This window comes from Passer montanus, unplaced genomic scaffold (assembly GCF_014805655.1).
Source record: "Passer montanus isolate IOZ18808 unplaced genomic scaffold, ASM1480565v1 scaffold153, whole genome shotgun sequence".
Lineage (NCBI taxonomy): Eukaryota > Metazoa > Chordata > Aves > Passeriformes > Passeridae > Passer > Passer montanus.
The window spans coordinates 287,665-431,843 of record NW_024362385.1 but is presented as its reverse complement, the minus strand read 5'-3'; the positions used below and the strand labels follow the sequence as shown (position 1 = coordinate 431,843).

Genomic DNA, 144,179 nt, shown 5'->3' with positions numbered 1-144,179 from the left:
CCCACTAGGAAAATTAATAATGTTGAGAAGCAGGACTGTGTTGTACCTACCTCGAGTACCAGAAAGCAACACTGAGGCAGACTCTGGTGCTGAGTAAATCTTGTCTAGACACAAAATTAGATTGGGTTAAAAGACTTCTGTGTTTCTGCTCTCTTCTGTTTATATGGCTCATATTAACACAGTATTTTAGTATGTGATGTCTATTTATGTATTTAACAGTTGTTAAACTTCTGTGCAAAGCACTGTCTGGGTATTTTTATTTTAGTTTAAAAGTGAGTCAAAATACAGTTATATGTGTAGCATGATTTAAGACTACCAGGGCTTTCCAGTGCAAAAGACAAAATCCAAAACTACTTGTTGAGAAATTGTGGATGTCTTTCTTCTGGAAGTGTTCAAGGCCAGATTCGATGAGGCTTTGGGCAACCTGGTCTGGTGGGAATCGTCCCTATTCATGCAGGAAGGTTGGAACTAGGAAACCTCTCTCTGTAAGGGCCCTTTCAACTCAAACCATTTTGTGATGCTTACATAGTCCCACCTTGCCCATAGCCACGAGGTCACTCCCTTCATCTGAATTATGCATCCCACAAGGAGTTCTCCACAGTAGGACAGGATTATAAACACTTGCAGGGTAATTTCCAGCAAGGCTACAGTAGGAACAAATTTGCCAGACCTGGAAAGATGAATCTGTCATCACAAGATCAGTACTTGCAAGTAAAAGTGTTCAAGTTTAGCTTACAAAATTGTTTGCCTTGGCTTCAAGTCTGTCACTTTTAATGGATATTTTGTATTTCAGAAGCATAGAAATGAAGGAGTGTGTACTTCCATCAATATTTCAACAACCTCTGGCTTTGGAACTATCTCAAACAGCCCATCTCTCTACTTTGTGGCTGTGCATCTGTAAAAAATGGCATGATCTCTGCTATTTCAACGGTGACTTCTCACTGTAATGTGCTCCATGTGCTGCACAGGTCTGCATTGTCCTCCTCCAGTTGGGCACGTCCGTGAGCAAAGCAAGCTGAGATCTCACACGATAATGTTGACAGTGCAACCCAAAAGTCAAAGTTTTGAAAAAACAGTGCCAAGCAAACAGATCACACTGGAAACAAAAGCCAAATACAGAAGCTGAAAGCTGGATTCGTTTCACATGCCTGAGTAAGAACAAACTGAATCTGTCTATCAGCAAAGGGCGGTTACAAGGAGTTGTGTCTCAGGAACTCCACTCTCTGCCATGGATGAGAATATTTTACCTCCATCAAGCATGGGATGCCTATCCATTTTCATATATCATTCCCAGGTCGTAAGAAAAAATTAAATAAATCATGAGATTCATAATAAAAAGTAAGTATGTATCACTTCATCATCACTACCGCTCTTAGGTAACAGTCTCTCATTGAGGATTACAAGGATAAGGTTATTGCCCCAGATGAACCTTCTTCAATATCCTCTTAGGCACTTCAGATCTTACTCTTCAAGGGACAAAACAAACCTGAAAGGAAAAAGACTGTTCCCAGAAATACTTGTTTATAGAAGGTACCTCCTGCCTTTTAGCAAGGCTGTTTTGAGGGGAGCAGTTCAACCTTCTGTCAGAGGCAGTCTCCAATTCATGTTTGAAGGCATTAACTCCACTCTAGCTGAATCCAAGACAGTAACTTTGGGAACCAAACACCTCTGAATCATTTCTTGCACACAGCTGGTTAGTACCAAGGCAAAAGCTTTCACTGCACTAGAGATGAGCTTAGAAAAGCCAAAGCTGAAAATTATTCAACATTCCAGTCCAACAGTAGATTAAATAATTGCTCAGAAAATGTGTCCAAGACCCATTCTTGGTAAACAGGAACATTTTAGGAATATTTTAGTCAACTGTCTTTAAAAAAAGACAACTATGGATGAAAAATACCCATTTAGCATTTCTTTCCTACAAGAAGCAGCCTAGGCTTTCATTTGACTCATTTTTCTGATTACTATTCCACACCACCCTTTTTAAACAATGTCATTCAAGGAATCTTACCTGTTGTGCTTTTTGTAAACTGCCTTTAAAATACTTACATCATGCTAAAATTTCTTTTTGAAAGGTCAAAAATTGATTGAACAAACTCAGGTTTTTTTTCTTATTGCTATCACTTTTTCTTTTTGCCCTGATTCTTTTTCTGCCTCATGGTTATAGAGATAGTAGAACTGGCAAGAAAATGGGGACAAATTTAAGCCTAAGTAAACCTTGTTCATGATGCATCAGATCAGTGAAACTTAGGCCCAGAACTGAGACTTCCCCAGCAGAAAACCCATAATTTTATTCACTGCCTTTCACAACAGAAATCTTGACGTAGGCTTCCATCACTGCCAGCTCCCGGGCTGCTGGCATGGGTGAGTCTCACCACAAGGGCAGAAGTCCACACAAAGCACAGATCTCCACAGTAGGTTTGCCTCAACCTTTACAAAGGAAAGGAGAGAGCTGCCAGTGTTTCTTAGGACCAGCTTGAACAATGGGATCTTTGTGAGGTTGCATTGCTGGCTGGGTCAGTTCCCACTCAACCATGTTGTGCTAGCAAGCACCACCAGTACTGGACTAGAAAGAGCAGGGTTGTACTGAAATTTGGCCCAGGAAGAACAGTGAGGGTTTAGTTTGAAGGGGCACTGACCAAAGGAGAGCTAGACAGCGCTTGAGGCTTCAGCAGCCCATCAGCTCCTGGCATGGAGACCACTCCACTCAAACCTACCCCACCATTCATGTGGATGGAGAGCCACTATGCTGGGATTCATGAACTGCCAGGGTCTTCTGGCCTGCATCTGTGCCAATGTTAGCCAAGGGGAACCCTAAAATAGCACCTGAAAAATTTGAGTGTGAAGGGGGAAGGGGAAAGTCTGATCACCTGCAAGGTGGCAAATGACCCTTTGATATCAAATTCCCAGTCTCACAGCAGCAGCCTGCTGGTCTCTGGGGTTCAGTGTGACCCCAGAGTGGGTGGGCAGCAGGTCACTAAATGGTGTATAGAGACTCTGCCAGTGGGTGCATGGGCTGGAGAAGAGCTCCTTTCTAATGACAAGGCTTTGGACCAGGCCTGGGGCTCATCCATGGAAGCGTGGAGTGCTCCAGTGACACGGGCCAGCTTAGGAGCTCATGCATTTCAGAAACACACTAAATAAATAAGCAGGCCCAGGATCAGTAACCACTGCTCCTGTAGGAAATCTATGCAATGAAAAAGTCATCAGCCCTACCTTTTTTTATCCATTCCTCTCATTCTTCAAATTTAATTTCTTTCCGTGATGTGCTTTCCCACTCCTCAGCCCCCTGCCTTCAAATGTCTGTTTCCTTCAGAGCTGCAACACTGACCACCAGCAAGGAAGAAAAAGCTGATAAATAATGATGCACAACTCTCACTGTTCCACAGTTTTCTCTAGGCAGATTTAGAAAGGTCCCGAACGCAAAGAGAAATTAAATCAGCAGGTAGGAAGACAGATGCAAAGTGAAATTCAAGATGCTAAAAAGCTGCTTTTCTCCAGAGGTTCTACTCTTCCCTCTGTCCAGAAAACAGGAAAGAGCAGACTGCTCATGACAGAGGAAAGAAAACTTCTGGGGGTCTTTAGGGGGACCTCAAAGAAATTATTTTCCCACAGACCAGAGCTGAACAAACCTTAATGGCCTTTTCCTGATTGAAGAATAAACCGACTATTAATTTATGACTTGAAGTGTATATAACAACCTCCCGTATGTTTTCCAATCTGCGCATACTGATGCCCATGTCTTTTCTGTTTGGGTTTGGTTCTCATCAGCTAATTTTGCTAATGGGCTAAATATACCTCATGAAGCTGCATCTTAAAAAAAATAAATATTTTTAAATGGCTAATTTTAAAAAGGACCATCATGATGTTATATGTGTGTACATAGAGAAGCACGTGTATTAGAGATAAAGCACAAGCACATGGTGGGCTGCAGGGAGGGTGTTTGCACGGGGAAGGCAAAGGCCCCTGTGCAGGTCGCTGGTGAGGAGACAATCCCGCACAGCGTGAGCAGAGACAGTGCAGAGGGGCTGCTGGGTGACGCGAGCACACACGGCACCGCTGCCGGGACATCCTGCTCACTGGACTTCTGCCGGATAAACGGCTCTGAGTCGCTTTGTTTGTTTAAACGGAAGCCGACGTTTTAGCAGCAATAAAGGGCAGGCTAAATAATTCACTGGGCCTGCGAGTGTGACCCCTGAGATACAGGGCTGCCCCTCAGAAACCCAACCCCACGGCACCTTGGTTTGCATACACCCCCGGTTTGGGTAGACGGGATAAATTGTAAAATGAGATGGCAATATTGACATCTTCCCTTGGCTTCCCCTCACCGAAGGAGAACTGCAGAGGGAACACTGCTCAAGTATTTCCTTTAAGCTCGTAAGTAAATCGTGAAACATCAGGGAATGAGACAGGTTTATGGCTTTCCAGTAAAATGCCGTACAACTCGCAGACACTGATTTCACAGTTACCTTCCCAAGTGCGGCAAACAGAACAAACACGCGGGGGGGAACCCCAACACCGTTTGCTTCTTGCTGTTGAAGGCTGGCAATGAGGTTGCAGGAGAAAATAACATTTGTGACTTCCAAGCCTACCGCCTATGGACAGAAATACCAGCGGTAAAGAAGCCACGGAACTCTTTAAGCAATTTATTAGAGGATTGGTCTCAAAAGACTGAGCGCCGCCCCCAAAAATTAAAAAAGAAAAAAATTATACGTTCACTGCTGTTTCAAAGTCAGGGACGCAGTTGGGGTTCATATTTTCGTGATGCCTTTGGCAACCCCCGCCCGTCCCTTGTGCTGCTGCAGAGTGTTATGGAAGAATTAAACTGTTTCCCCGAAGCGGTCCGTGCCCTCGGCGGAGGAGGGGAGGGGATGTGCACACCCCGGAGGAGAGAGAAGCCATCACGGGTAGGTCTCTACCTTGTCCCTGGGCAGAGCCCGGCTGCCTGATGACGAACCTCCCCTCCCCGCCTGCCCCAATATCATCCCTCTTCCAGACGGAGACTCCAACGCCCCTTACACCTCTGAGGCTACAAAGACGGTCAGAATACAAAAAAAACCACATAAATTCGCCTCTTTTCTCTCACCTCCCCCACCCGGGGCCTGTGGGAAGAGGAGGAAGATGAAGCAACCTTCCACCACCATCCACTTTAAAAAGCGAGTGGACTCCCCCTCATGCTCCCCTCCGGGTACGCCCGGGCGATAACTCTCACGGGTCCCGCTAGAAATGCCTCTGTGAGGTGCCTTTCCCTCTTTCCCGGCTGAGCATCTCTGGTGCTGGGCCCCAGCGCTCCCTGTTTTCAAGTTTGGGAGAGGTTTCCTACGCCTTCAACAAGGGAGAAGAGAGAAAGACCGAAGGGGAGTCCTGAACGTCACCGGGCACCCTCCTCCGGATTGGCAGCCCGGTGGCATCTCCGAGCCCGGCTGCTCTCATCTCGGCGAGCATCGCGCTTTTCATCTGCCTCCCGCCCGCTCCAATCTTTATGGCTAAACAAGTTCACAGTTTACACTCAGTAAAACGTCGATATTGCACTTAATGGTTGCGGGGAACAGAGTCTTCGCAGGGATCCTCATAAAAACCCTTTATTTAGTTTCGAGCATTTTCTTGTAATCAATAAAAGTTGTCTGTTATCTCCCAGCGCATTTAGCGGGGAAGTTTATTGCCTGCCGGGCGGATTAAGGGTGAGACAGGAGTGCACCATACATGGAAGGGACTCCCGAGTCCCTAGATCCGAGCCTCGGATTCATAAAATATAACTATCCATTACGTTGCCGATATCTGGAGCCAGCAAATATACACAGACCATAAATTGTCGCCGGCGGGGTGCGGGCCGGCCGCGGGCGCGGGGGCTCCGCCCGCCTGCATTCCTGCCCGCGCCGGGGGGGCGCCGGGGGTGTCCCCGGCCCATCCATCACCGCCGTTATGACTCTGCGATGCAGCAAATGGGTTGTGTAAAGAGGCAGCGTTTGACAAGGTGGCATGGTTATCCTGTCCAAATGATGCATAATATTAGTATTAGGGCTTAGATCATCGCATGCTTTTAAAATCATCACCGCTAACTAGAGCTGGGGGGGGGGCGGGAAGAGGAGGTTCCTGGGGGCTGCAGGGGGCAAAAGTTTCCATGTAGATAATGATTACAGATGGTGGGATTTATGGGGAGGGGTGCGCGCGCAAATAAACTCGTGTATCGTAGCGGAGAGGAGCCCGATCCCGCCGGGCCGCGGGGCCGCCCCCTCGACCGCTCCGCCTCGGGTGGGTTGCGGGGGCGAGGGATGGCGGGGGTCCGAGCAATCCGCAGCGCCGGAAAGAAGGACGTCAGGACCTTTCCCACCTCCACCCCATCCCGGACAACGTTCCCAAAGGTTTGAGGATAAAGTAGAGAGAAATTTTCCTCCTCAGCCACCGGCGGTAAACCCGCCACGGTTGCAGTCACAGACACTGGTGGGTGCGGGCGGGAGGGGACTCTCCGGGGATGGAGAAGGGGCCACTTGAGGCGAACGATCCCCCTTAAGATTTATCATTGGAAATACAATGCTGTGAAGCGAACGATATTAAGTATTTTATTAAGTTCTAGAGAACTGAAGAACTACAGTAAAAAGGGAAGGCATACAGAGCCAAGCCCGAGCCAGAACTAAGCTCCACATCCTCCCTGTTTCACCACTGATAAAAATACTGTCTCCCGAGCCATGCTGAAAGGCTGTAGCCATAAGAAGGGGCTGTTGTATCAGCAGCAGTCTAAGCCCTTTTCTTCTCATCAACAGCCCATTTTTGTAGACTAAGCTCACACTACTTCATCAAGTCATCTTCTAGTCACTGTTCTGGACATCTCTGTTAGGATCCAGACAGATCTCGTTACGGCCAGGAATTAAACATGCCTGCAATCTAGGCACTTTTGCCGAAGTTCTTCTAAAGACATTGATGCCCTGGCACAGTCTAGTCATTCACACAGACAGGTATTTGCAATTAACTGCTTTTACGTATAAATATGCGTGTATGTATGGTCATGTCCATACTCCAATACCTACGTAAGGATTTCTGTATGAATGCCCTGAAAAAGAGAATTCCGACATACTTCTACTGTCGTTAAAACAATGATGATAATAGAAAAGCTCAAATGGATTGCTTGTAAAACACAGGCTGTAATTCCCTCAATTATTTTTCATCTGCAACTACATGTTTTGTTTATGTGGTGTCAAAAGACAATGACAAGGCTTAGGGCCAGGTCCTGGGCTCGTCCATGGAAGCGTGGAGCGCTCTAGCGACTCGGGCCGGTTTGGGAGCTCATGCATTTTAGAGTCGTACTGGGATGTATTCGGGGAGACGGACCGGCTCAGTGCTGCATCCCATCCTGCTTCTTCTTGCTTTCCTTGGCTACGTTCAGGCACGGGCTCGGGGGTCAGATGGAGCTGGGGTCTCTGTCCCGGCCCCGCACGGGCCAGAGCCCTTTGTAGCCCGACTTAAATGGGCCAAGGCCGGGCAGGCTCCAGGCTAGAGGGTGAGAGGGGGACAGGAATACCTCTGCATTTCGTATCGGTTCTGACCCTTTGCCTCGGGGCCGGCACCAGGGTGCAGCCCGCGGAGTATTTCAGCAAATCCCGGTGACGAGGGTTCTGTGAGGAGGATAAAATCCCCACTCGGCGTGATTTATCAGCTGTGTCTGACCCCTGAATACTTGACTTACACGGCTGGTGACACATTACCCAGGAAATGAGGTTGCAGTGATTTTTGTGTGTGTTTGTGAAAGCGTGTCATTTCCCCACAGACCCGTCTCTTGGGCTGCTGGGCAAGAAACCCCACAACCCCTCTGTTCTCTCCACCATCCCCATCCTTTCATCACCCCCACTCTGCCATGCGGGTGACCGACGAAGCGGACAGGGGTGGTCCCGAGCAGCCGCCTCTTTTCGTGGCCGAGGAAAGGAACTGGTCATCGCGAGGAGGCGGGAAGAACAGGCTATGGCACTAAGGCCGGGAGAGACGGTCTGGGACCAGGCATGACTGGAGGGGTGTGATGGCTAGAAACCTTTGATTTGGGGTTTGCCCGGAGAACGGGGGTGGAGGAGGGTGGCCGGGGTTTTTTAAGGCAAGCAGAAATTTGATTATAGCGTACGGCAGAGCTCTGTGATTTGCGGTGAGCGGATTTCATTAGCTACGGCCGTGTGAGTCTCAGAAAAGCTGCTCAGAGCCGCGGGGCCGGGAACGAAGTTGATCCCGAGGGCGGGTGACGAAAGGGACTCGGCCGTGGTGCCGGTTTTCTGGGCCAGGGAGAGCAGCGCCTGATCCGAGCTGCTGCGGGAACGGGGCTGGCACGGCCGGGCACTGCCCCTGCCGCTCCCCTTTTCCCTGGGATCGGCCCCGTGGCCGCTTTCCCCTCTACCCCGGACAGGCGGACAGGGACAGCCCCAGCCCCCGTGCTTGCTTTTCGCAGTGGGGATGTGGGTTACAGGGCTCCTTTTGCCCCACCTGCACTCGTGTCACCTGCCGCAGCCGTCCCCGAGGCGATAGGAGGAGGGTTTGGCTCTGCTCGCTGCGGGTTCAGCTGTGGCGTTCCCACTTTTGCTGAAGATGACGATGGTAGGTGGTGATGGTGGAGGCAGCAGCGGGCAGGAGGTGCCCGGAGCGGCCGCGCAGCCCAGCCTGGCCCGTCGGGGGCTGTCGGGCTGCCTGGCGGGCCGCCGGCGCTGCAGTGGGATCGGCTCTGATTGCCGTCAACGAATGTCACCGGCAGAAGGAAAAACAAAAGCTGCCTCCAAAGATCGCGGAGTAGAATTTGGCAAGGCTCCTAAAGACACCAATTAGTAAAAGCTAAACCCATTAATGAAGTGGCGGCTCTCTGGTTTCAGCCAGGTGGTGCAGATCAGAGCGCCTGTATCTGCAGCAGAGCTCCGCTTCCCTCCAGCCGGGACCTCACAGCAAACCTCCACATTAATAATACGCTTAATGGATCTCATTAGGGCTGGGGCCTCGAGTCCCGGCCTGGGTGTGGCGGAGATGAGGGGAGCAGGAGGGCAGTGCTCCCCGCGCTGCGTCGGGACGGACCCGGTTCCCTGGAGGGGCGATGGACGGCGGGGCCGCTGCTCCCTCCGCGGGTCCTGAGCTCGTGGGTCTGCACGAACTGCGTTTATAGGCGGTTCTTTCCCAGATAAGCGAGACTTTGGCATCGCCTCACCGGGCTCGCCAACCCACAAGCCACACACGTCCCCTTATAATCAGAGCCACCTCTGCCCGCAGAGCCACGAGCATCCGCCGCGGCCGGGCGGGCTGCGGAGGGCGGCGGTGCTCCCGCAGCGCGCCCCCGAGCCGGGGCTGTGAAAGGGAGGGAAATGGGCTTCTGCAAATTGATTTAAAAAGAAAAGCGCCCGAACCACACCTCTGTAAAAAGGGACCAGGGAAAAGGGACGAAATATTTCCGCTTCATCTGGGGAAAAACATAAGAAGAGAGGGAGGAAAAAGGAAAACCGAAGTAGTATAAACCTGGCCGAAGTGAGCTAGCATATTTAGCTAATGGAGGTGGACTATGAAAAGAGACCTCATATTTCTCTCCGAGGAGTCTCTCCAGGTCCGCAGCCGAGAATACACACAGCAAACCTTGTGCCTGAATTATAGCTGAGGCTTTGCTTTATTTGAATTCACTGGTGTTTATTTAAGAAAGTGAATAAAGGTTTTGTGTAAACAGCCATTATTTCTGATGAGCGCTCAACAGCAATAAGAAGGGGGTGGTTTTTTTAGTCGAGATTGTGGCAAAAGTTGACATTTTGGAGATTGCAGTTTGTCTTGCCGACGCCAGGCAGTCCCGAAGCATGAACTGCAGGGAAAGCTGTGTGTGCCTGCGAGTGTGAAACGGCGATATCGAGCGAACTGGGGTCTGAAAACAATTATTTTTTAAAACATCATCTTAAGCCCGACATTAAAATAAAATAAAAATATTTTCCTAAGGAGCGGGCCGGTCTCGCTCTGCTAACGAGGGAGGCGATCTCAGGTTTCGCTGCCGCCGGCTCCGCTCCCACGGGGCTCTGGGGGAGAAGCACCCAGGCGGGGGGACTGCGGCAGGCACCCCGTCCTCGCCAGGCAGGACAGCGGCGGACCCCGATGCCAGTTCCTCACCCGGCCCTTTTGCACCGTGTATCTCTTAATTAAAATATTGCTTCTGTTTTGTTGTATTATTGGTTTGGGATGTTTTTCTTCTAATGTGGTTGTTATTTCTGAAATTGACTCGGGTCTCTGGAGCTGGGAGGTCTCTGGTAAGAAATCTGACGAAAAGAAAAGTATCTCATTGGGCTTCCTAACACAGCGCCCGGGAAAGGTGGGGTTATCGGTAAAGCTGCTCCCCGGGAAGAAGGCTGGCCGGATCTGGCTCTGATCATCCCGGCTGCGCATCTCTGGGAGTGTGGATGCCCCCAGACAGGGCTGGGATAACGGAGCCGCACGGCGAGGCCTCCCGCCTCTGTATTAATCCGATTTCCCATACATGCCAGGCAGAAGGAGGCAGGAAAACCTCCGTCCTCCGTGCGGCAGCGTGTATCGCTCCTGCTTCTTGGTCTCTGGTACGGCTTTTCATTTGAACTCAGAGAGAAAAATCTCTGCGGGGCGTCCGCGTGGGGAAGCGAAGCAACGAAGAGAGTTTGTGCGATGAGTCTGCCCTGACCGGGACCGCGGGGACCATGGCAGCGCTGGGAAAGACCCTGCCTGCCCCTCCGCGGGGACCCCGACCCCACTGCGACACCCCGCCGTCACCCGGCCGCAATGCTGCGGGCAGGGGGAGCCCGAAGGGGTTGCGGTGCCCGGCACAGACCTGGAAAGAGTCACAGCGGATATAGGGGAGGTGAAGAGACTGCCACGAAAGCTGCTGCCCCCGACTGAAACACCGTCGGGGATTTTCGGGTCAGCAGTAAAACAGTGGGCTCGGGTGTCTATAGTTCAGAGACAACCAGCATCAAAAGCCTTTCGTATTACCTGGCCATAACAAGCAAAAGAAATAGAGATCCCCCCAAGCTTTCTTTGACCTGTTCTGGGAGCGGAGGTGTTGCATTGCACTACGGACATGTCGCCTTCGCCAGCCAACGGCGCTGGGGCTGTCTGCGATCACGACATTGTCCCTATTTTTTCCCGCAGAAATGGAGCTGTAACTGCAGCTTCGCGGGACGGGGAAAACTTCCTTCCCTGAAGAGACGGACACAAATCCCTCCATGGGCGCATCTTTCCCCAAACGCCTTTTCCTGGCTTTGCTGTACCTGCACGTGCACAGCAGGAGCAAATTGGAGAGACATGTAATTAATTTTCCCTGTAGCCGGGGGAGAGGAAGAAACCCATCCTCCCGCTCCGCCACTTGGCCCCTTGGCCCGAACAGCACCCGAGGTGCACGGAGCACAGAAAGCGGGCACAGGACGAAGGAATTTTGTCCCATCTCTTCCCTTCCTATCTGAGCATCTGTACCTAAAGCTCGAGTCCCAACAGCATTCTTTCCCCCTCTTTTTTTTTTTTTTTCTCCCCGTGTTATCTTAAAATTCTGCAATAAAGGCATTGCCTCGCTCTCTCCCCGACCCCAAATCCAGGCGGGCGTTGCTCCCGTTATTTGGGGAGCCCGAGGTGGAGAGAGCCTGGCCTCACGCAGCCAGCCCTGCACTGGAGGAGATGCAGATTCCTTTGACCCAAGAGAAGAGAAACTCTTTCCCGACGCGCTTTTCTTTTCTCATCTGACAAGAGCCGCTCCAAAACCCTCTCTCCTGCACTAGTCTTCAGGAAGCAAACTCAAGAGACAAACAAATTCCTGCGGTTCCGTGAGCCACACCACGGTGGTTTATCGGAGGAGAAACAGTCGTGTTTCGCTGGGCATCTGTCCCGCGGCCTCCCTTGCATTTAGGGGAGTTCCAGCATCATGGCAAATCCCGCGCTGATGGGCGCAGCCGCTTTCTGTGGCTGAAAGTGAACTGCAGGGCCCACACCGCGCCCCGATTAACCGTGACACCCCCTCCTTTACTGCCTGGCAAGGTTTTAAAGGCAGAACATTAATTTACAAAGCCCTTCCAAGTAATTTCTTCCCCCGTCCCACTTCTCTGCCCCAAGAGGGGTCGGTCAGGGACGGTGCCCCTGGAGCGCTACACCGCGCGGGCGCCACGGGCGTCCAGGAATGCACCAGAACTTTGTGCGCGCCCTGCCTGGAGACCACCCTGCCTGTGGCGGCTCTGACGGAGCCTCTGACCTCTCGGTTATACGTGTTTTTACCAATTCACCCATCCCTTCTTCGTCCCGCAAGATGTCTCTTGGTCTGCTCTATGCCCCAGGTCCTTCTCCCCAGGGCTTCTGGTGGGGAAATTCTGTGGGTGTTTCTTTCCCATTCCTCGGGGATTTGCTCTCGCTAACAAGGGCGGCCCCCAAGGAGAGTGTCCCTCCCGGAAAACCCCCCTGGTCCCGAAGGATTTCTCGCCTGAGCCTTCAGAGAAGCAGCGGGCGAAGGCCAAACGTGAACCCGCCTCCACATCTCTAGAGGACACCGGCATTCTCTCGGTCTTTAACTTTATCCCTCTGTCTCCCATTTCTTTCTAGGGATGTCCTAGGTTCAGTGCCCATCGGCCGAGCTTGTGGGGCAGAAGGAGGGCGGCTCGGCCTCTCCCGCCCTTCCCCTGCCTCCGTGAGCAGCATCCCACCTTCGTGGATTTCTGTGCCGGGGCAAAAAACTCTCTCCCCAGAGGGGAGCACAGGGGCTGCTCACCACCGCTGCTTTCGCTCTAATCCGTGCTGCTTGGCAAGGGAGGAGGGGTAAGCAGGCTGCCTCAGAAACGGTTCCCGTCCTCTCTCGTGGCCCGAGAGGAACGGAGCGCGGAGTAGCGCGGCGCTTCATATTTTTCTCAGGGCGAAGCTAACTCTGAACCCGAGCGGAGCAGTCGGATCCCGGCCTGGACTCCGGGGAGTCCCGGTGGAGCCGCCAGGCCGCACGCACCGGGGAGGGCACCCAGCCCCAGCGGCACCCACAGGAATAGGGGGAGAATCCGCCGTGTGTCCCCCGCACCCCAGTGTCACCCTACCCCCATGGCACCATCCGTCTCTTGGCCGCGCACAGCGCCTGTGGGGCGTCACAGCGCGGCCCCGGAGCCGCACACCGCGCTGTGACCTCCCGGGGGCTCGCGGAGGAGCGCGCTGCGAGCCGGAGCGACAGCAGAGCACGGCACAGCGAAGCGAAGCAAAACAAATCAAACACGTCGTGTGCCCCCTGCGCCGCAAAACTGCCCCGCCGGCTCCTGGCAGCAGCGCCAGGAGTCGCGGTCGGTCGGACAGCCCAGCCCTGCCTGGCATCCGTAATCAAAAGCCACCTCACACGGCATAGGAACACGCGGGGCTACGAATGCCGCTGGTGACTTTCTCATCGGGGGCACAACTTTGCGTCATCAAATCCAGTCCTTGTTACTGCCTTCATTAGAAGGAAAAGAAAAAAAAAGAGAAGGCTGCCTGGCGAGGAGATGAGAGGCAGCTGCTGCCTTCGAGCGGGTGAAGGAAGCTGGGGCAGCCACGCCAGCCCTCGCCCCTGGTCAAAAGACTGACGTGGCTACAAACCATAGCAAACATTTTATTTACAGGAATTTTATATATATATATATTTATATTTATATATTTTGTCAGTGCAGTATTTCTTGGCCGGATTATTCGAAGCAACAAGTTGCAACCAATGAGGACGTTGACAAAATACTTCACATTGTAAATTGGTTGGGGGGTGGGGCGGGGAAAGGTGGGGATTTCTGAGAGCGTTCTCGCAGTCCCTCGCTCGGATTTCCCTTGGAGAGAACGATGGGCGGGAAACGGAGAATTAAAATTAAAAAAAAAAAAGGGGGAAAAAGGGAAAAATTCCCGGTCTCCTGCGAGCAGCTCTGAGTGAAAGGCGGCCGCCTCACGCTCCGCCGCCGCAGGGCTGGGGCTCCCCGCTCCGCCTGCATCCTCGCCCCGGGCCGGGCCGGGCGCTGGCCACAGGCGGGAGCGGGCCGGGGCCGGTGCTGGGCCGGACTTGCCGCGCCCCAGGGCGGGGGAAGGGAGATAAATTAGCGAACAGGTCCCGGGCTACCCCGACTATAGACCGCTCCGCGGCTCGGGGCTGGTGGCGGCGGGCGGGGGGGAAGGCAGGCCGGGGCTGCCGGAGGACTTGCCCAGCCCGGCGGCGGGCAGGCTCCGCTCGGCTCCCTCAGTCCGTTCCGTGTCGCTGGGGGCCATGTCGAGGGACTCAGCGTCGCTGCTGTCGCTGTCGCCGTCGGAGCGGCTGGGGCTGCGCTCGGGCTCCCCGGGGGCGGCGGGCGGTGCGCCGGCTCTCTGGGCCGCCGGCTCCGGCTCCGGCGGCGGCTCCTTGTCCTTCTGGGCCTGCGCTTCCTTGGAGTGCCGCCACTTCATCCGCCGGTTCTGGAACCACACCTTCACCTGCGGCCGCGCCGCCCTTAGACGGGCGGCACGGCCCCAGCGCGCCCCGCGCAGCGCCCGGCCCCGAGCCCTTCCACCGGCACCGGCAGCGCGGGAAGATGAGGAGGCGCCGTCCTCCCTCTCGCTGCCCACATCCTTACGCGACTAAAGGGTTTTTTTTGTTGTTGTTTTTTCCTCCTTCTAGTTTGTGTATTTAAATACTGCACACACCCCACCCCGTTTATATGTTTGTTTGTTTGTATTTTTTTTCCCTCTTTCCTTCTACTTCTTCTTCCAGGACACCAAATCTTGCTCAAGAAACCACAGCGTTATACAATTCTGTGCACTGCGGGCCTCAATAGTGGAATCATTACAGAGTGGCGTTTAATGCTTCCGTTTGAGGAAATGTTTTCACTTCCTCAGAACGAAGGATTTCACAACGCAAGGAAAGATTTAGAAAAAAAAAAAGAAAATAAAAATTTTAAAAAGGGACATTAAGAATAGTGTTTTTGCTTCTACTTCCTTTGCCCTAAACTGCCTCCTACAGCAAACTGCACTGCAGTAAAGCGCACATTGATGGCTTGCCCTGGCTCCGCTCATCTCTCCGCCCGGCCTGCTCCTCGGTGGCCAAAACAATGGCGAAAATTCTGCACCGGGCCGCGGTACACCATGGAACCTGGGCGCAAGAGATGCTCGGGGCAAGGTGCAGATCTTCACACAGGCTTCCCACTCATGATAAAGGAAGGGAAATCACCTTGAAATTTCACTGCCCTCTGGTATTCATCTAAACTGGAAGTAAGGTTTGAAATAAAACCGAAGCCGTTCTTACTTGAGCATCTGTCAGCCCCAGCATCGCCGCCAGTTGCTTCCTGTCCGGTTTGGTGACATACTTCTGGATTTCGAACCGTTTTTCTAAACCTTTCCTCTGCAGGTTGGAAAAAACAGCCCTGGACCAGGAGCGTTTTCTCTTGTACGTCTGGGGCAGAGTGTCCTTGGTTAGAACTGCGTACGGACCTGGGGAAGGGAAGAGAAAAGTGGGGGAAGAGAGGGGGAGATGGTGTTGTTAATATTGCAGCCTGAAAGTTAGCCTTAAATCTGTCTGAATAAGAGCTGGAGTGTGGTGTGCAGGGAGGGCCCGGACCAGCGTGGCCCTGCCTGCCCGAATGGTACGTGTCCTGTCAGCTTGTGCTGCCTCGGGCGCGAGTGGAGCTGTGTGGAACCCGAATTTCTTCCTCTCCCACCACCCCGCTTCTTCTCTCTCGGCCCAGGTTATTCCTGTACTCGATGGGACGGTCCTCTAGATCAGGCCCTAGCTAGGCAGCTCTTCCTCCCCCCCATGCAGCCCGGCTTTCGCCCAAAATCTGAACCTTGCTACACACACCCCGGCCTTGCAAAATTGCCTGGCGATTCCCTTCGGGAGGAAGGGGGTTGCTCCAGGACGTAGGGTCCCGTGCCACGGGAGGGTAGAGGAGGGACGAGATGTACCTGGAAAAGTGTCTTGAAACTGGTGCTGCACTGAGCTCCTTGGGTTTGTGTTTAAGGGACCCAGGATAGCAGAGGCCTCGTTAATGGGGTCTAGAGACGCGAAGAACTGGCCGGCGGAAGGCTGCAAGTTGGGGAGATGAACCCCAGTTTGGCGGCTCGTAGTTAATAAGGAGGTCAGATCTGCGAGCACAGGAACAAGGAGAGCTCTGTTATACCGCGGTCGAGACCGACAACCCGGCATGACTCGGAGCGGGTGCCCGGTCGGAGGGGCTCCAAGCAGCCATCTCCCGCCCCCAAGGGCTCTCCTCCGTGCCCCGGCAGTGAGACATCCTCCGAGATATTTACTCCCTTGGTCAGGATGTTTACAGGCCGCGAGGGGAGATGGATTGCAGCGAAAGCCTTTAACATGGGCTGTGCCCTGGGAGGCAGAAATCCCCGGCCGTTCCGGGAAGCGCGGAGCGCTCCTCTCGCTACTTTCACGCTATCGCTATTTTCCCAGGGGCGCAAGCCCTGCGCCCCAGCTCTGCCGTGCGGAGGCCGGGACGGGGAGGAGGGGCGGGGGGGGAAGGTCAGTGAGCTCAGAGCTGTTAGAAACATTGATTTATAACGCGCTTTTTTTAAAATAATTATTTTCTCGCCTAGATTGAAAAGTTTTCAAATCGCGGGTGTAGTCGTTAATTACAGCGCAAGTAACAGCATCGACAGCGTTAGCAGGGAAAGCGGACAATCTAATTTCTCTACCTCTCAGCGTGTTGCCTTCCTTGACTTTGGGGTCAAACTCTGCCGATAAAATGCGGTCGATGCCGAATTTCAGGTCCTTGCTAGCGGGCGCCGGCGCCGAGCTGTGCGTGTGGCCGCCGGGCAGCCGGGCGGGGACCGGGGCGCCTCCGGCTCCCGCCGCCGCCGCCGCGGGGGACCGGTGCTGCGTGGGGCGGTGGTGGTGGGAGTGGTAGGCGGCGGAGAGCGGCGAGAGGCGCGGCGGGAAGGCGGCGGCGGCGGTGGGGGCGTCGGGGGCCACGACAGGCGTGGGCCGGAGCGGCGAGGCCGTGGCGTGGAAGGGACCACCGTGGTGCACGGCTCCCAGCGCGGCCGGCATCCCGCTGCCGGGCCCTCCGGGCAGGCTGTCGGCGGCTCCGGCCTCGCCGCCGGCGTGGAGGATGTCGGCGATGCAGAAGGACGGCTTCTTCGCCGCCGCGGCGTCCAGTGGGAAGCAGCCGCTGGCCGCCGGCCCCGATGCGGAGCAATACGCCGCTGACCACAAACTGAAGTTGGAGGCGTAGAAAGGAGCCAGCCCGGCCGTGTACATCCTGCCCGAGGAGGGGATGTGCCGCTCCGCAGCTCAGCTCCCGGGTGTGCGCCGCGGAGCTGCCCGCGGCCCCGGGCGCATGGGGAGGGATGGCAGGGCGAGAGGCGGCTGGTGGAGCACTTCTCGAAGGGACAAAGAGGGAGAGCCAACCACCAAAAAATGACGAAAATAAAACGAAAAAATTAACCCCGAAAATTAAAAAGTCCCCAGAACCCACGGCCGGACGAAGAAACAGAGCGGGCGAGGAGCGGAGCGAAGCAAACAAAACAAACCCAAACCAAACCCCCTTTCCTCGCACTGGGGGAAGAAAAAAACATCCACCCCTCCCCAAAACTTTCTCTGGCAGCGAGCAACCCTCGCTCCCTCCCCACGCCCAATCCGCGATCCGCGGGGCCGGGCAGCACCGCCCGCCGACACGCCCACGCAGAGCCGGGGCCGGGTTCCGCCACCGCGCCCACAGCGCCCGCTGTGTGGCCCCGGACCCGCGATTCGGAGAGGTTTGCCCCACGAAGTACACCCCTGCACACACCTATACCCCCTGAAATTGCGCTCCGGACTTTGAAAAACCACTTTTTCCCTTTCCGCCCGCCCCAAAAAACAAATACAGCGCAGGGTCGCCGCGCGTACTGCCGCCACGATTTCCAAACGTTTGAAAGAAACGCGCGGGGAAATTCTTGGCTATTGGAAGCAAGCCTGTCCTCTTGGAAACGATTCTCAAGGAAATTTGTTTCCTTCCCGGATAAATGAGCCTGGGATAGTCTGGAAGAGAAGGAGTCCGTGCTGATGCATGCAATATATGCATTTATGAGAGCTCCCAGACATTCTGGGCCCAGAACACGTTGGCTCCTACATTAGCAGAGATTAATTACCTAGTATTGTTTTGACGACAGTGTAATTTTAGGATATATTTTTGTCAGGTTCTCCATCCCGGTAGCTCCATCTGCTTGCACACCAATTACACCTTAAAAATTACTTAAGAATTCCTCAAACCTTTGACGGCAGAACTATCCCCACTTTCTCCAGTACACCAGAATCATATGTTATATTCATTGCAATGATTTAGGGACAAATCTATGAAAACATCTTTGGCACATTTTTGTTCCGTCCTCTGTAACATCGCATTTGTCCTGACCTGACTCTGAAAATCAACTATTTCTTTATTTTTAGTTTTCGTACAAGTAAAGCAGTCACTGTCATTTTGAGCAGTCTGCCGGGCTGGACGATTGTAAGTTTGCTTTGATTTTGTTTCAGAAAGATAATATTATTTTTTCCAAAGCATTTCCCAAATTCTGACGGGTTGGGGAGAACCGCCAGAAAGGCGAACTATTTTTCTTTCGCCAGGTATGAAGATGTAGCTTCTGTGGGAATATTGAAACCACCTGCGAGTGAGAGTGAACATGTTCTTTAGCCATAACTGTGTGCTATAACGGGTGAAGGTGAGGCTGGCTCCCCGGGAAGAGCCAGGCACCTCTTTGCTTTGGTTTGGTTCTTACTAACGAGAAAAAAACCCCGAAAAATGAAGAGGGGCTGGCTTGCCAAAATGTGTCCGAAACCCGAAGGCGTTGATTATGTTTCAGCTATTCCTGCCTCGACATCGGAAAGCCCCGTTTCCTTGCATCTCTTCCCCCCTTCTCCCTCAGGGCAGCTGACCCCAGCAACATCCTCTTGCTCTCAAACCGAATCGAACGACTTCGGTTCCATTCATGTTCCCACCGCCGGGCAGAACCACCCCGCCAGCCCACCCGAGGGACAGGCAACGAAGTGTGCATTGGGCGCTGCATCCCGGCCGCAAACCGTCTCGTTAAATTATTGCTGCAATTACCACTGCTACCCCGGAGCATTGCACCGGCCCGTGGCTGCTCACCAGGCAGTCAAGGCGAAGAAAAAAAAACCAAACCAAACCAACCAAACAAACAAACAACAACAAAACCCCCCCCCGCAAAATTAAAAAAAAACTCAAAAAACCCCAAACGCAGTGGGATTTTTTTGGTCGTTTGTTTGATTTTTTGGGGTTTTTTTGTTTGTTTTGTTTTGTTTTGGGTTTTTTGTTTTGTTTTGGTTTTGTTTTTTTTTTTTTTTTTTAGGATGTGATTTCAAAACTCCTCTCGCCTCGCTGCCGTGCAGGGCCCGTGGATGAACAGCATCGGCGGGACGGGCCCGTTTGCGGGCACGCCGGATAGACCAGACCCGGGTACGGCCGCGGCTCCCCTGCCTCGGTGCCGCCGGTGACCGGGACCCCGCTGTCATCCCGCGGGCACTAAAATAACTCGAAAGGAAACGCTGAACACCTCGCACTAAAGCCCTTCACACCCGGGCTGCGCCTCGGGAGGGAGAGGGAACCGGGGAGTCCTGGCCGCGGGGGCAGGTTCTTTCCCGGAGCTCGGCTGCGCTGCGCACCCGCGCATCCTTCGCGGCCGAAACCAGGAGCACCTGCCTCACCCCCCGATCTCCCACTCTTCCTGGGGACAAAGGTGTCCTTTCTCTCCAAAGACCTCCGCGGGCCTCCCTGTCTGCCCGGGGAGGCGCAGGGCTGCGCGGCCGCGCTGCCAGGGGAGGCAGCGGCCCCTCCTCCCCGTGCAAGGAGGGAGAAGGCTGCAGGAAACCCGGGGCTCTCTGCAGTCCAGGTCATCTCCTGTTTTTTGAGAGGTTCCAACTCGGACTAAATGAGCGGATGTGCCTGCGAGGTTTGTCCCAAAATAGAAGCGGGTTTAGTATTTTAGGATACAGCAGAAATCCTTATTTCTTCCGGAGAAAAACTTCATAATGAGCGCGAGCACTTCCCTTTTCAATATTTGTGCAACTTTATCTCGACCAGCAAGTTGCTTTGGTGACGCAAATCCGCCCTTGTGTATTGCAACTACAAAAATAAATGCAAGGAAATCAATTCCCTTCCAGCAATGAAAACATAAATATACAGCTGCGACTTTCCCCTTTAATCTTGCTTTCCGAGGGACTCGAGAAGGAGGAGAATGAACTGTGCGGCAGAAGCGATAAAACCTTCCAATTTTAAAAAAACCCTCTGAATTTGTTTGAAATGCAACCTTGAGATCCACTGACAGTCTGTTTTTTTTTTTTTTTTCTTTTTTTTTTAAGAATGGAGTCTCGAAGCACTTTTTTTCTTCTTCCTCGAGGCCGACAAAGGAGCTGGGAAAAAAAATGATTCGTGTTCTTATTAGGGGAAAATAGAAGGACTAAGCCGAGGCTCTGCAGCTCCCCCGTCCCTACTCGAGGGTACGGAACCGGGAGCACCCCGGAAAGGGCCGGGCGCTGCCTGCCAGCTTCCCGCGGGGAAGGCCGGACAGCCCTTTCGGCCAAATGTCTGCCCCGTCCAGCTGCCCGGCGAGCTGCGGGCAGGTCGATCCCACGGATCCCGCCGGGATGCTGGCAGCCCGAGTTCCCGGCCGCCTCTCCCGAGCCCCGAACGGTGCCCGGGCCTGACGCAGCCTGTTCACCCCACTGAGGGCTCGGGGCTCCCCGTCACAGCAGGCAACGCTCGGCGGCCAGCCGCGGAGGATGCGGAGCCAGGTTTGCCCCTCCGAGCCAGCCCAGGATGCTGGCAGGGTGGCCTCCAGCCCTCCTTCTCCTGAGGCCTGCGCCTTGCCTGTTGGATTTTAGGCTTCTGTACATGCTCTGATTGTTCCTATGTTTGTACCTAGAAACTGGGAGAGTATTTTTTAAAATAAATATTTAATCCTCACGGGAATCCCTCCAGGAAGAAGGTTCGCTCGGGTGGCATTAGCACCCTTGCCCGCGCGTCCCGTGGAGCCGCCCCCCGCCCCTCCCGCGCTGCGCAGCGCCGGGCACCCCCCAAAGCCCGTGCTCTGTCGCCACCTGCTGAGTCCCTGGGACGGGGCTTCCCCACCCTTCCAAAACCTCCCATTTCCCACTCCGAGGGCCGCGCGAGCAGGGGGCGACCACGTTTGGGTGAGCCCCTCTCGCCGGACCCACCCCGGGCTGGGGCTGCAGGGTGGGCAGGGGCGCAGTGCAGGAGTCGGGGGATTCCGGGGCCTGCCGCCCGTGCTTCTCCCGCACCTCCTCAGGATGCGGGGAGCGCTGCAGCAGGGCCGCCCCCCTGACGGCGGGCAGGGATCCGCGGCTGGAAGCGGCGGCATCCGCCGCCGGGAGGCTGGAGGGTCTTCCCCCAGCTGAGCACAACTCATTATCTGAAAGACTCAACAGCAGCGCAGGCAGGAACTGCCCAGAACCGCAAGCGAACCCAGAGACTGAGCTGGTCAAACCCTTGGCGTTTCCTTTCCATTGTTTCACGCATTGTTTAGTTGAATACCTGTGTCAGTAAGTCACGACTAATGTTATGTCATCTACTGAGCAGCCGTGGAAGGCATTGGAAAGCAGGTGAGATCTGGGTTTCCGTGCAGAAGGGCAGGATTTCAAGCCACCTGCGGGTGTACTTCAACTGCTGTTTGAATTCAAATCAGTGTGCTTTTGGAGGGCAGTGCCTGATCCTCCTCACCTGCAGCTTTGTAACAAAGAGAGGTTGGGGTGCACACCCAGGAATCCTAGATGGGAATTGAGTCCACAAGGCATGCTAAAATTGCTCTGAAGCAAGATTCCTTTGAAATGTCTATGCTGTAGTTGTCTGAAAACTCCACAGGGTTTTCTGCATGTGAGCAATCCCAAGAACCGTCCATATGTTCCAGCAGAGTAGGTCCCATTGAACGGGTCCATATGTGAGAGCAGATCAAAGCCTGAAGCTCCCCACTCCAGGGACAGCAGACCAGCCACTGATCTGGAGACTTGTTCTCACACTTGAACACTTGCATGCTGTGGCTTTCAACTGCTGAAGCTGCTGTTTTCTGAGGAAACACATTAGAGCATGGGAAGCTGAGGGGTTTCACATAGTCCCCCAAATGCTTGTAATGCCTCAAGTCCCTTCCGAGAGGGGATCTGAAAACACTGATTTATCTCTGCTCTTGAGTGCCTGGCTCATAGATCTGGGATGTGGGAGGGCACTGCATCTTTCCACAGCCATGCACACAAAATAAAGGAATCATCTTTCCTTCTTTTTTTTCCCTTTTTTTCCCCTCTTTTTCTTTTTGTGTGTGTATGTGTGCGTGTGTGTGTGTGTGTGTGTGTGTGAAAAGCTGCAGATTCATAAATCTTTCAGAAGGGTCAGGGTAAAAAATATCAGCTGGAAAGAAATGCCTCTTCACAGGCCCCAGGAAATAAGACAGCATTCTGAGGACTAGCAGGATCAGAACCTTCCTTCTCTACGTTTCCTATGGGTTAGAGCAGGCAGGTTATGCTCACTGTGCTGACTTTTATGAACTCCATTTTTAGACACCTGATGCTGTGCTGGGAGATGGACACTGTGATCCTGCAATGCTGTGATGGTTTAAGCTGCTTGAAGTTACAAATGCCAGTCAGACATTCTCCCTGCATTCCAGTCTGCCTGTTTCTATCCCTGGGGATGTCAAATTAACTCTGCCAGAAAAGTTTTATACTGCCATAATACCCCAAACTAGCTGCTTTATCGTGTGGCCAGCCAAGGTGAGGATGCTGGGGAAACACACATTTGGGGAACAGGCTGGCAGAATTGCTGTGACCTTCTAGTCTGCTTAACCTCTCATCAGGTCACCCATTAATTTAAGTGCTGCTTCTTGTAACTGCTTTCTGCAATCTAAAATGGGTCCTTCATGCATGGAGAGCCCCTGAGTTTGTTTTCCTCTCCATCAGCATCATATCATACACACCACCCAATCATCCTGATTTCATAGCTTACTCCACCTTCACACTGCAGTCAGACCACATTTTGCTTGCAGGGGGACTTATCATGGGCTAGTTGCTATTTCCCACGTGTCACCAACAGAGAGGTTTGCAGAGAGCTTGTGTGCAATTAACCGTCTGCTGGCTGATTAAAGGTGACAGGCAGGACGTGCAGAAGTGCTGACCCCTGCTCTCATGTGCAACCGCCCATCAGGGAAGCATTTGCTTGCACACACTGGATTGAGTTGATACAGTGCACAGAGACTGAAAACAAGCACCATTGCACAAAATGAAGGTGATTTGACTCTCAGTGAGAAAAGCCCATCCACAGGTATTTCCTACATCTGACAGGAGAGTGTAACTACAGCTGTTTTTAGCTGAGACCCGAATAGGCAGCTCCTTAACTGAGGCAAACTACTGCTGTTGAGGACAGGCTCAGGGTACCTCAGTGGATACTTAGATGCAAGTATAGATGAAAACGAAATGTTGGGTTGTTTTGTGGTTTGTTGGGGTTTTTTTTTGTTGTTGTTGTTTTTTTTGTTGTTGGTTTGGTTTTTTTTTAAATTCCCAGAGTGGATCATCATCTCTATGATCTTGCCAGAACAATCCCAGTCTATTTCCACAAAACCTGGCTGATGCCTTTGGCCCTTTGCTTCTCCAGCAGCAGTACATTAAAGTTACTGCACAGAAAAGCTGTTCAATATTGAAGAATGAAATACTAATAACTGCCTAATAAAACTCCTAGTAAGAAACAATTTCCTCCTTCTTGCCAACAGCAGTCAAAAATGTGGGGAAGCTGGAAATAAAGATACCAGAATGCAGACACATAATAGGCAAAATCAACCCCATAAGAAAGGCAAGTTTCTAGAAGAAAATTACTCTGTAAAACTGATCTGCATTTGAGAATAGTTATGGTTTTTCTTCTGCCCCTCCCTTCATGTTCAAAGTGGATTTAAATGCAGTAGGAACATATCAGCCCAACTTAAAACCAGCTCTTTCCTTGCTATTAGTACATATAAAACACCAGGAAAATAATGTCATCAAGGCCCTTACAAAAAGTCCCATTTTAACCCTTTTTAGCCCAAGGAAGATGCTTCCTCATGGATGCCAAATGGGAGTGCCAGCCAGAGGAGTTTTATAGGCCCATAAAAAAGCATGCCAGACTTCAGCATGTATATAGCACCCTCCAGAGCTGCTTCTCTCACTGGAACCGAATCTGCTCTAAATAAAGTCCAGCCATTGCTTGGACAGCTCACAGATTCCCTGTGCCAGGCTTCATCAGGTCTTGAAAGACCCAGGTCACCTCCCTGTGAGACACCCAGGAGGGTGGGCAGATGCTCTGGGAGATGAAGAGGATGGTGCAAGGCACCCCCTTCCCAGCTGTGGATCTGGAATGCTGCCTACAGCAATAGCTGCTCCTCCACGCCTTCAGCAAATGGAAACAAAACCAGAGGAGGCACAGTCAACACAGCAATGCAGCACACAGGAGAAGTAATTTCCTACTGATACCTCTAACACATCATTTTATATCTCAGTGCCTGTGATCTGGTTACTTTTATCTTAGCCAAAAGACTGTAGCAGTCATAAAAGGGATTTTGCTTTTATATCTTCTAAAAAATTTTATCATGAGATTTTGATTATCTGTCCTGTAGCAATGAATGCCAAAGTTTGATCATCTCCCATGTCTGCCTTCACTGTCCTGTCCTTAATTTCTTTTCCTGATTTCTCAGCTCCTGGAGGCATCCATTCATCTTGGAATTGTGAAATGGAGAGAAAAAAGGCAAAGCTGACCAGTTTTTAATTTCATTTGTCACAGTGTCTAACCCAAATGTTTACTCTTGCCCCCAGATGTATAAACTCCTTTCTAAGCCAAGACATTCTCATTTTCCCAGCTAAGCAATCCATTTCATATTGGGGCCACATTGAATGGTAATATGAACCCCAACGCGTTTCAGGTCTCAGCCTAACTTTGCAAGGAATAAAGACATTGGAGGTGGTCCCATTACTGCGATCTTTCTCGAAGCCTAATGAAGCAGCACCCTCTAGTGCAAGTTAACAATAAAATACTTAATCACAACAACCGTCCTGGGTCACTTTCGGTCTGGGTGCATGGCCACTGGAACTGCTGGGAGTGAGCTCAGCCACAAGGCTTTACTCTTCTCTCTGAAACTTTCTCAGATTTCCTCCCTAGGACCCCTATGGATGCTTTGGGCACCTGTTGGATGCTGAATGTTCTCCAGGGCTCTGGCATACCCAGGCAGCAGCCTTGCCTGCAGCCAGGAGGCAGGAATGGCTATCGTGTCAAGCTGCTTTCGTTTCTGTGGGACACTGCTAGCCACCAGTCTGGAAGTAGAGAAACATTCCTTGTGAGTAATCTGCCTCCCATCTTGGGTGTTTTGATGATATGTAAGAGGTGTCCTGCCTGATTTGAAAGGACCAGAAGCCAAAGGAAGGTGAAAAGGGGTCAGCTGGTGCAGGGAGGGGGTTGAACTGAGGGCTGGGCTGCAGGAAGCAGGGCTGGATGTGGAGGGGGCAACTGAGACTTTCACATAGAGAAAGGCACTGGTTTCTGGAAGCTCTGGGGAGTAACCAGGTGTGAAAGCTGAGGTTGAGGGCAACATGGTGTTGTATTACTTCTGGTGCAATTTGCTTTCATTACTAGCAATTTCCATACGTTTCATCAGTTTTGTTGTTAGGAGGAAGGAGAACAAGAAAACGACACAATTTTGGCAGACCCTGAGCAGGGGGTGACCTGTGGGGTGAGCGAGGGGGAGTGGGGTCATTCCTGGATGCTATCGGCCACAACACAGAGCCAAGTTAACTGTGTCATGGCCCGCACAAAATCCCACTGCCCCAGCTGGAGTTTTTATGAAACTGGGAGTTTTATGAAAAGACAGACCTCCCCTCTCATGCTCTAAAAATAACACTGAGTAAATGGCTACTTGAGATTTTGTAAAAATTAAAAGAAACCATACCTGCTCAACCAGAGGTGGGAATTTTATCCAATATTTCAAGGCTAGACTTTCCTTTCATTAGGAGCTAGAAGGAAGCTGCAGTGCTTAAGGCGGGGAAGGAGACTAAAGGCCTCAGTGTCAAAGCAAGGTGATGCTGAGGTTTGGGAGGCACTGTGTGCCTGCACAAACACAGGGGCTGGCATTCACCCCAGGCACATGCAGTCATTTCAGAGTGAATACCAGAGCCAGAGCCTTAGGGAAAGCAGGCGAGGCACCAGATCTAATGACTTGTGTGGTGGTTTGACCCGGTTCTAATGCTTCTGCTTTTCTAATGTACCAGGCACACTGTGAGACTAGCTGTGGCTTCAGTGTTAAGGAGAAATGTAGGAACTGCTGCTTTTTCTCAACACTTGAGAAATAATGTCCAGAGTGGTGATTTGGTTTTGGGGAGGGCTATTTTTAGGCTGACAACAAGGAGTTCCACAGGGCGAGGTCGAACCATGTGGATAAGGGGGTGGAGGTGGCCTGAAGCCATCTCAGCTCTCTCCAAATATGAGGCTGCCCTGGGGAGGAAGCAGGGGTGGAGGGAGGGAGGCTGGACCTCTTCTCTTGCCCAGCCTGGGTGGGGCCTGCGAGAAACAGGACAGCAGTGCTTTGACCCTGGGCCATAGCACTGTTCCAGTTTTCTGGAAGCTCTTCCCCTCATCACCATTCCCTACCACCTCTGGGGGCTTCTGCACAGAGGCTGGATACAGTTCTGCTAGGATGGGAAAGGGATATCTTACAGCAGACACAAAACCCCACTACACTGGAGGGAAGAAATGTCTCTCTACCTTCTCCATCTCCACACTGTATTTTACTATTCTCTTCAAATGAAGCAAACATCATTATTTCCCATTAGGTGTTCCTAGTGCAAGAGTACTTAATTGAAAAATGGTTCTTTAATGCTAATGGAAATTATACTCCTAGTGTGATTTATATTAATAACGCATGTGCAGTTCCTTAGTACATTCAGACCCAGATGGGAAATGGATTTTTTTTTTTCATCATTCCACACAACATCTGATGAAGTGCTCCAAGCATACAATTTAACAAGCTATTCTCCTCTGGCCTTACAGATGAAAAATAGTCCGTTGTGTCAACTCCTCAGATGCCTATTTTTACACCTTCTGTTTGTTCTTAGTTTGACGTTGTTAATCACGGTCCCACCAAAGCCCCATTGTTCAGCTCTTCAAGAAGAATGTTGTTATATTGACTGTTTGTGCGTCAGCCCAGCTCTCTCTGGAGCTGCACTTGGATGAAATTAGATAATTTCCATTAGGAGAACAGGCATTATTAGTCCCTAATGCCAAATTGAAAAGAGAGCCAAGATTACTATTTCTGGCCGTGTTCACCTCAGGAAGGAACCTTCTCAGCTTTAATGGGATTTTGCTATTGTTGGTTGCCTTCTGTTTGACACTGGGCCAGCAGGGTTGAAAATTGTTTAGAAAGCTGCATGAAATATAATAGAGCCCAAGCCATTTGCTGCAGCACATTCCAGCATGATGTTTATTTTGAAAAAGAAAAAAAAAAAAGGAAGAAAATTATTGTTCTTGGCAGTGAAAAAAAAAATCCCACTAACTTGACTTGCAGAACATATGCTTCTTGTTGCTGTTGTGCTTTCACAACGTGCAGCCAGGATTGGCACATTACACAGAGAAGTGATAAACGTAATATTATTTGTAATGATCTCCAGCACTTGTAGAAGTGGATCACAGGCACAGACAGCAACTTTGTGACAAGAAAACAAGGTGAGGGATGATACCAGGTCAGCCCCAAAGGAAGAAGTCAAGTCCCACACTAGAGAAGAAAAGGTGAATCCTTGTGTTCTGCTGCTCAGTCTTCCCATCTCCAAAATGGGGTCAACATCTCTCCCACAGGAAGACATTAGGAGAACATGTGGTCCTTGAATGTTGCCTTTGTGGGTGCTGGAGGTCATCTGAGCCAGGCTCAACCTCTCCCCAGCCCCAGGGGCACAGCTCTGCCCATCCCACTGCCTGCCTCTCCACAGCAGTGGCTGGGCTCTGCTGTTGCTGCTATTGCTTAGAGGGCAGCTCTTTTTTCTCCTGTGTCACACCCCTCACCACCACCTCATGTAAACACCTCTCCTGCATCTCAGGATGCTGATCCTTAACATCCAACGTGAGAATGGGAATAGAGGCTGAACTCTTGCTCAGCCCCGAATTCCTCATGGGCTTCTTCCTGCTCCACATAGTACTTAGTTTTTGTAGTACACATAGTTTTCTTCTCTCAGTGCTGTCTTAAAATTAATGAAAGCAGAGATGACTTTGGAGTGAAGATTTCTGGTTCCTTGGCATTTCCAATGTGTAAGCTGTCTAAAGGTATTGAAATGCAAGACATTTTTGGGATGAGATCAGAATCCAAAACCACATTTTCCCACCAGGCCCCTTCAGAGCCAGACCTACCTTTGCAGCACTTTACCCCTTGTCTATTCAAGCCCTTATGAAGCTGTGCAAATAGAACAAAGTTATTAATCTTTAAAAAATAAATAGAGCAAGCAATCTTCAAAGCCTTCAGATGAGGATCCACACAACAATGTCAGCGTTATCCCTGGGCAATAAACCAGAGCACTCCTTTGTTTATATAACCTAGTGTTTACTTCTATTTTAACTAACAAACATTGACTGATTGCATAGTCTTGTCTTGAAACCATCTGACAAATAATTAAAAATACAATTAGGCTAAAAAGGAAAATAACCCCACAGCAGATGCCAGCTGACACATTTCTTCCACATAGAGCTGCCACCTGCCTGCATGGAGCTGCTCGGACTCAGCCAGAGCACAGCAGTGATTGTCCCCAGCAGAACCAACTCGCAGGCCCCTGCCTTGACCCGGGGCACTGGCCACCTGCAGCGCCTGCCCCCATGGAGACTCTTGTGGAACTGAGCAGGCAGGTGCTGTTCGTATTTGGCAGATGCTGGGCTAGGATGATCCATTTCTGTGCTTGCTCATCTTCCACACCAGCTGTCCAGTGGCACTGGCATTTTTAGGAGAAGTCTGAAGCTGACCCCAGGTTGTCCCTGCCCAGAACATCCTTTCGCATCAATCTGACACAGGAGAGGTTTTGGGCAGGCTCTGGGAGATATTCCCCACAAGGCTTAGCAGCTGGGCTCCTGCGGGAAGTTTATCTCCCTACAGCTCCAAGGACCACCACACAGGTCAGCCACTCTGGTGGATTGCAGAGACACCTCTCCCTGCCAGATCCCTTCATAATTACCACCCCTGGCAACTACTGGCAGTGAAGTTCTTGGTATTTGGGCACATGTGTGTGAAGTTCATGGATTCCAAATGGAAGTGTCCAGACATTGCCCAGGTCCCCATTTTCACCCCTCAATTAATGCTGGAACTGACTCAAGGAGTAAAATGTCCAGAAACTGTGGTCAGACAGAAAATAATCTGTGTTTACAAGGCTGGGGGATCTCATCTTCACCTTAGCTATCTCTTCACTAAGTACATTTGTCTTCTCACCAACCTTTTAATTTATTTTTCTTTTCATGCTGTGAAATGTTCATTGTCTTCTGGTAAGGAAAGTTTGATAAGGATCTTGCTGACAGCAGCTTTTAGGAAAACCCATTGCTCCAAAAAGGAACCAACCATTGTAGAAGCCAGCACTTCAAAGTTATAGCAGTATCTTGTTTTTTTGTACCAAATAAATAAATAAAATGAAGATGAACAATGTGTTTCCATTTAAGGAGGAGTGTGGGAAAATCCAGGTCTCATCAGACTGGGAAGCAGAGTGGTATATGCTGACTAAGAGACTGGAAATAGCACGGCTGTCAATTGAAGAAATTCAGGCTTGAATAATCACATCAGGCAGGCAACGTCAGATGGGAACAGTGGCCCCAAACATGTCCATTTGAACTTGAGATTCACATGAGGAATCATACATTGACTCCACATGCTGCTTGTGCTTCCCAGGCAAGCTCACTGGGCTTTTCCTGCGCTGAACTGGCAGGAGCATGGATCCATCCAGACACCCACCACAAATCTATAATTCCAGCATGGAAAAGCATGCAGATTATCTGTACCACATTATGTTGCAACCATTATGGTGCCAGCCCTTCCAAAAGCTCTTTCCTTGCCTTCAGAGAGCTTTGAGTGGGAGCTCTTGGGACCTAGACCTTGGGTGACAGAGGGACAACAGGTCCTTCACAAAGTGCCTTCACAAAGACATCCTCTGCTTTTCACCTGGCATTGGCTGATTCATGCCCAGGTTCAGCTGGATGCCTCAGGTCTAAGAAAAGTGCAGTTTTTTTGCAGCTTGGTCCATTGTCAGGATGGCAGCTGTTTTCCCTTCTCTCGTTTGCACCCCAGGGTGCTGCAACTTGTGCTATGTCTCCTCCTGCACTGCCATTGCCCCTATCTCAGTCCAACCATCAAGGATGGTCCAAGCATCCCTCAGTGTTTTCTTTTATTTCTAATTAATCTTTTTTTTTTTTAATTTGCTGTTGAGGAAGGGAGAAAAGAGCAAGAGAGATCTCATCCTTTGGTGCTGTGGGACTTGGTGCTGTTTTAATAACAACAAAATATTGCAAAGGAAAAAAAAATGCAGTATAGCAGCACGTTTTTAAGGTTGGTGGGAAAAAAAAGACCTCTAGTCCCAGCGGTACCAGCAAAGAAAATGTCCACTGGATTCTAGTTCTTAAAAAAAAAAAAAATCTGAGTCATGCAGAAAGTGCTGGGCTTGGGTAATGTGTGGTTACTGGCATGCTCAGTGAGGGGGAAGGGAAACACATGGCCAGCCCAGTGTCTCATCACAGCCTCATGAAAATTAACATGTCTGTGTTCTCTAAGGAAGAGGGTGCTGCATGCCCAGGGGAATAGGGAAAAATAGGGAGGAGAAGAATGTATGTTTTGTTTCCATTTCACTCCAAGCTTGCTAAATTCAGCTCTTCATTTTCTGAAAAGAAGAACTGGAAATCCCACTCTGCCTGGCAGGACAATTTTCCCCCTAGTCATCAAAGTCTGGAAAATGGGTGTCTGCACTGCAGGAATTTTTATGAATAGCAAATGACAGTTAAAACTTTATTCCCTTTCCCACTATTTTATGGACAATTACATGAGTTCTACAACCTGTACCCACAAGGACATCTGTTTTCCAAAGGTGGGATCAGGCAGAGACCCTCCATAGCTGCAGGGAGAGGGTGCTGAGTACATGCACATGCACATACTCAAGCATGAGCAAAAGGCCTCACCACAACAGAGAGCTAGAGCACCACACAGTCACTTTGCTCAGAGGATGGAGCTAGAACCATGGGAAAGGAAGAATGGATTCAGATACTTCACTCTTTTCTGGAAAGAGGCTTCTGTGAAGGTAGGAAAGCCACAGAAAGAATCACAGAATCACAGAATCACAACTCACAGTCCTATCCCAGAGAGCCAAGGGAAAGCAGCCTGAACTCAGGGAAGCCTGTTGGACTTCCAGACTTTCCAGATGGCATTTGGTTCTTGCTGTGGTTTAGGGTCCACCATAGCATAGCTTTTGGTTTGAGGGTTACACGAAAATATGGATGCCCCCAAAATTGTATGATTTAGGATCTCATTCCTCAGGTTCAGACTTACTGCTGGTGTCTTAATCCACCCCCCACCCCCTACAAGTGAGTTTCTTTATCAAAACCATTCAATTTTTCAGGTTTTCGGTTTAAAAAAAAGCCTTTGTTAAATGTTGTCAAAAGGAAAATCTTTTTTTTATCAATAGTTCCCAAGGATATGCATTTTCTCAACAGTTTCATGGACAGGATATACCAATGAGAAAGATACAGGTTTTAATCACTGTCCCTCAGCCATGCCAGGTGGAAGGAAGACGTGTTCTCTGTTGCTTAAACAAAGGTCTTTCCAAAGGAGCTGGTGACAGTGGCTGCTTAGCTTGAGGCAACCCAAAGGGATCCATCATCAAGGGACTGGGTCCTCCGGCTTTCTGAAACATCAGAGCTTCAGGGCATGACAAAAATTACTACCAAAACGAACCACACAGAATCACAATCCCCTCAAAAAAACCAATCAACCAAAACCAAATAAATGGTTAAGTTTTTGCCTGTCATCCACATGCAGGCTGAAGAAGGAGTCCTCCAAGATCCAGATCCAGCTTTACAACTCCCAGAATGAACACAACTAGAATATCATACTGAAAGCATCTCTCTAAACAAAAATATCTTCACTAAGAGAAACACTTCATAATCCTCCTATTCATGACTGTCCCTTCAAATTTAAACATGCATTTAAAAAAATAAATAGGGCAAAGGTCATAAGCAGGAACAACTTGCTGCCTTTTTTTTTTTTTTAAATCAATATAACAGCCTTAAAGAGGCCCCCTCAAAAGAGTTCAGTTCATTTATTTTTCTTGGAAACTTCCAGTGTCCTGAACTCCTTTTAGACACATAAGAGGTGAATGATTAAGTTGAAACTATTATCTTTGCAAAGAACATCTCTGCTGGCTGCTGGCCAAGAGAAGAGGAAAAGTGAAATGAAATAAACAGGCTGGAGCTATTGTGTCCCTGACTGGTCCCTGTGGTGAGGTGCTGGGAAGATTGGAGAAGTTGAAAGGTCCCTGCTAATGGGGTAGGGCACATTTTGGAAGAGTTTTCTCTAGCCAGAAATATGAGCGTGTGAAAAACTTAATGTGAGACAGTCAGCCCTCACATTAACAAGTGCCACTTGGAGCTGCAGCCTGCTGGTGGCCACTCCTGCCAGCTGCCAACTTCCCTTCCTCAGCCACCCCTACCGAATACGAAAGCAAAACCTTTGCCAGTGAAGGGTATGGAGCGAATTCAGCTTTACAGCACCCTAGTTCATGAGCAGGCATAATGTCCACCACAACTTGGACATAATGTGCACTCGGCACTGTGGGCAGGGAGACGGGCCCCTGCAGTGCTGGGCAGCAGCAAGGTGAGCAGCAGACATGTCCTCTGCCCCCAGATGTGTACCCACTGAACCAGATGTATACCAGATGTGTACCTGGCTCTGCCACCAGTCAGTAACAGCCTGTGTTTCCAGTTTCCAGCTGACACATGAGCTTTGGGCAAAAAATGCCAGGTGAGTTTGGGAAGAATTAAGGTCCTGTACATAAAGAGATGAGCAATCTCAGGGCCTGACTGCCGGGGCTCCAGTAGATACCACTCCCTTTGGGACTCCAAGGCTGGCATGTAGCTCAAGGACAACACCAAGGTACTGCTGCGCTGGCATCAAGGAAGCTCAAGGACACATGTAGCTTTTGGTGCAGGGAGACACAAGCTCTTGGGCTGCAGCTGTCTGGGGAGACAATTCACAGCCCTAGGATGATTTGAACACCAGGCTGCTCAGAGAAGGGGCTTGTGCCAAGGGACCAGTGTGCCAATGGCCAGATTGCTGGCCTCACCATGGACACAGAGTGAGATCAAACTTGATGGCCCACTGGGCTTATCCTTGCAAAATACCCAGACATGTGAGCATCTAGAAATATTACAAACACTCTGTAACAGCTCCATCTGATACAGCAGAAATTACGTGATGTCCTTAAAAATGAGGTGATTTAAAAGACCTAAATAGTTAAAACCAGCCTTTTTTCCAGACTTCACGCTATGGATTTAACTTGTCTTGAGAAGAAATATGGGCTAGAAAACACAGATTTATTACTACAAAGGGATTACAAGCAACACTTCAATACCTTGCTCACAACAGAGACATCAGTCAGTAGACAGAGCAGTGGGATTCATAAAGACAGTTACAAGGATACACATATTGAAGTTGCTCCAAAAATTCCTCTTACTTGCTAATTTTATTTTAAAAAATAATTGCTACGGTATTGCAAATTGTCCCTGGATCTGACTGAGCCAAGGAAAAGCTTGAAATCACCACCATAGGTCCATGTGTCTCACATACCAGCTGACTTGCTTTGGAATTGTCCTATTGGATCAATCAAAAAAAAAAAAAGGCACAAAAGGGCCAGAAGTAACATTTACGTCACAAGTCACATCTGCTCCTGTAATTGCTTTCCTGTTGGCTGTTTTCACTGGAGAAGGAAACCCGACTGAACCAGCATCCAACGATTACAATTCCCCTCCCTGAAATCTCCAAGTTTTCTTGGGGAAAACCACGGTGTACAGCTGACCCTCAGTGTGCTGCTGTGAAGATTACAGAAAAGTCAAGCGCTTGGCTTTGACAGAGTGTTTATAGATCCATCGGCAGGAAAGGAAAACGCAGAAAATCTCCCCTGTGAACTTCCTACATGCCTACGTAGCCCCAGAGGCACAACAATGGCAAAGTCACCTGCCAGGCTGAGCTGCTGGAGGAGATGAAAACCCATGAGAAAGTAACAGGGCTCCCTGAGGCTTAATCTTCCAGCCACTTGCAATCAAAAGACAAACAGCCCAGCAGCAATAGCCGTGATAGCAACATGTGTGCGGAACAATAGCACAGCAGCCAGGACAAGCTGTTAGACTGTGCTACTTAGAAAAGAGCAGAAAACCTGGCAGACTGCAGAGAAAGGGAATAAAAATTTATCTAAGTGCAAGACATTTCTAAAGAAAACTTGAAATGTGCATAAATTGTCTCATAGGTGAGAATGGGTGGGTTCTCTGCAAGAACAAAAGGGGAGCTTGATGCAAAGACTCTTTTACTATACAGCTTAGCTTGGACAGCTAATAGATAACTTCCTTTGCCTCTTCCATACCAGAAGGAACAAGAGGGAGCATTTGTTCAGTGCTTCACCAAAGCCAGGATTTACTTTGCTTGGATTTCAGAGCTTGATAGGTAAATCCTGAAGCATTTCAGCACTAAGGCACAGAAAATCTTTATTCCACTCCTGCTGCTGCATATTCTGGCAGTGGTATAATCCTTCCAGACTGCATGCCCTCCTGCTGCTGCAGCAGCGTGTCTGGATACCAGGTGCTCTGCAGAAATGTCCTGAGCAGGACTAAGCTCACCCTGGATTTACTCAGCTGGTCACCTCACTGCCACCACAACAGTGATGTACCTCTGCACACTGGAAAAAAAGTTTTTTCCCTTCCCTGCACAGTGAGCACCACACAAGTCTTCTATTTTTAGGATTCTTTTTATAGCATTTTGTCCTGATGGTGGTGGGCATCCACAGCTCTTGCTGGCTTAGCCTGCCAGTAAGAAACTTTGGCTGCATCTCCATGTGAGCTGTTGGGAGAGAGTGGCCTTGACTTTCCCAAGCAGATGGAAAAATGATCTGCCATGAGCACTGGATCCAGACATTCAGTATGACTGTTAATGCCAGATCTGTGGGGAGTGATTCCTATGCTATGCCTGTCAACCCTAGAGCATCAGTCCCATTTAATTCATTTTCTTAAAGAAAATCTAAAAAGTATTCCAAAACTATTCTTTTAGCAGACATGCATAAATCAGACATCGTAAGGGGAGATCACCATTGTTCCCTGAGCCAAACATATTCCCATATTTCCTGGCTGAGGATGGTGACCATCAGGACAAGCATTATGTTTCAGCTTTGCTTGAGTCTGAAGTCAGTGAACAGCAAGAGGGTCTCCATCTGGAGTCATTTTATAGCACTAGAACAGCTCTCCTCCAGCAGCAGCTGCTGCCTGCTAATATAAAAATACTTGGGAGAAAAAGCAATACATTTTGTTAGGTCGGTAGGAGGGGAAAAAATCTCTATTCAAGACTTACATTAACTTTTATGACTATCTCTAAAGACATTTATTTTTGTAACAGCATTGAAGCAGAGGAATAAAACCCGTGTTTCTTGACAGTCACAATTTCTCACTAGAAACAAGTCCAGAGTGTCTGTGTTCAAGCCCTGCTCACATGAGAAGGTCTAAAAGCCCGAGTCTGTGAGAGGAAGGGTGACCCTGTGGCATATTCTGAAGTCATATTCTGGTGCTGCTGCAGGCTCCCTGAATGAGCTTCTCTGCATCACTGTTTTGTGCTGGGGATGTTCAGATCTGCTTCTGAAGTCCCACCAAGCACTGAAATAACCTGTTCCACTGCACATCCTAGCTTGTGATAAACAGAGGCCATCTTTTGCCTGAAAGATTAGTATTTCTACCCAATTAATACCATGCACCGTCTCTTGACTTTGGTAACTTTCAGCATTCCTGCTGCCCATCCAAATTTCAGCCCTTTGAAAACACACCACACTGCTGGCCTTTTCTATCTCCAGAGGCAATGAGATCCTCAGCCTGGAACAACCTCATATAAAAAAACTTCCTCTGATCTGAATTTACCACTTTCTAATTTCATTGAATGCCCCTTTGTTCCAGTGTCCTAAGACACTACTCCACTAATCTATTTTCTCTAGACTATTTATTATTTTCCTTCCCCTCTTAAAACCTAAAGTTACGTTACAGAAGGAGAAAAATAAAAATAATAGAAAAGAAAGAAAAAAAGCTTCTCAGGAAATTGTTCTGATAAAAATTGGTCATATTTTATGGTGTGGCCTTGCTGCTCTCTACAGCTGTTGCAAACAAAGCCGGTATGACATTGGGCTGCTGGGACAGAGGCACAGGTGTGGTGCACTGGCATGGGAAAGGCAGGAGTCAGGGAGCAGAGAAATGGAGGCACTGTGCTCATGGGCACCAGCACCAGCAACATTCCCAGCACTGCCAGTATCACAGCTGGGAATTTGTTTGGATTTAAGGCCATGATATACAAACCCTGAGGCATTTCACCATTGCAGCTCCCATCCAGACACTGCTCCCAGAGAGGGAAAAGTCCCTCACTGCCCAAGCATGTACTGATTCTCACAAGTTGTGCATTCATCAACGCAATGGAAAATGACAAAAATATCCCTTGGATGAGTAAAAGCCTCTCAGCAGGGAGCACTTTCCTAAAGAGACTTCCAACACCAGCTGGGAAGCAGCCAGCTGGTCAGGGTGTCTGCAAGGCTGCTGCAGAAGATGGCTCCTGCCCTGTGCAGCTCTGGGGATCTGCTTTACAGTGCAGCCACTGCAAGATGTGAAGCAGAAAACCCTCAGCTCCCTCTGCAGACACACTTCCATCCTGTATCCTTTATGCTTTCAGCTGCATTCTTAAAGCAGGTCCTGATTTGTCTGTGATGCACTGCCCAGCAGCTGTGCAGGTTCTACTGGGAAGGTCTGGGAAGCCCACAGAAGCTGAGTGACATGGGACCAGATTTAATACCGGTGCAAGCAAGGTGGTCCCACTGCTGGGCTTTTACAGTCCAAGGGGATGAATGAACACTAGGTGCTCAGCCTCGGCAGCAGACATTTGCTCCTGGGTTGCCTTTTGTCTTCTGCCTTCCTTTGAACCAGTCGAACAACAAAAGCTCCAATTCTGCCATGCAGCTTCAGCTCATTTCCAAAGAGACCCTTTCCAGCAACTCAAGCAGCTGCATCCTCCCATCACCCAGAGGCTCTCAAATGCCTGAGCAAGAAGTAGACTTGATACCACAGGGGCTTATTATTCCCTGTGGAACAGCCCAGCTCTTGTGCCCAGTCTAGGGCCACAAACTACTGGGACGATGCAGTAATCACAGCCCCTCCGACTGCTTCAGCAAATCACCAAGCAGCTCTTGCAGAGGAAAGCTGGGGCACAAGAGGCAGAAGCAGTAGCTTCTCACCCATCCCTGGCTAGAACAAGGAGAAGGGCTGGCTTTTCCTCAGGGCTAAAACCCAGAAACTTCAGTTCACCCATCACTCCCTGGCACAAGTGGAGTCCAGCTTTGGCTCCTTATCCAGGCTGACACCATTTAGATCTTCCAAAGGTTCTAAACAGCTCTGAAGGGTTCAGAGCAAAGCATTCGGTGAACAAGCAAGGTACAACCATCCTGTTCAGGTACTTGTAATTTAGATGGAAAAAATGCCTCAGGACATTGTCACCTAAAGTGAGACAAAGATCCTTTTGCTAGAATGGCAGGGACTTATCTTTTCTGGCGAAAGAGGCTCTGCCTTCTTGCTTTGCTTCGATGTTCCATGGACAGGACATGCTGTGCATGAGAATACCACACTGTGCTCAGTGCGCTGGGACTGTCCCCCACTGCAGGGAGGAAAACAGCTCAGGGCAGCTACATTTTAAACTTAAGAAGATTCCTATTTCAGCCAGGATAGTTTTTTTCAACTGGTTGCTGCATGTCTGCAGCTCCTGCTCCCAGTGCAGAGAAGCTCCATGTCCTGTCAGCAAATTGTCCTGCTCCAGAGCAATATTAGAGTCTGGGTACATGAATCCATCTCTTTTCTCCACCTCAGGAAAGTTTATCTGGGAATGGAGGATGCTCTCCATTGCCAGGCCGGGGCAGCAGGCTCAGCCTGGAGCTAGGCTCCCAGCCCCGTGTGCGGTACCCGACTGCCCTCTACCCGAAAGTGTGGGATGCACAGCATGTAGCTCCTCAGCAGCTGGCCCCTTCCCACCCCGTGCAAAGCAACGCTGTCAGCTATAAAAAATTAGAATAAATGCATCCAGTCCTCAGGACATACACTCTTTAGTTTCTCAAGACTCATGCCACAATGCCCCAAGCAAGGAGAATGTGCCATTGCAAATGTTTATAACATCTGATTGAATGTTACACAGTTTCTTCCAGCCAAAAACCAGAACAAATATTCCCAAGATTTATTACATCCTTCCCTCTAGGGCCTTAAGCAATTGTACTTGATTAATTCAGCAGTTAAACAGCACTGAGCAGAAGAAGCATGATAATTTTGTACCCAGGATTCCTAAGATACATACTGTTTTCCATAAGGATTTAGGTCTAAAACCAGAGAGATTAATCTTTAAATATGTACTTATCCATTTGCATGGGATAATATGCAATAGATGTTTCCATCTTGCAGAGAGACGCTATGCTAAGTCTCGCTCCCTGACATCAAAAATTCTTCATCACTTTTTGTAGCAGTAAATACCTGTTCCTCAGCTTACAATATAAATAGGACAGATGTTTGCAAACTTGCCTTAGTGCAGTGTCATTCTGAGTGAAAGAAACATTTCTCCAGTACCACTGTTAACAGGAGTCAACAAGAGGGGAGACCTTCTGATGCATTTCTCCTGTAAACTCAAGCAGTGTGGAGAAACTTCCCTTTATCTGAACCCACACATAACCAAATTTGACTCAATTCTGCTTCCTTGTAAATCTATGGAAGAGTTTTGAAAGTTCAGTATTTCCTTTCTCTGCACGAAAGCCTGACAGCAATAGCTCCACGAGGGAAGATTCCATGATATTGGTAGCACACTCGTGTCAGAGTACAGTGACAGGCAGTTCTCCTCCACAAAGGCATTGGAAAAAAAAAAGCCAAGAGTTTCTTGTACATTTCCTTCGGACCTCTCAGGGCAGGTCTATGCAGCTATTCATACACCAGCTAGGAAATATGAAAGGGAGCTGGAAAAAAACCCGGGAGCCATTCTGCCTTGCAGCTTCTTCTAGAGTTCCATTCTGCCCTGAGAGACCCATGTGTCCAAGAAAGGGCATCAGCCAAGGAACAAAGACAACCGTTTCACATATAGTTAATTAATTTATGGAAGCAAAATCAGAATGGAGCACTTGTGGTCACTGTATTAGCCTCGAAGTTCCAGAGCAACAGCAAACCTACTTTATATCATCACTGCAATGGATACTGGATAGGGTGTACTTCAGTTAACTATAATGTACAGAATTTATTATAAATGAAACTCTTTACTGGACAAGACAATTTGCAAGTACTGTCAGATCATAAGGATTTTTTACAGGTGATTTTTCAAGTATTGAAAAAGCATCAAAACAATATTAATTGAATGCTCCCTATGCCCTTCCATATCCTCAAAGACATTTACACATCTTCAAGTAATCAAGAAAAACCAGCCTAGATTGTTTGCATCTAATGGGCCATTACTGCTCTACAATACTCCCTGGAAAACCGTGTTAACAGTGCTTTGACAATAATGTATTTGAAGCTACACCAAAAAAAAATCATGGAGTATAGACTAGTGCTTCAAATTCATTTGAAATATGGCCTAGCATTTGTCTTGGCTGCATTAACAAGGTTTGTTTTACCAATACATTTATATTTATGATGACTAAGGGCAGATTATAGTTAGAATTTGTCCTCCTGACATGAAAACACTACTTTGTCATTAATACATTTTGTAGTGTAAACTATGATGTCAGGTCAATGTAAAGGGTAAAAACTTTCCTAAAGTATGCACACATAATTTTTTTTAAAGTCATTGAGCCTAATGGAATAACAAAGGTCATAATAACAAACCATTACAGCTTTGGTCTTGGCAACTATGTCCACAGAAGAATCCTCCAAGAAACAATCATCATTTCTCCAATGTTATGGCATTAGGATGACAGGAATGGTTCACAAATGAGTCATGTGAGCTCAGAAACGCAGTAGCTATGTGAAAGCTGAGCAATCAATTATTCATTTGTTTACTGAGAGCTTTCTCAGCTGACATTAACCAGAACTTCTTAAAAAATAAGAACTTTACAGCTGTCCTTGCCTGTCCCATGAGGCTGTGCTCAGAGGTTGAAAATTGCTTAATTTCTTTGTAAGTAATCTGGTACTTTTATTGAAATAAACAACAACATATGGGGTAATTAACTGGGTTCAACCTGAGACCCTGCAGGTGTCAAAATATCAGAGACCCAGGGCTGGGTGGATGATAAGATAGAAGACCAGGGCAGGGAAGAGGACCTTCAAGCAACCAAAACTGAGCTCTTGCTCCAAATGCAGTACTTGAAATCCTAAGTAAGCTTTCCTGTGCATGGCATATTGAGGATACATATGCACATCTTTGTGGTAATAATGCATGCAATTAATCTGCTCCGATTTAATTACATTTTTCTCATTTCTTAGTGATTGTTTACCCTACACCCTAACAAAGCTGTTAGACTGAAAAAATTTCGACAACAAATGGTTATGATTTAAAGAGGTTTAAATACCACACCTTCAACTTTAATCTATGTTCTTTTTGTCTTTTTTGGTATGAAAGACCCATCCAAGCCAGGGAAAACTGCCACTCAAAAGGAACTGAGAAAATCTGGACATAAACACAGTGCAATGAAATTCAAAGCAAGCTCAAAAAAAGAGCTAGCCTGAGGGGAACTAAAAAGTTGCTTGGGTTTGTCAATTTGGTTTTTGTTTTTTTTTATAGTTTCCCCTACATGCTAAAACCAATGAAAACCACTAAAGCTTAGGATAAATGCAGACTGCATTTCTGCAGACAGCAGAAAAATGTTTATACATGGGACTCCACCAAATGACATCTTAACTCTGTGAATATTTTAGCTTAAGCCAAACTGATAAACACTTGAAATATTAACATCTTTCATGCTGGTATTCCCATTGTGTTCAGGCTGAAGTCTCAAGATATTTGCTATCTGTGATACCAAAAAAAAGGAACTATGGAATTGGAGATTTTGTTTTTTTTCAAAATTGCCAGTAAATAAAAAAATTCCTCCTTTGACCTCTTGGTATTTACATTGATCAGTCAGCCTCAGTTTAATTCAGTGTTCCTTTCCAGAGTAAATGCAAAAAATGTATGCACATTTTAGGAGACATATCACACTTTACATTGGCCTGCATCTACTTCTAGAATCAAGGGCAGTAAAAATTAGAGTTGTAACAGTGTAACTTATGGCTGGACTTGATGATCGTAAATACATTTTCCAAGCTAAATGATCTTATGATTCTTTCAAAAGTCTGTAATATTTCTGGGGTTTGCAGAAATAATTCAGATTTTGGTAAGAAGAGAGTCCATCAGGATTTAAGAGGCATTTAAGTGGTGTGGCACTGCTGTAAGATCCACTTGCAGAAGAAAGAAGGGTCTCACTTTTCATATGTTTTTTTAGCATTTCTAGAGATTTTACCTACCCATCCCATGCATTTTTCTTGAACCCACTGTCCCTCCTCCATCGTTTATAAAAAAAAATGAGTAAAACTGGCACTTACAGGAAGAACAGCTGGGATTGCTGGAGTGCCTCACCAGTCAGAGAAAGCTTGGAGGAGACCCAGGAGTGCTGTTTTTACTTCTTGCCCTGATCATGCCTAATGATGCTGATACTTCAGATAGATAATTACTAAGCACAGTTCCATCTTCCTACTTTATGAGGAAAGCAAGTATCAGTCCACTCATGTGAGAGACAAAATACAGGAGGCTCAGAAAAGTTGCACAAGGTCATGTTAGGCAGAGCTAGGAAGAGAATCCCTGTCTAAACAAAAGTCTTATCCATTTCACCCCACCACTCTCCTCTAAATGACTATGCCAGTCCTGTGAGCTATAGGTACCTGCACATAAAATACATCCTGTCTACTTTCATTAACAGATAAATGAAGAAATAACCATTACCAAAACAAAGAGCAAATGAGAGAATTTGCTATAGACACTGCAAAGAGGAAATTCAGGAGAATTTAGGGAAATCCTAATTTCCATCATGCACCTACAGCAAGGAAAGAGGTAGATAAAATGTGCACTACCACCCTTCCAATACAATTATCTCAATTATCACAGACTTTTCAAGATACTTAAATATTGAACACAAAAACCTGCATAGAAGGAATCTGGTATTTGCTGCCTTCAATAGACATACTTTTAATCATCTTTTCTTTTAAGTGTGTTACTCTTGTCTCAGAATTGTTTCACTTTGGGGTTTTTTTGTGGCTGCACACATGAATCAGAGGATGGAGTTATACAGGACACATACAACATAAAGACCAGGAGCCAACTGAAATGAAAGGCCATAACCTTAAGTCATGTATAACTAGTCACCATTTAAAAAAAATCTCATTTAAACAAACTTCTCAGCATTTCAGTTGGTTGGAGCTCCTATACATTAAATACATTGTAAATACAAACACTTCATGGAAACACTATTCATTTGCACAAGGTCTGAGCTGCTTATTCAGATCAAAGAATGAAGCTGTCATTACAAAGTCTAAAAAGTATAAAACGTGAGACTATGAAAAATGAGAATTTGAATATCTGTGTTACAGTCCTATTTTCAAATAGTATACCATTTTATGAAGTTATTTGGAAAACTGATCCCATATATTAATTAATTTTCAATGGTAAAAATGACAGGACAATATTATTTCTATACAATTCCAATAGTTTTTTTTTTCTAAGAAAGCAAATAATGAGTGTTATTAGGAAAGAGAGCCAGGGCAAGGTACCACCTCATGAACACTGCTGAGTAAAGACAAAGTAAATTCACAAGGACAGATTAGCAAAGGGAGAGCAGACAGGTGGTGAGGAAAGCAAATTAATAAAGACTATCCCAATACAGATAATGGTGCTCATGGCTAAGCAACTTGCAACAGCTGTTTTACAACATTCCTTCTACTTGATAAAAGTTTTTCAGGTCAGTGTCCAAGCTGTAATTGCACAGAGAAGAAAGCAAAATTATCCCATCCCTCTCATCTAATCTAAGTGCATTCTAGTTGCATTGGTCTATTAGAGAAAGTACAGTAAACAAGAACTGCATTCCCTGTCACATTCCTTCTGTTTCCTTACTCTGCCAACCAGATAAAACATATGGTCTAAAATATAATTCATAATAATTCCAGGACTGTTGTTCTATTAGACGGAATAAGCATACATTGTAAAGAAAACCTGAAGATCAAACATCAGTATATCACTTGGTGGCATGAGAGGAAAGAATAAATAAAGTTTGGCCAGTCACAGGATCTGTATATGAGTAATATTTTTCCAGAGGTCAACATGATGCAAACCACAACTCAGAAGGGATATGGGAATGAGAAAGAGAGAAAGAATCTTTCTTAAGATCCCAACCAAAAGAGTTGCATTTTTCAGTATTACCAAACCACCTAAACAGCAAGGGGAGCAAAGTTCCCTGAAACATCCAGCCAGAGGTGATCTGAGCTCCAGCAGTAGCAACAGAGCCCTGACAGGTGAGCAATAGAAACTCTATTCAAATGTGGATTTAAAGAATATTTATACTTTATCTATCATTTAAGATCCTAACTTTTGTATTTATTTAAAAAGCAGCAGCATTATCAAACATCTGACAGTAAGAGTAAAATACAGCTTTACTTCTTGAACATCTGGAAAAGGATAGGAGTAGGAGAACAGTTTGCTGACAACTGTAGAGCTAGCACAGATTTAGGACACCGTGTTGCCAAATGCAAAGCTCCTTCAGGCATGAGGGAAGGATCCTCCGCTGGATCTGTCCTTCGGGATGCAACGGATGTCAGTCTTTCAAATTAATGATTCCCTTTCCTGGAAACCTACAGTTTGTTGCAACTATGGGAGCCTAAAGTTCATGCACAGTCCTAAGACAGACTAGGTCATGCTGAATTCTTTTATCTGCAAGAAACTTATGAGTTTTGTAAGATGATCAAAAATAGAGGGTTCAGTTTAGTTGCATTGAGGCCTTTTATAGACAGAGTTCTCATTTAGTCTTACAGACATCTTAGTGAGTATGTACATGGCAGCAGACCACATCAGGACTTCCTGGATGCATCAGGACTTCCTGGATGCAGACTTCAGCTGGAACAGCTCTCACAGCAGAAGTGCTGTTTCCAGTGCTGCATTTCTGTATATAAATAACATAGTAACATAAACAGGGATGCTCTTATGTGGTGAATTTATCAGGCTTGTCAGCTCAGACAAAAAAAAAAAAAAATAAAATCAGAGCTCTGAAGGATGCAAGACAAACCCCTGCAGTTCCACAAAAACATCTTGAAGAAAGGGAAAGACAAAGATCATCTGTAGCACACTGGGATCTCAAGTCAAATCCTACTCACTCAGGTGAAATGATTTTTCAGTTTCAGCTCTAGGTCTTGGAGATGCTGGTTATATGCATTTTTAGGGCTTACAAACCCTTAACCTTCACAGTTTAAAGGAGATAAGTAAAAAAAGGCCAGTGATTAAGGCTATGTGTATTCAAACAAGAGCTACTGAAATATGGAATATGTCAGTAATCAAAAAAAAGGACCAAATAAGTCAACCTAAAAGCAATTTTCAGTGAAAATTGAAGGTTAAAACACACCATATTGCACTGTGAGCTTTGACAAGTACAAATATTAATTGAAGAGAAGCCGCACAGGTTTGTTGTGCTCAATGGATATGTGAAGCCAGTTCAGCTTGTCAATGTGCCCACAGATTGCATACAATCTAGATTTTATTTACTTTGTTTTGTTTTTCCCAGAAGGTGCAGGGAGAGTTCAAGAACAATCTAAATTTCATTAGCCTGCCTATTTTTTATATCCAAAATTATCTATTGCACAACAGGCAGGAATTAGAATTTGTTGTTAATGATTTAAAATGCCAGATCTATTATGCAAGTGCCTGAACCCACGGGCTAAAATGTTCTGAACACTTTTCTGCACTTCTAGAAAGAATTTACAGAGTAAAGTAGCAATACAAAACACACCCCCCAAAAAAGCCCAACCAACCAACAAAAACACCAAAACAACACAACAAGGGGGTGGAAAAGACTGTGATTAACCATTCAATTTTAATCACCGCTCTAAGGCAAGATCCACTACTCCAGTACACAAGGTTTGTCCAACTTGTTCTTAAAAATCCACACCAGTAGAGCCTCTCCCAATGTCTGCACAGCCTTGTCCACCTTCTCAAGGAGGCTCAGGGGTGACCTCCTTGCTCTCTACAACTCCCTGAAAGGAGGTTGTAGCCAAGTGGGGGCTGGTCTCTTCTCCCAGGTAACAAGCGACAAGACATGAGGAAATGACCTCCAGCTGTGCCAGAAGAGGTCCAGGTTGGACATTAGGAAGGATTTCTTTCACAGAAAGGGTTGTTAAACACTGGAATGAATTATCCAGGGAAGTGGCGGAGTCACTGTTCCTGGAGACATTCAAGAAACAACTGGATGTGGCACTCGATACCATGGTCTACTTAACAGGGTGATGTTTGGTCACAGGTTGGACTCAGTCTCAGAGATTTTTTTCTCTAACATAAATGATTTTATCATTCCCCCTTTATCACTTAGAAAGGTTTTCCTAATGCCTAACCTGGACAAGTCTGCTCCTCAGCTATACACAAAATGAGAGCTACCATACATTCATGTCTCTTAAATCCTATCTGTTTATGAAGGCCGATAGTTTGGGCTGCAGTAAAGTTAGGGAGACAGGATGCCCTGCAGAGAAGCCATTCTGATTTCTGTTCCTGCAGATAACACTAAATCCTGAATTCCCCTCATAGGAATGAAATGCAGTTTTGCCACCACTGCAGCTGTGGGTCAACACTGACTATCTGGGGTGGTAATACATAGTTATCACTAGGCTTAGCTTCAGAAAGGGAGAAAACTACAGCCTGTACTGCAAGGGAAGAGAAGCTAAAGGCTCTGTACCCAAAAAGCCAAGGACAAGACAAATAATCACCCCTGTAAGCACCAACCCAAGCTCCTCACAGCACGGTAGAGCAGCAAGCAGACATAGCCCTCAAGCAGAATTCATGTGTTATTTCCATTATGGATTCAACGTGGCAAAGCCCTGTAAGCTGGCTCAAAGTTCCTTGGCCTGCACCACCACAGCTTCCAGACCCAGCTAATGTGCAGTCTGCCTGCTGGCACACTAAAGGCTCCTGGATGCTTCCAGCTCACTGCACATGCCCTGCAGAGCACACACAAACTCCTGCTTGTCTCTGAGAAACTCCTGGCAGCCCTCCAGGAGCCATCACTTTCTGACTGCAAAATGCTGACAGGGTCTGACTGTCATTACTAAAGCATTTTACCTCTCATGTTTCACTCTGCTGTTCTCCAAGAAAGAGAGGATGATAATCCATTCCCCTTGGGGTTTGTAAGGAACCAAGTGAATTAACACACCTGAGGTGCTGCAGACCCTTCACTAGGTGACCAAAGAAGTATTTTACAAGTGATTCCTAATTCAGTGACTCCTATTTCAATTACTCCTATTTTACAAGTGGCTCTAATTCAGAAGTGGTTTCCTGCTCCTCCTGTTGGCTGCAGAACAATATTCAATCATGTTTTCACAAACTTGTGAAAGAGGGTTTGAAGATTCTTGGTGCCCTCCACCACCCACGGGTGCCACCTCCTTTGCACAGAGCGGGTGCAGCACTGTTGAGCAGCAATGTGAAGCAGGTTCCTTGGTCTGAATCAGAGCTGTCCAGTGCTCAGAGGAGGGATTTCCCCAGTGCTCTTCCAAAATGTTGTGGAAATGCACCTGTTTTTTTTGTAATACATGAAGAGTGCTTTCTTCCATTTGTTCTGATCCATCAAAAGGACGTTAAAAGAATGTTGTTAAAAATACCCAATTTTGGCCAAAACAAAAGGGAAAATGGGGGAGTGAGAGACAGCAGTGTGTGGTTTGGGGCACACTAAATTGAGGAGTACCATTCCTAAACCACAATACCACCTCAAAAGCTTCACAGAGATTTCTTTTCCAGATGATTGTTTTCCAACTTGTTTAGTCCCTGTTGGAGAATTTGCCAGAGCATCTTAAAGCAGAGAAGAGCAGCTTGAAAGGTTTTGTTTAGCATACTTATTCCTTCTCAGTGACCAACAGCATACACAGCATTTTCAAGAGGCTGATCTATGTCAAACCTTCATGTCACCCTTGTGTCCCTGCCTGGCATGAGCTTATTCCATGCAATTTGTGTAAGGCTGTGTCTTAGATTGCCAAGCAATATGTATTCTCTTTACCATCTGTTAGAGGTATAGCAATTGTCTTCTGTTAAGTGGGCAGTTTTCCTTATCTCTTCCACAACCAATCCTCCCTCTGAGAGACATCTGCTGTTAATGAGCCATTGAATATCACTGCATGAGTGATAAGAATTGGCTCATTAACAGCATCTTATTGTGAGATGTTCTGCCCAGACAGAAGAGCCAAACATTCCCACCTAGATATAATCCGAGATCTTAAAACACCAAAACAACATTTCCACTAGACTTCCAGAAAAACAACTACCTCTTACACTAAATCTTCAAAGAAAGACTACACCCTTTTCTACAAAATCAGTACTCCAACAAAACCACATCTGCTACTCCAGGAAAACTGCAGCCACAATTCCAATTAAACTACTACCAACACCCTGACCCACAAAGTGTCAAGTTCTACACTGACTCTGTCAGGGTTGTTTTAATTTACTGCATTGTTTTTTGCCTTTTTTTTTTCCATTTTCTTCCCTAATAAAAGAACTGTTTTTCCTGCTCCCATATATTTTTTCAGTTTCCAGTTCAAGAAAGGCTCCTACACTCCTTAACAGACACCGTCTTTCCAAACCAAGACAGGCTCCCTGCTATTCAGCTGTGCCACTGGCAGGGACTGGTTCCAGTCACATATGCAAATGAAACAAATAAAAAATTATGCACAAAATTTCACTTGGGACAGGTCTGAAGAGAGAAACTTGGTCAGTTATTTATTTCTTGGCACTGATGAATGCCAAGACTTTTCATTTCCTTATGGGGTGAAGATTGAAAGCAGAGCTTCTGACACCAATGGGATTAGACATAAATAAATTCACTCTAACCAAATCAGCCTGGGATGTCCTATATCCCAAATTGATTTTGCATCTTTCTTTCTCAGTATATCATCTTCAAGAGGTAGATATTTGGCATGCAGGTGATGCATTAATCAAAAGCTTCTGTGACAGTACAGGCACAACCATCTGGAAAACCCCACATGTCCCAGCACATGCAAAAGACAGCAACACATTTACTGGAGTTTCAAAATCAAAATAAGTAACATTATTTTCCAGAGAAGGCCAGCAGCCAGCCCTCAACAGAAGAGTCACAGCAAAAGCTAAAGCAGGCTGCAGCTGGTCACTGGCACACACAAGGCTGCTCTCCAGTTCCACTTTGTATCTCTGGGGATGCCACCTGGCACTGTCCAGCATGTGGAGGCCTCTTTTACCAGGCTGTAGAGATGTGTACACATTGAAGCAGGGGGAGGCTGCTGGGTCAGCTTGTGCACAGTATCCTCCCAAATGCCACTGGGACACCTCAAAAGTGCATAGCTCTCAGACACAGTACAGCCCATCAGGCACCAGGGGTTGGCATTTTCAAGAGGGGACGCCATTTATGACCATATACTCTCCAGAAACCTGCCTGACATACTGAGGCAAAACAGAACCCCAGGAGGAACAGTGAGGTTTCTATGGTCCCAGGAGAACTTGCCCTTATCTAATAGAAACCCATTTTTCACTGGGCTTTGGCAAACAAAAAACCCAAACTATTTTCCATTTTAATTATGATAGCTGTTCTTCTCCCTTTCCTTTCCTTGACCTCACCAGACATTAAGGTGAGCAGAGAGTCCCAATGCAACCCTAACACCCCCTTCCCATCTGCCTGCACTATACCCTGAATGGCTACATGAGCAAATAGACTAAGAGCCACTGTAGGTCTAGGAAAGTTGTTCAACCTACAGAAAAGGGGACTGAGCACTCAAAGAGATTCACTGAGATGCACAAAGGCACTAAGAGATGTATGACAGTGAGGGATTTAAAGTGAAGCAGGAAGCACTGAGGCTGGACATTTAGAAGAAATGTTTTTTAAATGGTGCCTTACACCAGGTCATTTACCACTCACTAAACACAGATGAGGAAAGGAGAAAGAAAACTAAGCCAAGAAAAATAATGGAAAGAAAAAAGACCCAAAAAAATCCACACAAACAAACCCCCCAACAACAAATCAATCAACTTTTAAAGCTTCAAAAGCCAATTATCACAACTTCATCTACGGCTGGGACACTGTGTACCATCCTGCTTTATTTCACTGATGCCAAGAGACTTTTAGTCCAGAGTATATATCAAAAGTAATGCCTCCATTTTTCTAGTGGAAACCTGCCAGGAAAGAAAACAGAAAAATCCATGCATGCATCTATAATAGGTTGTGGTGAACATGAAATAAGAATAGCAAGTCAGGGAACCTTCATATTTTGCAGGAATGGAGCTTCCATTCCCTTCCACAAGCTAAACATGCTATCCCAAAAAGATTTTCTCATGGAAAAAAAATCAGGAATGGAAACAAACTGGTTGGAACTGATTATGTTCCTAGCTCTGAGATGACTTCAGATGTTCGTTTGGGGCAGCCTTGGGGAATGCGACAAAAAGGATGCAAAGTGTGCAAAGCAGACCATTTTGAAACCAAGGCTGATTTCTTAGACTGTCAACAATAAATATATATGCATGCATATATACACATAGACACATACACCACAAACAGCCAACTACTTTATGGACTTAAGATGGAAAGAAAAACATCCATATTGAATTACCCAATAAAAAAAGTGAGAGAGAAGGAACTGGATTGCTTTTCAAAACCACATTTGCGTTGTATGATTTTTTTGTGGTGAAATTCAAGATTTTGCAATTTTTGGGAGAAAATACAGACTAAACATTGACTCTCCCACAAATAAACATAAACCCTAAATAAAACCAAAAGCATTATATGAAGTCTATTTTAAATAATAGACAATAAAATTTTATTTTTTAAAAATTATAAATGAAGTTGGTGTAAGCGTGGTTGCCTTCAGACTCACCTGCAGGCATGCATCCACCAAATTTTAAATAGTCTTTAAATCCAGCTCCATATCAATTTTGACAATCCCACCTAGATGAACAGATAAAATACACTGATCTTTCCTTTAATTAACAGAGGATATGTTAAATAGCATCTGTGGGAGGCCCCTTCAGAAGAGGCATGCAAGACACACGTACTCTATCCAAACCTACTCCATTTAAAAAGGGCAAACAATCTCAGGGGGATGGGGGAGGGCAGGAACTATCTGTGATACTGACTAGTAGCTTTAAATATAGTTTATTTTCTTCAAATGTAGCTGGAATCAAATGTCTTTCTGTACATAGAAAATTCAGTGGGGTAGGAACAGCTATTTTAGGGTTGAAGGAAGGTCAGCAGAACACAAGACAAGCATTGGTGTTCCAAGGCTCTTGTAAGGATGCTAAACTTGACAGGGCTTTTTAGGAAAATGCATTTTTACTAAAGAGATGCTGACAGAGGACTTCATAATGATTAAATGCATTAAATGAAAGACTCCCTTTTTGATTAGCAATGTGACTTTTCTATTGCTTGGAGCTGTGTTATCAGGAATCTTTTTCATAATAAGCAGTAGAAAAAAGATGGTATCTTTACTTTTAGAGTTTGGAGGTTCTTTATGGGGGGAGGGAGAACTTTTGGGTTTGTTTGTTTTAAATTAAATGAAATAATATTTTAATGTATATGTGCAAATAAGGTGATAATTGTCTTTTGAAAAGAGGATTTTAAAAAAAGCTTTAAATGCACTGACTTTCATGGTCAAACTAAGGCTTAGGACACACTCTAAACACAGGTGCAGGAGCTAATCTCTTCCACTCTCCATGCAAGGAGACTATCTAGCCATGCTCCTGTTCCTCTATAGCTGGTAAGCGCAATACTTACTGTGAAGGTGGTGAGGCACTGGCACAGGATGCTCAGAGCTGTGGATGTCCCATCTCTGGAAGTGTTCAAGGCCAGGTTGGATGTGGCTTTAAGTAACCTGGTCTAGTGGAAGGTGTCCCTCCCCCTTGGAAGGGGGTTGGAACTAGATCATCTTTTAAGTTCCTTCCAACCCAAATCATTCTGAGTTTCATACAGAATTGAAAAGGGGAAAAGCATACTATTTTTTAATTTTATTTTTTATTTTAGCAGCTTTGCATTGTCTGCTGCACTGCCTGACTTCCCTCAGTTCCAGCTGCATGTTCACAGTAAAGAAATTAGATATATTTTGCTCTTGGCAATCTTAAAATAAGTATGTATGTCACTTACCCCTTCATGACTGCACACCAGTGATGCCAGCACTGGTGTCACTGCCTTCCAAGAGATTCCACAAGATCAACCTGTGCCCAGTTGATAAACTGGGCCAGGTTATCAGTAGTGCCACAGAACTCCCAGCAAGCTGTTTTAATTTTATCTGCTCTCAGTATCCTCCCAGGTGCTGATAAGGCCCAGCAGCTTCCTGGAGCACAGTTCCTTCCAGACTAGGTCCTCAAAGAGCGCACAGCCAACACTGCCACTCTGCTTAAAAAAGAACAGTCTTGCTCTGATGGAGATCCCAGCTGACCACTTGGACAGGTGTTTGGGTGGCACAGCTCAGTAGAGTTTCTTCAACTAGAGAGCAGTAATATACTGGGCTGTTTGCAAGCAAGGTGCAGCTCAGACCTTCTGCTCCTTCAGACCCAGTGCCCAGGAGCTGCTCTTAATTGAATCGGCTTTTGAAGGACTTCAGTGTGGGCCTTTCCATGTCAAGTAAAATCAACCTTTTCGTAAAACCACTTCCAAGGGCTGAGAAAATACTTTGAGAATGCCACAAAAAACATTGATTTATTTTCTTAGACTTTTTACAACTAAGTTTAGAGTGATGGATCCAATTGTCTTGCTGGTTCCCTTCAAGGATTAATTACACAGAAACCTGCACCCTTAATTAGGATGTTTGTGATTCACATTTCTGAGCACATGAACATGAATTGGAAGATTTAGTTCTGCTAAAAGTCACACAAGCCCAGGATGTGGAAAACTATCATTGGACAGCTATATTAAACAGCAGTAAAGCACAACTGAGGGAAATTAAACTTCATGTTACCTGTTCCTTGAGATAACTGCAAAGACAATATTCTGCTTTACTTTAAATAAATCCAAGAAATGGAAAATGAATATGGACCACCAAACTGCACGACTGTAAACACAGTGCAACATAGTTTCTCAATGAGTGAAGTCTTCACGTTTGAAGGAATCTAGGACATTGCTGGTACTCTTGATCTCTACCATGATATTCTTGCAGTCCAACTATCACCATGGGTTTTGATCTTTTACCAAAAATCTCAAGTTTTCAAAGGAAGCAGGAAGTTGACCCATGCTACGTGAAGAGATGAAGCAAGTATTTTCCAAGTCTAAACTTAATGTCTATTGCTTTGCTTTCTGCAGACAGAGAAGACTGCATTCTTACCCATCTGTTTTATTTTTTTTTAGTCCTACATGTCTATGTGTGAAATCTTGAAAAAATTGAGATTTAGCTGCCACTTTTTACTTATACCAAAGGGATTTAGGTAGATCTGCTAAAAATAACTGTCCATGACTTACTAAAAGTAATTGTGGCTGCTATGACTGAGGAATTGTCATCCTACATAATCTCTTGAAGACAAACCTCAATGAACAGTGAATGAAATTGTTTTTTGGGACTCAACAACAGTAAAGAGGCTATGAGGATCAGCACGTCAATGAAGCACAGTAATTGTTTCACTGTGCTTATTATCTAGTGCCTAAAGAAACTGAGAACACTCAGCTGCTAAATAAGCAGTGATAAGCTGTCAGAGCAATTTTGTGCACTAGAGAAGATAGAATTCTCTACAATACTGCTCCTGGAGGACAGGGGAATTTCAACCAGCCTAGATGTCTCATGAATAACAATGCAAGGACAAAGGGCAAAAATGAGAGGTTCCCACCCAAACTCTTCACTGTGATGTACCACAGTCTGCTCCATGTCCTTGTTCTGCACAGGTGGAAGATAGTCTCTACCTGATGTTTAGCTCAGGTTACAACTATCTGTGGTTTGATTTTATCAGTGTCCATAAGTACCCAAAAGTGGGCATCAAGAAGAAGGATCCAGGCTCTTCTTGGTGGTGCCAAGCAACAGGACAAGAGGCAATAGGCAGCAACTGATGCGCAGAAGTTCCCCCTGAATATGAATAACTTCTTTAGTGTGTAAGTGACCATGCACTGGAACAGACTGCCTAGTGAGGCTGTGGAGTCTCCTTCACTGAGGATATTCACCAACCATCTGGACACAATCCTGGGCACTGTGCTCTAGGGTGACCCTGCTTGAGCAGGGAAGTTGGACCAGATGACCCATTGTGGCCCCTTCCAGCCTGACCCACTCTGTGATTTCCAGAAGTCGATGTGATGAGCTGTGGCCCACTGGGGACAGTGGCATTTCTCAGGCCAGGTTATTGTTGAATAGTGGGAATTGATGCTACTCCACAACCAGGGCTCATTCTCAGTCCATCTGCACAGAAACACCTGGAGAATACGGAAGCACCCAGCACCTTGCCTTCGTTGACAGTCCCATTTCATGTAGCTCCAGCCCTAACACACACCCTCTACACACCTAAGCCTTGCTCATTTCCTTTCCCTAGCCAACCATTCCTGTTCTCTGGTCATGATGAGTAAGCAGATTTGTTACAGAAAAGGCCCAGTGTGTGAAACCCTTACTGAGTTGCAAAGAATTACTAAGAAATTCTAAGTTGAGATTGTTAATATTAACACAATGAAGATTATGTAAAAGAAAATATTTTACATAATAAAATATATTGGTTTTCAGCTGAAGGCTGATACACGTGTAGGCTTTATGCCTGCATCACTTTTTAGAATCTTCTGCCACAAAACAAACGGACTTTGCATGTGTAGTCCGCAGCCCTGCAGCTACCTAGCACAGGGAATTTCTTATGGATCTTAAAAGACAAAAAGGCAATTTAAGGTGCTAGGAGAGACCAGAAATGAACACCCTGTGACAGCCCTTTTTGAAACTTTTGCCATTTGTAGAGGCAAGATTCGTAGATCTCTTGTCTTCTTGTAGAGCAGCAGAGTGATGCCTTTGCAAGGCTGTTTTTCTCCTCAGGATGCAGAAGCAGATCTTTCTCAGGTTTTCTTGGATGAAAATGTATCCACCACAGATCTTAAGCAACCCAGAATTTTCTGCTTTTAACAACTGCCATTCTTGTACATAGTCTTCTGCAAGAGCTATTGGTACAATAAATGCTGTAAAAAAGGTTTTGGTACTATACTCTTGAGATATGACATGGATTGACTTGAGTAAACTCTCATACTTTTAAACATTTTCCCCTATTTTCATACATCCCTGGAAAAAAAAGTTAAGTCTGTAAACAACTTCTTTTTTTCTTCCCTCCTTACCAAATATCAATTAATGCAAAACCAGCACATTTATCTAGATCATAAGAGTTGCAAAACTGAGTCTGATGACCACCTATATCTGATGGTTCTGCTCTTTTACACATATCCTCTGATTAACTGCATATATTTCTGAATTCAGAGGTAGGATTAAAAAAGACAATCATCAGTATTAACTATGAGATCCTGCTAACAGTAGTCAAAATTAAATGCTGAAACAGAAAACAAAAAAAATTCACAAACAAATATTACACCTTAAGAAAGTTGGATTCATTAGAAGTTTATATTTTTGTTTTCTTCTTCTAGAGTTAAAAAAAATTAACAATTGTTCAAGTACACAATTTAAAAAACAGTGGCTTATGATTGACACATTTTCAGTCAATTTTCTAAATTGCTTAAACAAAATCAAACAATTCCTAGAGTTACAGCAAATCAACAGTCATACAAAGACATCTACAGTGCAATATTCTAACTCATGCTTACAGCTTCACAAAATGGCAACATAATTGATTTAAGTGTAATCTGTGAAGCATGTTGCACTATGATGCAGACCAGTTTTAGGATTCCAGCCATTTTCTGCTAAGAGGCTTAACAGGAGTAAATGAGGAGTTTAGATCTATGGCTTCTCCCAAACAGGGATGCAGATGGCAGTTTCTTCTTGCAAAGACAGCCCCATTTCCAAATCAGCCCAATTGACAGCAGCCTAATGAGGGGCAATGGAATCTATACCACACAATTTGTGTTATGTAAATGATGATGTGCTGCTAGAACAACAGTGGAAAAACAGAAGCAAAAAAATCAGCTCTTTTTCCTTCCACTTATGTGACTCATTGAAGAGACACACTCTTCACTAATTGCTTTGGTAGGCCAGCAGGCTGCCTGTGCTTAATGATTCTATTAGGAATTCCACAAGCTTTCAGCTTCTAACACTAAGCACTTCCAACACGTGCTTTTTAAGAGTGAACCTCTGAATTCTTTTTCTTTTTAAAAGATGCTGTTTCTCTCACTTCTTCCCACTAGCTGCTGCATCAGGCATAACAATACACAAATATGCAACATGCACTTTAAACTGGACACCTGTCTGTCCCAGGAAAACTTAACACTTACAGAGCACCTCTGCTGACAAAATGGCATTCAGAGCAACTCTGAGTTCACAAATAATAGAAAACTATCTCTCTGACATGACTGCTTCAGGCTTGCCACGTACATCCATCCACCTGCACTATCTCAAGGCTCAACAGCTCTTCATTTTACGGTCTGAGTTGTGAACATGCACTGAAATTCCCTTTTCATACTTACAACAGAAAATGAAGAATCTAAACATCAGATAGCATCATATTTGTCCTTCTTTACACTTAATTTGACTCCACTTTTAGGCTAGGGCAACACTCTTTTCAAATATGGTAATCCATAAAAAAGAAACAAGTAGACAAGCATTCGAAAGATGGCTGGCTTTTGTCCTGGAGGCTATTTAGAAAAAAAATCATGTAACATTTAAAGAAAAGATAACATTGCTGTAATTCAACTAGTTTTCTCCCTTATTTGTTTTATGCAGTAGAAAATATAATTATCGGCTTCCTACAAACAGCTGACATTTTGGTTAGATTGGAGCTGGACTGGGGACAACCAGAGATTTAAATCCAGAACCAGTAAGGGCATTAACATGCTCAAACTGCAGCTTCCCAAACATCTGCTTAGCAGCCTAACTGTCCACATAAAGGGATTCACTGAGCCAGAGAGGAGCTGTGCATGAGCCCTACAATATTGGCCTGGACAGCAGCTTGAACAGAGTAGGCTCAACATCAGATCACTCCCTACAGCTTTTCTTTCCCTCCAATGCCCATGAAATCTCTGACACAGTGAACTTTTAGTCAAACTGGAAATTCTACTGTTATGTTAGCAAAGGCATCACTGCTCTATAGCCTCACTGCTACGGTATTGTTAACAGGATAAAAAATTGACAGTTCAAACTGTTAAGCAAAGTCACAAACTAAACAAGCCTTATACATCATTACCTGGCACCCCCACCTCTAGACCTGACTATTTAGTCAGCTCACAATCCTCCTTCTGATATTGCTCCAGTCTCATGAGACACTAGCCATCTTCAAGAAACAATTGCAAGGAAAGAAACACTGCTAAAAACTACCTCTGGACAAAGACAGGGCAAGATGATGACGACCAAAGGAGGGAAGCAGAGCCCTGCCATCTGCATTCCAGGATTACTTGTAAAGGCAGCTCTGTGACAAATACAATTTGTTCTTGGCATGACTGTTTTTGTGGTTCTTTATAGGCACCAAATGTATCTAACATTTGATGCAAACTCTTGTACACAAATTTGGATTCCAATATTGCAGTTGACACAAAATTTTAGGAGGTGTGATGCTCACAGTAGTGCTGTGAAGTCCGTCATGGATCAGTTTCTTCTACCACAGTCTCCAGGAAAACTAAAGATGTAGTTACTACAGGTATGCCACAAGATTACATTACTCCACAGCATCAAGAACCTCCTGCACCTTAAAAAGCACAAGAAATATTGCAAGGAAGAAGAAAAAGTTATGCTGGTGACTGTGTACATGGAAAAACAATCTGCATATCAAAGTGAAGAAGCATCTTCTGATCAAAGTCTCCTTCATTCCCAGATCACTTTGTACACAGGGTCTCCAACTTGAATCATTCCAGTTTTGTCAACAGCAAAGTATTTCCCAAAGAGAGGGCTGGTTTTGTAAATGTGTTTCTCAGATGGGTCACATAAGCGATAACTGCAAAGAGAAAGCCCTTCTTTAGAATAAGTGGTAGCAAAAACTACACATGAAAATATCAGTGATGAAAGAGAGGACATGCAAATAATGATGCCTTGCCTTGATCATCTTACTAGGCTAAAAACTAAATAAATATTTTAGTTAAAAGGCCCAAGCAGCTCAAATGGAGGGAAAAAAGCCTGACTGTATTCACACATTCATGTTTATTATGTACAAAAATCTTTTTATAAAGGAAAGTCAAAGAAGCAAAGTTAGACTTTTAGATACCTTAAATACCTGCTACCCCAAGCTTTCACTGCAGCAGGTATGACAGAGACAGGGAATGTGAAGTTTGCAAGAAAGAAAAGAACGTCCTGAATTTCCTTACCACACAGAACTGCAAGAAGTAGACTGGAAGACAATACACACAGACCTTCACACTGCATTATTATGTCCCACACACACTTCAAACCACTTCTAAAACACTAGTCTAACATCTGTCAGGGTCTAGCCTAAATCCTCTCCAACAGTCTAAGAAACACTGGTATTTTTATAACCTTTTCAATGTTTCCAAGGGCTCCTTCCTGTCGATGACCCCAGTGTCTGGATTAACAGTTGTTAAAATACACCTGCAATGACAGATAGTGCCAAATCACACAGGGCTTCTTATCATAAACCTCTTTGTTCCTATGTAAAATAAAGGTCTCCAATGTTTACCTGCCACAACACACAGTCCCTTTCATCTCCACATCACCAATAAGAATATCCTCCCAGGTGTCCTAAGGGAAGTAAACATTAGGCACATATTAGACACAAGCATATGCAATTACTTTTCCAGAAGTAGCACAGTCATTCACAAAAAGGTGCACCATTCCAGATGATCACCTTTACTAGCACCTTCAAAATATACATAGTTACTACAGTACTATAATGAAAACCCTACTGTCACTGCATTTATCCAATTCAGGATACTAATAATTCTATCTGAAAAGAGACACACAAGTAATGAATCCTGTTCTGCAACATACACTTGTCTGAAGCACTGAACCTAAAGCAATTTGCTCTTGCTTTAGGTTGCTTGATCTGTGGCCTCTGGTAAATCTACAGTTTTGTAGAAAGGAAATTTTCAGGGCAAGTAAGTTTTTGCTTCTCATCTACACAAGCTTGCTATTGCAAATCCTCCCGGGAGATAAAAATCCATTCCGGCTTTAGGAGCTTTTTCAGTTTGAGAAATAATCATTTACAGAACTGTGACCTCCATCAATGTTCTACATGCACTGATGTGAGCTGAAGCTTTATCTCTCCGGAACTCAGCAGTAAAAAGCACAGAATAGCAGCTTTCCTCACCCTTGTTGGCACCATCACACAAAGCAAGTGAGTTACAAAGAAACAAAAGCAAGCCTTCTAAAAGACATTTAAGACAGTTATTTTACCTCCTCAAAAGCACTGCAGTCTGTTACAAAAACATTTGGCCTGAAGTTCTGTATCTTAGCTTTCTTCTCCAGCCTGGTATTTAGATCGTCCATTGAAGCTTCAGAGATGATCAAGACTGGGCTGCAGTCAGGATAGGCAACCTAGAGAAACAAACACCACCAAATCCTAAGGTAAGGATGTAAGAGCATGGGAGGAAAGTCACTGCACGGCAGAAGACAGATGTTGGAACCAGTGGCCTTTAGGCTGCTCTGTTCAAGTTCTGATTTTCCTGAAAGCAGGTTAACAAGGAGAACAACACGCTCTTCCCTATTTCAGTCACCATGGCATTTTTTGCGTGCTCAAACTGCCTCATCACAACACCAAAGGGAATTTTACATCCAGAACAATCCATAGTCAATTACAGCTGTCCATACATGAGTCTGGGATGCCTGGGCAGTGGGAGGGCCATATTAGGAAATAAGGCAAATTAACAGTATTTTAAAACCTGTAAACCTCCAAGAAGTGGAGTTCCACACAGCTGGGGGCAGAAACAAAAAAAGACATTTTGGTAAGAATTTTAGTATATAAGCCTCCTGCCTTTCTCTTATATTATTCTTACTCCATTCTTGTACATGCCTTTCAACCACAAGACAATGAGCATTGAAGTTACTATGCAAAAATTCTGCCTTTTCTTTCTTGCTATGATTCCAGAACATCACCCCTCCGAATCTGACATCTCTTTTGCTGAAACATTGTGTCTGTATTGGTCTCAATGCCTTTATATAACAAATTCATATCTATAGAAGTCTATAATTGAATATACCTTCTTCTCTTTGTGCAACAACAAGCAAAACACTGATGCCCTACAAATAATAACATCACTAAAGCAAGGTACTCACAATTTCAATTTGTTTAAAAACCTCTTATATCTTCACCTGGGAGAACTGTTCAGAAAAAAGAAGGGCAGTAGTGGCTAAAATGATATAAGGATGTCTGAGCAGAGCATCTCCTTTCCATGACATTTCTCTAATATCATACCTTCAAGCCTCTTCCAGAGAAAGAGATAAAACCTCTGAAACTTCCTTTGAATTTTAATTCCTAGGCCCACAACTGTAACCAGCCTGTTCAAACATCATTCCTTTGAACAAAAATACAATGTAACACAACTTGTATCAGTCCCTATCCCAGACCTAACAAGGGATAGGGAGTGGAATCTTTCTATGCAACACAGATTACACCATCAAAACATCATTAAAGATGTAATTTTTTTCTATTCACTGAGACACAAAAGGGTATTGTATTCTGCAATGTAATAGTTCCTCTTCAAGTATCAGTTTCAGACTCTTTAGATGTGAATGGTCAATAGTTTAAAATCAATTTGAAGTAAAAATTAAGCAAGTCACCTCTTTACAGAAAAGAATATTCACATGGTTTGATTACACAACTACACACCTTGCTAAATTAGGCTCAATCACCAAAGATGGAAGCGGCAGTTTCTGGTGGGTGTGTGGAAACAGTTCAAAGAACATACTTCTGAGAGAAAGTGCTCATTTACCTCATCTGTGTTTCGGAAAAGGGCTATTGTGTCCTTTGACTTTCTTGGCACCATGGAGGGCTCAAAGTGCACCAGTCGACAGGGCTCTGAGTTCAGGAAGGTGGTGATCCACTGAGCCACTTCATCACCACAGTCTCTGCCTTGGATATCCTGTCCAAACACCCTGGAGAGTCATAACACATCAGCAAGTTAGCTGGAAACATGAAGGTTCAATGAAGCTTCTTATTCAAAGGTAAGAAACATGTTTTAATAGTGGTAGCAATATACAGAAAATGAATCATTCACAAAGGGCAATCTCCTTGTAGCCACTGTGTTTTGAAAGCTAAGGAACATGGACATGACCAGACAGTATCAGCTGGTGAAAGAATGAGGACTGAAATAGTGTTAATGTGCCCAGACCTGACTGCCCCATCAGTGACAGTAACAAACCAACCTGCTCGCCCTACTTTGAGGTAAAAGGGGCCTGCTCTTGCATTTGCACATGACTGCTGCAGCAAATGATTTCTACTGAGAAATCAACTGAGAGGTAACTTATTTCAGAAAATGAATGATAGTTTGAAATTATGTGATTAGTTACCACAACTGATATGTATAAATGTTATTAATTAAAAGTGTCCCTAATTGTTAAGGAAATTTTCCTTCGGATTTTAATTCTGTCAAACTTTAGCCAGAGATGAGTGAGACTCTTCAGCTCAGACTTCACATACAAAATAGCTCAGTATCTTAAAGGAGGTTGAAGATTTGTACTGGAAACAAAGTCCATGGGGCACAAAAATCCATTGCCAGTAGAATACAAATAAGTTTATGTAAGGACCATTTTCCTGGCAAGAACAGCTAAACCTTGATTCAACCTTTCAGTAAACTTTAACACCAGTCATAAGTAGTTTTTTTACACTTTTCAAAGTAGCCATTTTGACCCAAATGTGCTGCAGTTTCCTATCTGCAATCAAATCCTGGGCAGCTTGAAGCATTGAGATGCCCATGCAGGTCATCTAAAGTGAGCCCAGCTCCTAGGAGCCCTTCTTTATTCATGTGGGGGAGTGATCATTAGGGTGCTGGCAGCAATATCCCTGCTCCATTTGCTGGGATTCCTGTGTCTACCCTGTGAAATAGCAATGACTTAAAGGTCATTGCTTCAGACAGCATTCAACTGCCTTTCTCCTCCCTCCATCCCATAGTTCTGCGTGCTTTCTGATTGGCAGGACAACAGAGGCAAGGCTTTTACAGCTTCCGACACTACTGCTTTCCACTCAGGAAGTGGATCTATCCTAAGCACTCAGTGCTGCAGAGATCCATGGGAATAGATCATACAATTTAAGCGTTACAAAGCACACTGACAAAGGCACAGATGAAGAGCATGAGGTTTCTTAGCCAGAGGGAAGCACTCTAGCATCTGCACAAGCAGAAAACATACCTATACAATGGCTTTGGTCCTATATTTGACTCTCCCAAGCACAGGATTTTTAAATACCTATATAAAATTTACAAGTAGACTTAGTAGTTTTCAAGATCAGCACATGCACAGCTGAATGCAGGCAGAGGCTCTAAGGCACTGCTTTAGCTCCAGCTTACAGGGCATGAGCTCCCATGAGCACCCATCTGAAGGCAAATTTATTAAGGCAAAGAAAGGGAAAAAAAACCATAAGAAGAACATATCACTGAGCTCTAAAACTGAAAAATCCAAGAAATCCAAGCTAACTTTTCATTACTGCAATGTATTAGGCTATTTAAATATTCTTTTAGTGACACAACAAATTTTAGAAAAATGACATCTCGCAAACTGCATTGTTTTGCAGTGCATGTGCCATTGGATAACACACAGGCATTATGCACAGGTTTGTAAAAGCCTGTTCTATTTCTCTAGGAGAAATGCTACCATTTGGAACTTGCATCTGCCTTGTATAAACAGAGATACTGAGCTATGCTGATCAAAGCTTTCCACAGCAATGGACTTATGATAAAAGCAAGAAAATACAGTTCCTTACCAGCACTCTTAGTTACTATTACAGCAGTTGGTACATTAACCATCTCTGCTATCCAAAGAACAAACACTCACAGTATCTTTGTAGGGCCTTACACCACTTACAGTTCCTAAACACTTATGTATTAATTGACATTTTAGCAGAAAAAAGGTTTTCCTCTTCCTGCTGGCAGTTTTCCAGCATGGATTTTTATACATAGATAAAATAACTAGGCCTGCAGTCACACAACAAAACTCTCAGCACAAAGCTAAATCATTGTTTGTAACCCATCCACCTGAAACTCCTTTGGGGTAGCACCTAACAGGGAATGCACTAAGTCCTTGGGATGGCAGTCTTTGCCTTGTGACCTCAGGGTGAGCCTTGGACTACCAAGTTTTCAACTGAGGCACCTCAGTTAAATGGTGAAGACAGGGGCCAGGGAGTCTAAACTCTAACATCTCACCAGCTCTGAATGGCCAGTGTGCAGGCAGAAATGCTGATGCACATAGTAGTTGTGTTCAAGAAATACCAAAGTGCATGATGGAGCCTCTGAGATGCAACTGCTCACCCAAGCAAGAGCAAAAACACTAGCAGTAAAAACAAATAAGCAAACACAATGTTCCATGCAGACAGAAGATCACAGTTCATTTGGCAGATGTGTAACCCATGGTCTTTGATACTGTGTCATCTTTTCCAAAGATTTGTTTTTATCAGTGTTTAGCAGTTTAAAGTGCTTTTGTTATGACAACCATTCCTGGCCTCCTGTGTAACATATGGCAGAGAATTTCACAGAATTACAGAACAGTCTGGATTAGAAGCAACCTTAAAGACCACCTAGGACAACTCCCCTAGCATAAGCTGAGGCACCTTCTACTAGACCAAGGGCCCCATCCAAGCTGACTTTGAACACTTCTAGGGATGGGGCATCCACACCTCCTCTGAGCAACCTGTGCCAGTGCCTCACCACCCACACAGTGAAGAATTTCTTCCTAATAGCTAATCTAAACCTACTAACACCACTGTGCCTTGTCTTGTCAGTACAGACTCTGGTTTGAAGTCTATCTATCTTAAGCAGACAGTGAGAAATACCCACACAGAAAAGGCATAGAGGTACTAAACTTTTACACTCTAATTTCTGCATAAGAAAATGCAAAGCATTTCATATTACATACACAATCCTGAAAAGAAAAGCACATGAGAATGACAGCACTGAGAGAGAGGGAAGGGGGAAACAAAAACTCTTCTTCAGTACCTGCAGTTGCGGACGGGATTTTTCTTGGAGAGCTTTACGGGCACGCTTATCTTCTCCATGTCCCCGGCCTCCAAGATCAAGTTCCCGTTTTCACAGTTGGTAGAAATAAGGACGAGCCGCGGCTCCTGGCGAGCTGTCACCATGTGCCCGTCCTCCCTGATCACGAGCCAGAACCTGCGGCGGGACGGGGCACAAAGAGCCCCAGAGTTAATGCGGGGCTCGGCAGCACCCGCGGGGCAGGTGCTCCTTCCCAGGCCCTCAGGAAAACAAACACCCGACAGCCGCGGCGCCAGGCGGAGGCCCCAGGCCCCGGCCGGCCTACCTGTCCCGCAGCTCCCCGCTGCGAAGGCCCATCGGCGTCACCTGCGCCCGCCGCACCGACACCCCCCGGCACGACTTCACCGGGTACACGAAGAGTCTGAGCACCGTCCCGACCCGCTGCAGGCGGCGGTGGCGGCGCGGGACGGCCCAGCGCCAGGCCCCGAGCAGGGCGCCCAGCGCCAGCAGCGCCGCCGCCCCCCAGAGCCAGCCCTGCCGCGCCGGGCCTGCTGCGCCCCACAGGCCGCTCATGGAGACTCGGCCCCGCTGCGCGCCCGAAGCGGCCGTGGACGGGAACGGGGGCGGCCCAGCCCGGGCCCCTCACACGGCCCCGGCCCCGGCCCCGGCTCTGGCCAGCGGGGGCTGCCACCCGCCCCGGCGCTGCTGCAGGTCGGGCGCAGCGCGGAGCCGCGACCTTCTGTGCGAGAAAGGGGGCGGCGCAGCGGGGAAAATACACGGCTGAGCGCCCGGCTTGGCAAAGTACCGGTGAATGATGTGTTCCGTCTGATACCCGGGCTTTTAGTGAAAGCAGCGTTACAGGAAGTGTGGTCTTTATGGGAATACACAAGTGCGTCAAATCCATGCGTTGGGTTTGGCTCGGAGAAGAGGGGAACAGGTGGATGGAGGCGTGGAGGGCAGCAAATGGGGTGTCCAGTGCTGCTCGACCACCTTGGGACATCTACACACCCCAGCTGCCTGGTACCAAACTGCGAGACCCCTTCTGAGAGCTTCCTGTTTGCTGGCAGGGTCTCAGGGAAGTTGCTTTGTGGGATACCCAGCTGCAAGGCAAATAGGACAGGCTGGAGTGGCAAATGTCACTGTTGCTACAGGTCTGGTCTCACAGGCAAAGTAAGAGCTTTGGGATGTGATGGCCAAACTCACAAACTGAAATTTTTATGATAAGTGTGCTGAGAGCAAAGTCCCAGAATGCAGAAGATGGGGAAACTCAGTGTTGGGCATTTCTGGGGAAGATTGAGACAGCCCAGCAACAATGGAAGTACTCCATCAGCAACATCCTGGTGGAGAGGGACATTGAAAATGAGGCTATTGTAAAATTTTTTGATAAGAGATACGAGTGAGCAATCAAGCTCCTCACACTGATCTCAAGAATCACAGACCAGGATCGGAAATTTTTCCTGTGAGTGGGAATCACCACAGATTGTAAAAAGTATTTTGGGATTTGTGAAAACCTGCTGGTGGATGAAGACAATGTGATGGATGACAGAAGCAAAGGCAGTGACAGCAGATCTCTCCCTATTGGCATGACCCCAAAACCTGATCTTCCTCATGGGCAAGAAGGGAGTCCACAGAGGAGTCCTTAATTAAAAGGACTGGGATATGACTGTGAGCAGGAAATCATGACACAAATAGTGCCAAAGAGACAGACAGCTGCCTGAGCACAGAGAAGGGACTTAAACCTGGTTTTGTTGCAGATGTCTTTGGCTGCTTCTTTCAGATGAGAGGTGCTGGCAGCACTGCTGGGATACCAACAGTCCACCTGAGTAGGTGTGGTACAGAAGTGTGTGCATTCTTCATCAGGAATGCTCTGAATTACTTTTGTGGTCTCTCAGCCATTTTGGGTAGTTGCTCCTTGTTATTCACATTTTACTAATTGACGTTGGGGTAAAGGTCCCTGGCAACATTAGCTTTGTAAAAAGACAAGAAGGAGGAACAAAGACAAAAAGACAAGAGGGCCTTTGCCTTCTTGTTCAGCACTTTGCTGTTTAAACCATGCCCTGATTCCAGTCATGGGTTTTGGGACCTTTGTCTTTCTACAAGTACACCGCAACATGAAAGATAAACAGAACTTATGTTTATTTTGAATTTTCCCCCTGAACAAGCTCAGTTCTGGAGATTAAGTATTGATCAGCAGAGCCTTGTGCTGCTGTTGGATTGTGTGGGGGATGTGCAGAGACAGCCTGCTGCCTGCTCACTTTCCATGTCACTTGAAATCCCTTCTTATGCTACTTTACTGGGACACCCTGTCCTCCATATCCCTGGGATCCCCACATTGCTCCAGGTAAATCATAAGTGTTAAACTGCTTGGTCTGGTAGAACCAGACCTGCCCCATCACCTTCAAATCATTGACCCACTGAGTCAAAAATAATTACTTGTTATTGCCTTTATGAGTCCTCCACAGACACAAGAGGGGAGCCAACCCTGCTGAGCAGACTGAGAGCCCTTTCACTCTTTGGTAGCCATTAATCTTCTGATTTAACATGGAGTCTATATTTTGTTAAATTTAATTGAATTCACACAGAGGTCTTTAATCTGCACCTGCACCCACACAAGCAGAAAAATGCTATAATGGGAACCAGGCATCTTATGTGTTAGCAAATGTTCAACAAAACTGCAGCAACTGTCTAATGTCTGATAAGCAGTGCTTGCAAGCAGGAACCAAAACATACTAACAAAAGTACTAAAGAGAGAAAAACAAAAACTGGTTTTAGAATTTAACTAGGAAAGCAGTGCATCACATGAAATAAATGAAAGAAACCAAACAAACTACTATTAATGCTGTCCACTCCTGACAGATATTAATGCTTATTTTCATGAGCTTAAGGCAAAAATGAATAACTAACTCCTGTGGTTTCTTGAGCACAATATTCTCCGCTGTGCAAACTGCAAAGTGCAGAATGATTTTGCTGTTCGAACTTCTGTTTAGCAACAAAATAACAAAATTTAACAGAATTTTGAGAGTTTTTTCTGGAAAAAAAAAATAATTAATTGGTGTTTTACTGCTTGCTTGCTTCTTCTGGGTGCCAAGGAAAATAGGTCTGGTGCACGTATATACTCTGCCAGCATGCGAATTTGGAGAAGTAGAGACCTTGATGGTTGTGAGAAGCTACAGCTCCTTCCTAGCAGCACATTATGGGCAGCACAGTGATGTAAAGAAACAGATTCTCTAGTTCAAAGGACTTGATGACTGAATTCAGAAATAACTCACATTGGCTAACATTTGGGTGTTAATTTAGAGAAAAAATATTTCAGAATCCAAGAAGGACCTTAAGTTTTCATTCCCTAGATCTACTGACCTAAGGAGCCTAAGGAGATTTTATTTAGACCAGCCCTTCTGTTACATTCAGGCCTAACTCTTCTTGAAGAGTATCGTGAGAAGGAGCTTAAAGAAATAATAGAAGGCAGCAGCATCTATATAATCTCTTTTCTACTGCTATGAAACACAGAACATAATATCAGAAATAGCTGCGGACAGCACAATTGTGGCTAAATGTTTCAGGTCTGAGTCAGCAGGCTTTGAGGAAAGCCCTCTTCACCCATGCACCAGGTATCTCCCAAACAGCCTCCAGTAAACACTCTGACCAGCAGGTTTTTTTCAGCCTCCATCCCAGGCACACTGGTGCTTACCTAGGAGCCATCAGCTCCTTGTACTGTTAAGCAAGGTGAATAGAGCCACTCAGACAAAATAGGTACTGGTTTTGTTGCAATCCAAACACAGCCTCTTGTGTGACAGAGTTGTATTTGTTGTAGCCAAAGCAGGCACAGTATTCCTGTCCTTAAAAGCAAATGACCATGTTTTCAATTGCTGATAACACAATCAAAGTTCAGGACAGTTGTGTTGAAATTTTCTGCACCAGGGTCTTGTTCCAGGTTTCCTTAAAATCTGTCTGATCATATGAAAAATTCACAGTGTCAGCCTTGCAGCAAACTGGGGCTGGGCTCCCTCAGTCATGAAAGTGGATGATGCTGACATATCTTTAAAAAGCCTGGTGTTAACTCAGTAGCACAGGACAAATTTTCAGGTAGAAAACATTTTATGGAGAATATAAAAGGCATATCTACTTTCAGATGTAGTGGGCAATTCAAGATAATTCTAGAGACAAACCTCAACACTCTTGTAGCAGCAGCTCAATCAGAGACCTAAGATAAATTACGAAGAAAGAGTTGAACAATTTTACTTGTTTCCACTAAAAAAAAAGACCAGCAGCTGTGGATCTTCTAGGTCTTCAATATGTACACAGTGCTGTACTTTGGAAAGGTATATATTACCACATTGAGGGGAGAGGTTTGGATGGACATTATGAAAAACAAAACAGTGACAAAGACAGCAAAATGCTGGCCTCAATTAGGTGTCATTGTGTTAGTATGGAGCTAAATGTAGCCTGGGCTTGTCTCAGTAAAGGAATTAAACACACACACACCAGGGATACGGCAATTATTTTTTCAGCGACTATCCGATAATTCAGCAAAAGGCAGGGATGAGGAGATAACATGGTCAAGTATGCTGATTTCAACAAGATATGATAAAAATCACATTATACTCACACACACACAAATTATATCCTTTTTCCAAAGTTGGAACAGACAATAATTTCAAAAAATACCTTCACAGAGAGGAGGGGAGGATAATAGCATTGCTGTTTCCTCTTAAAATCTTGAAGGATATTAGAGTTCAGTGAGTCATGCACTAGAAATGAGCTCGTTGAAATTAATGTGTGGAAAAATCTCAGGCGAGTAATTGGTGATGATAGAGTCATAAATAGAGTCATTAATGATAGATGCCTTTTAATGGAGTCAAGGCAAAGAAATAAAAGGATCTCTCGTTTTGATGACGTTTTTCCTCTACAGAGAATTATTTATACCCAAAACCCAGGTGGGTTGATCAGCTACTTTGGTAGTTATCAGCTGTCATTCCAGACATATAGGAAGATGAACTGACAATCCTCTTTTTCTTCATGTCAAAAGCTAAACTTTAGTCTCTCTAAATGCACCAGGACAGCACAAAAATTGTTTTTCCTGGCAAATGTTTGGCCCAGTATTAATTGATAATTATTAAATTATCAGAGGCTCTTGATCTCCCAGTGTTCTGTAAATGCTATTTTCCATCTGAATATAACATCCATCGGCAGCTACAGGTGTCTGAAGAGTCAGAGCAGAGCTGTGTGTCACCTGGGAGAGCAGGTAAGAACAAAAGGAGAGGCTTTGAGGGGAGCAGGGCATTTGTTCTGCAGCACAAACATTAACACTTCTGCAGCTCTGGTTTATCAGCCATCAGGGGCAGGATGGGATTCACCAAGGACAGGAAGGTCCCCACCCTAATTCAGGCGCAGCTGAAAAAACAATCTGATGCTAGTTCAGTGTCCAAGGAAAGGAAGGAGCAAGGAGTCCTTTACAGGAAGCAGAAACAGGGAAATGCAGAAAGTATGAGGAGGCAACTACACGTAGTTTGCTGGAGCTGAGGTCCGAGGCACTCGGGGGGGGGGTGTCATTCCAGTCTGCCAACCTCCAGTTCAAAATTACACATCCTGTTGTAGGCAGCTGTCATCTCTCCAGAAAAAGATGAGATTTAGAAACAAGAAGTGGCCATGGCTCATTCCCTCACCTTCAGTGAATCTTCCTTAAGGAATGTTTTTGAGAAGCAGCAAGAACTTTGGGGCAACGTGCAATACATTTTTTAAGTGTTGAAGGAAAAAATACCTGACACAAGAACAATATTCCTATGGCTTTACATTTGAAACACTTGGACAGAGGAGGCTCAGGATTCCACTGGGTAGGAAACACCGGTGTACAGAGGTGCACGTTACACTGCTGAGACTCTGCATCCTGGGGATGGCTCTGAACAAACAGGGAGGACAGCCTAGGGAAAGGCAGGAAATCCCTGGGGCAGAACAATGGCGCAGGCTGAGGCTGGAAATCTCTGTGTTTTTTCCCAGGAGATGGCAGTAAAGGACAACAGGCTTTCAACCAGCGGAACGCAGGGAAGTGGAAGCGGTAGTGGAAACTGAGCTGCTCCTCAGGCAGCGCTGCCACCCTCGCCAGTCGCTCAGGACCAAAGCTTTGTTCTTCATGTCAGTGCTCCTAGCAAGGGTGAGGAGCTCAGTCTTTTATGTTTCCATACAGTAGGTAAATTAAAAGCTTTCTGCTTACCATAGCAGGATCCCACTTACAACCATATCCACACTGGAAGAAGCCCAGGAGGTCTCTCCAGTGTCCCACTCACAGCAAGGGTGAACGCTGCATTTCCACTGGGTTGCTTCCCACTTTGTACAGTCATGCCTTGAGACACTCCACAGACAGATTGCAGCCTCCTGAAGTAACCTCATGCTTTATGATCATATCACTGCTTTCCCTGACTTGTTTCTGGCTGAAAACTCTGCAGTTTGGATTTATGACCATGACCTCTTGCTGTCTGGCTGCAGACTTCAATAAGGAACCTGGCTCTACCTTGTTGGAAACCCTTTCTTATGTATCGAAAAGCTGTTGTCAAGTTTCTCCTAAGTCTTCCCTCCTCCAGCTGAACAAGTGCAGAGCCCTGCATCTCTCCTCATAAACATTGCAGGATTCAGAAAAGTGCACCACCCTCTCTGAGCCCAGTCTAGACTTCACCCCAAAACAGGCCTGGCAGCCTAATACTACTTCCTAAAAGGAGAAGAAAGGGAAGGATTTTATTCCTTTACCTTCTCTTAATTTAATTATCTCCATTAATCTACAGGTTCTTCAGGGTCTACTCTTCCTTGAAGAAAAAAGGATTTCCAAAGCACACTCTGTACGGGTAACTGCAGCAACTTTGTGCATATTTTAGGATCAGTTTTCGGGGCTGGCCGGGGCTCACTGGGAGGCACCCCCAGAGAGAGATAGAGACAGCTTGGCAGACCAGCATGTGGCTCTGAGACCATCTCCAGATCCCATGGATGGGGCTCGGACATTCTTTCAGACTGCTCAGCAAAGCCCTTGGTTGGCAAGCTACCTCAGTGAGGGCACACTCAGTTTTAGTGAGTGGAACTCCTGGGGACGAGATCAGCAACCCCTGGCACCCCAGGAATCGATTTCAGGTGGAGGTCACTGTCCCAGGACCCCCCTCTTTCCTGTTCTACAGCTGGATTGGTACGTATTTTTTCTACCTCGCTGCAGAAAGGAAGTTTTTTTTCTCTATTTTTGGCAGGCTGCCAGCTGCAGGCATTTGTTTCTTTTCTCCCCGCCCCCCCCACCTTACCTGGGTCGGTGAAAGTTTTTGAGATACAAAACTTTACATCACAGAAACAATGGGTGTCAGGCTTTCTGTGTCTCACAAAGGTCTTTATTATAATTTGTTAGAATTACTTAAGGGTGAAGGAATCGATTTTCAAAAAGAAGTGAAACAACTGGCTGCTTCTTCACTTCCCTCATCTATCAGCTGAAAATACCCGTGTTTTAGCATTTTGGGACAAAATTGGCAATGAGTTACTGAAAGCAGGGAAGTCAGGTGATAAATCTTTGCAAAAATATGCTTTTATAGCTATCCAAATCAGAAATGCAGGAACAGCCATCAGGAAACAATTTCAACGTCTCTGCTTCCCAAAAACTCGATTTACACCCGCCTCCCCCCCTCAAGCTATTTTCTCCCTCGTAGGAAAAACTACATGAATATGCAAAAAGGATAAGATCAACCGTAAGAAAGCAGAACAACACCTGCCCCCCCCACCTTACCTGGGTCGGTGAAAGTTTTTGAGATACAAAACTTTACATCACAGAAACAATGGGTGTCAGGCTTTCTGTGTCTCACAAAGGTCTTTATTATAATTTGTTAGAATTACTTAAGGGTGAAGGAATCGATTTTCAAAAAGAAGTGAAACAACTGGCTGCTTCTTCACTTCCCTCATCTATCAGCTGAAAATACCCGTGTTTTAGCATTTTGGGACAAAATTGGCAATGAGTTACTGAAAGCAGGGAAGTCAGGTGATAAATCTTTGCAAAAATATGCTTTTATAGCTATCCAAATCAGAAATGCAGGAACAGCCATCAGGAAACAATTTCAACGTCTCTGCTTCCCAAAAACTCGATTTACACCCGCCTCCCCCCCTCAAGCTATTTTCTCCCTCCACAGAAACAATGGGTGTCAGGCTTTCTGTGTCTCACAAAGGTCTTTATTATAATTTGTTAGAATTACTTAAGGGTGAAGGAATCGATTTTCAAAAAGAAGTGAAACAACTGGCTGCTTCTTCACTTCCCTCATCTATCAGCTGAAAATACCCGTGTTTTAGCATTTTGGGACAAAATTGGCAATGAGTTACTGAAAGCAGGGAAGTCAGGTGATAAATCTTTGCAAAAATATGCTTTTATAGCTATCCAAATCAGAAATGCAGGAACAGCCATCAGGAAACAATTTCAACGTCTCTGCTTCCCAAAAACTCGATTTACACCCGCCTCCCCCCCTCAAGCTATTTTCTCCCTCTGCTACCCCTCCTTCCTCCCCCTCAGCCCACAGACAGGGCACTCTGAGGAAAGCTGCACCTTCCAGCTTCCCTCAGAAAGTTCCCAGCCCACAGCCTGGAGAGTTCTGGCCAACTCTCCGGGATTCTACCCTCCCCAACACTTCCCCGGGTTGCAATGCCCCGTCCCAAAGACCTTCAGTTCATTTTGAGCCTCCCATTTCACCTCCGGAGACTCGCCCACAAGTTTATGATAGTGGAAAGCACACGGTGTTTCCTGTTTTTTTCTCATTCTTCTCCCCACAATCCCTTTCTCCCCTCTAACCCTTTCCGGTCAGAAACCCCCTCCCCTGAAACCTTCCCTCCCAGCGCCCTCCCCGCTTCTCCGGCACCACGCCCCGCCACCCCCTCAGGGGCTGGCCCACCAGCTGTCCCCTCCCTTTGTCCTTCCCATTCCCCACCCAGCCGTCCTTCCCACGGCCCGCCCTCCAGCTCCCAGGGCAGGGAGGGAGGGGGAGCAGGGCCGGAGAGCCAGGAAACAGCAGCTGTCATCTCTGCAGCTCCGGGCACATACATATCAGACCTGAATGGGGGAATTCAGCCGCGTTGGACCCCGTTCTCTTTTCAATCCACCAGAGCTAGTCAAGGCTTAGAGAAAATTTGGTAGAGACAGTGAATGCTTCAGAGGACTTTTCAAATCTACCCTTTCCTCATCTGATTTAACTCCTGCTGACATTAAACAGCTTTTTTCCTGCTTTCTAACTCAAACGGAGTACCTCTTGTGGGAGGCGGCATGGAAAAAAGAAGTGACAGCCAATTTGCCGATTCTATGGGGGGATAAGACTACTGCCACTGATGTTTTTGGAAAGTTAGAGAAAGGGAGTGGGGTGATGGAGCAAGTCAGGCAGAAAGCATTCCCAGAAAAGCTCTCAAAGAAAGTGTTAAAGCAGCTGAGAAGGCTTTCTTCCGGTTGCATCCTGATTCTCCATTTGATAATTATTTGAAAAGAACACAATCTCCATTTGAGTCTTTCATGAGTTTTGTGGAAAGGTTGAGAAAAACTGTGGACTTGCAAGTTCAAATGAAGGAGCAAGGCTGGAAGCCCTCACCAAGATTGCAAAGCAAAATGCCAATGAAAAGTGTAAAGCTGCCATCCTGAGCCTGCCCCTCGATCCAACACCAACACTACAAGCAATGTTAGAAGTCTGTGCCATGAAAGTTACCAACACCCCTGCTGATCAAGATGAAAGACCGAAACCAATGAGGAGGATTGCAGCTGCAGACATCCCCATCCAGCACCCACCAACCAGCTTCAACGCGTCACGATGCCACAGGAAAAATCTCCAGCTCTAACCATCCCTGACATCTTTGTGGGAGATTAGGGCATTGGACGCCCAACTGCCCTTTGAAAAAGGAGTTTTTTGATTTTAAATATAGTAACCATAAAAATCAGAATTCCCCAAAAGAGAACCTTCCAAAAAACTGAATCAAGAGCGCCCATTATCCCAGCACTATGACAAAAATAGGGTGGGTTCAATTCCGGCACAGGGGGGAAATGAAAAACCAAGTTTAAGAGAACTACCTGTGCCAAATCAGACACTTGCATTAGACATGACAAAACATTCATCTCACTATGATAATCCCATGCCAATTCTAACCATCAATTCTTCCCATAACCCTTTCATGTTGGTATTGGCAGAGCCTCTCCATTTCAAGAACAGTGACTGGCATTTTACAACTGTTAACCCTGAACAACCAGGTACTTGGACACAGCTTTGCCAAAATTGTAACAGTAAGTATGTCGTAGTTGGGGATTTAAAACACACACCCCAGGAAATTAACATTATTCTGGGTCTCATATCATTAGACCTGGAACAGTTTGTCATTTGGCTCCACTGTACTCACCCACCCATGTACCTGCCCCAAGGCCAAATAATAGCCCAAGCCATCCCAGTGCCTGAGCCTCCATGGGACCAGGAGCAAGCAAACACTCTCAGAAATAAACTCCATCCCCAGGTCTGCTGGACTCAAGTACTGGGAAGAGAAAAACCTCCATTTTAATGTAGTATTTTAATATAATATATATCATAAGATAATAAATCAGCCTTCTGAGAAAATGGAGTCAAGCCTCGCGTCTCTACACATGGGGAGTCCTCAACACACACGGCCCCTCCCCCTCTACTGGTTCGGGAAGGATTCCTCGGAGAGAAGTGGAAAGAACCTGTTTATTTAACAGGTAAAACACCCCCAGCACACAAAATGAACAATACCAGACGACAACACTCTTTCACCAATCTGAAAAGGATGACAAATTCAGAAAGTCTCTCCTGGGGGTGGTTGCTCTGTTGTCGGTCCCTCTGGCACTGGGGAAAGCTGCTGCAGCCACAAGATGCAAACTCTTGGTGTTTCCCAGGTCCCAGTCCGGAGCAGGTTTGAGTAGTTCCAAAAAAAAAAGGAAAGGAAAAACAGTCCAGGGAAAGATTTTGACTGCTTAGCTGAACTAATTAACAAGCAGAAGCAAAAAGCAAAAGCAAAGCAAGAGCACAGCAGAAGCAAGAGCAAAGCAAAAAGCAAAGCCAAAAGCCGCACCATGTACTGCTCCGTCTCTGTGTCCTGCCAGTCATGGGGGAGCAGGGTGATAACAAAAACCAAAACAAAGCATTCGCTCTTCAGAGCCAGTCTTGAAGGCACAGAACATAATATCCAGCATAAACAGAACAAACGATTTGGGATACAATCATCATAACATCATCCTAGGACAACCTGGGAGGGGCAAAGATCTGGAGGTGCTGAAGTGCTGTGGTGTGGTATAGCTCTCCTCAGTCACTGCGCTTCCAAAGCAAGTTGTGCAAAAGTGCTTCCTTGCTGCTAATGTTACAGGACAAAGGACAATAGCTCTGAGTCCTCTACCATTTCCTCAGAGCCTATGCTAGAGGAGTAATTAAATACTCTGGCAAAACCAGCAGAAATATGCTTTATTCTGCTCTGTGACTCATCGGGCAGTCACCAGGAATAGCCAGGAATTTAAAGGAAAAGTGCCTTGCCAGGCTGTCTGGTTAGTGGAGTTTGTTGCTGAGAAAAGCACGGACAAGTTCACTATGTATTTCTTGCTACTCTTGCATGTATTCACCTTCCCAAACCTATTTATCCTGCCATTTTTCATAAAGTACAGTGAAAGTTATATGGGAATCTGAAGGGAACCACATAGGACAGCAGCACACCACTGAAGACAAACCTGGCAAATGAAGCCATGGGTAGAGGTTTCATGCAAGGGGCTGAAGGGAGGAACACATTTTGTCCAGCTCAAACATCAAATCAAATCTTCCCCATGTACTCATCATGGTATCCACCACATCCCACATTGTTTATGAGCCATTCAAACACCTATTTTGTTCCTCAGAGGCACTGGGAGTTCAGCTGCAGACAAGTCTATTTTAATAAGAGAGCCTGTGTGCACCTGTGGGTTGAAAGCTGTCCCTGCTGGGGTGGATTCTCCAAGGACCACCTTGCCAAGAATACCTAACACCTGTGCAGAAGACAAGATTCAGTCCCAGACTGCCCTCATGGCTTGGCACCTGCCGGGGCTGGGAACCCAGGTTCCTCACCAATCCCTGCCTCCTCCCCATCACCAGCATCTTGCTCTCCTTCATCTCACATGCAGACTTCCAGCATGGCAGTTCTGCTTCAGATGGAGGCTGCCCATTTTGTTGGTGGAGCTGGTGACCTGCCAGCCGATGCTGAGAAGGCCAAGGAACATTTCCTCATCACTCATGTCACCGAGACAACATTTAACAACAGAGCTGCAGGACCTGCCCTGTTCCACCTGTTTGCACCAAACAGCCAAGTCAGACCTGGCCCAAAAGAGCTGCTGCCATGACTGACAGGAAGTACAGCCCTCTGCCATCCACCCTGCTGAAAAACGAACCTCACTGTCTGGATTCAGTTTTTCTAGACACTGTTTTGTAAGCTGGGGTAATAAAGAGAGTAGCAAACCCTGAGGCCAAGGCTTAGCCTCACAAATTCCCTTCAGGAGCTGAGGAGAACTGATAAACAGCACTAATTGGTAATCTCAATGAGAACCATTAGTTCATTTTGAAGGGGGAAAATGAATCATTAGCTGGTTTATTGCAGCAGCACAAATTAGTCGCTTACCTTTTCTTTCTTTCTCCTCTTTCTTTGTTTTTGGTCTATTTTAGAAACATTGGCCAGCCAAAGCTGACTCACCAATATGCCTGATGTTTTTCTTTTCTCAGGTTCACACAGAAGCACCATGGACATATCATTCAGGTTCTGTATGGATAGCAACCAGGTTATTCCCTTAAAGTTGCACCAGGTGAGCAGAGGCTGGATGTCAGCAGGCAAAAGTCCACTGTGCTGAGCAGTTCAGAAGCTAAGGTTCATGTTTACCTTTGTGGAAAGTCTGAATGGGCTGGACTCTGTGTGTTGCAATGAGGGAGCAGTCTTACTAGTCAGGGGATATACAGACAGATGGGACACTCACTACACACAGAAAAATGGAGACACAAATCTCTTCCTGCATGGCTTAAGTAATTTGGAAAAAAAGGTCTAATGATTTATGCTGTAAGAGCACTGTAAAACATGGAGTGGTGTAACAAAATCTGAAGTTAATACCAAACTCCGCAGGCTGGTGTGGCATGTGGGTGTTAGGACAGCACTGTTCTTACTGCACTATCAACGGCCCTACGGCATGCTGGTGGGGCAGATAAGAGGGACAGGTCTGTCTGACACTGTTGAGTCAGGGACGGAATGAAAGACTCCATTCTTCAAAAGGTGAATCAGAAGGCCGAAGACCAGTTTAATGAAAGTAGCAGGTCGTTTTATAATGTGACTCACTAAGGTGAGACTTGATTGGTCTCTAAGTAAAAGCTTCTCACACTATTGGTGAACTATGAATAGCACACTCTGGAGAACCATATCTATAAACAATGGTTACAGAAAGAGAGATAATAATTGTTTTAATTATTTTTTCTAAGTTTCCCACAGCATCTCACAGTTTCCAAGGAAAATTCTGGGACAGCTTTCTCTGTTCAGACTACAGTCTGTCCCCACAAAAAAAGTGCAAGAGAAACAACTGAATGTATGAAATCAATGAGCAAAATCCCTTTGTGGCTATTCCTACCCCAGCTTTTGCAGACTTAGATCCTCTGCAGCCTCATCTCCACACCTTGCTGTTCCTGAGCATTTCCACACAGTCTGGGTGACAATCATGTCCTACCAGGGCCCTGAGGGCACAGGCAAAACAACGGGGGAAGTTTACACTGCAGCTTCCCCTCGGCTGGGTTGCTGCTGAGAAACTCCTCTTTTGTGCGCTTACTTACGTGTGTAGGTAAAAACAGACATGGATCTTGTGGCTTTTATTTACAGTCCAGTTAGAAAAGACCATAACACCCTGCCCCACCCCTCCCATCTGATTAATTTGCTACATTTAAAAGAAATACAGTGTGGTTTGCCAAGACATACAAACTCCTTTGTTCTGAAAAGGCAAAGAAAGCAAGTGAACAGCATTTTTTTTCCAGTTAAGTCAACTCCTTGATTACAAAAACACCATCAAAACTAGAAAGATATATAATACAGAGAAAGTACTAGCAGGGAAGTCATTTACGACTACCACAAAAGACTGATAGAAACAAACAAAACCCACAAAAATTTTAAGGCCCATAAACCACCTTGTTCCTGTGTCATCAACATACGATTTATGTCCCTGGAGGTGTGACATGGAAGCTGCTGCATCTGCAGCATTGAGCTGAGCCATCTGATATTGACATCGTCTGCTTACAGCTTCCAGGTTCAGAAATTATGATAGAGCTGGCAGGTTATTTGGCCCCATTCTCATACATCACATCTGTACATTCTTATACCAAAGCCTGTATTTTTTTTTTCTCAGATGCAGCTGGCAATCAATTGTTTTTTCCCTGGTGAACACCACAGAATTAGGTGTAAAATGCCCCAGCTTCCAGAATCAAGTACATCACATATAAATTCCATTCCCAGTAAAAAATATATGCAGATTTCATAGTAGCAGAGGAAGAGTTTAAAATGTTAATCTCACAGTGAGCCTTTAATGCTGCAAAATCACAAACACACCCCTCATTTTCTTTCTGTATTTTTACATCTTTCTCATGATTATTTAAAGGCTCATTATGTCCAGGGTTTGACATGAACAACCATGAAGCAGCAAAGCTCTCCGTGTCTCAGGCCACATTCCATTTATGTCCAAGTATATTTTTAAGTACACTCATAATCTTAACCCTCTCAGATAAAAAAACACAACGAACTCAGAATCTCAGAAAACCAAGACTGTCTTTTCCTAATCCTCTATTATCTGTTTCTTCCACTGCTTTGACAATTCCTCTCACTACCCAAACTCATCTCCATCTCTCCAGCTGCTCTGCCATCCTCTGTTTTCCTTCATTTCTCTCTCCCTCATCTACTTGCTTTTCCATCCATCCTTGGCTCCCTTCCACACGGCAGGAAGCTCTGGAAAACCAACTCATGCCTGAAAACAAACTTCAGTTCAATTATTCAAAGATTATTTTCTCATCCTTACATTTCTTTGACCCAATCTGATTTTACAGAGCACCGGAATTTTTTTCAGAGAAAAGCTCTCAATCTTGGAAAGGGCCTGGTGCAGGGGCTCAGGGCTGTTGGTCCAAGAGGTTTTTCAGATCCAGGCCTCAAATTTAATCCTGAGAAAGCAGCAAAGGCCTCATGTCCTCTTCTGTGGGGCACAGGGAGCTGCGCTAGCGGACGAAGGATGCCACATGTGCTGACACTCCAAAGGGAGCAGAATAGGCTGCTGCTAATCCTTGCAGGCCGACCACCAAGTAGTGACAACCCTTCTGCAGAACCTTCCCGACATTCTGGGGAGAGAAATGAGAAAAAGGGATAAAAAAAGACAAGGTGAAAGAAAAATACCTTCACATAAAATCATTCCGACAGCCAAAATCACGGCCCCAGAAAATGAAATTCTCCCACAGCTAACAAGGGCTGGAGAGTGGAAAAACATTTTACCATCTATTTTTATATAGCCATACACACCCACAGGGTATAGTTCAACTGAACGGATGCAGCCTCCACAGGAAGCCAGGCTTTTACATGTGATTCTATTCAAGAATAAAATTAATTTTAATTTACCCTAGTTTGTAGAAGTACATAATTCCCACATTACATGTTCTAACTATGTTAGCAATTCCTAGAAGTTCATAATGTGCTAAAACTGGAGCTGAACAAGAAGGCTATAATCACTGAGAATACTTTTATGGAAATGTCACTGTTTTTTTGTCAAAATGTGATTTTTTTGGTCAAAATAAGAAAGTTTTGGTCCACATCAGTACACATTCAGGAACTCATCTATGTACTGCACTAGAGACAAACTTGTCATGGATTGTTTAACTGAAAACCTTAATCTAATTTTAATTTCATTTTTGATAGTTTTTGCTCATGTGGCTGCTCTCAATTGGAGAATTAATACGATGTAGTCAGATTTGGAGGAATATCAGAATTATTGTTAGTAACTCCTTATGTTTATGTAGGACTAGATTAAAATGACCTCTTGTAACGTGGAAAAAACCTAATCCAAGTAAGTATTTTTAAATCAGTGAAATCCAGTCAATATCTATTATATTCTTATGATTTCTTAAAGCTGGATTACAGAGGTTCTGGCACATAAAAACCTTCATCTGTCATGATGCTACTACACAGGTGAACTTTGCTGGTTTACTCCCATGGAAACTTACTCGAAAGGAGTTAAGATGCCAAAATAAAAAGGTGGCACGAGCTCGGGGGCAGATCCTGAGGCTGGAAGAGATGAAGGGCCCTTTCCACATCTGCCCCTGCCTCACTATATCACACTGGAGTCTTCATTCCCCCTTCCTGCCCTTTGCTTACCCAGACCTCACCTTTCTTTCATGAGTTGTTCTTTATGCCAGAGCCCAACTGGCAACCCTTCCCTGTGGGAACGTCATCTGACCAACACAAAAGGGAATACACAGTGCCCAAGAACTGGTCTGTGCTCTAAACACCATTAAAAGCCAACAGCAACAGCACCACCAGCAAAGTGATGACCTACTGCAACTATTCTCACAAATCTGCACCCTACAGATCAGGCCTACAGGCTTGAGACAGCTTCCTACAGCATGGGACCTGGAAAACAGTGCTGGAAACTCAAAGAATCAAATTCATCACAAAAGAATGAAATATTCTGTTAATTTCTTCATGAAACAGTAGGATTTGAGAGGCAGTTCCTGACAATGTTGACATCTCTAAACTGAATTTCAAAAGTAACTTTGCCAGGCTAATGGCATTTTCTGCATGTCAGACATAGCAAGCATATCTTTACCAAAATAATGGCATTTTTTAAATAGAATGCAGTAGAAAGTCGTGTCTCATGCTGACATCTGTAATCTCAGCAGCAGGAAAGGATTCCTGACAACAGAAAGGTTTCTCCTCCTAACACTATTTTTTCCTATGAACATCCAAGACATACCTGAGATGTACTTAAGTGACATGAACAAAAGAAAAACAATGGAATTCTTCCACATGGCAGTTTTGTAACCAAAGGCACCCATCTTCCGGTGGGAGGAAAACCAAACCACCAGACTGTAGGACATGTGACTTCCCACACAGGAAAGCAAAAGAACAATTTTGATCAAAAATAACAAGCTGCCTTTTTTTTTTTTTTTCTTCCCTGTAACTCACAGCAGTGATTTCTAAGGGTCACCAAGGAATGTCCCGCAGGGCTGTTTACCGTTTCTTTCGGCACTTCCAGTGGAAGGGAAAAAAATGCAGGCCAATTAACTGGAAGTTTTAAGGAATAGTTTTAAAATTATGACGCCGAGGAACGCAGAACCAAGCGAGGCAAAGCACCCGTCACATGGATCAGCTTAGTGTCATTTTCACTTCGAACAGACAGATTTTGTGCTCTTTGATCCAGGCGACGGTCGGTGTCCGGCCCCCACAGCAGCACCGGCTCCTTCCCGGGCAGGTCGAGAGCAAGCCCTGACCCCACCTCGGAGCCGGGCGCTGCCTCTGAAATGCCTGCCGGATAAGGTCCATTCCGAGGGCCCCGCGGAGCTGTCGGAGCCGAGGCCCCGCTGCCCTCTCCGCACCGCAGATCCCGTGCCGGGGGTCCCCATACTGAGGGTCGCCGGCTCAAGGGTCCCCGCTCCGTCCGTCCCGGGAGCGCAGTGTCCTCACCTTTCCGTACTTCTTCAGGCGCTTCCCGTAGGGCCGCTTGCCGGGAGCCCGCGGCGGGCGCAGCGGCTCGTAGGAGCCGGGCAGGACGGCGAAGCGAACCTTCCTGCACCCAGCTCCCTCCCCCTCCTCCTGCAGCGCCGCCGGCCGCGGGGCCCCCGCGCCGCGCCTGTCCCCCGCCGCCGCCTCCTCCTCGCCGGACAGGATGGAGACCTGGTCGTCGCCGGCCCCGCGGCGGGAGAACCTGCCCCGCACCTTGGCGCCCAGCCGCGCACCCACCGTCATGGTGCCTTAGGGCGCCGACCCGTCTGCGCCGACCCCGGGCGCTTCCTCTGCCGCTGCGCCACAGGTGTGGCCGGAGGCGGCCGCTGCCCCCTCCCCGGGGCGGGACGGCCGCGGGAAGAGGCGCCCCGGCCAGGGACAGGCGGGCGAGGGCTAGCGGTGCCCCCGGCTGAGGACCCTGGCCCTGCCGCTGCTCTGGTGCGGCAAGCCGGGAGCTGCTGCGGGAGCCCGGGATTGGAGCCTGTCAACTCAGCGGGACAGGTGAACGCTGACGGGGCGGCACAGCCCCGTATCGCGCCCGGGCTGCTTCGGCCTCGGCGCCGCGAGGGCCGGCGAGACCCTCGGAAGATCCTTCCGTGGCACCGCACGCACTGCCCCGGCCCACGGCAGCACCGCTCCAGGGTCACGGTCTTTCCCCGTTAGAGAAAAAGGCCAAGCTCCTCCCATCCCTCAGTTATAGGTGTTCCTACTAAAGCCACGGGTGAACAGCCTTTTCTTCGTCCTGGGCTGGGTTCGGCTACCCCTGGCCAAAGGGAAAGTGGCGAAGTTTCTCAGTAGCTTTGTCCAGATGCTGGGGGAGGCTGCCATAGCCCCACCTCCGCGGCTGGGGTGCTGCAGTGTAACAACTGCCTCTCCTAAGCGGTGTTCCTCAGCTAGGGCACATCAAGAAATACAAAATTGTACAGGGAGGATAGATACAATTTATTAAACCAGTTGGTGTATTTATCAACATTTGATATGCATATGAAGGCTTTGGACAATTAGATGCAATACGAGGACAGACTAAACCTTTCCCCTGGATTTTTCTTACTAAGGAACAAATCCTTGAACTTGCAATCTCCCCGAGATGCGCATGTAACACTCAGAAAGTAAATCCTGCACTTCACAGTCTTATCTGCCTCAAGGATGGTGATTTACCACCTTCACAGCTCCAGAAAGCTGTGTAAAGAACAGCTGTGTAAAGTGGGGCCATGTCCCTGAAGGGTGGAAGATATGAGCTAAGTCTCAGGACTGCCACTACAGAAGTGCTCTATCCCAGTAAATGAGAAGCTCTGAGGTAGATAATATTTCCCTATCTTCCCAAGAGAGGCAGGCCTTTCCCCACAGACTTGGTTTGTACCTTGCAAGTTTGCTTCCCTTTCCAGAATTTAACTATCAAAAATCTCACAGAATACATCTCAGATGAGATTTAGTGTCTCCATTTGCATGGTGGCAGGGGAATCATAACATGTTCCGAGATGAACAGGTCCAAGGTACCCTCAGGTGTATGACACCAGATACCAAAACCTCATGTCTAAACAGTTCATGGAATTTTAGCATCATCCATTAACATATGGCATAATGACCCCACTTGGTTCCCCAGCAGTGTCATTCATTCAGAGGACCAGGAATGACTGTTTATTGTATTTTCACTGATTTATATACATTTTAATGTTTTTAAACTGGACTGTGTGAAAAGGGATGCACTAGTTTTGGAAATGTTGGTATACCTCAAAGCAAGAAATGCAAAAAACCCCCCAACCCTGACTAGCTGAACCATGCAGTAACCCCATTGCTCACCTGCCACCCATCCCAAATACCCCCCAGAGATGCTGGCAACAAATTACAATTGAATTCATGAGGTCTCTGAAGATATGAGGCATCCCTGTCTGCCTTGAGCTGGGAAGTTTGATGTGGCATTTAAAAATTCTTTCATATTTCTAAAGTTAAAGCTGTGCTGATAAAATGCCACACCAGTCCCCTCCCACATGGAAGTTGGGACCATTTGGATCTGAAATGCAGCTTATCCCACTCTTACCAAAGGACTAACTGATACAGAACAGGTCCAGCGCAAGGCAGCAGTTGAGGGCGCCTAGAACCAGGCACTGAGGTTGGGTAGGCACCATCTCACTGATCCCAGACTAAGAAGGCTCTGCTTGCCAATAAAACCAGAGAACTTTTTCAGAACTGCTTTCTTCAATCTTCCTGTCTTACTCCTGCTGGGGCAGCAATTTGGAAAACCAAATGCTGCACTTGTGTACACCTAGGACTTTTACATTCAGACTGTGTCCTTGAGGAAGCTCCAGGTGTATTTGCTAAGGAGAGCATATAGCAAATATGAGGTGGGTCACAACTCATCTTCCAGCAAGGCAAAAAGAGGGCAAAGGGTCTAGGAATCAGGGCAGTTTCACACTGCTGGCAGCCACTGGACAGAACACCATTTGCAAGCTGCCCTGATAATAAGAACATTAACTTGGCAGTGCCATGTTTCATGGGAAGGCTGAACTAAAATTTGTCAGCTTTGTCCTCTGGAAAAGCTATGTGTGTTTTATGGAACATTGCTACATCTCCTGTTACACGGAGCAGTGAAAACCAGCAGCAATTTAGGCCAAAGTTAGCCACGGAAAAACAGTGCCCACCCATAAAGCGGGAAGCTCTCCTAAGTATTTAATCTACTGTCTCACAGCATGACCTATATTTTTTCCACTGAACCTTCTGAAAAGGCAAAGGGTTTTGTTTCATGACCAAGTTCACACATGACCTTAGATTAGCATCATGATTACATTCCAGTTGTATTTTAAGAACAGATGTATTTTTAAGAACAACTGAACATTTATAGACATTTATGGGTAAATTGAGCAGACACACAACTGCTTCCTCCTCCCCAGACCAATTTTTTGTGAAATCCTATAAAAGCTCATGGACATCCATTTCTCAGCAATGCTAGACCACCGATAGTTTCTGAACAGTGCAGGACCACTGAATCCATGCAATGCTAATTCTGATTTCACGCCATGCTGAAGGTGGAGCCTGTGCACCTTTAAACTGTTTTGCTACCTGCAGTAATGACTGTGCTTTTATAAAGGGCAAACAACAAGTATTTTAGTATGAGAACTGTTCAAGTAAGTTTTAATAGAGTGCACCAGTGAATCAAGATGACTTGCATCAGATTTGGTTCAATGAACATCAGAGAAAAAAAAAAAAAGGGGCTACAGTTCTTTCTTTCCAAACACCACCCTTTTTCTAAGGCAACAATACACGTCCATTTCCAAACATAACTGTTACATAGGAAAGCTACATCACAGTACAGTATGTAAAGTCCATCTTGGTCAAGAAGCCATTAGAGAATGGCACATTTACTACACTTACAGCTTTCTAACTTAGGGTTACAGAATTTACCACAGCTTTTTTTTTTTAATTTTTATTTTTTAAAGTGACGATTTCTTAATGAACTTTCTATTCTTCACAAGAGTGTGCAGATGGGGCCCATATGTTGATATTACAGTAATTACAACATTAAATAACATTGCACAACCAACCTCTATGGTTAATTCAGTACAAAAGAACAAGTATTAAAATGTACCAGTACTAGTGGTTTTACATAGTTTATAATCATTAATTATGAAGGAAAAAAATGTGGGGCTGTTTTTTTTTTTCTTTTCTGTAGGCAAGTGCCTAATTACAAAGCTGCACATTACAGGCATAATGATGTGGAATAAATACAAGAAATCTGGTAAAATATTAAACACAAACAGGTTACATGGGAACAAACTGTACAACCACAAAAGCATAAATCAACAATTCATCATTATAAACAATGTATGTTTAGCTGTAAAATATTATGTGGAATTGCATGTATTCTTTGGGGGCACATGTTCCAAAAGCCAAGCTAATTCCTGAGGTGGTATAATTAACTTGCACAATTGGTCAACACTTCAGATTATCTTGTGCTATTAAACAGTCCCAATGTTAATAGATTTCCATAAAATGGAATTTGTAGTATTCTGAAGGCAGAAAATAAGTGATATTTTACACCAAGATATTAAAATGAAATTATTCCGGTTCTCCATTTTGGTGCTACATTTGTTAATGGGCCATGAGAATAAGCACTGGAATTTGCAGATAGAAATCTTATGCCTGGTTTCTGTTCCCCCACAGCTCTGAGCTGGCCAAAGGCAGAACAAGGTTTCTAAACTGTAAGTGCCAACACTGTAAACATATTTGTCTCTTTTTTTCAACTAAACACTGTCCAATAACAAAGAGCCATAGATAAGCAGGAACAGTCTCATGTAGAACAAAAGCCAATTACTCATTGACTTTTAGTTCAACTCATGAATAATTTTTAAATAATGAAAAATGGTCATGCCACAGCTGTGAAAACTAGTTTGTGCATTTGACTCGGGACACAAGTTTTTTTAAAAAACGCATGGTAGAGGTAAGACTTATAAAACCCACCAAAAATGTAAATGATAGGGAAGAACTTTTCCAACTCAAAGCATCAAACATACATTTCTGTGCAGAAATCTAGACAACTATACAAGATCTGAATTTAAGCAGTCATCTTTTTATTATACAACTCTATGAACATAAAATGAACAGAATGCTCTATATACTTACCTGTACATGTGAACATAACTTCTTTAGCTACAGTTATTTAATATAGGTCATACTGGATTTAACTTTACAATTCTGAATAACTATGTATAACCTTATTGCAATAAGGGCAATTTCTACACGGGGAGTTTCACAGGCCAATCACATTAGGTGAAACCAGTACATTCAAAGTGTAGATCATGTATGAATCTTCCCTGATCCCAAAGAATTTAGGTTCTCTTTACAGCTTAAGCTCGTTTGCTATCTTGGATGCAATGTTCTTAAATGCGATAGAAGTCCCAGATATTCTCTTGAAGCGAACTCCATTGAGCGACAATCGTGGCAGTTTGCAGACTTCCATCTCCCACTGAACAAGGCTGTCTTGTCGTGCATCACCGTGGACACAGAAGAGCAAAAACCTCTCTTTTTGTTCGTAATCACAGTTATTGGCATCTAATACTTTCCGAATCTCTCTCATCATATCATTTGGGTCCATAGAACTCGTGGTCTTCATACTCCATGTGAAGCGCAAGGAGCGTGGCTTCAAATCTTTGCTGTCCTCCTTCTCTCTGTCTTTAGGCTCTCCAGAAACACTCCTGGAACAAGTGACACACAGTAAAGTCAAAACCAGAGCAGTGTAGCCAAGAGAGAAGAGAAATACAGTTCTTGAACAGGGGTTTCTAAACTGCCATTGAGATGCCACGAGTCATGGGCAAACTAAATCAGGAAGTGGAATGGACACTGCTGGAACAGCCCTGCCCCACATGCTGCGTGCGTGAGCTCAGCACAGCACCGTGCCACTGTAGTGGCACGCAGCAAAGCAAGTTTGGAAACCCCTGCTCTACAAAGTTCTGATGACAACATATGCAATGGGAACTGCAGCAGACACACGTTGCTCCATACTGCTCCAAAGAAAGTGGAATCTATGTAAAAGCATGACTGAAGTTCTGCTGATTTCATGATCTGGAGCATGCCATACACCAACAAAACTGAAATTGAGGGACACAATCCTGAAGCAGAAATCATACGGTAAAAGCAGCAGAGGAAGAAATCCCACCCTGCAGTTCACAATTCCCTCCCTTCTTTTCTGCCTCCCCCCCCACCCCCCTTTGTATTTGTTTAGATTTTTGACCTCTCTCTGTGTCAAAAGATCTTATAATAACATGTTTTATTTTAACTGATAAGGCATATTTTGGACTGCAATTTGGTTGTGAACAGCCTGTTGGTCACAATTTGAGTACATGGCCAGCAGCTTTTACAAGTAAGAAACAGTGATGTGTAATTTACAAATACAGAAAAACTATTTTATTTGATGAAGGACAAAATTGCAAGGGAGCAATTTCCAATTAATACTCTTAGTTTGACGCTTCCTTATCAAATAGATTACTTGTTCTGTTGCAGAAAACATTTTGAAAACCAGCACTAATTATTTTAAAGTAATTCCACCGTCAGCTGTTATCTGCTCTTGCCCCAGGTACTCCTGATGCTGAGGCCTCCCCATCCATCACTGGGGAAAGATGGTGCTCTCATTTCAAGTCTATAAACTGTCATAATTATTCAGAGAGGAGTCAAAATAAGCACTTTTAATTCAACTTTGTGTGACCCCCAGAGAACCACATTGATATTAAGGGATAGAGCAGGGACAAGATCTCAAATGACTTTTTTAGCCCAAAACAGACAATGTAGGATGACAAAAAGCAGAAAAAGCTAGAAAATGAAAGGAACTTTACACTTAATTTGAACACTCAGTCTCTTTTCCCTTTCCACAACCAAGAATTTGACAGCTAAGAGACTCTGAATTGAAAAGGGCTAACTTAGATTGTGTATTATATACAGTGTATCTGGTAAGAATCTGCTGTTTATTTTTTTTAAATATAGGCTATTTTGAAAACTAAATCAATACTTTCTGTAAGTGACCAGTTTAGAATGAATGCAAACTACAATGCCTGTTCATTAGAAAGCAGAAAAATAAAGAGGTATGCACTGTGCTTAAGCACACCAAAAGCTGAAACATGGCAAAAGAGCAGATATACTGGAAAATGAGCATATGAAGAATGTTTTGTTGCTAACAAAGCATCTACAGATTTGTGTACAGTGGTTGCCACAGAAATTCAGTATTTGGCAGTCACCAACCCTTCTGTCTGAATGTCACTTGCTTTATTTCTCAGAGCAAGTAACATTCATTTCTCAGGGACTATAAGGTGTTTACTTATGGCAAGCAGCAGCTTTAGTAATGAGCACAGTATGTAACTATAATAAAAATTTAATAGATACATATATACACAGAGATACACAAAGTATTGACACTGTCCACTGAAACCAAAAGTAAACACCATTAAGTATTTGTAAGTCAAATCATGATTTTTTAATCCTTTTAATCTAAAGGATTAGTTAACTCCTACAGGGGGTTTTATTATTCAAAGGGATATGCTTACATGAAGTTTTGTATTAAATACTTCGCAAGAAAGCAGAAATGAGGGATTAAAAAGGACCTTGAGAAGACCCCCTCCCCCCAAACAGAAAACATTTTTGAAATACAGAATATTTAAGCACTATTCTTCTTTAACATCCTGATTTAAAAGGCTTTAAGAAATCACTTGATTTAAAAGACCTAGGAGTGAAGTATTAATAGTGACTCCTCACCTTGAGGTGTCAGTTCTGCCACTGGCTTCGCCTTCACTTGGATCCCTCAAAACAAAGTTAAGGTTGAGATTCAATGATAAAGGTGAAAAATAAAAGTTAAGAAAACCTACACCTAAACAATGTTAAATAGCTACTGACAAAAAAAAAAAAAAGAATCAGTATAATAATGTTAAGCCTAATACTGTTTAAAATAATTTTTTCATAGCTGTAATTTGTTTCCTTTTATGACACCTTAGTTTGTTTCTGGCTCTAACGTGTAATTGTGTAAATTTTTTTCCCCAACTGATAGCAAAATTAACATGTTGTTCTGAACCTACTGCAGACACAGCAATGGCCACATGTAACTCCAGCAAGCACAGAGGAGCAGTTGGTCAAGGTGGTCCAGGGGGGCTCCACTCTGCACTCTTGTGGGTCAGGCATTTTGTATCTCTGAAAGCACTTTGAGACAAGCCCATGCTTAAGCACACTCAAGCAATTAACAATAAGATGTGCCTAAGAGTTTGTGAGACCAAATGTTGGAAGCCCAGTTCAGGAAGGTTATTTCAACATCTGCTTAACTTTAAGCAAATCAGCTGTTACATTTAACCACAAGTTCTCTGGTAATCTTATTGAAGTCAGTGTATCTTTAACCTGTTGCATTAGCGCTGTGCTTTGCAAGGAACTGTTTTATATTATGTATTTTTAGTATGAAGCAACTTGAAATGAATTCCCAGATTGTGTAAGCTATGTAGATATGTTCCTAGTGCTGCTGTACCAATATTTAGCACCGAATTTCAATCACCTGATTAATGTAATACCTTCAAAACACTAGTACTTTAGTAACTAACAACAAGGAAGAATCATTTGACATAAACCATTGATTTAAAATACTTCAATACCCTATTCACTAAGCATTCTCATTAGGCATTTATTTTATACACTTACCAGAAAAGGCATTTACCCTTGTCAAAAGTTAGTAAAAAAAGTCTTTCATGACACCTTCTAGTAAAAGTATGCTTTAAACCATTATTTCCTGAACAGTACAAAAGCTAAAAGTTATGTGATCCAACTCAAAGAACAGCAAAAAAATAACCCCCTGGACCTCCACCCAGGTAATCCCAGCCACTAAGTCTTAAACATCCCAAATTAAAAAAAAAAAAAAAAACCCCAACAAAACACCCCACCAACACCAGTAACAAAACAAACAGACACCCTGCAAGGCCATGACAAAAGATACTTTTAACATTATAAAACATACTAGGAAATTGTATGAAGTCTTCTATAATAGTAATAAATTTAAGATACACAAATTTAGGCTATCTTAATTCTAAACACATAGTTTAAAATATTATTTTAATATTTTTAGATAATGAAAACATTTTTTGTCCAACTCTTAAAAACAAAGTCAAGATACCATTCCTTGCAAAAACAAGAAGCTATAACACAAAAAAGCAGCCTGTACTCTTGAAGTTGATTAGTTACTCAACAGAAGATACCTTTCTTCCTATTTAGAAATCTACACTGACAACAGTTGACTAGCTTTGCTGTAATACTTTTTTGCTCTTTAAAATCAGAGAGCAATTCTCCCCTTACAACTATATAAGTGCTGGAGATATCAATCAATGAGGATCACAGTCTTGTATGTTCAGGCTTCTGGAAAAAGAAAGTAATTAATACACTTTTTTTCTTTTTAGGTCTTCATAGGAGGTATTTCTTAGACACACACTGATGCACTATCCTCACCAGGGGAAATTAATAGACAAATCACTGGTAGAAAGAGGCAAAATGAAAATTAAGTCTCCTTTTGGGAAAGCTCGTGTGACTGCTAAGTCAACAGTCACTTGATCTTGAACAGTGTATTTGAAAACCTTTCTCAGCACCTCTCCTTACAGGACTACTACTGATAACATAATCACAGGAATGAATGCAGATCCAGGATGTGTGGGTTTTCTTCTTTCAGAAACCTGAACTTACACTTGAAGAAGCTGCTGACATAAAATAGGCTGTATGATACTGAAATACTATTATTTTTGCACTTCCAGATTTCTGCCTGTGTCTAACTTCTCATTTATTCGCAGATTTTAGAATTACCTGAAATAACTTGTGAACACTTACTCCTTTTAAGCACAGCAATAAAGTGTTTGTAAATATTGCCCTTGCAACAAACTGCATCCAATTAAAAAAGTAAAATATTGTTAACATTAAACAACAACTTATTTTGAAGCCACTCTTCAGTATTCAAATGAATTTGATTTTACTTTAATTGTATCACAGCTGTGAAACAGGGTAAAAGCCCCTTTTGACCAGCATTCTCTTGCTCCTTTAAGATAAAGGAGAATACCTGGTCAAACAATGGTTACAATATATACACAGAAGTGAAACAAGGCAGATTCTGGAAGGAACACACAAACCAAGTAGCAGTCTAACTAAATTTATATTTACTTCAGAGTTAAACTGGAAATTGTCAAAGACTTTGCAATTAAAGTCCTGCTTACAGGCTGGGCTTTTGTAATTCTTTTTTCTCTTGAAACTCGAGGTACCAACCTGCGAACAAACTTGGAGGTGATCTTGCTGATGATGCCTGTGGATGTCCCTCTCCTGGCGTGCGCAAACGCCCCGGTCTCGTGGGAGGGCGAGGCAGGTGGGCCATTGTAGGTGGCATTGCGCCGCTCCCGCAGCTGCTCCCCGTGGAAAGTGCTGCGGCTGGAGCTGCCCCGGGGAAAGCGGGTCCGGTCTGGAGTGGTGGTGCTAATGCTATGAGCAGATGGGGAGGCAGCAGGCACTCTTTGAGTTGCACTGCTGGGAAAACAGAAGCATAAATAACAAGAAAGACCAGGCTAAAAGCCCTCCTGTTTGACAACTGTTTCTCAAAGACAGGAAAGAAACCCCACTCTTGATTCCTTTAAACAACTGAATGTGCTACTGATTTGCTTTTAGAATTTATACATGGTTTGATTTTACAATGAAAATATCTCTTGATTATTTCTATCTCAAGTATTAGAGCTGTGAAAAAAAAGTATACACAGATAATAGGACAAAAGGAAAAAGGTTAAGAAAGTCTGTAGCGAGATCTGCAAGTGTCCCCAGCTTTCTTCTGGAAAGATGTGTTCATTAATACCCTTAATGCACTCCCAAAAAACTTAATGGGTATTTCTTAAGTCATAACCTGACAGAAATAAGTGTCTAAAGTATTCAGGTAGTTAATAGAAAGAACAACTATAGCATGGTGCTTTTAGACAACAACGAGCTTAGCAACCTACAAATCAGAGAAGTTTACATTCCAGTATTTCATTTCAATTGATGGTGGCCTGTGTTGTACAGTCCCATCTAAAGTAGTCAAATTTAACTATATAAGTTTTCAAGAAGTCTCCAGAGGGAGGCAGTCAAGGAATTTCTTTAACTGTATGCAAACATGTGCCACGAACAAAATCAGGTTTAAATCATCATTTAATATCCACAATACTCGAGTAAGCTCCTGTTTAAAACCAGAATGCAATGTGGCAGTTTTGACTGGATTGCAAACACTTTGATGTCTGTCACAAACTGAACAAGAGCACTTCTGAAGTGCACAGAAATAAAGAAATGCCCACCAATCTGTTACCTTGGTCGGTAAGCTTCAGTACCATCTTTGATGGTTGGCAGCGTGACTTTGATAGGGTGACCAGAGGCAGACATAGACTTTTGATGCCGAGGGCGTGTGGAGACGGAGGCCACTGCAGAGCCTGCAGAGGATGTGCTACTTGCAGACATTTCTGTCAGGCTTTTCCATGGTAGCAAGGCAGCAGGGATGGACAAATAGGAAAAGAAAGGTTAGTGTAAAACCCCTTACAAAAAAAGAGAGAAAAGAACTAATTCATTCTTTTAGAACTCAGCACTACTGTTTAATTAAACAGAAGACTGGGTGACCAGGCTGCCTTAGTCAGCTAAAGAATACAAAATTCTAAGAAAATTATGTTAATCCATAAATGAATTCTCTATATACGTTAAGGCCTTTTCTTTCCTCCCACAATTAAAGCACATTATTCAAGTAATGAAGAAAGACTACAGTGAGTACCAGGACATAATAAAAAAATACTGGAAACGAAATTCACAAAGACTTAAATAGATTGATTAAACAGACTCTCCTTTTGTGAATACCCTTATTTGCAATTACAACAAACATCTAAAACATTAAACAATTGGAACTGCTGTCACATTATCACATGGAAGTGACTGGTTTTCAAAGAACCAATTTGTCATCCTCTGGACAGCGCCCTCTAGACACTGCTGGGCTGAGTCAACCCTTTTAAAGTACAGTTCCTTCTATCAGTACTTTTATTTCTCCTTCCTTAAGTGGCAAGAAAGATGAAAGCAGTGGCAAAATTATTGTGCCATTAACTTTTAAAACAAAGTCAAATGAATTAAGGCAAAATACAGCTTTGCCTCTAGAAGCATAAGTGAAATTGCATTAATAATGTATTAGCAACTGGAGTCCCACAGCTAAATATCTGTAGCAAAGAGGTAAAGACTTCATATGAATAATTTGATGACACAAGACATTCAGCTGCACCAAATCCAAATTCAACTGCAACATAACATCTTGTAGGAAGGGCAAATAATATAACTCAAAAGAAAACTCTTCCTAATTTTTCAGAATATGCTCAAAGAACTGAGCACAATATTCACTGCACTCATGAAAGAAACAGGGATTAAGAATCTTTCAATACTATAGAAAAAAAAGCAACTGTAAAATGAAAAACTTTGGAAAAAGTCCCTTCTCTTTACAGTATTTTATGTATTAAATCTCTTGAAAGAAAAATATCTTTGTCAGATTCAAAAAGGTATTGTAATACATATTATAATGGTCTATCAAAAAAAATCTGTTATCTGATTTTTTTTTTCTGAAAAGGATTGTTACTACTTTTGTTCAAATACTTGAAATCATACACAAAACTACGGGAAAACACTTTTGAAAGCACCCATCCAGTAATTTGAAATTAAAATGGTTTAAGGAAGTACATTAAAAAGCAGAAAACTAATTTTAAGTGTTTAATTAAACAGTTGTTTTTCATGTGTTCCACAGCTCATAATTTTACTGTAAATGAACAACCCTGTACTACTTATTTCCAAAATTTTATGTATCATTAAAAAATTCAAACATTAAGACAGAAAACAAAAGAAAACTAGTTTGCTAGATTACTCTATTTTGTCCTATGAGTTTTTTAATTCATTTTACAGTAACTGTTGTATTTGAATAGCTTGAAGAGCATCAGAGCAAGAGCTGTTATTTGAACCTAAATTTTAAAAATACAGTTTTTTACTCTCCATTAAAGCCAGTATTTTATTTTTCAGTCAAATACGGGGGTTAAAGAACACCAAGGATGAACAAAGGATTTTTAAAAAGACTTACTGGCAGTGTTAAACACAATACTACTTAACAAAACATACTAAACTGAGCTTCATTGTCATCCCACAAATAGATACAAACTGGTTACCATCACTATGAAAATACTATTTAGGCAAAAAACTTATATTGAAAGCAACTGACAAATTTTAACCATTTCAGCTTTTTGAGTGGTTAGAGGGGAAATGAAAAAGGATCAGGCTACACTGTCAGAGTAATCCATCTGAAGCTCTCCACAGCATAACTGCCTACTTAGCAATTAGATGTTAGCACAGTTACTTCTTCCTGTGTTGGAAGACAACCCTCAGTAATCAAAGTGTCCATAAAAAGAAACAAAGGCCAATTGACACGTTTAGCTTAAAAATTCATCGCAAACAAAGAAGCAGCAGTGGAAGACTAAAACACACACCTGGACTTTATGTATTTCACACTGTGATTCATAATGGTATTTTGCACAACCTGCATCTTCTGTGCCTCACTTCTTGTACCCAAACTAATAAACAAGGAAAGTTGAACAATACCTGTTGTCCTTCCCATTCTGTATTGCAGAATAGCGATCTGAAGAACGTTCACAAACATAAGTGTTCCTCCTTGTCATTCCACTACCAGAAAACACATTATTCTAGAAAAGAATTAAGATTAAATTAAATACTTTCTACTGTATATATGCTGGAGGAAAATCTAAGCATTGGAAGAAGCAAATCAAAACAGTGTTTCAGCCACTTATGTATATCATTAATGCTTTCAAATGTACTAAGTCAATCTGTCAACACAAATCACTTATATAATCAGCTGTTTTTTCCAATACCTCATTCACCATCTTATTACTGCACCACTGAGAATACACTGAGAGAACACAAGGAAGTTTAATTTTGCTGACACACACTTTACTAAGTATTGTTATGCAATTTCCACATACTGTGTTCCTGTATTATTTGTCCCTGGGATCAAACAAACCGGGATCCCAGAGAACACACCTATGGCTGGCTGAAAGGTTTTCCTGCACAGCATAATTTTCCAACAAGGGCTCCCTTTTGTTGCCCCTGTCAAAAGAGCTTTCAAGAGGAAAATGGAAATATTATCAATCTATGTCAGTCAACCCAGAAATTATGAAGTAGATAACATGGCAAACACTTTTTGTTGCAAAAATACTGATGGCATTTCTTTCTGTTACTAATTTCAGTTTGGACAGACTTCCTAAAATAAGCACAAACATACTCTCCATCCCTACTAAGCACAGGATAGCTACTGAAGGCTTAGCTTTAGTACATGACATACAATTCTCACTTTTCAATGCACTACATACTGAATTTGGGGTGGGAGAGGTTGCACTGTGCTAACATTGCATTCTGATGCCTGCCAGCAAAAGTTTTCAAATACCCTAGACTCAGGTACTGTAGGACATAATGAACTCTGCAAGATTTACTATGCTTAGGTCTCTCTCACCTACAGTTTTTCAGCACTAATATGACCCCACAGAGACCACTTAATAAACTGTTTTAAGGCCAAATTGTCTAAGGAAGATTAACAACTGCAATAACTGTTTCTGAAATTAAACTCTCCTGAGCTACATAAATATGACTGAAAGGTCGTAAATATGTTTTCAAGAAATTCTGCCTTTCTGAAGGTAACATCATGTTACCTCCGAAGTTACAAAAATATTTTAAAATTATCCACATTAAATTAGATTTTTCACTTTAAATGTTTGAGTTTTAAACAAAAATATTCACTATCTGTGTAAGCTGCTAAACCTTGAACTACTGTTGTAATATCAGACAGTAATACTCCCTAATCATGCCCATCACAAAGTCTTTCAAAGTCCCCAGTACAGTAACAAAGTTAAAAATGCACAAATATTGAAGTTGCCATTAGCAAGTAAATCAATTTCTCATTCTTCACAGCAAAAATACTCCATTTAATTAGCTCTCACAAAGCTGAGAAATGCTTGTGACATATCAGCTTGTACCACACATGCCACACAGCTTTGGGACAAGACATTTCGGAAAAGCTCAGATATGAAATCTAATCTTAGAAGACTCAATGTTCCTGCAATCCACAAAGTGCACGCAATCCACACAACCATAATTTCAAAGACTTTTGCTGGGGTGGGGAGACAACAACCCTATTTAAAAAAAAAATTAAAGCATGTGCAGATGTATTGCAGACACAGCCTGCAGAACATTAGGAGTTAAATGAACTTCAGCATTTATTTTGCTTTCAGAAAATCCTGAAGAAATTCACATAATCTTTCCAGAATATCCAAGATGGGAGCATACTGCATCCCAAAGGATAATGAGAATTCCTGCTGCCAGTCTAGTGTACTAAAAAATGGCAAGAGTTTTTGTATTTAATAGACCATGTCTCCTAAATAGTACAAAGTATACTTGAATCTGAAATCACAATTCATGCATATTTTTTTCTCCTCACATGAACTCCTGCTCCTAAGTAGCTGTTTAAACACCATGCCGCATTTTTTCACTTTGAATCCTAAATATCAATCCTACTGCACATGAATTACCAAAAGGCAAAGTAGATGCTTTCACAGTAGAAGAGACAGACTCTCGAATTTGGAACAAAGGTGTTTGAGGCAGTAATATGATTGCAGTCTACAGAACTGTGATTATTGTAACAGAAGCATTAAGAAATTAATAATTTGCTAGTTCAGTTCCTTAATACAACAGCCAGGTTGTAAATCATATTAGCAGACACATGCACCAAGGAACAAGTGGGTTGCACCCCCTCATCTCACTCCATTTCTGAAGTCCAAAATTAAATGGTTTCAGAGAACCAAACAGCCAAATTCACAGAGAAAGTTCATGAGAGATATTATGTAGGATTTATCAATCAATCGATAATGAAACCTCTGAATCAGAAGTCCCTTGATTTCCTTGTAGATAGACAAGCATTAAAAACCAGAAAAAGAGCACTCCATATTGGCTCCATTCTTATGTTCTTTCTTAAATATCCAGTATTTTTCTTGACAGAAACTGAAGTTTGCCCAAGTGCAGACATTCTCATGCTTACTGTTATGTTAGAGTTAGAAAAAGTAAAGTTGGGGGGGAATGGAAAGGTTTATTTTAAAAGGCATCTACTGTAGGCTATTTCCGTCTGCCAGTAAAAGTTACCAGAAACAGACTTAGTGGCTTATTCAGTACCCGTTATGTCTATAGTAATCTTGTGCTACACATTTTGTTTAAATAGGGAAAAATAAATATAACAAGCCAAAAGCACACCAAACTCACACTGGTAACTGCACTTGACTTCTTTCTTTCTGGACCCACAAGTGGACTTGCAGCCATCTCTCCTTTGGATCCCACTGTAGTGCTGCCAAGTTTGCGTGAGACATCCTTATCCCAGTCCTCTTTCTGCTCACTCTCCACACTGTTTGCCTGAGACCTTTTTGTGTATGACACAGCAGGAGGAATCGAGGGGCCAACTGCCAGATAAAAATAGAATTAATAAATACCTAAAAATAATCACTGCATTTTTCTTGGCCAAAGTAGTTTAAATATAATTCCACAAGTCCAAAAAAAAGCATTTTAACAACTCTGACAGCAAACTCGGCACACAGACCAACCTATTAAAACAAGCCTGTGTTCTTTTTACCCACTCTCTCTTCACTTCCAATTTGCTGTTCAGAATTACTTCCCATTTCACATCAATATGTAATTCACATCACGATGAGCTACACAACAAATGCACAGAGTGGGGGCCCTGCCAGGCTCACAAAGTGCATTTTAATTTTCATTTTAAATCCATGCAATTTGTACATTATTATTAAAAAGTAATTAAATTATATTTTTCAAAAAATTTTTAGTACTTTTTACTGTATACCTTTTCCTCTAAATACTATGAAATATTATTTTCCCCTGAAAACCCTAGGCCTACTTCGTTTTCAAGCATGTTTATAGTTGAAAAATATCACAATTCTTTTCCCCTCATCGTTCTTTAAAATGTTTTGGGAAAACTCATCCATCAGCAGACTACTACATTCCTTTGAAATAAAATCATATCGGCTAACAAAACGAAGAAAACGGTAATGTAAATTAGGCAGAGAAAAGGGCAAAACATTTTAGAAATATTTATAGCAATTTGCCAACTGAGGAAAAAAATAATCTTTTAGTTAATGTTTTAAATATGTATTCTTATTTGATAGAAGCATTTTCACCTGAAAATGTTTCCTGAATACTTGATAAATTTGTTGTCTCTTGGAAGCAAACAATTTGGCCTCACAGCCAAATGTGATAACGATGTGCTAAATGTGATAACGATAAAATAATTGGTCTGCTGCCCTTGGGGTTATCCAGAGCAATAGCTGCCATTAGTTCCTAAACACAAAACACCCTCAGTGGCTCATTTAGTGAGTCAACCAAGTAACAAGTCCAAAGAACTAAACCTGCGAGGTGCGCGGATCCAGATTTACCACGGAAACCTTCAAACAGACACACATCACGATGAGCTACACAACAAATGCACAGAGTGGGGGCCCTGCCAGGCTCACAAAACCCTGCCTATTCCCACTAAGCCGTGTCTGTAACTTCACTTGTTGGAATGCCATCCCCACCGTGGTCGCTGAACCGCCGCTGTTTCTGGTTGGTGGAGATGCTCCGCTGGACCTTCAGGTGGGCGGGGGACTGCACCGAGCTGTTGTTGAGGTCACTGCTGGGGCGAGACCTTTGACCCAAGTTGCTGCTGGACAAGGAATCACCTGCTTCAAACTACAAGGAAAACAGGTTTTCAAAGCATAAACGAAATTCAACACTACTGGTACTTCTATAGCATTATAAAGCAAAAAGTTCCAATCAAAGGTGCTTATTTAAAATTTAACATTGTATCCAGACTTGAATATTCTTCAACATTAATTTTATCACTTAATCTGTGTTTAATGTGCTTTAAAAACACATAGCTAAACCTACATAGTTAATGAAAATTCAAAACAAAATTAGGAGAATCCTGACAGAAACAAAACCGGTGCCATTTTAAAACTAAAACCATAGAATGGCTTTCCCTGCCTTTTTAAATTTTATTTTTAATCCTAAGAACATTCATAGCTCCAGAACAATTTTAAAATGCACTGGATTGAGTCAGAAGGACTAAAAAAGCAAGTATGGACTAAAGGATCCTTTATGGCTTTCAAAACATCTTTGTAAGGTGTGTATCTCAGCCACTTATTTGTTCGTCTTTAAGAAGTGTAAGTTATATGTAAAAGCAGAGGAAAAGACAAATATCCTCTTCTAAGCAAATTGAGCCAAAATGTTTTTAGACAGATTCCTTTCATGCTCTGCCATCAGAAGGGAATTCTGGCTCAGAAATGTGAGAAAATGCACTCAAGGATGCACAGATCAGATCTATACTTTCTTGGAACTGAAGGAAGGCCAACGAAGCAGCAGGAAAAAAAAATCCTTCAAAAAGAAAGCCTTGGTCTCTGATTTCTTGAAAAATCCATGTGGTCCCAAAAGACATACAGATCCTTCTAGTTCCAAAACAATCACAAGATTTTCTGCCACAAATTTATTAATTACTACAATGCAATAACTTATTGAAACATTCAATATACTATAAAACAGTATATGAGTGAGAAAGGATGAACAAATTTCTGAGAAATAAAGGACGTCACATCTGAGTAGCCAGAAAAATAATTGCTATTAACTATTTCAGATTTTAACTGAAAACACACATGGCAAGAAGAAAGCTCAACACTTAGAAGTCATGGCACTTCAGATTAACAGCCAGATTTAAAAAAAAAGCAATTTAACACATTTACAAGCAAACATAAACATACTGGAGGATTTAATTTATTTCTTCATATAGGAACTAGCAAGTTATCCAAGAGCATATGAAAAGGGAAAGACATTCATAAGTTATCAGTCACAAAAAAAAGTTACAAAATAATTAAAAAAAACATCATTCAATCCAGCAACATGACAAGTTATCCAAGAGCATATGAAAAGGGAAAGACATTCATAAGTTATCAATCACAAAAAAAAGTTACAAGATAATTAAAAAAACATCATTCAATCCAGCAACATGTAAAGGCCAAACAAGAAAATGTAAACAGCACTTACTTCAGGTGGTTTTCTACCTAGAAGCAGGTAAGTGGCCATGACTTCATCGTACTTTTGGTTTACTAAGGATTCATGGATTTCTTCTCTTGAAAAGCCCATTGTGACCATAATGTCTAAAAGTAAAAAGAGCCAGATATATCAGCTGAATGTGTTTGGGTATACTGATAACTTAAGAACAGTGAAAACAGAAAAACAGCCTTATAATTTACAAGTAACTAAGGTTCAAATCAACCCACTGAGTTTTTTTTTGCTGTGCAAAAATAGAAAATGCTACTAGCTCCTCTCTTTCTTGTTATGTTCATATTGAAAACTCCCAACTATATATTACACAACTCTTAACTAATTTATACAACATTCATTGTTATTCAACAACAAATAAAGCACTGGCAAATAGAAACTATGAATAGCTACTGAGCCAAAACAGTAACTTTTTCTAACCACAGCAGGCAAGTAGTGTTGCCCTCATAAGAAAATGTCTCCTTCAAGTCTGTTGAATTCTGTACTCTTATTTGACTTTTACTGTGCTTGTAGATTGCTGACAGCTCAGTGAAGTCACAACAGTAGTTATAAGGAGGCCATTGTAATGGAATTTCTCACTTAAATAATAAGAATGCATTTTACTTGTATAATGAGATTGTAGGTCAAATTTGTAAGAGTTTAGTTTGCCTTCCAAGATAAAACTGCCTGTGGGCACCAGATGCAACATCCTTCTGAAAGTCTTACCTATTCTTTTGGTGTCATTGAAATCTGGTTCAGGCTCAGTATATGGCTTTAGTTCTTCTTCTTCATGGCCAACATTCATCCACCGATCCTTCATGATTTGCTAAGAAAATAAAAGAGCTTTAGGCCAACACGCCCTTTACCATACCCCGTTACACTTGTGCTAGCTTGTCTGATAAAAAGCAATTTAAAGTTCATAATAGTCTGAATGCTGCTCTTTCCCTCATACATTTTCTCCTCACATCTTATTTTTCTTTTATCTTTCACATCCTTATGTTCCCATAAGTTCATTCCTCCTCTTTACTATTTCCTATACAATCAACCTGCCTAAAATACCAGAAAAAAACACTGGAAAACAAAATCTTTCATTTTGTTCCTTCACTTCCTTGTGCTCCTCTTGGTTAACATCCTAAGTTGCTAATGCAATACCAGCTCTATCATGATAAAGAGCTCCTTTGAATAACAGCAAAGGAAGTGTTTAGAAACTAAGGTATAATTCAGGAATGTGCTGATGCTTCCTACAGTCATTAGTTTCAAGATCATGATGCCAACTGGTCATTTTTTCCTACGGATCTTCTCACTGCACTTGACCTAAATATGTTTCCAAGTTTGGCTGGAGGGACAAATGCCTCTTAGCTCTCTCTACAACATGCAGTTACTTACTTCAAAAATTTCTCCAGCCTTCTTTGCAAAATTTCCTTCTGTTCTGGCCTGGATCTTTTTGTAGGCCTTCAAGATTGATTATCTGGAATCCCTAACCATCACAATTTTCCCTTAAGAGCATATTCATCTTTAAATAGCTAAAATAATTTTCCCTCCTACAGCAACAGGCACACGTGTCTCTTCAGACACAGATGCTAATACTGCTCACCACATGGACACAAGAACAAAACAAGTGCCAGCAAATCAAGTTTCCCACAGGCTCCAAATCTGCCTTGCAAACACTGAATTAAGTTATTTCTCAAAAAGAGCCAAAGACTCAATTTTCCAATGATATAACCAAATTCTTTGTATGTAGTGCTGCTGCCAAATTACAGACCCCAGTAGCTGTACCCTTACAAGAACAATACAGAACTTTGTGCCAATTAACATTTTGCTGACAATAACACTTAAAGATTTGTTCTATCATGGAATTGATTTTTTGGCTTTTGAGGGGATAAAGAGGGAGGGATGGTGAACACATACTGCTATACTGTATTTCTGACATACAGAGCATGAGTCTACTTGACAACAGACTTGGGTTATGTATTTGTAGCCTTGCAGGAACAGGAGAGACTCCCCAAAGAGTACTATGCACTCTCTGCAATCATAATTTTGTAAAGATACTGTTAAATAAATCTGAAGTTTAAGCATGATGAAGTGGATGACAGAAATCACTGCTTGAATTCTACCCCCTTTCTTTATCCTTCTTGAATTAACCAGCATGCCTGATAATCCCCACTAACAGTTTTTCATGTGTCTTCAGTAGGTGGATCTAGAGTTCAATGTAATCTGCTCTCTGTTTCCATCTACATTTCTCTGCTTGCTTCTGTCTTTTAAACACATGACCTCAGAGGCACACTGAGTTAATGTACAACTCTTAAACAGGCTCTTACAATTAAGCATTTTGAAGTGACACAAACAATCCAATTCCAGGATCAATACTACATTTGTGTAAATTCTGCCAGGCTTTCAGTCAGCTGATTAAAGAGCAGCAGACTTGGTGAGAATATTTAGAAATCTGACTAGAACTGTACTTCTTAAACATCAATCCAAACTAAATTTCAACCAACTAGATATTATTGATGAATTTCCCCTCGATTTTCAGGAAAGCTATCTAATAAAAATCTGGTCTGGCTCAAGTCCTGTCTGTGTCAAAATTATTTTGCTTTATCACACTCTGTAAGCATATATCTGCTCTGGAGAAATTTCAGAGCAACACTATGCAAAATAATTACAGACTGGGGCAGAGGGAAAGAGGAATTTGTTGAAAACCTGACAGTTAAGAAATATTTTCTGACAGTACATTTTTCCCATCATTTCCTGGGAAGACTTACTGGTTTATAACAACATTCTCTTGTTTTGAAAATGTTTCTTCACGGCTACAACCATGAAAAAGTCCAGAGGAAGCATTTTAATAAAGATTTGCCTGGTCCTTACCAGAGGACAAGTGCTAAACCTAACCCATATGGTGCTGGTCCTGTGTGCATCTCAGTTTTGATGCTGATGTCACTGAGAAACATCCTTTTGGATGGTCTGCCAAAAACATGCATGGGAATTGAGAAGCTGTACAGCTGGGACTGAGTGAATAATCAAAAGGCAAAGCACAAAAAAATCCCCCCCACACCTAAGATGACATTGTTTTTCCACTTTTAGAAACTTCCAACAAATTTATACCTTCATTCTACACATGTATTTTTAGAAGTGTTCAGACAGAAATTTCTTTCCAAACCACACACCACACTTTTCAATTCAGCAAATGTGATTTCAGGAATATTCCTTTGAAAAAGAAAGGCTGTGATGCCTCTCTCCCCCTCAGGTTAGCATACTGATCAAGGTCAGTATTTTGGAACTGGCTCAAGACGCTTGGTCACACATAACATTTACTCGCTCTATTCCACACAATGTGACTGCCTTGTCCTTTCAGAGAGGCTGCTATCCAATGCCTCTCCCCAGGGCCAGGAAGGAATTTTACAAAAACCGGGTAACACTACAACACCTAGAATGAAAGTGAAATTAGATTTGAAGAGAAACTGCTGAAAATCCAGAAGAAAATCCAATAAAAGAAAAATCTATTTCCCTAAAACCTAAACATGACACAGGTAAACTGTGATCTTTGAAGTGACTATACTCTTACCATTATGTCCTTTAGACATAATCCTTCAGTAATCACAGAACATAATGAGCACATATCAGTAAAGCAGAAGCCACAATTCACTATTCTCTCCAGCACAGATTTTATTCAACTTAAAACTATTTATAAAAAGCCATAAACCAGGATCAGCTCAGAATGAGCTGCATGCAGACAGAACTCAGTGAGTGCATGCTTCCTTGCACAGGTAGCCCCCATGCCAGGAAGCATAAGTCATGCCACTACAAACAAAAAGCTGCTTAAATAGGATTTATTCTCTGGAACACATCAACTGCTGCACATGAGTAGAAAGATGAAACAAAAGTCACTAATTATTAACTCATGCCAATACTATTTTTAAAGTCTTCTATTTATCTTCTGCTCTACTTTCATCTCTATGGCAAGACGTTATTTAAAAAATCCCTTCCTGTTACAGAATTCATACAATAGAACCAGGCAGCTTTGAGAGTGAACTCTACACCAATTATTTGTTAAATATCAGCTATGCAGCAAGTATTATCCAAGTATATCAATCTTGAACAAAACAGCCCCTTAAAAAACACTGAAGCTTTTAGGCATCTCACAGGTTGTGCACAGATATTTTCCACATCACATGAAAAGAAAACCTCATTTACTAACAACAACCATAACTCATTAGAAATCCCCAAAACAGACTTTACCCAAGGGACACAGCAGGAATTATTATATATATAAATTTCCCAGCTACTCAGAAACAAAACTACCAAAAGAGGGAGAAGAAAGGCTCGAACAGAAATAACTAACCATCATTAGCTTACCATTCACAGAGTTCTTAGTGTTTACATGTATTACAGCACTAAAACAAACTTCACACTCTTTTCCCTCAGCTAATTATTCTTCTTCCATCTATCCTTTTTAAGAAGTCATGAAAAACGTTATGGTACTGCCTGCTGCTAGTCTTGTTTTTCTGAAAAACTCCTGGAAGATATTTACAATCTTGTCCTGCTTTCCACAGATTTTGAACTAGATCCATTATCTGATTGAAACAAGTGGGAACAGTTCACACTTTGGAATGCTCTTATTTTAGTTGTTAGTCAGCTGCAATTAAGGTTATATTTTTGTTGATTAACACTTTCTATTTTCAAGCTGCAACTGTTTCTGGGACATTTCCTCTTTTTCTTTTTTAACAAGACTTTTGGGCCCTTAAAGCAAGTATCTATCCTGAAAAATTAAGAATTCTCAAGCAACTGTGGTATGTATTTTATTCTTTCTTAAGCTGAGCCCCCTTTTTTCCAAGACAAAATTACTTACTTCCAAGCTGCCTCGTTTTATTGGATTCAGTACTAGTAGCTTCTTCAGCAGATTTTCACAGTCTGTGGACATATAGAATGGAATGCGGTACTTCCCCCTCAGTACTCGTTCCCTCAGTTCCTGTAAAATCCGAGTTTTAAAAGATGAGCTCCTGATGACACAGAAGATTTAAAGCCAGCAGAAGCCAAGCTTTCATACTGTAACTGTACCTTTAGATTCTGACCATCAAATGGCAGTGATCCGCTCACTAGTGTGTACAAAATCACCCCAAGGCTCCACACATCCACTTCAGGGCCATCATATTTCTTTCCTTGGAAAAGTTCAGGAGCGGCGTAAGGCGGGCTGCCACAAAATGTGTCCAGTTTATTACCAACTGTGAACTCGTTACTAAACCCAAAGTCTGCAATTTTAATGTTCATATCTGAATCAAGTAGAAGGTTTTCTGCCTAAGAGGAAAATAAAAGAGGAAGAGGACAATTTTTATATCAGATTAAGTATAAATATATATATAGTGCAATATATAATTTATCAATAAATAGAAAAATGATGTTTCTAAAACGGCTCACCATCTGCCCCTTTCTTGCAGAATAAAAGAAACTAATTCCCCATACATGTTACAAGGACAGAAAATCAGGAATGTTTACTCAAGAAAATATAACTATTAAAAGCAGCTAAACAAACTTAAAAGTCAGCTAGTGAATCAACTATGAACATTTTATATTCTGGAAGAAATAACTCAGTTTTAGAGCGAAGTCTAGACATCTCAGAATAGCAGTTGGAAGCTTTTGACAGGTTCATGCCAATTTCTGATGCCAAGGAGAGTAAACCTAATCCTAGACATCATCTACCGTTATGGCAGAGTAAATGTTAGAAGGAATTCAAGACTTAAGAAGATATCTTCTGCTTGTAAGATGAAACACTTCAAGCTACATGCTGTACTTTAGCATTCTGTACCAAAAAATCCTCTCCCTTTTATTATTAGTGTTTGCTTCAGCAACAGCAACACCAAGATGTCAGCATTCAAGTATTTAATTGTTTTCACACAGAATGTATTCTGTACATCTAAGATTAATGGCTCTGCAGCAATCATTTGAATGCCATGCATCACATATACATAGATGCAAAGTGTACAGGTACCTGGAGAGTCAGTAAACAGTATCTTATATTTAGCATCACAGGTAGTAAGAAGATTAAAAGGGTGAAGTTACAGAAATACTAGTATATTATTGGGAGAATAAAGCGATTTCTCAAAATGCAAAGATGTTGCGCAAGGACTGCAGCAGAACTGCACAATGTTTATTTATCTAACTGGGTCTCAGCTCCCAATCTGCGTGCCAGCAACACAAGACAGCACCAAGTAGAGCACAAATCATACTTTTTCAACAGAAGGCCAGATGTTAACCAGAGTAGAAGGTTTACCTTATTGCCAAACAACAGCTTTACAGCGAAGAAACATCTCTCATCAGATGCTGTGCTCAGAATTGAGCCCAGAAATGTTTCAGTTCACAGTCAGAGAAGCAGCAATCTAATTGTCAGCAGATTTGATCAAAAGGGTAAACATGACTTTGTCTGACTTTGTTTGAGCTTATTTTTAATAATTTTGCTTACACTCGTGAACAGAATAGCAGACAATTAACTACCAGTATATCAAGCCAATAGCGCACAACAGAATTTAGCCTTTATCAGGAGTAAAATACAGACCACTTTTACAAACTCTGTCCTGGAGAATATTTTATTTTTCCAAGTCATGACATGTAATCCCAGCTGGTTCCAGCTGATGTGCCTGCAGACAGACTCACAGAGCTGTTTTCCAAATTTGACAGCTTTCTACACAATTTCACAAAGACTTCATTTTCCTTGTGGTGAAAACAGTACTGTCAGTGCAGCAGCTCTGTGATTACAACAGTCCTCCTAGTTCAAGAGTACTCTGCTACCCAAGTGCCCCATGCTTTCAGGTTCCTAACTTCAAACAAAAACACCAAAAGACCTTTTTAATATACCAAATAGAAAGACGATGCTCTTGTTGATTACATGTTCAGAGCAAAAACTATGACCTGAAAAGATAAGTTCTATGTATCACAGGATGAGTAAAGCTGGAATTGGTTACAGCCCTTTCTAAATAAGTTGTTTATAATTACAAAGTAAAAAGGAGACAATTTTTCAACCAGAATAACCTGGACAAACTTGCATATTTTCTTACACATCTCTCCAGTTTAGTCTGAAAAAAACTTGTAAATAGTAGAGTTTACCCTGTTATAAAAACCAAAAAGTCTTATCAAAAATATCCAAAGTGGTGCTAGACCTCTGTCTTGTGCTGCAATATCAATTGCTCAAAGTGCTGATACTGCAGAGAGTCAACAGAAGCAGATGGAAGGCAGACACCACTTTAAAGCTGCTTTTCCTTCTCTGCAGCTCCATGAGAAGAGTTTTGAATGAGACAGAGATGTCATATCACTTAGAAAGAAGAGACGAAGCAAGAACACCTCCTCAAAGCCACACATTCAGCCTTTTTGCCTTTGGAAAATGTATTTTGCATCGGCTAGGCTGACTGGATCTCAATCACACTTTACTTTGAACTTTTCAAATGAGTCTAGCTTAACTCCAGCAAAGAGAAGACAGAAAAAAATCAAAAGTTATTTTGGAGCCTGCCTGGCTGCCTTGCAAACAGGAAGGAGATCAGCAGCAGACTCCGCATGGCAGGTAGTTCCTGTGTGAATGCTGCAAAGCTGTTTTGCATAGGCTTGAGAGCACAGCCTGTGAGCTGTGTGTGCTGTGGAACTAAGGAATGGAAGAGAGGTGGAGGCTCTAAGGGGCTCTGGGAGGAAGAGTAAGATGCAGGATGTCGAGTAACTGCAGGGGTTAATGAGGCAAGATTCAGTCACATAGCTGGGTTGAAGGAGCCATAGCTAGATAAGCATGAGGAGGTGGCTGGCTCCCTACTCCCAGCCAATCCAGAGAACCAGTGAAGGGCTTGTCCCGGCTCACCAAGAGGTCCCTGGATGCAGCCTTCTGCAAAGCTCAACAAAAGTGGCTGCAATGATCTCCAGGGAGCTTGAACAAACATTCACAGGCTCCAAACCATCAGGCAACATATAGAGGAATTTTTTTAAATCAAGATTTCAGTGAGATCCAACCCTTTTTTCCTTCCGTGCATTCTGACTTCAGAGTGCTGGGCAGGCAACTCCACCATCAGATTAAAACGCTCCTGGGGCAGGGACAACTCAGCAGAAAAGGATGTATTTATTTATTATCCATCCTCATGTGCACATGCAGGAGTCAGGAGATTGACAGGTATCAGGGAACGGATTTGTAAGAATGAGGTTGAAAGGGTGCTGCAGTGCACTATAAGACAAGACAAAAGATACTGGTGAAGAAAAACCCTCAGGAATAATTCAACCTCAGCTTTTCACAAGTATCCAGATACATTAGTAAGAAAGAGCCAACACCAGTGTTTTCTTTGTAAATGTTCAAATCAAAGCAACAGCACAAGACAGTTTTTAAGTGGGTGAGGATGATGTCCAAGTCCCATGATACCTAAACTCAGCATGGACAACTTCAGGCAAGGCTTAGGTTGTACCTGCATTTGCTGAAATCTTAATATGGTCTGGTGGTTTACACAGATACATTACTAAAAAGGATTTTTAAAAAATCAATTTCTGTTTACCTTTAATTGATTTTCCTGCCCAAATTAAACACTAGAATATAAAACAGAAACTCAGAGAGATTAAAAACTTAATGTATTTCTTATAAATCACTAAGGAAAGACTGTCTTATATATCCTTGCAATTAACTGGAAATATTTTAACTAAGTAGTGATGACTGATATCAACTGATCTTCTGCAGCTTCACTGTGTAGATACCAGCATGACAGAAGGTATAATTCTTTGGAGAGCATGTCTTTTTCTTAAAGCCAAAACTGGAATGAAAGTAACACACGTTCTATTCTTGTCTCTTCCCTGTACCAAGAGGCAAGCTACATTATTTTTGTGATTCAGGAAATTGAGCATGAAATACAAGCAATAGTTCCTTCATTCACATGTTTGAGGCATTCACAGGCAGCGGCAAGGAGTAATATATAGAATGAAATTAAGTCTGTATGATAGGCAGCAAAAAGAAAAGAAGTAACAACCTACCTTAAGATCACGATGAACTATGCATTTCTGATGACAATACTGTACAGCAGATACAATCTGAAACACCAAGATGATCAGTGAAATATTTTATTTCAACTTCACTATAATTTTTTGCATATAATTTAGTAATTTTGTTTCCTGATATGATCCACTAGAATGTAAGAAATTAATAAATAAAGTGTTTACCTTAAAAAATATTCATCTAAGTTTCTTTCATTAAAGCTTAAATAGTAAAACTAGAAAGTCCCTATAAACAGCTCATTTTCCTAGTAAAAAGAAGTTTTATGCATACCACTCAAGATAACTGGAGAATCATATTTTTAAAATGCAAATCACCCAACAGCAACAACTACTGAAAGAAATTAATCCAGCTTTCAAGACAGTAGCCAGATACATCAGCTCAGATTTTATGTTCTAAAATATCAACTGCGTATCTTTGCAATTCATCCCTAGCAGAACAATGCATTCAACATTTTCACGTCTTTCACATATATAACAAAGAAGTCTGAAACAGCAAGTTAAGAGCAGGTTCTTTACATTAATTATATAACTTAATTCTGAAAAATACCAAACTTGATATATTTATCTGATTAAAGTTTTTCCAAAACAATCACTAAAACCAGAGTAAGAAACGGATTAAGACGAGAAAGTGTGTAATAAGAATACAAAAGCCTATTATAGAATAGCCTTCATAAAAAACAGTGACATGACATGTCATCATAACAACATCTCTAGATAGAACAGCTGTAAAATTCTAAAATATTCAGAAAAGGATTTAAACCTCAAGTGAGTGAAAAAAGGTGACTCTTAGGAACACTGACTAAAAAAATGTAAAACAATTTTACTATTTTTAGACAGTATAGAAGAAGCAAACATTTTTCTCTTCTGGGAATTTTTCCCACTGCAGCTTTAATAAACATTATCAAAACAATTTTTGGTTAAGTAAAAGAAGTTTGGTCACGCTCATGTCTATCTGAAAGCAACATAAATAGAAACAACAACAACAAAAAAAAATGAATGGACACACTAATTTCATACCTGCCTGAATTTTGAACGAGCCTCTTTTTCTTTCATTCTTCCATGTGCAACTAGGTAGTCAAACACTTCTCCTGAGCATGACAAGGACATAAGATCAGTATTTATTTTTTTTACTATCACACACAATCAAAACATGCTTGAAAATAACACAGACCCCACAGTGCTCCACTTTTTGAAGGGAAAAGAAATAGAAGCAACCAAGAAAAATTCCTTCTGACTTTTAGCATTGGATTTTATTCAGACAAATAATAACTAAGAAGTAAAAATGGAACCCTTCATACTAGGACTTCTTCAATTTTTAAAATAACTTAACCACGGTGAAACAAACAAAATCAGTCATGAAAAATAGTCATAATGTGCATAAGACACATTGCGAATCAGGCAACTTATGCACCAGATTTGTTTTGCATATCTCTAGTGGCTTCACTTAACGCTATTTATATGATTTCTGTTTATTCCCACGTATTCTTTCCCTAATAAAGCTGCTCAAATGCCTTTCAGATCCTCATCTTTGCACTGTCTCACAGCAGCCTTTCCTAGCTGGTCACTGGCACTGTGCTGGATTCTCTTCCCACATTCAAACATTTCCCATTCAGATGCTAAGCAGCTTCTCAAGCAGGCACTCACTATCCCTCTCACTATGAGCCTGCTGGTTCCCCTTCCTGCGTTACTGATTCCCATCCCCGGATCTGCCTCTTCAAGTGCTTTGGCACACATTTGTATGATAAAACGAGGCACCAGTGCTTGCCTAAATATAGTGGATAAATAGGAGTCAAGAGTTTTTGCCAGAGTCAGTGCCAGATTGTCTCCTGATACTGCAGCAGGAACCTCAGAATGGGAACTACCCTCGAGCACAAACATAAGAGGCTGCTTAACAGAATCAAGAAATACTGCCCTCAGAGGTCTGCTGGGACTGCTCTGAAGGCCAGATTGAAATAAACCCATTAAATCCTTAAAGTGTTTTTAGGCATGTAACTGGCATTTCAGTTTATCCTTAACGCACATTTCAGAATCCACTTACCCCCACTGGCATATTCCATTACCAAATACAACGTCTTTTCAGTCTCAATAACTTCAAATAATTTTACTGCAAGAAAAATGAATGAGAGAGAGATTGCAGCCAGAAGTAAGAGCACAGCACAAACAAACAATTATACTCATGGAATGAGTATAATTTATGGCCAGTGATAACACTAAATCATACAGAAACTGTATATCCTTTAGGTTAGCATTCTCTTGAGGGAAAAAGACCAAAAATTAATTTCTAAATCACAGTTGATAATAAAGCATATTAATTCACAATTTTCTCAGAAGTTTATGCACACTGTACAAGTAAGTTCATGCTGAAATTAGTGTTTAGTTTGACACAGACTTAAGATCATACAAACCTCCCCTGCTTTGCTAGCAAACTGCTCACGGTCAGAAATCCAAGATTCTAACCAACTAAAAACCAAGTGGATACCAGAAATGTTAAGTCTGACTTTGCTCAGATTGCAATATAACCACTCTTTTAAAACAAACACACCCCCACCACCACGCCCAAGAAAACAAAAAACGGCAGAAGCTATGAATGCTGAAAAAGCAACAAACAATTCAAGGGATGAGAAGGGAGTGCCTAGCATGTAATAACTTGTACACCTCATCCATACCTTGTATGCAACAAGCCCTCTGGCCAATTCAGGACCATTAACTGTCTCTGGAACAAGACTGTCCAGCCCTCCTCAGCCAGAAGAATTGTCATCACAAAGTAGGGCCCTGAAGCTGTGGGGTAGGTGAAAGAACTAAAGCAGAAAGGGAAAATTACATACTTGGTAATTCTAATTTTCTGGAAATATCAGTCAGCAGGAGCCTTTCCTAGACCGAACTAATGGAGTTCTGCTACTCTCACCTAAGAAACGCATGCTTTTGGGTCTCAAGAACAATTTCAACAGAAGAGGGGAATTGGGGTACTTGATAGACTGGAGAGTTCACATCTACTCTTTTTAAGGCTTTCCTGGACTGAGCAGTTGACCTCCTCTGAGCAAAATTCTTGATGCAAGCAGAGTCAATAAAGAGGGGAGACAATGAAGCATTAACTGGATTCTTACTGTCCCTATTAGTTAAAAAAAAAAAAGCTTAACAGCAGTACATTGAAACACAGCCAAATAGAGTAAAATGTAAACAGTATAATAGAAAAAAAGTCTGCAGAAATGCAGGGCTCCTACCAATATTGGGATGATTCAGAATCTTCATTATTCGTACTTCTCGGAACAACTGTCAAGGAAGCAGGACAATTTCCTCAGAATATGTTTATTAGGGCAAAATCACACAAGATATGCAATTTTAAATGGCAAGAAAAAGACAGAAAAGGCCACAGAAAGTAGCATTAACATAAAATATAGACAAATATAGTGCAGTGAACTCCAGAAAACCATCTACATCATATGCATTAAAATAATGACTACAAATAACTACATACCAAAACCAGACTAATTTTTAAGCATTATGCAAACAGACACACTAAGTTGCACAGCCCTTTCTGGAGTTCCACATTGACCAAACACTACAGATTATTCACACAAGTATTCACTCTTTCATTAGATGTTCAAATGGAACAAGCTACCAGGAATTCTGACATCCTCCAAGTCCTGCTGCTCCACAGAGATGAAGCAGGCCAATTCAGGACCATTAACTGTCTCTGGAAGCAGGCAAGTTTGCTTTTCCCAAAACTACCAAATTTTACACTGGTCACAAGCAGCAGTGATGTCCCCTCTCTCCCCCCTAGTCCTGAAGATTTATCCTTACTGAAAGTCTGCTGTATGACACAGAATCACATAATTATAAACAACTGGACAAACTTAAAGCCCTCAGTATATATACTTCACACAGATTTTTTTTTTTAAAAACAGAAACAAGAGGTTATTCATCTTAAACTTCTACCATTCACGGCTTTATTAATTAGAGGTGCATCAAGATTAACCTAGGGGCTCAAATGAAAGAAGGCAAATGAAAAGAAATCAAAAATGCCTACGTAGTTTGTGCTGTGTACTTCAGGTTGGCTTGCACTGTTTAATTGAACATCACAGTCCCTATTTAATGTGCTGCATACTCTTTGGTCCCTTACTGCACTAACGCAGGATGCTGAAATAAATGAAGAAATGCTCACTCTTCAATGTAATGCTTCGACATTTTGGAAACATCTTTAGAAACATCTTACAGTCCTCCTTAGAGAGAAATTGGGCTCAACACATTGTGTTGTTGCTGTTTTGTTCCTCTCATGTTGCAGAGACATCTCACCATCGACTTTCAAAATTAGTCCCATTTGATCAGATACAACCATTGCAAAAGGGTACAGTGATGCAAGGCAGAAACTGAACAGCCCCCCCAAAGAGTAGCACTTTAGGATATTTTATGTTTCTAAAATTCTGCATTAATTCTACAAGTTAAGACTACAGAGCAACATCTTACTGACACTCGGCTTTTGATACAGTACGATTGTTACAGCTCAAGTAATAATATTACAGATGTATACTTGCATTATGTAAGTATTTCACACTAGTTACTATGCATTTGCCTTACAACTGCTATTAAAACAATTTCAGAGGGAAGCAAAGACTATAAAAGCATTTCTCTGAGCAAATATGAACAGACACAGTTTGCTGATGTCCAAAACACAAAACAAGGGTACGTAATGTTATGCACCAGAATTAACTACAGCAAATTTCTTTTCCTCATAAAATCAGCCATTGTTAAGGAAAATCATCACCAGGATGTTCATTGTGAATTTGTTGTTTTTCTGAGTACTGGAATTTGTTGCACAAGAACAAATTTCTCAGCTAAATCAACATAAACTAATCAGAAGCTAACAAAACTAACAATGGATGGTACAGTATCAGAAGAGCTTCTAAGCAGGTAGGTGGAAAATCAGTTCCTCTCCTAAAGATTGGAAAGATATTTCATAACTTAAGACTGGTCTATGACATATATATCATAACTTAATGCTGGTGTAAGAGGTACAGCAGTGAGCCTTTATACCTTCATAAACTGGATTAAAATGAGACTTTTATAGAAAATAATTTCAACCCTGACATTTTTATAGTTAATGTAAAGTACATGGGAATTGGGAAAAAAAAAGATGTGCATTATTCTATTTAATATTCTCACAAGATTTAGAAGTTTACTAATTGGTTCAAGACTCTAATTGGTTAGGTTCAAATTGATTCAAATTGATTTTACAGCAACAAGGAATTCTGTTTCACAAGCATTTCTGAATAAAAGCCTTAACAGTATTTGAGGACATGATTTTATATTGCAACTCTGCATGACATGAAGCACTACTTTGAGATAAATCTCCTCCCCCATGCTTTCCCAATGCAGAAGCATGCCGGCCATTAACACCTGCAATGCCAAAAGTCATGCATTTACAAATATAAACACCTTTAAACAATAGCCACTACACCCCTCAATAACACTCAGGATACACCTCTTTGCATATAGAGGTATTTAAGCAAAAAGACCACAGTTATTTCCTACAAAGACAAGTTTGTTAAACTTACAAAAATCTGGACAGAACAGTGATGTTTGTTCTCTGAGGACAAGGCAATCTGCTGCAGGATTATGATCTATTTTACTCACAAAAAATAGCATTTTCAGAATTCAGACACACCTGTATTTTCCTGAGCAGCAGTGTCCTTCTCTATCAGAAGGTATAAGTGACTAATATCCCTGACTTATCTCTCACTACCCTACCACATATTTACAGGACCACTCTTCATTCTTAAAAAAGGCTACCTCTTGAACAAGCATCTCCTTGTTGGAAAGGTGCTGCAGGCTCAAAAACATCACTTATAGAAAGAGACAGACAGCGCTGTACTCTGTTTCTAAAATTTGTAGTTAGGAAAAAGCAACAAGACTTGAAAAACTGTTTCCCGTGCTTCCAGCTTAATTTTCCAAGGCACAAACTCTAGAAAGCAAAGACCATTAATAACATTTCTACTTGCTGCCAGATTGATACCTATGTTTAAGATTTACTTTTTTAAGTTACTGCAAACTGAAAATATTCAGTTAACCAAGGCTTTGTCTTTGAAAAATGTGCTTGAAAGCTGCTCTACTTTCTAAACTGTTACTGAGAAGGGATGTGGCAAAAGGAGCCCAGCTCTCAATAGGTAACACATTGAAATTGTTCCAAATCTTCCACACTACTTCTGTTCTGCTTTTCTCAACAACAGAAGGAATTTAAGTTAGAGGTTCCAAACATGTGTAAAGAATAAAAAGCTTGCTGACCCCTAGAAGGGGCATATCTGAAATAACCATTTCCTAATTAAACCTATTTATGAAAAAAAAAGCATCTTCTGCTCCACTGGCAGTTTGCAGAAGAGTAACAGAATGCTGTTTCAGAAACACCCCTGGTGAAGCAAGTAGAAGACAAAATTTTCATTTAGCAAACATGAAAAATAGACCAGCTATTTTGATACAAATCTGTGTTATGACAAAACCAAAATACTTACATTTGGAAACAAATTACAGTATGACCATGGAAAAAGCTAAGTCAGTACAAGTTACTATCAAGACTGCAAGTCAACAATAAAGCCAACTCTGCTCTAAACAGATGCTCACTGAATACAGTGGTAACCATATACTGAACAAACTGGAAACAAAATAGAAAGGCAGGACCCTTAATTCAACATTGGTTTTCTATTTAAAGAGGTAGACGTCCTGGAGTGAGAAATACCATGTAAGTTAAGACATTAACATAAGCTATCACACTGCATGGACAAGAAAGCAAAATTAAAAATTCACAAGGTCAGCTAACTTAAGCCATCAAATGTTAGGCTATGACACAAACTAAAATAACTCTGAAGTACCCTGTGCAATACAACAGAGCATGAAAACCACTGGTGAGCAGCTAGGAAGAAACGAAACACTCTTTGCTTTTATACCCATGACTAACTACAGACCCAGCTTGTGTAGCACTTCCAGCAAGTGAAGTATGTGCTCAAATATTTCTGTTTACAAAACAGAATGGTGCATGTGAAGACACAATGACTCATTACACTTAATTAGGTCAGTAGCAATTACTGTAGCAAAACTGACTTGCACTCAGTATCCTTCATACTTTGGTGAATGGAAAGGGGATGGTTTTATAAATGACCCTACACCCAAGACAACCAGAAATTTGTCTTGTTTGATTAATAATAATCAGTAGTGACTGATGATCTAAAAGTTTTGCTGAACTGCAAAACTTATCAGCTTTGAAGTTCTAGAGACCAGGCTCTCAACCAGGAAAATTTAGATGGGTTCAAACTCAGGAGTGGTGTTTTTGTGCCAGTAACATACTCCACTGTCCTCTATAAATCTTCATTAGATAAGTGTCTGTGCCTATCAACACAATACTACTATCACTGCTTCCCATTCCCAACACTGCCTCTTGAAGAAAACAACCCAACCACTTAACAGCCCTTTGTACAGTATAAGGCTGATGACAAACAAAATCATAAAACTTCACATTGCAGCGCTACTAAATAGTACAAAGAGACTCAAAACCAAAATGTAATAGTTCTGTGCAGAAAGAAAAAAAGAGCAACTGATTTAATAAAACAGGATTTACTAACAATCCACAAATGACCCACTAAAACACTAACCAAAATTATCTTAAGCATGCTAATGAACCACCCTCTCACCCTTATTTGCTTTGTATTTACAATTGCTTCAGTGACTGAAAAATTGTGCTTAAGTTTATTTAGAGCTTTCAGGCAATCAGCATTCATTCACTCAGTCAGAGCTAAAGACATATAAAGCTCAAAACAAAGATTATTTTTATGAAAACCATAATCAGTATTTTACAAATGAAAACACAATACCAACAAATTACCCAATTTTTCAGTGTGAGCAGAAGATGCATGGAATCAATATATCTAGAAGTTACTGAAGAATGAAATTCCACTTAAATTACTAAATTTAAATGTCTATCCTTAGTTCTGCTACAAGCTGCTTCTAACAGTACCTAACACTGTTTGTCTTGTTGCCAGCTTCCCACTCAAAAAAACCAAATAACAGCAGCAATGTCCTATTGCATGAGTATTTTATGTACTATTTGTGCATTGTAACAGCATCTTTTGTATGCTATTGAAGTCTTATTTATACTTGGAATGGTTTATTCAATTATTATTGAGTATTTTTCTATGACATGCAATTTAACATTAAAATTATTGTCCCAAAGCTGAGCTTTTCTCGCTTAGTTTTCTGGAAAGTTTTAACATATTTTAGCTTCTTATTGCTCAACAATGAGACAAACCCGGCCCTTCAAATGTGAACACCAAGCTAGCTAGGAAATAAGATACGTGAGCAGCACAGGATTTCCACAATATGCTCTGTCTCACACTGCCTCTGTGGGTCTCACTTCTTTAGCTCAAATATTAGGAAAGAGATTTGCTTAATACAGGATATAGGACTTTAACAGCAAAGCTTCTGCATGGACTGCACAGCAGGTTGAATTAAAAAAAAAAATCCAGAAGAACTCACACTCAAGTACTACAAAGGAGACATTAAAGCAAATAAAGTATAAAACAGATAAAAGAAAAAAAGAAATTAAAGCAAAGCTGTTTATAACTCCCCATAACCAAAGTTACACAATAAAATAAACTGTAGCAGCAGCCAGAGATAAAAACAGCAATAAGTCCCTGGCCTCATTCTCTCATTTCTACAGCTACAGACAACAGCTATCTAGTATTTGTAAACAAAAAATACCTCAAATTTTTATAGTGGACATCCTTCAGTAGGACAACACAACATTTCTGTGCTTTAGCCACAACAAAACATACACAGAGTTAAATAGTAAAAATCCACACCAAACAAAAATCCCCAGGGTTTTGATAAAACCTTGATCACAGTGACTATGAAAGACTTCTGAATTTCTATCTACAGCCATAAAGAACACTGTTTTGATTACATTCACTCATTTTGTCAATTCTTTGCAGAAAAAGTTAATTGCCACAGGTCCCCTGAGTTCAGCAAATATTTTATTGAAATCAAAAGACTATGAAGACAAATGTAGAAAAGCACAGTAAAGCAACAGAAGTTGGTACTAAGCCCACAAAAAAAAATTAGTACATTAAAGAAAAACATCCAAGACAAATACCATCCTTTACAGCATTAAATCTTGGTTTAGCATGTAGACAAACTGTATACCTAACTGAAAAGAAATGTTACTGTTGACAAAGAGGAAAGCTAGAGGAGGAAGGAAGAACAAAACAACAAAGCACAGGAACCACATAGAGTCACTGCCCTTAGACAAATGAATGTGCACATCATAGCAGGGAGACTACACTCTCCCAAGGTCACACACAAAAATGTTGTTTAGCAAGATAAGGGAATAAAATATTTCTGTCAAGTAAATAAAGGATCATGATTCAACTGTTTACAGAATTTCAGATGTTATGGTCTATTCTTACCTTTTGCAGGCTAGTAGGATTTAGCTGGGTTTTATCTATTATTTTCACAGCAACCTTGGGACAAAAACAAAAAGTTATAAATTACTAAACTCAGAAGAAGTTTTGAACAAAAACATACTGCACCTCTGTGAGCAAGAACATAGATGCACCTCTAAAACATGCATGTGTGTCTACGTCTACACATTTCATCAAGCAAAATTCTCAAACCTATTAAGATTTACCAGCAGGAGCTTGGAACTTTGCCACCAAGGAATCACTTTTATACATCTGTCTGCGTTTGGACTGAACAACATTATCTTGTCCAGGCCTTCCAAACATCAGATTTATCTATTAACAGATCACCAATATCAATGAAATTTGCCTATCAATACATTTCTCTTCAGTTTTAGAAATGCTTGGGGATGAAAAGACACCTTCCCAGCCCCAAAATAGCGTTTGATGTAGAACAAACATTTTGATCCTTTCACCAAGAAGCTACATTTTAAAAAGCGTGTGGGTGGATAGGTGGAAACTCAGGCATGTCAGGTAACTTCTATATCCTGAAACATCCTCTAGAAGAAATAGTTATTAGAAAGATAGCCAAAGAAAACAAATCAGATTGTCAGTCTTTTTTTTTTTCAAGGTTTACCTCTCTTCCAGTAAGCACATGCCTTGCCAGCTTCACTTTGGCAAAATTTCCTTTTCCTATTGTTTTCAGTAAGCGATAATTTCCAATGTGAGGATGCTCTTCATTTGTGGATGTGATGGAGTTCCTACATCGGGGGATGTTTTGTCTGCTACTTGACTTGATAGGTTGGATGTGTGGTTCAGTGTATCCATCCACAGAGGTGTGCTGCAAGGCAGACAAAATAGTTGGGATTTAGCTACTTGGATTTTAGACAATTGAAACAGAATAGACCACAACTATAAAAGGATGTAAAGGGGAGTAATTTATTTAACTTTTACAATATAACAGTTAACTCTGGATTGCAGCCTAAGGAGAAAATGCTGCCTCTGGGCAGAGTTCAATATATGTCTCATGAAAAAGCCTGCAGAAAGATTTTACCAGCTCCAAAAGCAAAACTAGATACCTAGGCAGTAATTTAGAATCCATTATAGACTTTTTAAAACATGTCAAACCACACAGTATAGCTCTATGTTGCAGATAAATTTGTCTAATTATAATCAAATTTAGTCTTTTAAAAATACACTGTGCAAAATATATTTGTACCTTGGCATATTTGGAAACAAGGGTTCACTCTTTTTTGTTAACTTTCTTCAGTCAAATGACATTATTTTTTTCTAGTAAATTTTGTTCCCCAAACATGTTTGCATCTTTTTAAGTTCTTGTTCAAGTACCTAACTATCTACATCTTTATTTAAACATAACTATTCTTTAAAACTCTGTGAGATCGCATGAAATATTTTAAATCTCAGAAGTCTGAAGAACTAAAAGGAAGTTATTTTTAATGCATGCCAACACATCATCCCACATTAAATGCTAGTCACTGAAATCTGCTTCTGTACTCTAACTTCCAAGTATATAAGGGGCAAATTACAGATGGGGCTTGGAATTGTTCCAAGGAGAAACCAAAGTAAGGAAAAATGTCAAAGGAGTGCTAAGTGTTTCAGTATTTCAAATACTTTCTAAGAGTGGCAGATGGGTACAAATGTCTAACAGGTAAAACTTAGCTTCCAATCTTTTAAGTTACAGACTTTGAAAGCTGGCAAATACTGGAGGTAGAAAGAATGTCTTCCCAAAGCAGTTTTTAGATTTGTAGCAGAAAGGCATGCTTACTCTCAGCTAAGCATAAAGCACCAACAGACACCTGAATTTTTTCCCATTACTGATTACCCCAATTAAAAAGTGGGTATCTTTGTACAGAGCACTAACAAGCCTCTTCCTAGATCCCTGACCTCAAGCTGAAAGCAGTCTGAGGGTAGCTGGAATTTTACTGCTTCTCCCAATACCCAACCTAATGGTGGGCTGTGCTGATCTCATCCATCACTCCTTATGGAATTATTTTCATACACAACCAGAATTTAAAGCAGTACTTCCAGCTTCAGTTTGCACTTGTTGGAGACTGAAGTCAATCCCCTCCTGTAAACACAGGCTTACAGGCAGTCCCACTGAACCGGGCAAGATTATTTCAAGACATAAGCCGTAGTGGAATTGGGGAAAGTAGCAAACAGCTGCAACACAACTGGAAAAAAAAGGGAGTATACCACAACCAGAATGTTCTTCCCAATGTAGCACAACCCTGCTTACATCGCCTCCAGCATTATTAATTATTCACTACAGCCAAGAGAACAGCCCTAAATATAAGTTTGTTTGTCTTTTCTTTGCATGAGTCCTTCTGCAAAATACTACTGTACTCCCACTGCTAAATTGTTTTCCAAATTACTGGAGAACCAAGCAAGCCAGGCATGTTTAGATTCTGTATATCAGACAAATTTATTCAGCTGTGAAATAACACGCTAGTAATAATATTTATTCTTTAGAAGAACATCATTAAAATATTTTCTGTGGACTTTGAAAAAGAAAATCAGAAGGGCAGCTCCAGACAAAAAAGGCTTTGAAATGTTCCTTCAGCACTGGACACCAGCCCCACATGTGATAAACCACAGCCCAAACAAAAGTCTCTCCTAAAAATACACCCTGCAAAATCAGTATCCGTGTGGTGTTAACAATGAATACTTCAGCTGTACTTAGAACCCACCCAGGGCTACAGCACTGTGCTACAAAACCATTTTTTGAAGTCTTTGAGCCTCTTTACTCACTGAATTAGATCTTCACTACAGGAAATACAATGCCTACCAGAAGAATTAGCAATCCTAATATCAGTTGCCATTCATACACTTCACAGCATTAGACTACTCCCAGCAGATACCTGAAGGGAACTCTTTGATAAACAGCTGGATAGACTCAAGCAATGCCATGGGCAAAGAGGAAGATGCCTTCACAGAATAGCTTATTTCAATGCAGACTGAGCAGGGAAATCATTATTTAAAAAAAGACAGTATAACAGTACCAAACCTGAAGAGGAAAAGAGTAACAAGGTTCATGGTGGTCATGATGATTCTGGATTTTGGTCTTTTTGTGACAGAAAAACAAAGCCACTCTGGATGGTTCCTAACTATTCCTTCTCAAACAGATTCTTGTCAGAGTCAACCAACTATTCTCTCCAGCTATGCCCAAGGATGACAGAAATCATACATAAAGAAGGTAAAATTTCTTGGTTTGTGAGCCATACATAACTAAATATATACAATTTCTGAATTTGAACAGCACTGAATGAAATTCAAATTATTCTTGCAACAGGCCTCTTTTCTGCACATAAACAGCTTGCTATTGTTAGAAGGTAAGGAGGAATTTAAAGTATAAACTTACCAACTTCTAGAAATCAGCATTCAGTGAAATTGAAGCAGAAGATTAAGAAGTTGAAAAAAATTAAAATCAAGGTCAAATAACAGTGTCTCAGAGATTATTTCCAAAGAATACTAAAGCTGAATTTCACAGAAGTATGCAACAGCCACACCGTCTAGAAGGCCAGGCTACATAGTTTTCAGATCCTTTTGGTCCATTACAATACATTCATTCATTATGCATCAGCTACTATGTGGCCATTTAAAGTGCTATTTCAGTACAGCAATCTCTAAATTCTGAGTAATTTTTCAGGGTGCTGGAAACAAAGGGGCTGTAAAAACCAACACTCTCCTTGAAGTTCACTGTCATCCAAAAACAATTCCAGTCAACAAGCTGCATTTCCCACACAGGATATACATATACATACATACATATATATATATATATATGTATGTGTGTGTATATATATATATATGTATATATAAATGTAGTGGAAACACTACCTTAACTAGTACATCATAAACGTGATTCAATATATTCAATTCATGTCAGTGTAAAATCAAGTCTCTAGAAATAAACAGAAAATTAGATATTTCTTAGGGTGAAGCAGTAACAAACTTAGAGCTGAAACAGTTTACTAGAGTATTTAGGTATTTTGCACATTAGTCAGGTACTTCAAAAGAAGAAAACTCGTGCAAAACAAAATCCACATTCTCAGGAATCTCAAAAAAGTATTTCTAACATTCCATTTTAAATTGCAACAGAAGAGAGCTTGATTAACATTTATTGCTCCATACTAGGTCTGCTTCTGACATTCCACCAGAGTTGTTACAGAAAGCCAAGGGCAGTAAGACCACAAGAGAGTTAATGTGATCCATTGCTTGTCAAAGCTATAATTTTCTTTATTTACCCAAGGTAACTTTGCCAAAGCAAGATGACCCGATGGCCACACCAGCTTTAAGAAAGTGCAGAAGAACTAACCCCACCAAGTAGGTACAATGTGTGAGTTTCACTACTTTACAAATTCAGCATCCTTTAGCCACTTCCCAGCCACTGGAGTAGTACTCTCAGGGATTATACACTGTAATCAAACTCACAACATCACCTGTATTAAGTGCTCCTACAGCTTGGTCTTAAGGATTCCCCCAAACCATTCCAGTCACCAACCCACAAAGCCTTTCTCAATCAAACACTGCAGGCCTTGATAGTCTTTCATAGTAAGAGGGTAATTTCCACACATCAATCTGCCTACAAACACACTTCACTTGATTAAACAAGCCTCTTAGTCCTGAGTTTCCCCATCTTGATTTATCACAAGGCAAGTTCCTTGGTAGAGGCAGCCCATGCAAGCAAAGTCTGCACATGCAGTTCTACAAAAGGAAAATAATCACACTTTTCTCACTCAGTATTTTCTATACTATCCTGGACATAAGTATCTTGCAGCCAATTTTTATATTCGTAACTCCTACCATTTCCAAGCATGTGCCACACACACGAGCATTTATAACAGCTGTCATATTTTTCAAATATGCAAATATTTTTCAAAATAGCTAGCCCAGACAGAGAGTATCTGAAGGGCTGAGAAGACAGTCTTCTAAATAGCTGATTTGCAACAGTTTTGCTCTTAATAGATGTATATTATAGGGAGAAATATTCCTTTGCTAGTACAACACAAACATGACTCTTGATATATTCAGTTTATGTCAGTATAAAATTAAGTCTCCAGAAATAAACACATAAAATTAAATGTTTCTTAAAATACAATGCCGGGAAAAGAAAGGGGAGAGAGGTGTGAAATACTGTCCTGGATGCTCAGCTACTGTCATGTTGCTCTCTGTCACTAGTCCTAAGGACCTAGGAGCTTCTAAGCAAGCCAACTCAAGAAAGATTTTTGCTGAAGCATCGAACTGAACAGAAAGAGTCCAATTCTTTGAAAGCTCTTGGTGAAGCTCAAAGTAGAAACCATGAGAGATGTTCAGAGGAGCTCGTGCTGCATCACATGCCAAGAGCATGCAGGTGGTACAGGTATGATGCAAACTGCACACAATTATAGAACCTGATCCCCCACTTAGGGGCAGAAGAAGGGGATTCCCTCCTCTTCCAGGTAAGCCTTACCTTTGCACAAAACCACATCTTACTCCTGCCACACGTATCTACCACATCATACTACAGTTCCTAAAGCACCTCTGCTCTAATAGAGCACTACCTAATTTTTCTTAGACAAGTGAAGAAGTGCTTTGGAAGGGCCAATTTAAAAGACTGAATGTATGTACACATGATTTTTTTTCATAATTTCTTAACAGCAATTAAATGCATATTAGATTGTAAATGCATGATAAAAACTTTCCTATTAAAAAAACCAACAAAATGCAAAGCAACCAAACCTCCCCACTCAAGGAGGGGATAGTATGCAGGACTAAGCTTAGAAAAACCAAAGCAACAATGGCAGAGTGAGGAAAGAAGTAGTTACAGTTTTTATATCAGATACCAAGATCAGTGCAATGCAGACAAAGAAGAGAATCAGACAAAACTGTGACAAAATGTAGAATGTACCCATCCCCTGTGCCTGCTCATGCACACTTTCCAAAAGTGCAAAAAGAAAACAATCAAACTTGTGCATCCTTCTCTTTAGATCACTTGCATAGTATGTAAAAATGCCAATGATCTTCTAGAATAGCTTGAGTCCATCAGCTATAAGATAAAACAATTTGAAGAAAGCTGGCCTGAGTCAAGCATACACAAATATTTCATTAACTGATGATGCAACTCTGAAAAGTATTTTATAAAAAACTTCTTTAATAATGCCAAACTATACAGCAATAAGACACAAAATAAACAAAATAACTTCCTCATTTTATTTTTGTATCTCTTCCTTATTTGTCTCAGTTGTAATATTGTTTATCTCACAAAAACAACTTCAGTGATAACAGGAGAACATTTCTACTACAAGCTGAAATAAAATCATCTCCCAATGCCAATAGACAAATAGTGTTCCCTTCCCAAAAGCAGACATGTACAGGGGTGACAGGTAAATTTATGCTGAGCATTGAGTAAATCTTAATCTGTGCTTGTTACTATGGTATCTAAATCCCATGGAAGTTTTGCTTTTTTTTTTTTGTTTTGGGTTTTGTTGTTTGTCTTTTAAGTGCTCAACATATGTGAGACATAGGGAAATAAGTGCCAACTTTGAGACAAAATTGTTTTTGTCATCTCAAGCTACACAGGATGCAATGTTTACAGCTCTGTACTTGAAGCAATCTAGGAAAGAAAACAGTGCAGAACAAGACACACCTAATAGGAGTTTCAGAAGTTCATACTAAAGGATCTTTGAATAATTCTCATTTTCATGTGGCTACACCAACCTGTATTAATCCTGTGCATGATACAGTATGCTCATTCCCTTTTTTAATAAACACTGCAGTAACATCATATGGAAGGGTGGAGTTCATTATCACATGGAATTACAGATCCCTTTTATTTGACAGATAAAAAATCCTTAGCAATGTGCAGGTTCATCCCCAAGATAATAGCCAAAGCATTACAGAAAAACTAATACATCCATAGCATGAAATCAGGTCTTGTAACCTGAACTCACCTAACATGTTTCCTCCTCTCCCTGGGCCTGAAGCCCTTAGCCTGGCCAGGCATACAGGTGCAGCAGAACAGGACCTTCCTGCCTTTGTTCCATTTCACTCAGAATTGGCACAGTTATTTCAACCTGGCACTTTCCTTCCTGACTCATCCCAAACACACAAACAAGATTTTCCAGGGCTAATTCAGGACAGTCTGCCCATATAATTTCCATTAATTGCTAGGACAAAATGGAGCCCACCCTGTAGCCCCATGAAAACTGACACAAGCCAGCTAAAAGCTTCCGCAGTAAACCACAGGTGGAACCAACATGAGAGGTTAAAAAAAGGATAAAGTTTTTGTAAAATCCTCTTGTTTACTCATTTTTGTTATTTGGTGCAGTACTAAAAACTACCATCTGCCCCATCAAGCAAAAGAGTAAAACATTTTCTGTCTTGTCAAAATAAAATGTCAAATGTCCCTCACCCATGAAACCTAACACAAAACTGTTTTCTTGAAGGAAAGCACTTATGGGAAGGAAGGAAGGAACAAAACTATTCCTGCAGCCTCCTGGACACATCTAAACACAGCCCTTCACAGACAAGAGCTCTTTCAACATTTCTTGTCAGCCACTGCTCTTTCCTCAGGAGGTGAACAGTTTAACCACACCAACCTTTTTAGACTTATTTAATGAGATCTTCAAACCTGCCAGCACAGAGCTCCCAGTAAGCATTCCCATCCCTCCCAGGACATCCTGCCAGCACTTTGAGGCACAGGCAGCTGCAGGGCACTACTGATTCTGAATGCCACAGCACCCACAGTTTGCTCAAAAATCCCCTGTGAAACAAAAAAAAACGCTAAATACAGATGCTGGCTGTTAATTGAACCAACTAAACAAGAACAGGAACACACCCAGAAAGCGAAACTTCCGGCTAAGGAAACAGAGAGGAGTTTTTATTGCACTTATAAATGATGCAGCCAGGTCATTTTTCAATCGGCCTGATGAAAGGTAAAAAAAGGGAGACAGGAAACAACCTACAGTTCAGGATCATGTCAAGCACATGGAGCTCCTCAAGCATTTGCAAGGCTCAAGAAGTAGAAAATGCTTTAATATCCAACTTCAAAACTGAGAGGAAAGGGCTGTTTCTACAGTCTAGAGACTGCAATCCTGAAACCTGAGGCTTGCCTCCAGATGAGGAAAAAGCAGCAAGAGGCAAGGTTTACTCACAAAAGAGCGACCAGATTAGAGTGTGAAGCATGTCTGACACTCACGATCAAACAAGCACTCTTCTAGGTCATCTGAGGTTTTCCTACAGAAGGAAAGGATACAGCAGCTAATTGGGACCAGGCTCTGAATTGCAACTCATTCTTCCTCTCTAAGTTTATGAAATGAGCATTTTTTCCTTACCCACTGCATACCTACTCTGGATGAGTCTGCACTTGGCACAATGGCTACTGAAGCTGATCAAAAACTGCTCCCATGCCCACACACACACCTACAACCTCACTACTGCTGGGGCAGCAGGACACATGGACAGCACAGGGAGCTGACCCAGAGAAACCCTTGCAACTCTACTGCCAGGGTCACCTCCAGCTCCGAGCACAGGCACCCCCTGACACCTCCCCAGCAGCAGCACAGGCACAAGGACAAAAGGCAATACCCAGCACTGGGAAGACAGGATCACATCAGCTCTATGTTAAACTCTCATGGAACTGCACTATCAGGACAGGAACATGGAAAAGAAAATTGATCACACTACTTTTCCTGATAATCCAAAGGCAAACTGACACCAGTAGTGAAACTTTAGCTAGGAGATACTTATTCTCATTCCACAACAAGATAAAAACAAGGATGCAGAAAAGAACCAAAAACAACACAACAACAATCCCCCAAACCACAAGAAGCCCCAAATCAACAAAAACAATCACATAAACAAGGCTTGCTTACTCATGTTGTTCACCCTCAAAAGAGCACACGATGTGAGCTCAGGAAGCTCTCCTTTAGGGATGACATGAGTGGCAAAGCAGCACCCCAACATTTTGCTACACAAAAGAGAAAGTTCCTCCTTCAGCAAGCTGGGCGGTATTTCTGAAGTCTTCATATACCCATTACTGCATTCATTCAGTAGATCCAATGATGAATTCATCAAGACAGATCGTCATCTCATTTTGAAGACTATCTTACCTCAAGGTCTTATTAACTTTCTGAAGTAAAGACAGCTTCTCAAAAGTGAAGCGATGACCAATTAAAATATCTAACCTGATAGCAGTACATACTAATTGATGCACACTTGTCCTAGAAAAGAAACTGTCTCAGGCAATGCAGGACTCTGGAATGTTCAAGGATCACATCAAGCTCTGTTTCAAATGCCATTACCCAATGGTCAGCATGATTGTCCCGTATTCTCTTGATGTTGTCCTTTTAGGGATCTTGGAAGTCTAATCCAAAGGATACAGAGACTCATCTTAACAATTCACTTCATACAATACAGTAACAAGGCCTATCTCAAGCCCTTTCACAGACCATTCAAGGAATGGGCAGGAAATCCTTCCTGACCTGAAGAGCACTTTCACGGCCTCTTACACTAGAGCATACCAGTTTAGTTTCTCCATCTCCAAGGCCTGATAATATGTGCTGGTCCATCACTCTGCAGCCAAGGACTTCTGGTGTCAGTAACACATTTTGCCTCAGAAGAGGGAGCTGCAGAGGGTCTAATGGACCTCATCAGTCAAGGACATGCAGTTTTCATATTTAAGCCAGAATCTCATTAGACCCAGCATTCAGCAGACTTGTTTTCTTCATAAACACAAGGTTGAGTCTGAGGAGCAACACATACTTTCACATCGGAAAACCAGAATACCTTCCTAAGAGGAGGAAACACCTTAGCTGGCATGGACAGCAACCCTGCACCCAAGCAGCATATGTTTTGTCTCCTGAGAACAGGCTAACAGAGCATGACCTGTTGGTGGGAGATGCAGATAAAGTTATAAGGACACCACTAAACTTAGTTTATGCTTTCAGAAGACCAACTATGTTTCACAGCAGAGCAAGATTATGAATGTATCCAAGTCAACTGGTTGGGACATGGTGAACTCAGACCACCAAAATGAACAGTGTCTTCTGCTGAGTGCTCTCTACCTTGTTTTTCACTTACAAGTGTTAATTAACAGATCAAATAAAATGTCCTCAGTTGAGTGGCAGTAATTATCTGCCTTTCTCTGGATAATGCTATACCACATTTCAACTTAGCAAATATATTCCCAGCCTTGCACAGATTTATGCTTAACTTTATGCTGACCAAACAGCATCTGGTGCTTGGACCTATCATCTTATGATCAAAGACGGCGTTTCTCACAGAGCTCAGACTACAATATCCACAGAGCCCCTTGCGTAACCACCCTGTTTTAACCTTTGGGCTTCAATTATTCATGATCACAAACTACAGCAATGTAGCATTCCAGAAATACATGCAACTAGGAAGCTAAATTGATATATGGAAAAAAGCAAACAGCAGCAATATTCCTCAAAAATTTTGCGAAGTACGTAAAAGAGCTAGAAAAAAAGAACATATTTCTTTAGCTGTTTTACACTAGAAGGCAGTGATACAGTAGATAATGAATACTGATAACCACACACATACAGCACATAGATGTCAATGTGCTGAATTCAAACCATGGATAGAAATCACACATGAGTGTAACTGAGATGTAAAAACCAAGTACAAGGAAAAGAATGAACAAAACAAATTTAATAGACTATGTAACATAATTTGGCTAAGGAAGTAAAAGAAAAAAAAATCACAGGATGCAAAGAAAATATTAAAACCAGCTGATACTGCATTTACCAAGACCATTAAAACAACCAGTTAGGAAAATGTGGAAGAAATAATGTACACATATATATAGGTAAATCTTAATAAAACAAGCCAGATAATCTGTGATTAGAGGTTTGAACAAATCTAGTATGTATTCAAAATTAATACAGTCATTAAAATAAGCAGCCAATCCAACAGCAAGAAAAAAGATGTATGACCTTCTCTACAGTCCTTTACAATCTGTGGGTGAGGAACCCCAGATCCCCAGCTATGGGCTTTACACAGGAGCCCAGACTGCAGGCTGTAAAAACTAGGCATTTCAGACTCCTTCATTTAGATGGTGAGACACCAAATAACCAGTAGCAGCAACAGCAGCCTTCAGCCCACCATTAGCAGGGGCAACTCTCAATTCTGTCCTGAGTTGGACAACGGAACAGTTTGGATAATACTAGAGCAGCATGCCTAGAAATCCCCAGCTGAAGTGCCTTACCAAATCAGATGCTGTCTCATATTAAAACAGGAACTAATTTGATTCAGTCCCAAGGAAGGGAAAGTCATAAAAGTAGAGGAAGTCATGGGGACCTGAAGGCAATGTCACAGGTGACAGGGATCATACCAACCTCCCTACTGGAAACCGGGAATTTGTCTCCAAACCTTAAAGGAAAATCACCTCTAAGCAGTTTTCAAATGGACACAACTGAATTTTTTCAGGTCTTAGGATGAGCTCAAACAATGTTTTGTTCTGTCTTCCACCACCAATGTGCCAAAGGTCCTTTTCCCACTCACAGTGCTAAAATGCTCCTTGCCTCTTAAAAGATGAGAAAAGCCACATGATGGTAGAAGAGATGACCACATATCCCTTCATGCAGCATTGCAATCCCTGAATTATCACAGGCTTGCTGGGAACTCTTTTTCTTTAAATTTACCAAACTAACTAGAATGCTCCCAACCTCTGGGGATGACAACTATTGTGTTAAATATTTTTCTCTTTCAACCAACAGTTAAAGAATCTACTCATTTTCTACTGCTGTCCTATGACCCAACAGGTGACCTGAAATCAGGCATAGTTTTGAAGAAAGGGTAGGAAGACATCTGGAGGTATACATAACTTCAATATATATATACGCACACATACACACACACACACACACACACACATACGCACACACACATATGCGTGTGTGTATAACCCCAGGCAATAAACTTGACAGTCCACAGTCCCCAGTCTGCTTTCTTCTTTTCCTCTGTCACTTGTTGAGTTTAATCTTCAATTAAATCAAGACCATATTAGGAAAATGACTGATGCACCACTGACACTTCACTTGATCATAACTCCAATCTAACACTCAAGTGCTGTATTTAATTCAGCTTCTTCAGTGAGAAATTATTTTCTGAATGTAATGAAAACAAACGGATAGAGGAGTCCACTTTGTCTATTCTACATCACTCCAGAAGGCTTGACACCTCTCACTTGAAAATAATTCTATTGAAATGTAATGTTACACACCACTAGGAAATTAATTTAATGAGTAACAGAAGAGGCTTGTACACAATACCAAAATACAAAGTTTTACAAAAGGTCACACAAAAATCTAATAATAACAACAGTAATAATAGCAGCAGCAATAATAATGTTATCTTGTAGTATTTAGGAAACATCAAACTTGACTTTTATATGAACACTATACTTCAGCAATCACTGGACGAGCAAGAACATCTTTCTTAAAAAGGACCTTTAAATGCAATTTAATCAGTCTACTTTGCACAGTCTGTGGAATAAGATTTCCCTTACCCGGACTACAAACACTGCTGGAGGCATACATTCTCTGATAATAATAATGTCTTCCACTGACTAATTCCAGAATCTATATTAGCTCAACCCTCACTGCGCATACCAGGCTTGAGGATAAGATTTCACTGGACTCTTCAGTAGATGGAGCAAGAGTTACACTGTGGAAGGCTTTCATAAATTTTCTTTGTTCATGTGCATCTTATGACTATTACCGGAAGAAAGTCTAAAAAGCAGCCAGACTTTTTCATTTAATATCAAATTAAGAAAAACAAGCTTGAAAAGCTATTACACATAGGTATGTCTGATAAAGACTGATCAGAACAGTATTATTAATATTTTCTGTATCCATTTCCTTGCACTGAATGATTAAAAATGCTATTCCTTTGTGAGTCTGATCTTGAGGAAAAAACACTATTTTAGTCCTCCAACATTCTTTGATTTTTTTTTAACCACCAGTAGACTGTCCTTACTATAATGGCAGGGGGATGAAAATCAGATTACTGTTGGAAAAAATTACTAAATAAAACCCCAAATGCTTTAAAGAATTCTATTACCTCAAATCAATATTATCTGGAATGAGATATGAGTAAATACATTATACATGTAATCCATTTGTGGAAAACAACCATATCCCCTCTAAGAGCTAATGCAGCATTTCACAGACTAAAGTAATTTCCATGGCAAAAACAAGACTCCTGTTAACACATAAGATTCTCTGAATTTCTGAGCTGTGCCTCTACTTATTTTAAGTGAAGACAAACATCTAAGAAGTAGAAAGATACTTACATATGACTGAAGCCAAGCATGCACTCTCAAAAGGAATTTCAGATATTTATTGTTTAAGCACAGGTAATTTACACTGCTGCAACACAGCCTGCAGTACACCCTACCCTCCCCTTCTCCAGCTCTGCAGCTCTCATCCATTAAAAATTCCTCACATATCTGAGCGTAGGGAGAGAATCTCCAGGAAAACATGATAAAATTGTATGTCCTGTCTCAGTAATCACTATGAAGCTTTGGTTACTCTCTGCTGTTATTTGAGAGAAGAAAGTCCAGCCCAGTAACTTTACCAGGGTGGAGGGAAGGAAAGGGCAAAAAGAGGAAAATATGGTCTAACTGATGAATATTTCAAGTAGTAATAATCATTTTTGCTAATATTTGAAAGAGCCCCCAACACAGAAACAGGTCTTCCCAGTCCACCAACAGCAAAGAATTTTCCCACTCCCTTTAGCTTTACAATTCAGATTATTCCCACATTAAAATGCTCCTTAGAATTCACACATAAGAGATTTACTTGAAGGATAAACAGGTGCTACAACTACATGGCTTTTATAAAGCTTTGTATTGTGTTTGCTTATGTCATTAAATGAGCAAAACTGGAAAAGGTCCCAGAAAGATTGAGAACCATAAGGAAGCTGGCAATGAGTATGCCAAAATCCAGCACAAAAGCACATTAGTAAGCAAAATGGGGGAGAAACCAAGGGGTGAGGGGGGAAGCCAGAATGTGAGATTATAACAAATTGCAGGAATCTAATGGCCAGCAAATTAATCAACAGTCAATTGTAATCTTGGAAAGTTAGATTTTGGATACGTAAGGATAAAACTGATGCGATGGCAAGTTATAGACTCGCACCAGATTTAAAATGAAATTGGTCACATTTTTGAGGGACTAAATAAAAGAAATTATCTAGGTGACAACCTTAAGATTAAAAATAAATGGCCTTTTCCTTTCTGAAAAAAAAGGCTGCTTGAAGACAAGTAAAAGATGTTTTACTTTATTTTTCTATTACTTTCTCCTTGAGCATTGAGTTAAGATGAAAAAGATAAGAACCAACAGTGGGAAGGGAGGATTCCAGGAGGAAACCTTCCAGGAGAGGTTAAAATAGTACTCTACCCCAGTGACTAAGGCTGAGCCTCTGCTTACAAGGAGGTGTGTGTTTTACTGCACCATGATGAGGTGTGGGCCTCCTTACAGAAGCAGAGCAGAGGCACTACAGGTTTTACCACAAGTTTCACCTTAGGCAAGAGCCTTTCCAGCAAGCCCTGCTACTGTCCAAATCTTATCTATTTTCTTCAACCACATCTGTCTAATGAAAGACAACTCTCTAACAACCTTGCCTAATTCTGTGTCTGCTTAAGATTTTAAAAGTTATCATGCACTACTTTACTTTATAATACAAAAGCAATTAGACTTTGTCACCAGTAATATTATCATTATCTGCTTTTACAAAAGACTGCCATGGGCTATCCAGTAACTCTGTATGTTCATCTACATGAACACTGATGCTCTACACAAGTGCTTTCATCAGAGGTGAAGTAAAGTTCTGTCGTATTATTCAACATATCACAATCATATATGGTTCTGCAACTCAGCAGAACTCCTCATGTCTGATCACTTGAAATACATATTAAGTTTGGACATCATTTTCTGCTTTGATTAAAATTCTGCTGCTTTTGTGAATTCTAGAAGTGTTTAAACAAAAACCAGGATAATTGTTCTGCCTCCTCCCAGCACATCAGCAGGGTCACAGTGAACAACGCAAAGGCTGCTCTGAAGTCACAAACCTGATTCATTGTGACCTCACTAAAACTCCATTACATGCAACAACCCATACCTCAGAAATCATTATGGCTGTGGTACCATTATCAGTGTGTGGCCATTCAATGTTCTTTTAGGTTGGGTATACATCTTGGACATATAAACAATTACTTTGGCTAAAGCTTACTGTAAGAGACTGCTTTCTGAAGAAGGCAAATGTGAAGAAAAAGAATCCTTTTCTTCACGACACCTTGTGTTCCTGTATTTTATATTTAGGTCTCTGTAACAATCATACACTTTTATAAAACATTGCTAACTGAAATAATTTACACACAAATGGACAGAAGCCATTGGTACTAAGCACTTAAATCCTGAACAGTCGTGAAGGGTTCTCTACAAAAGTCATCTTAATTGTAAGGTACATTCATGCCAACCAAACAAGTGGAGCGCAGACCACTTCTCATTCTGACTTCACAGCCTACACCTAAGATGTCTCACAAGCATAGGAACAGCAAGATAAAAAAAGGAAAATTACTTTTTCCTGAAACCATATGCAACAGCAAAACAGGAGAAAACCCACAAACACATTCACTTCAGCAAGACAGCCTGCTTTCCACAAGGACTTAAACAATGTGATCGGATCATCCTGATAAGATGGAGAATTGTAGAATAACATAATGATCTTTCACTCTACAGAGATGCCAAATAAACCCGCGCTTTTAGGTTTCACATAAATACAACTATTGATCAATCATTAGACACTAAGCTGTGGAAGTGTTCCATGAGCATGTCTGGTTCATCACTTTTGAGGTTAACTGCAGCCCAACTGAATTTAACTATGCAAGCACCCTCCTACAGCTGTGAATATACATCTCTCAGCAGAAGTTGTTGTTTTCTTTGAAAGCATACAAAAAGAAATCCCTAAAAAAAATGCTTATGTTAAAAAAAAAAAAATCCAAAAAAACCAAACCCCATCACCAAAGCAAACCAACCAAACATTTTTTTCAACTGCCATCTCAGATCTAAAAGAAGCAGGATTATGACAAGCACAGAGTGTGGTTTCAAATGCTCTTGCCTTTAACTATTTTCCTACAATAGCTACAGCATGATTGGTCACTACTTATGAAACAAAAGTTTAAACAGTCACAGGGAAACGTACTTTAAAAACAAGGACCATCTTATCATCTTGGAATTTTTAACCTCAGATTCACTAGGATGCTCACCAAAACAATCTAAGCTGAATCATCACATACAGCTATGAAGTCTCAAACTGACCTTGAGATCTCAACAAGCCTTTGATTTTGCTATTTTACTAAGTTATTCATAGAAAAACAAAGATGATTCACTCTTATGTGAAATACAACTGGCCCAGTTTAAAGCTTGGTTTAGTACTGAGCATGGAGAACACACCAAAGGAAAGCTAATTGACAATGTGAAAGAAGAAGAGAAATGCTAACAATTAATCAGGCTTGGTAGCTGATGTGGAGGAAGAGCTTCTTATTAAAACTCAGATCGAGTTGCATTATATTCGTTACACTGAACAATGTGAATGTTTCGATGAAACTTTCCTTTTTTCATGGCTGTTTTCACTAACAGGCAACTGTGGAAAACATTTCTTCTTAATTTACCACTGTCTACAGCAGAGTAAACATTCAAGAACCAAGACCCAGAAAAAAATTGTGACATTCTAACACAAATTTTTTGCCTATTCTGAAATTCCAGAAAGATTAAAAAAACACAAAAACAAACCCAACCACAAAAGCAAGCATTGTGTTTCCAACAACAACAAAAAAATAGATGGTGTCATGACTACAACACAAATAAGCTGAATTTGAAACTTGTCACTGTCTGCAGCAGCTTATAAGTAGTATGTTTAACCTGGAGGGCAGCACAGACTGTAAACATGTATTTTAAAAGAAAGGACAGGCTGAAGTCACTAAAAGATAAAATCTGAAAAGAAGTGGTAAAATACTTTCTCTCTGATACTGCAACATATGAAAAGTTTGCTCAGACTCTCAAGCTGTGAGTAGGCCAACCTGTAAGAAACCTATCTTAGGGCTTCGGTTGTACTGTTGTTTTCTAGTTCCACATTAATTGTAAAATCATCTTCTTACAGGATAGTTTCTTAATGAATCTGCTCTACTGGAACCCTGTTTAAAGTTCTCTCAAGCATCAGTAAGAGAGTACAGTCAGGTCTATCTAAATTCTGAGAACAAGAGGAAAAACTCCACAAGTACAACTACAAATCACTGAGAATATAATTTTAGAGAAATCACAGCATCTGCACTTAAAATGTAGTGATTATTTTTCCTGTGTTTAAACTACTGATAACAATTGAAAGCTGGCAGGTGATTCCTCTGCTGAGCAACAGCAATTGTGATGGTGGAAAATTAACACATTTAGAGTAGAAACATTAGTGTGCAAATGTAATCAGGTGTCATAGGGGAAAATCCTGCCTTTACTGATGATTGAAACATTTAAAATGCAGAGATGAAAAACCCATTTAAATCTCTCTTAATATAAACAGTAAGTCCATAGGATCAGAAATACACAATGGAAAAGACCCCGCTGGTCAGTTTTCCCAGAACATATTCTCCTTGTTCTAGTTCAGTGTTTAAATCAGTGACCATGTAAGTACAGTTTTCAGAACATCAACCACAAACAATCCAACTTTATGTTTACCTATGAACCTGAAAACCCCGTGAAGTATGAAATAAAACAAGTACTACAAGCAAACTGCATTAACTCTTACTGAACCATAATACTGTACACGCATTTGTGATGCCTAGAAAGAACACTGAATCATTAACATTTTCAGTGCTTTGTACCAAAATATTCCTCTTTACATAAAGAAAATGAAAGCAAGCATGTGTATTGCCTGTCTAATTACTCTCTTTCTAATTACTCATTACTCTCTCTAATCCACACAGAAGGTTAACTTCAAAATGAACCTTGCTCTCTCTCTTCAGCTCAGCACGTTTTCCCCCGACAACATAGGAGCTCAGTTCAGATATGAAGCAAAATAACAACAAGAGAAAATCCGCATACAGAAAACACAAACCTTCAAAACAAGATAAGGAGCACATACCCGCTTCTTACCATTTCAACAAACATAGAACCTAACGGTGTTATGTATGATCAAGGAAAATAAACTTGCAAGGAAAAAATCTCAGACATTCTTCACTTTGCTCAAGTCCATCTCCTGTGGATAAGATAGAGATGTACTCTTGAATCCATAAGGCTTGGAAATTAAGCCGTCCTTCTGCTTAAGGCACTGAAAGAAAGAATTCTTGTCAGATGCTTTCTCCCACGCCCCCTGTGTCCAAATCAAAACCATGTGTTCTTATTGTGCAAAAGCAAATCCAAAAGGGGAAAAAAAACCCAAACCATAAAGAAATTAAACATGGTATAATCATTATCATCCCAACTTGACCATTTCATTCTATCCTCTCATCTCTTGCCCTGTTCAATTTCTTTGCTCTTTAAAATGCAGCTGTCTCATAGGCTCCCCTGTTAGAAGGGCATCCTTCACCACACCTACCTGAGCTGGCATCTGAGATGTCACCATCCCATAGCTAACCCACAAATGGGTGTGAATGTGTCGAAGTTATAATTACTTTTATGACAGTGAAGCAAATCACATGGTCATATGTCACTGGTTTATCCTTCTTAAAATTTCCCCTGCCATGACATCTCAATCATTCTCACATAGCACTGGCTAGGTAAGACAAACCACAATTCCCACATTCCTCCTCAACTCTGGCCAGAGTTATCATCCAGCACTCCTGCCTTGTTCATTTCTTCTTCCACCGTAAACATGCCAGATTGCTCCAGCAGAATTAAACAACTTTGAGGTATTTGAAAAGTACAAAACAAAATAATACCCTAAAACTTAGCCAGATAGGTGAAACCACAGCACAAATAAACAGCAATACCTTCACATGTAATAGTAATACCTTCAAAAGTTTAAATTACACTTACTATAGAAGAAAAAAAAGTATTCTTATGCCTAAGAGGTCCTTATGTCAGAAAAAGCAATCTACTTCTAAGCATTCTCATTCTTACTAAAGTACTATACAGCAAGTAGTATACAGCCAACTGTTGAATCTCTGAGTCTTTTCTTACACAGAGCTCCCAAAAACATCAAAGAGAATATATTACCTATGTATTTCTTCTCTTTTGCCTTGATTCAGGATAAATACTCCTCAATTAAATGACACAATACAAGGCAACATGTTATGAAGGGAAAAGCATAAAAGCCCCTCTTTCCTCAATTAATACCAACTCAATGAAAACAGAAGAGATATTCTAGCTCAAAACTTTTGATTCCTGTCCTTCTCTTTTTCCATCAACAGCAAAGATGGGAAACTCAGTTCACCCACACGAACTCCAACTGCAATTGTTTGAATCCAGAGATACATTTTTTGTAGACTGTGGCAGGTAGTGTATCAAGAGGAGGCTGTAAATAGTTACATGTACAAAATCAAAACACAGGACAAATTATTATTTTGAATACTGCTCTTACCCCTTACTTGAAAAAATAAATCTAGTAATACACATGAAATACAGTACTGCCTCCACCCATTAATTTCCCCAAGATTCCAAATAAACTGTTAGTAAGAATTAGTGTTTGATAATCACAATCTACTTTGCTTCCTTAAACACAGCTTTCACGAACGAGAAATAACATTTCCAGTGAAAAGTATTTATGGACATATGCTAGGGAAACTAAGCACAGCACTGGGAGATGTCAGGAATACCAGAAAGGTAAAGAAAAGAGTGTAAAGCTCCACAGTGCAGACCTATCAGTTACACACACACTGATGCTTCCCCAGCCCTGGCTCCCTCCACCTGTTGTCCCTCCCTTGCTGCCGGTTCCTGTTCTTTTCACTCCAGCCCAGCTTTGTGATAAGACTTTATCAAGTAATATGCTGCCTGATCTTATCCTTTCTAAAATATTTTCAAAGGGCACTGTGGGACAAAAGGCATTATGGAAACAAGCAAGTTTTCCACCCATCCCATCAGGAATTCCTGAAATTCCTCAAGGAATGTATATTCTTCTGATAGGTGTTATACCAAATATTATAATTTCTTTTTTCAAATGATAACACAAATGCTTGCATATTCACTGAGAAAAGCACACATTAAAATTTTATTTGTTTTCTATTTCAAAGTACTGAAAGCAGCTGCCAAGAGACAGAGTGGTGGTGGCAGCATAGCTCCCCATGATTTCATGCAACAACCTCACCCCATGCGCAGAGCACAGCTGGACACAAACGTAGGGTTGTACTCAGAAGCATCAATCAGCTCTCTCCAAACACAGAGCTCCAGTCTGTCCCTTGGGAGTCACACAGCGGAGCAACACTGTGAGATAGCCACGCGCACCAAGCAGAAGAAAAGAGCCTCTCCTGAAGATCACCATGAGCTGCTCAGGAGAGCTCTGCTAATATACACACCAGAGAACTGGAAATATGCACTACAAAGATGGACTTTTTTACCAGCTCCATAATTCCTCACTCTTCCCAATTACTTCTTCCTTTAGTTACAACTTCTCACCACCTCGATTACCCAGAGCTTACTAGTTTGAATTTGTCCATCATGAGCCACCAGCATGAACAGTTTCCCAGTCCATTAGAGTTTATGAGCAGAAGGAAGCACATTAAAAGTAATTTAAGAGTCTCACCTCACCCTCGCAGAATCCATTTTAAATCAAGGAATGCTGCTGATCAGGAAGTCAGCAATGGACCACCTACTCCTCCTCCATCCTACATTTGCCACTTTAGCCAAAGGTCTGATGTAAGAGACACCACAGGTGACCAGGACAGCTCCCAAGGCTGCCCAACAGGCAGAGCTCGAGGTCTCTGCTCCAAAATCCTGCAGATGGCCACTAATGACAGCACTGGAGTAACTCTGTGTAGATTGGGGAATTTACAACTGCACAGATCTTTGGCGATTATCTGGCTAGAAGATTATACTCATTAGTATAAGGTTTCAGACCTACACCACAGTTTTCAGAAGCAAATGTGCAATTTTAAGTATTCTAATACCCTGTACAAACCTAGGTGTTTCAAATGCCAAAGCACTCTCTGAAATTACAATAATAAAAACACTTAGTATTCCTTAGGTGTCAAAACTGATCACTCACGAGTAGCATATTTTCTAAATTAACAACCAACACTTTGAAGTTTTCATTCCATAAAAGATGATGATATTTGAAAATATTTCCATTTGCCTTGTGTAAATTTTGCAAGTCTTATGGACTGCATTACCAGATATATACATAAATACGTCTTATCCTTTCCTGTCATCTCTTATCTACATTCCTATATACATCTGAAATAGAGACTCGTGAGTAACATGCATCACAGAAACCTGGACTTTATCATTTAATTAAATCGAAATTTTCATCCCAAGGACTTGCTTTTACTGGTCTTACAGTAACATAGAACTCATCAGTCCATGAACAGTAAGGACAGACAAACACATCTATTTGCTTTAACTAGTAATAAGTCTGATATTGCTGTATCAATTAAACTTCCACTGAGTAACTGATACTAAAAGCTCATTATAATAATTTACCACACTGGGGTTTCACTTCTCTAGCTATATTAGCTGTTACCTTTGTTTTCCAAATCAGCTTCTTACATTTACCTTTCATTTCATATCAGTCAGTAACCTATTCAGGAAGCACTACTGCTTGGGCTTGTATAGTTACAAACCTCAGGAGTTCCTGCTACTAACCAGAATGTCTATAGAATAGACTGATGCACTACAAACAAACATCTTCTTCAACCCATTTCCGCCCACTAGGCCATCTTCCTTCGTTTCTTACCAATCATTTTCCACATAAACAGAAGGTGGGTATGACTGCATGTGTTACATTTCCTATGACTCCTTTTCCCCCTCCTTCTGCCAACCCCCCAAAGGCAATTAAGTACACATACTGCAAACAATAGTGCTTTTAACACTGGTCCCCTCACCCAAGAGGAAAATTTCACAACTCCCGCACCACCACCTATGTAAATAATCATCACTGATGGACAGGTCCAGACATGGTCCAGCATTCCTCAGGTACACCGTCCATCATAGCCAAGACTGATTATTTTCTATGAAAGACCACTAGAGCAGAGAACACCACTCATCGAGTCCGGGAGGAGCAGAGAGGACCGCAAAAATATTTAAACTGAGCACAAAGGAAGGTACAATGAACTCGGGAAGAAGCAAAGACTCTGACTCCCTCAGAGGCAACACAAAGCAAAGCAGAGGAAGGGATACAACAACATCAGGGACCGTCTTGGAGGTGCAAACCGAACAAAGAGCAAGTACGGCTGAACCCCAAAAGGTGAGGCAAGGCCAAGTGCCAGGCTGTCAGACAGCCCACAAGTGGATATCCCAAGGCAGGCGCGGAGGTGCCGTGTGCGGGGGCCGCCCTAACGCGGGGCACCCCGGCTGCCGCCCGCAGGGGCTACAGGCCTCTCGCTGGCGGGGGCCCCCAGCCAGCAGCCCGTACGCGCCGACAGCCGAGGACATAGAAGGGCAGGGCAGCCCAGGCCGGCGCGGCCCGGCCCAACAGCGCTGGAAGGGGCTGCTGGAGGGCTCCCCGCCGGAGGCCCGGGACCGCGGGCGGGCTGGGGCGACGTGGAGCGCGGAGGGCCGGACCCGCCCCGGCAGTGCCGCGTGGAGGAACCTGGGCACAGGCAGGCGGCGGTGCCGGCCCGGCGCTCGGCACGGCCGCAGCCCTCCCGCCCCTGGGGCACTCGGCCTGGGCGGCACGAAGGGCCAGGCCGCCACCGGGTACCGGGAAGAGGCGGAGCGAGGCAGGGAGGGAGGGGGGTCCCGGCGCTACACTCACGTTCTCCGTGTCCCGCTCATTGACGGTGGGCAGCGGCGTGCGGGTGGACATCGTGCGGGCCGCGGCGGCGCCGTGCCCGGCGCTCCGAGGACAGAGGCCTCTCTTAGGCCTCGGCGGAGCCCGCCGGCCGCCCCCGCCGGCAGCCAGGCGCACACGGCGGGACGCGAGGCCTCCTGTCCGCTACGCACCCGGCGCCATCGCCTCGCCCAACCGCCGGGCTGCCCCTTCGGCCGCCTCGCTGCCGCCGGGCTCCGCGCAGCTCGGCTGCCGACTCCTCCTCCTCCCCCGCCCTCCTGCCCGCTCAGGTGAGCGACCAGCAGCGCAGGGGGGCCGCGGCGCCTCCTCACAGCATCCGGCGGCGGTACTAACTCCGCCTCGCTCCCCTCCCCGCTTCTCCCCTCCTCCTCCTCCCCGTGCCAGGCCCGCCCCGCCGGCCGCGCCGCAGGAAGCGCTGGGTGGTACGGGCGGGCGCGGCAAGCGCGGGCGGGCGCTGCTGTGGCGCCAGTGTCGAGGTGGTTGCGGCTCCGTCATGGGCCCAACCTGGGTGGGAGCCGGGCGGGAGCGCGGTCTGGGCCCGGGGCTGAAGTGAAATGGGATCTCATAGTCACCAAGAGGCAGGACTGATCTCTCCTCTGTGGTGACCAGTGAAGAGACCCTAGAGAATGGCCTGGATCTCAGTCAGGGGAGGTTTATGTTGGATTTCAGGAAAGGGTTCATTGCTTAGAGGTGGTTGGGCAGTGGAACGCGCTCCCCAGGGAAGTGGTCACAGCACAAGCCTGAGAGACTTAAAAAGCTTTAGGACAGAGCTTTCAGGCACGTGGTGTGATTCCTAGGACTGTCGTGTGCAGAGCCAGGAGTGGGACTCGATGGTCCTTGTGGGTCCCTTCCAACTCGTTAAGGCCTGTGCTGGTGTGGGACTGGTGTGATGCTCCGCCGAGGGGAGGGCGTGCCGCCAGTGCTCCGGAGCCAGGGCCCGCCGGGGGACCGGGCGTGTCCCTCAGCCTGGCAGGATGGAGAGGCCTCCGAGAGAGCCAGCGCGGCTCGGCGAGTCGATGGCCTGGGGAGCCCCAAACACCCTGCTTGTGGACTGTGGGACAGAGACCTTGGGGTGCTGGGGCCGCTGATATTGGCTAGTGGGTTGCCGGCAGCTGTCCCTCCTTAGCTCTCCGTTGTCTGGTAACCAAGAGCCTGAAGAATGGCAGTGGGGCAGCCCTTCTGCCTCTTGCACACCTTCAAGTCTGCAATTCATGCATTCTCTGGAGGTTTGTGAAACCCTGTGTCAGCGTCAGAGCATTTGTGTAAATCAAACCGTTTATTTGTGCACCTCAGCCAGCCCTCCAGCCTCCTTTATCCACTTGAAGTTGAAATGCGATCAACAAGACTGTGCAGCGCATCCTTCTGCTCATGTCCGACCAGCTCACAGTCCTCGAACACTTAACCAATGACCTCATGTGCTTAAAACTAGAACCATACATGCATTTTTGTCTTTGAGAAGTTACTAATATTTACACAACAGCAGCTTTTGCTGGAAAACCAGCCAAACCCTTCACCAAATTCTAAAAACAAACAAAAAAAAAAGGCAAGAAACCCTCCAGCTTCTCCTGCATCAGAAGCAAAATAGTGGGTCTGAAGTTCCATTTGCGATATTTTGACAGATTTGTGTAGCTGAGGCTGTAAACATCGTCATAAATTCTGTAAACACAATCCTTGTTCTGAAAAATCTTCCTTAGGAAAACACTTGGGAAGGCACTTCATGAGTTGTGTATCTATCTTCAGGAAGCTCTTATGTGCTCATGAAAGAGCACTGACTGTTATACATTACTTATAAATAACACTTATATATGCATCTCTATGTATAGGTCAACACATTAGTAGTGTGTGTAATTCTGGCTGTATTAATTATGGTGTCATTCAAGAGGTATCCCCAGCTTCTCAGCACTGGTCAGCCCACAGTGGAGTTTTCCACATATTTGGGAAAACAGCTGATGCAGGCACAGGCAGAGAATGTGCCCATGTTGTAAGAGCAGTGCAACTGGACTTGCTCTTTGCACATTCAGCATCATGTTGCTCTGAGCATGCATGATTTGTCAGTATGGAAACAATAGAGGTTCCCAGCTCATCCTCGGACCAAAGCCTCCCAAACCCTGGCAAGGGCTTCTATGAATTCCTAGCTGTCTCCTCACATAGCTGGAGCTACCAACTGCGAAGGAAATTTTAGGGTCCTTTAGTTTACTGGGAACTAAATAATCCAAGATTGGGTTTATTTGAGGTAAGCAGCCATGGTCTAGGTGGCATGCCAAAACAAGTTTGTTGACAAACTGGATATTAACCTAGTTTAGTTGCTTAGCTCATCAAAATGCACTCACTTTTATCCCAAGTAAAAACAAGACTATGTCTAGGGCTCTGTGTGGTGGGGCCTGACTCTGCAATCCTTACTTGGTCAAAACTCCCACTGATGCAAACCCATCCTGGTATGGATTTGTATATACACCTGTGATCAGGGAAGAAAGAAGTGTAAGCTTCAATGTCTTCTAAATGTTTAGTGGCATCACTAACTAAGGCAAAGCTTAGAGAGACTTCCTGCCTTACAATTTGAATAAGCTTTGGTCAGTTTTCATAGGAAAATTTCATCGGAAATTGAAAGTGTAATAATGTAGTAATTCTTATTATCTGAAGATCTGCTTTGCAGTAGTTTTGGCCATAGTTGTTACTGTTGTCATCTTCTTTCATGTTACCAAGGTCAGTCATTCATTTAATAACACTGTTTAATTTTGTTGTGTTGTTACTACAGGCTTCATGTTTCCCCCAGATGGGAAAATGCAGGCACAATGACTGAAGAGCTGCATGGAAGAGAAGGTGAC

At 42.9% G+C, this 144,179-nt stretch overlaps 4 protein-coding genes across 13 annotated transcripts; all 4 read right to left on the bottom strand.

Annotated features, from left to right (window-relative positions):
- Positions 1–13,541: 13,541 nt before the first annotated feature.
- HLX (H2.0 like homeobox) lies at positions 13,542–17,747 on the bottom strand. 2 transcript variants are annotated; one of them, XM_039702042.1, is made up of 4 exons: positions 16,597–17,747; positions 15,856–16,035; positions 15,200–15,384; positions 13,542–14,391 (listed from the first exon to the last, which is right to left on the bottom strand). In XM_039702042.1, the coding sequence occupies exons 1-4, from the start codon at positions 17,159–17,161 to the stop codon at positions 14,050–14,052; spliced, it is 1,272 nt and encodes a 423-aa protein (XP_039557976.1). In that variant the 5' UTR covers positions 17,162–17,747; the 3' UTR covers positions 13,542–14,049. The 2 variants fall into 2 exon arrangements, with proteins under 2 accessions (XP_039557976.1, XP_039557977.1); XM_039702043.1 differs by lacking the exon at positions 15,856–16,035 and having other exon boundaries at positions 16,597–17,745.
- A 37,173-nt stretch (positions 17,748–54,920) lies between these two features.
- On the bottom strand, positions 54,921–64,384 carry MTARC2 (mitochondrial amidoxime reducing component 2). Its single transcript, XM_039702055.1, has 7 exons — positions 63,903–64,384; positions 63,581–63,754; positions 60,368–60,530; positions 58,833–58,973; positions 58,117–58,178; positions 57,957–58,028; positions 54,921–57,420 (listed from the first exon to the last, which is right to left on the bottom strand). Exons 1-7 carry the CDS (start codon positions 64,148–64,150, stop codon positions 57,291–57,293), a joined length of 990 nt encoding a protein of 329 aa, XP_039557989.1. The 5' UTR covers positions 64,151–64,384; the 3' UTR covers positions 54,921–57,290.
- Positions 64,385–76,837: 12,453 nt separating this feature from the next.
- CUNH1orf115 (chromosome unknown C1orf115 homolog) lies at positions 76,838–81,918 on the bottom strand. The gene is made up of 2 exons (XM_039702056.1): positions 81,263–81,918; positions 76,838–78,927 (listed from the first exon to the last, which is right to left on the bottom strand). Exons 1-2 carry the CDS (start codon positions 81,542–81,544, stop codon positions 78,808–78,810), a joined length of 402 nt encoding a protein of 133 aa, XP_039557990.1. The 5' UTR covers positions 81,545–81,918; the 3' UTR covers positions 76,838–78,807.
- A 2,483-nt stretch (positions 81,919–84,401) lies between these two features.
- MARK1 (microtubule affinity regulating kinase 1) lies at positions 84,402–141,679 on the bottom strand. Of its 9 annotated transcripts, none has more exons than XM_039702020.1 (18): positions 141,319–141,669; positions 119,033–119,236; positions 118,405–118,458; positions 112,180–112,228; positions 110,997–111,062; positions 109,976–110,046; positions 108,938–108,994; positions 105,014–105,250; positions 104,805–104,924; positions 100,688–100,787; positions 99,965–100,077; positions 98,464–98,617; positions 97,142–97,335; positions 94,421–94,521; positions 92,118–92,276; positions 91,061–91,315; positions 88,538–88,582; positions 84,402–86,490 (listed from the first exon to the last, which is right to left on the bottom strand). In XM_039702020.1, exons 1-18 carry the CDS (start codon positions 141,367–141,369, stop codon positions 86,136–86,138), a joined length of 2,385 nt encoding a protein of 794 aa, XP_039557954.1. In that variant the 5' UTR covers positions 141,370–141,669; the 3' UTR covers positions 84,402–86,135. The 9 variants fall into 9 exon arrangements, 7 of the variants coding, with proteins under 7 accessions (XP_039557954.1, XP_039557955.1, XP_039557956.1 ...); XM_039702021.1 differs by having other exon boundaries at positions 91,061–91,312; positions 141,319–141,668; XM_039702022.1 differs by lacking the exon at positions 88,538–88,582 and having other exon boundaries at positions 141,319–141,670.
- Positions 141,680–144,179: the final 2,500 nt, after the last annotated feature.

Excerpts from the sequence above, each read along its gene's own strand:
- HLX (XM_039702042.1), bottom strand. The coding sequence starts at position 17,161 with ATGTACACGGCCGGGCTGGCTCCTTTCTACGCCTCCAACTTCAGTTTG. Across the intron at positions 15,385-15,855 it reads GTTTCAAGACACTTTTCCAG|GTCCGTACGCAGTTCTAACC; the intron begins GTACATCTCGTC and ends TCCCTTCCCCAG. Across the intron at positions 14,392-15,199 it reads TGGGGCTGACAGATGCTCAA|GTGAAGGTGTGGTTCCAGAA; the intron begins GTAAGAACGGCT and ends GCGCGGCCGCAG.
- MTARC2 (XM_039702055.1), bottom strand. The coding sequence starts at position 64,150 with ATGAGCGGCCTGTGGGGCGCAGCAGGCCCGGCGCGGCAGGGCTGGCTC. Across the intron at positions 60,531-63,580 it reads AATCCCGTCCGCAACTGCAG|GGTGTTTGGACAGGATATCC; the intron begins GTACTGAAGAAG and ends ATGACTCTCCAG. Across the intron at positions 58,179-58,832 it reads ACTGCAGTGCTTTTGAGGAG|GACACCTGGGAGGATATTCT; the intron begins GTAAAATAACTG and ends TACTTCCCTTAG.
- CUNH1orf115 (XM_039702056.1), bottom strand. The coding sequence starts at position 81,544 with ATGACGGTGGGTGCGCGGCTGGGCGCCAAGGTGCGGGGCAGGTTCTCC. Across the intron at positions 78,928-81,262 it reads GCCTGAAGAAGTACGGAAAG|AATGTCGGGAAGGTTCTGCA; the intron begins GTGAGGACACTG and ends TTCTCTCCCCAG.
- MARK1 (XM_039702020.1), bottom strand. The coding sequence starts at position 141,369 with ATGTCCACCCGCACGCCGCTGCCCACCGTCAATGAGCGGGACACGGAG. Across the intron at positions 110,047-110,996 it reads AATGGAATATGCCAGTGGGG|GAGAAGTGTTTGACTACCTA; the intron begins GTAAGTGGATTC and ends TGTCATGCTCAG. Across the intron at positions 105,251-108,937 it reads TAGTTCATCGTGATCTTAAG|GCAGAAAACCTTCTACTTGA; the intron begins GTAGGTTGTTAC and ends TTTTCCTCTTAG.